This window comes from Rhinichthys klamathensis, unplaced genomic scaffold, assembly GCF_029890125.1.
Source record: "Rhinichthys klamathensis goyatoka isolate OS25496 unplaced genomic scaffold, OSU_Roscu_1.1 h1tg000501l_1, whole genome shotgun sequence".
Taxonomy (NCBI): Eukaryota; Metazoa; Chordata; class Actinopteri; order Cypriniformes; family Leuciscidae; genus Rhinichthys; species Rhinichthys klamathensis.
Window position 1 is genome coordinate 1453365 of NW_026606982.1, and position 129528 is coordinate 1582892.

At 39.8% G+C, this 129528-nt stretch overlaps 1 protein-coding gene across 6 annotated transcripts; it reads left to right on the top strand.

Moving 5' to 3' along the window:
* The first annotated feature begins 8333 nt into the window (after positions 1–8333).
* Positions 8334–100248, top strand: LOC130072648 (spectrin beta chain, non-erythrocytic 1). Of its 6 annotated transcripts, none has more exons than XM_056237841.1 (42): positions 8336–8748; positions 47201–47385; positions 71939–72090; positions 72238–72411; positions 74889–74980; positions 76186–76266; positions 77125–77240; positions 77490–77602; positions 77730–77917; positions 79393–79510; positions 79613–79771; positions 79855–80157; positions 80482–80635; positions 80717–81111; positions 81197–81301; positions 81457–81615; positions 82285–82496; positions 82591–82728; positions 82922–83141; positions 83250–83603; positions 84150–84332; positions 84524–84726; positions 85600–85690; positions 87390–87536; positions 87859–88122; positions 88317–88541; positions 88948–89037; positions 89130–89423; positions 89760–89890; positions 89979–90183; positions 90771–91148; positions 92601–92845; positions 93806–93944; positions 94070–94154; positions 94347–94543; positions 94654–94769; positions 95648–95723; positions 96145–96258; positions 99139–99320; positions 99419–99592; positions 99696–99738; positions 99825–100248. In XM_056237841.1, the coding sequence occupies exons 2-42, from the start codon at positions 47229–47231 to the stop codon at positions 100032–100034; spliced, it is 7182 nt and encodes a 2393-aa protein (XP_056093816.1). In that variant the 5' UTR covers positions 8336–8748; positions 47201–47228; the 3' UTR covers positions 100035–100248. The 6 variants fall into 6 exon arrangements, with proteins under 6 accessions (XP_056093821.1, XP_056093816.1, XP_056093817.1 ...); XM_056237842.1 differs by having other exon boundaries at positions 96145–96252; XM_056237844.1 differs by lacking the exon at positions 96145–96258 and having other exon boundaries at positions 8337–8748; positions 99825–100247.
* Positions 100249–129528: the final 29280 nt, after the last annotated feature.

A 129528-nucleotide genomic window follows, 5' to 3' on the forward strand; every position in this document is an offset into this window, starting at 1 on the left:
TGGTGAACTCCATGCCTAAGAGGATTAAGGCAGTGCTAGATAACAATGGTGCTCACTGCTCACACAAAATATTGACACTTTGGGTGTACTCACTTTTGTTGCCAGCTATTTCGACAATAATGGCTGTATTTTGAGTTATTTTCAGAGGACAGTAAATATAAACTGCTATACAAGCAGCACACATCCAAGTTTCATTTCTATAGCATTGTCCCTTGAGAAGATGTACTAAAATGTTTGCTGAAATGTGAGGGGTGTACTCACTTTTGTGAAATACTGTATATATATATACACTCACCTAAAGGATTATTAGGAACACCATACTAATACTGTGTTTGACCCCCTTTCGCCTTCAGAACTGCCTTAATTCTACGTGGCATTGATTCAACAAGGTGCTGAAAACATTCTTTAGAAATATTGGCCCATATTGATAGGATAGCATCTTGCAGTTGATGGAGATGCACATCCAGGGCACGAAGCTCCCGTCCCACCACATCCCAAAGATGCTCTATTGGGTTGAGATCTGGTGACTGTGGGGGCCATTTTAGTACAGTGAACTCATTGTCATGTTCAAGAAACCAATTTGAAATGATTTGAGCTTTGTGACATGGTGCATTATCCTGCTGGAAGTAGCCATCAGAGGATGGGTACATGGTGGCCATAAAGGGATGGACAGGGTCAGAAACAATGCTCAGGTAGGACGTGGCATTTAAACGATGCCCAATTGGCACTAAGGGGCCTAAAGTGTGCCAAGAAAACATCCCCCACACCATTACACCACCACCACCAGCCTGCACAGTGGTAACAAGGCATGATGGATCCATGTTCTCATTCTGTTTACGCCAAATTCTGACTCTACCATCTGAATGTCTCAACAGAAATCGAGACTCATCAGACCAGGCAACATTTTTCCAGTCTTCAACTGTCCAATTTTGGTGAGCTCTTGCAAATTGTAGCCTCTTTTTCCTATTTGTAGTGGAGATGAGTGGTACCCGGTGGGGTTTTCTGCTGTTGTAGCCCATCCGCCTCAAGGTTGTGTGTGTTGTGGCTTCACAAATGCTTTGCTGCATACCTCGGTATTAAAGTTGCTCTTCTATCAGCTTGAATCAGTCGGCCCATTCTCCTCTGACCTCTAGCATCAACAAGGCATTTTCGCCCACAGGACTGCCGCATACTGGATGTTTTTCCCTTTTCACACCATTCTTTGTAAACCCTAGAAATGGTTGTGCGTGAAAATCCCAGTAACTGAGCAGATTGTGAAATACTCAGACCGGCCCGTCTGGCACCAACAATCATGCCACGCTCAAAATTGTTTAAATCACCTTTCTTTCCCATTCTGACATTCAGTTTGGAGTTCAGGAGATTGTCTTGACCAGGACCACACCCCTAAATGCATTGAAGCAACTGCCATGCGATTGGTTGCTTAGATAATTGCATTAATGAGAAATTGAACAGGTGTTCCTAATAATCCTTTAGGTGAGTGTATTATATATACACTGAACAAAATTATAAACGCAACACTTTTGTTTTTGCCCCCATTTTTCATGAACTGAACTAGAAAGATCTAAGACTTTTTATATGTTCACAAAAGGCCTATTTCTCTCAAATATTGTTCAGAAATCTGTCTAAATCTGTGTTAGTGAGCACTTCTCCTTTGCCGAGATAATCCATCCACCTCACAGGTGTGGCATATCAAGATGCTGATTAGACAGCATGATTATTACACAGGTGTGCCTTAGGCTGGCCACAATAAAAGGCCACTCTAAAATGTGCAGTTTTATCACACAGCACAATGCCACAGATGTCGCAAGTTTTGAGGGTTTGCAATTGGCATGCTGACTGCAGGAATGTCCACCAGAGCTGTTTCCCGTGAATTGAATGTTCATTTCTCTACCATAAGCCGTCTCAAAGCGTTTCAGAGAATTTGGCAGTATACATCCAACCAGCCTCCCAACCGCAGACCACGTGTAACCACACCAGCCCAGGACCTCCACATCCAGCATCTTCACCTCCAAGATCGTCTGAGACCAGCCACCCGGACAGCTGCTGCAACAATCGGTTTGCATAACCAAAGAATTTCTCCACAAACTGTCAGAAACCGTTTCAGGGAAGCTCATCTGGATGCTCATCGTCCTCATCGGGGTCTCGACCTGACTGCAGTTCGTCGTCGTAACCGACTTGAGTGGGAAAATGCTCACATTCGATGGTGTCTGGCACTTTGGAGAGGTGTTCTCTTCACGGATGAATCCCGGTTTTCACTGTACAGGGCAGATGGTAGACAGCGTGTATGGCGTCGTGTGGGTGAGCGGTTTGCTGATGTCAACGTTGTGGATCGAGTGGCCCATGGTGGCGGTGGGGTTATGGTATGGGCGGCGTATGTTATGGACAAAGAAAACAAGTGCATTTTATTGATGGCATTTTGAATGCACAGAGATACCGTGACGAGATCCTGAGGCCCATTGTTGTGCCATTCATCCACGACCATCACCTCGTGTTGGAGCATGATAATGCACGGCCCCATGTTGCAAGGATCTATACATAATTCCTGGAAGCTGAAAACATCCCAGATCTTGCATGGCCAGCATACTCACCGGACATGTCACCCATTGAGCATGTTTGGGATGCTCTGGATCGGCGTATACGACAGCGTGTTCCAGGTCCTGCCAATATCCAGCAACTTCGCACAGCCATTGAAGAGGAGTAGACCAACATCCCACAGGCCACAATCAACAACCTGATCAACTCTATGCGAAGGAGATGTGTTGCACTACGTGAGGCAAATGGTGGTCACACCAGATACTGACTGGTTTTCGGACCTGTGAATATCTGTGACAGCAGTTTATTCCTGTGACCAAAGCTAAATTTTTAGTAAATGGAAAGCTTTTGTAACATTATAAATGTCTATACTGTTTTGATCAATTTGATGCATCCTTGCTGAATAAAAGTATTAATTAATTTTTTTACGCAACTTTTTTCAACATTGATAATAGTTATAAATGTTTCTTGAGCAACAAATCAGCTAGCCTGGCAAGCCAGACCTACATCAAGATGTCAGGTCTGGGAACTCACAATTAGCATACCTCAATCCGAGGGGCGGGATAAACGGTTGTCTTTCAATATCCCTCGGCACGCAATAGGACAGCGCTACAACCAACCAGAGCAACGAACGGCTGTGGCTGTGTGAGTCCCATGCGTTTTTCCACCAGCGGAGCTAGTTGATATATTAAACTTTTGCCGTATCCGATCGTCAAAACTCCGAACACATCTTCCTTTTTTAAGAATGACTTAAGTGACGTTCTCTCAAGTCCTCCAGAGTCGCGGTCAAATCCGATTCGAAAGACCGCTGTTCGCCAGCAGCATCTTCTTTGTTTTCAAGTAACGTTAGCAGGGAAATCACCTATGGAAATCACGCGGAACCGTCACATCTCTGCCGTCATTGTTAAGCCCGCCCACCAACTCTATACACGATGTGATTGGCCTGACCAGAGTTTGTTTTTTCCAGCTCGAAAGGCCAACGGAGAGTTGCTAGACCACACTTTGCTGCAAAATAATTTTTGCTGCCGCTAGGGTGCGTCTAGATTTCTAGGCTACAAATCAGCATATTTTTGCTGTATTTTGGATCAAATAAATGCAGCCTTGGTGAGCAGAAGAGACTTCTTTTAAAAACATTTAAAAAATCATACCAACCTAAAACTTTTAATTGGTAGTGTATATATATATATATATATATATATATATATATATATATATATATATATATATATATATACACATTTTGACAACCCCACAACCTGTCCCAGTACCTCTCTTCACACACACACTGCCATGTCTGTTCGAGGACAAGACAGAGAGGACAGATTTAATAGAAATACAGAGAAACTGTAGACAGACAGACAGACAGACATTAAAAGAGAAAACTGAATAAGAGTGAGAGACTGAATGTGCTGTAGTGAGCAGAAAGCAGTTCTATGTAAGCAGAGCTTCAGTCAGTCTGTCCCAGCTACAGAGGGCCCCAGTGCACAGATACACAGCGCTGCCCACTCAGCTCTTTTCCTTTGTCTCCCACACTATTGTGTGCTCTTTCAAAAGAGGGGACCAGGTAGGGATGGGGAGGGGACCATTGTAGGTGGATGGGTGGAGTTTTAGAGAGAAAGAGAGAGAGTCAGACAGACATTAGTAAGAGAGAGACATTTTTGCACTGCATAAAAAAAAAAAAAATCAACTCCTGAGACAGGAAGAAAGCTGATCTGTAGGCTGATCAAAAATCAGTTTTCATCTTCTGGTTTATTTTTTCATGTTTGTATCAGTATCAAAAGAATACTTGAGCATAAGGCTTGTGCTTGTGTTGTGTGTGTCTTTATGAGACAGTTATGAGAGTGAGTGGATCTAGACGTTCATGTCTGTTGAGCAATAAGTCTTGTTCCCACAGAGAACTCAGATAATGAGCAACGGCTAAAAAGATCTCTAGTACATGCAAATTTATAAGTGAATAGCATGTGAGACCCAATGGAACCAGATAATGGCACGAACATGCTCAGTTGGCAAATAATATGTTTGAATACCTATCTGCTGTTATGTAAATGTCATTCGACAAAGTCCATTATGTGCTTCATTGGCAAGAATATTTTTATGTGGGAACAGACTAATGTTCAGTAATCTTCATCAGGACCAGTTCAGACCTGTGTTGACACGTGTTTTTCCTATAGTGTAAGATCTTCTTCATCATCTGCAATATGTTTCATTCATGTCTAGGTGTAACCACTGGCTATCAGATCTGGCATGTCCTGATGCATTGTTTATGTGCTGGGTTTGCGATTACCGACCAGCATGTGGGGCACATGCCCAGAGGCCCCAAGCAGTCTGACCCACCCCCAAATGGATCGAAGACCCCATCCCCCAGTAAATCACCCATCTGGAAAAACACAAGAGCCCCTGGTTCTTTAATGTATCTATGCAAGCCTATGTAATGGAGGGCCCCATCTCTGTCACAAACAAGAGCAAGGGGCCTCTGAACTCCTATTATTTACTAATCAGTCAAAGGCGTCCCTTCCCAATAATAAAACATAACAGTGGATACTGGTCTTTTATCAGTAGGCAAAAAGCTATATGGAGGCCCCATAGTCCATTGTTGCTAAAGTCTGCATGAAACGAAAATTACGATGATCTTTTCTTCCCTTATATTATGATTTATTATATCCGAGTGAAATGGTTTCACGAATGAAAAAAAATGAAAAACTAGTGGGATTGTTGTTGTTTGCTTATTGCTGAGATGTCATTAGAATGACAGGTTTCTGAAAAGAATGGATTATTGTCCCGCCCTCACAGAGAAGAGATTTTGTTGCAAGAAGGTATAGGGAACGTTAATGTTTTTGATTCAAGATTAAGAGGGCACATCACTTAAAAAATAATTATGATGTTGATGGATAAATAACGTATATGAAACCTGGCAATACCCCATAAAAAATAAAAATTGTCCACTTTGATATTGTGGTGATTTTAACATTATCTAAGATGTAAAACCTAATGGCATGTCCTACCAGATGCGATGCAACAACATTCAAGTCACAAGCAATTTGTCTGTTCATACCAGATGGAGATAAGACTGATTGCAGAGCTGAAGCCATTATGCGACAGCAGTTTCAGGACAGCTGTGCCATACCGACAGTCTCAGACTGGAAGTTAGGGCAGAGCTAACAATTGCCTAACCCACCCCAACCGCTAACCCATAACCTTAAAGGCCCACTGAAGTGCCTTGGAACGTGCCGCTTTGTATGATGCGTTGACGTAATTTTCACTGAAACAGGAAGCTGAGGCAGGACATATTGAATGGCTCCTCCCATTTTTCAAATAGCCAATATTGTTTAGTTTACCTCACAGACTGCAAGTCACATGACAGCACCATGGAAGCGAATCCAAGCGCTGATGATACGTTGGATTCAATAGTAGAAGTGTGAATACATTTTATTCTTAACTAAGGTACAGTTGGAAAACAGAATAAAACTCGAGCGTTTGAGCAACCGAATTCACATCTCCAACCCATATTGCTTCGTGAAGTGTCAACGGTCGCTTTGGCCAGGTTATAGCATAGGGAGCGGGACGCTTTAGATTCTAGAGAGCATTTGATTGGACAGAAGATGTGATGAGAAGCTGAAGTCCGCGGTGATGTCATAAAAATCTGTGATCCTTTTTAGCGGAAGTGAGAGACTGTAAGTTTTGAATGAACTCCTAAATGAGAATTTTGTCATTGTTTTGGAACACACAAGCTTATTCATAACATTAAGGCTATATTCATACTAAAAGCTAAAAAACTAAAATTTTGATTTCAGGGGGCCTTTACTGAGGCTATAATCTCCACCCTAACTTCTGGTCTTGTACTGCTGGCCTGGCGCTGCTGGCCTGAAATTGCTGTGATGTATGTAATAATGCACCATAAACAAACAGAATCTCAAAGGCTTTTTATTAAGTAAATCGAGGAGTGAATTAATCACCCATTGCTTTAAAACAGATATCTGTTGGACATTGAAGTTAAACGCATATAGCAGGCACACAAACACTTCATATTTAGTAAATCTTACTGAAAATGGCCAAATAAGCAGTTTATATTCTAAAATCTATGTTTAAGTTTTGTTCTTTGTAAATTAAGGGCATGTTACAAAAATGTACTTAAAACAGACGACAACGTTGTCAAAACTATCCCAGTTCACACGGATCTGCGAAATGTAACTTAAAAAGGCTGTATTATGCATGCCAGGCCAGTAGTTGGCGATGTCACTTTGTCAAGAAACACATAATACGCATGCGTATGACATCACCGTTTTCACAAATTCAAGTTTTTGTTGTTTAGGCGTAAAAGCATCGATTTCAAAACCTTGCACTTTGAAACTTGTTTTCAAAAGCTTGCGTTTTCAAGCCCCCAAAACGGCATTGTTGTGTAAATAAACAGCAAACAGGCAAAAACACATACAAAGTTTTCGGATTTCAGTAAATATGGTGTCGTGTAAAACATACCCTAAATAACATTTGGATGCAAATGGTCTTCTTCCTGACATAAATGCAAGAGCCACTACAACAGCGGATCAACTTTATGAGATTGCTCGGGTCCGGAGTCATCAAGCACAGCATCAGCATCTTCATCGGACTTTATTTTGGTAAGGTCCAGATTTCTTTGCAGTTGTTGAACGTTGTAAAAAAAACAGCTGAATATCCATTCACGCCACACAAGAGGCAAGCAATACCATGGCTATTATCTGCCAAAATGCAGATTCATCTGGACAACTTCGAGATTGGGGTAGGCATTAGGAAGTTTGATTTGATTTGATTTATTAATGTATTTACAAAATAACAATTTAAAATGCCTTAAAATAACTATATTATATATATGCTTATTTTTGTTGTTGAAATATTATTAATTCCAAAAATATTTAGTAAAATATTTCAGTCGCAGGGGTGGGTGGGGATGTTATTCCTTTTCCATGTTAATCAAATATGTAAGTAAGAAGTAAAATCATTTTTTCAAAAGTTACATCCGGGCCTTGTGACATTTTGTCCCGGGCCCTGTAAATTTTGGCAGTGGCCCTTGGATCCAGTCTTTGGGTATACACTGTTAGCTGTGGACCAATGTTTAAAGGGATTCTCCACCCAAAAATGAAAATTCTGTCATCATTTACTCACCCTCAAGTTGTTGCAAACCTGTATGAGTTTCTTTCTTCTGCTGAACACAAAGGAAGATATTTTGAAGAACGATTGGAACTTTGGCACCATTGACTTCCATAGTATTTTTTTTTTCCTACTATGGAAGTCAATGGTGCCAAACAACTGTTTGGTTCCAATCGTTCTTCAAAATATCTTCCTTTGTGTTCAGCAGAAGAAAGAAACTCATACAGGTTTGCAACAACTTGAGGGTGAGTAAATGATGACAGAATTTTCATTTTTGGGTGGAGTATCCCTTTAAGCATACAGTACATGACAGATTGGACTATTAAATAATATCATATTTACTAGAGAAACAGCCCAAATTACAGTCTGTCACACATAGCTACAAATTTACTGATCTCATTCTCTATATCTAATTTGCATAATGGTGGCAAATATCCATCCGCAGGCAGACAGGCAAGTAGTGTAGGCTGTCTTCACTGGCACAATTGTGGTTTAAAAAAAACCCATAGGCTTTACGAACACTGTATTTACGAGACAGGAAAGGACAGGAAAATGAATTCGCTTCTTGTTGTGCGTTCGTGGGCGCGAAATGCGTTAAACATACTAATCAGATGTGTCCCGCTCACTAGCGCTGTTGTCTCTCGTGTGTAGGCGCTCGCGCTGTATGTATGAGCGCGATGATGCGACTGGGCCCCCGCAACCCCCCCTCGATCATTCATTCTTTCGTCTATCAGTCGGACTAAAGAAAGACGAGAGGGACACGCCGGAGGTCGCGTGGACACCAAGGCTGTATGACAATTACAAAGGAATTCAAAACAATCGAAAAGAACTGAAATAACGGTTTTAAATCGGCGTGGTTACCTGAGCTCACCGTCACGCGAGGGCGTCGCTTTATGTTTCATAACCGCCCGCGCTGCTCGGGCTGAAAAAAATACCCACACTCACACAATAATGCGGATTTAAAGGAAAAACTATCGAGTTATTAGGCTTTTAAACGGGAGGAAAACAGAAACACCTATATGATCTGGACGAAACCATTCCGCTTTGTCTTCGCTCAAGAGAAACGTTGGATTTGAAAATACAGCCACGCCATCGGTAAGTCTGTGTATCTGTAACGGTCTGTTCATTGAGAGATTAAGCTTTAGTCAACACGAACTAATCATGGCCACCACATATTATACGGTTGTCAAAATTGTGAGGTAATATAAATGTTAATGCTCAGTTATCTCACACTGGCGTGTGCGAGTGAGCGTGAATGACCATGCTGCTCGCCTTTTGTTTCGGCGTGTGTCTGTGCGTACACCGCGCACATCCACTCCTGCCCCAGACTACCATGTGAGCTTTCCACCCAAACATTACGGTTCAACACACTAATGTGAGGGATATCTGTACGAGCGGAGGCTATCTGGCGTTTTAAACACAATGCTATGTAATGTGATGTAGCTTGCATCTCGGGCTTCTTGCACACTATATCTGCTGTGTTATTTTGATTTGTCATAGGCGGTGGAGGGGGATGCATGGCCTCGCTAGCTGTTGCTCTGTCTGAATCCACACTAGAAAAAGAATCACCACGATATTGCCAAATTATCATGGAAGGAGAGGACAGGTAGCTACTAAACCTAATGCACTTAAGTGTTCTGCACAACAACCTTTAATGCAAGTGTATTGGACGTATATCTCTTGCAGATTAGAGCGTTTAAAGATTGAATTAAATCGGACGTGGCAATGCATGCTTTATAAATAGTGTGATAGGGCGAGAACACGGGATTTGATGACATTAACGCAGCATGCGGCGGAGGATGGAGGGGGATTACAGCCGGATCTACGGTCAGCGCTCGTGCTGCTGTTGACCGTCAGTGTCTCTTTCAGTTGGACAGGCTCTCATCTCGTCTGGATGGGGATTTCGAGGGGCGCTACATGGTATCCCTGCTATTTTGAGCACATTTCATTCATTTTTAGTCCCTCTACTGGACTTTTGAGTCATTTTTCAGGTAACATGACAAAATATTCCTCCAATTGAGCAGCTGCTGAATGTTTGTTGAAGTTCTCTCCCTGTTCTTTCTTCCACGCTAAACTGGTTGAGTAAGAAATGTACTTTCTGTATCATGTTCTGTCCAAACAGTAAATTTGGGAAATGTTGAAATCTGGTTCTTATGTAATCACTCACAGTAGGCCTTTAGCTTTTGATAAAAAGGGAAGGATTGCTTTAGTCTCTGTGTGGAAATATTGGTTTAAATCCCATTTGTCGTCTTAGGATGTTCAAGGATGGGTCTTCAAGTGGCCCTTGCCTTGCATATCTCTCTCTCTCTCTCTCTCTCTCTCTCTCTCTCTCTCTCTCTCTCTCTCTCTCTCTCTCTCTCTCTCTCTCTCTCTCTCTCTCTCACATGCTGACCTCATTAATTATTAGCTTATCATTAGATATTCCCACAATGCAGTTGTGCCATACTGAAATTACTAGGGCTGCTTTTGCTAAATATGAAACGTGATATAAAGTTTAAGCCTTTAAAGAAGAGTTCACCCAAAAATGAAAAATCTTTTTCCAAAACTGTATGATTTGTCTTCTGCAGAGCTCAAAAGAAGAAATTTAAAAAATAGTTGGTAAAAAAACATATTTGGTTGCCATTGATCAATTTTATGGACAAAAACATTTCTCAAAATATGTTCATGTTCCAACAAAGAAAGTAATACAGGTTTGGAACATCATGACAGTGAGTAAATGATGACAGAATTTTATTTTTGTGTGAACTATCTCTTTAACATTTCTTAGTTTTGCTGTGAATATATCAAGGGTAATATAACAAATAAATAAATAAAAGCACACTGGAACAGGGGCTCTCAGGTTGAACAGTGTGTGCAAAAACTACAAACTAGCAAGGTTGCCCATAATCTGCTGCCAACAGGAAGTTCTTTAAAAGAACAGAACTCAGACATGTTTCATTTGAGCCAAAAATGAAGCCAGAACTTAGTTATGTAGGCTATTCTATTTGTACCTGGACTGATCTCTCTTGGTCTACTTTTCATTCACCTGTTTATTTTTTTTTTAACCTATAATTTGAGAATTGTAAAATTGTAATGCAATGTAATATAAAATGTTACATAGAAATGCTTAAGCATTTATTTTGATATAGAACTGAAGGAAGATCAATAGTTTTTAGTGTGCTTCTCATTTTAAATCTGGAGACATGCTGTCAACTAATTCTGTTCTCAATATTTTACCTTATATTTTTATATTAAAATTACATTTTTTTTTTTAGAAATGTGCAAATGGTTCATTCCTGTTTTGAAGTATACATTTTGAACTCTTTGATTTATTTGTGCTGCCCCAGAAATTGCCAAGATCTTGAACCCCATAGATTGGCGTGGATGGATGGGCAGATTGAAAGATAAATACATAGTTGGATACATACTAGCTGACAGATGGACAGACAGATCTGCTCAGATGTACTATTGAACCATTGGCTGGAAGTGGCTGTGTTTGCTGGTTTGATGAAGAGATAAATGAATGGATGCATCAGTGTGGTGGCAAAGATGAGAGGAATGCAACATTGGCCCCCTAGAGTGCTGACGGTCTAAATCCCCCCCCATACTCCCCTGTCTGTATGTTGCTGGGAGCGAGACCACTATTGTCTCGACGCACAGGGCGCTGTGTTTCTGTAAGCCAAGTCATCATTACCACTGCCGGTGCTTTTGTTTCCACTAACGCCCCTACATTCCTACCCACCGCCACACTAGAGCACGGAGAGCTGAGATGGGCATGGTTGATTATATGATCAGCGTTTAGGGTTAGTGTGACGGTGAAAGTTTAAAGTTGTAAAGCTTTAGGTTTCACAATTTGTTTATTATTTTTTTATATGGTGTTGGGTACTCTGTCAGAGCAGGGTAAAGGGGAGGCTTTTTTCCAATGTAAAATCAGCTGGAGAGCTGCCCACACATCTTTTAGTATCTCCATTTGCTTGGAGAAAATGCCTTTAAGTGATACCTTCCACAAAACCTGATGCCTGTGTCAGGGATATTTTAGTCACTCTAATCTACTTTATCTTGCAGGTGCAAGTATTTTAACTGTAGCAGTTTTGCAAGGATACATTTTGGCATGTTCAATAAGTGCAGTAAATATGATATTTGGGTCTCACTACAGTGCAACTAACTGGGTGGATCTGACAGATTGACAATCATGGCCATTAGAAGTTTAGGTGTTCAAATAATAGCAACAATGTAGCAAATTAACAGCCAATTGCACATATGTTTTTGCAGTACTTAGCATTTAATTTTGATGTGGTTGATGGCCTTTTACACATCTCAAATTGATATTGCTTGGCAGAAATGAAACCCGTTTGTTTCTAGAAAAGAAAGCACTATTATAAGTGCTTCTTTATAGCATGTACGGTTTTTCACTTTTTCCTTTTTAGAGGTCTTGGAGAAGATTTTTACTTCAAAATGTCTAATAAAGCACACAAAGTATTACTTAAATCATTAATTACATTTTTATTCACAATCAAAAACTATTACCTTCAACTATAATATAGCATACCATTTTGGAGCGCAGGGACGACACCACGAGAAAAAAAATGTGCTGTGTATTTTAAGCTATTGGAGTTGCCGTAGTTTGCTGTAGGTCTTAAGTAGGACTGCACGATTAATTGAAAATAAACCGCACGCGATCTGGCAAAGATCATGAAAAGGACATGGAAACGTGTAGCCTACTGCTTGAAAATGGACAGCAAGCAAGCCTCTTGAAAGCTGTGCAACACCGCAGTTCCCTTTGGTATTAATTGATTGCTATTCAAATTAAATGCCAAGAAGATTATCACAAGGCAAGACTTGGCTATATTGTTACTGTTTGTTGTTTTTATAACAGCACTTTTTCAATTGGTGATGAAGACACGTGCCTTCAGATGCTTCACGCGTTTATAAAATAACACTGGCTTCGAGAATGAATGAATTAAGAATGAATACTAAAAGGGTGGGTTTCATACTGTCATGTGGAGTAAAGAGAGAACTTAATCGGGAATGGCTTACCAAAATGACTTGTTTTTCACGAGTCTAAGTCAAGTCACTTGGTCACGAGTCCAAGTCAAGTCACAATTCTTTCTCTGCATCCCAATTCGCCTACTTGTACTACGCCCTAAAAGTATGTACATATTCTTTTTGTGAAGTAAAAGTACATGCTTTTGAGTGTGTAGCAAAAGAGTAGAAAAGCTTTGGGACATACTATCACGTCATACAATTGCGTCTTTAAAGTCCCTGTAAAGTCAAAATTAAGTATGTGTTCTGAGTTTGTCACACCACAGAAAAATGTGTTATTAGCCACCCAGCCGAATTTGAATGATAAAAAAAGCCGGCAAGTACATAAAATAAGCTATCAAAATCTTGAAAAAATGAGCAGTATTCTCTGCTCTCAAACGCTGGGGGCGTGTCCGCTGGCTGCGCTGAAGCCACGCCCACTCGCGGGAAAACTGCTGACGGTGACACTAGCTGATACTGCTTTCGGGACGGGGAGATGAAGGCCAAGGCGGGAGATAGTCGGTTCGGCCCCATTCACCAGTAACAGCGGATTATCAGTGAATCCCAGTTGTCTCCGACGAAAGTTTATAAAACTATCCGTGTAAAATGATCGCTACAGAGGCGGGTGTTGGCCGTGATCCTCAGCTCTCCATCAAGGTTGGCTCTTCACAAAATTAATCCACCTCTTCTTGATGTGATCGTTTTTAGGAAATTTAAATAAAGACACCGATCTGTTTTGTTCGTGATCGCATCCAGGTAGTAGCCTACGCATTTCCGTGTCAAAGGCATAGCTAGCTAGAAAACTATAGGCTGTAGTAATAGTACTGACAGTAACTCACGATTGAGCGCCAAACTGAAGCGAATGTGCTCTATTGTTAGGGGCCAGCCTCAGTGGCCTCAGTGCGTCATCAAGTAGGGGCGTGTCCTGGAGCTCAGGGGCTCCAGTGCGTCATCGAGCCCCGTTTTAGACCCGCCCAAAAAATCCGGAAAATAGCAATGGTGAAAAACTGTTTAACGGTCTAACTACACAATTCAGTAATTCACAGTTCACAGTCTTAATAATGTGTTTTAGCAATACATTTCTAACATTTATAATGGGTTTAGATTTTTTTTTTTTGAATTGCCTTTACAGGGACTTTAACAGTTGCGCTCTGTCGCATCCTGTCACCGTAAACTGGCCTGTCAATCATCTTGTCACAGTTAAAATCTTCCACATTTCATTTAATTTCCTACCGTATCGGAGAGAAATGCAGTAGCACGTTGATCTGCAGTCGTGGGTCTTGCATGAGAACTCTCCTCATATTGATGCATTATGATGCATTTAAAAGTAAATGGCCAAACGTATCTTTATAAAAGTCCACATTGTTATTGCAGATGAAATATAAGGATAACATTAAGATATTTTTTATTAGGTTAAACTATTATTAGTCACTCAAACCTTTATCTAAACCTCTCACTGTTGGTCGAGCATATCTGCCATGTTTTGTAGGGTTTTTTTAAACACTTTTTACTCGTGTTTGTAGTTCTGAACCGAATCCTGCTCCAAAGCGCAATAGTTTGTGGGCATTATTAGCCTTTAGGCTAAAGTGTGCACGGATCTACCAGAAATCTACCAGAAATAGACCATATAGGGACTTCTCTTTTCAACATACTATGCCTTGGGACACACTTTTATTTTAATCTCACATACTATTTAGGATGGATAGTATTGGGACGCAGGGTTATTTATTTATTTATTTTTTGCGACTTAAGTGTTACAGACTCAGTCACAGACTCAAGTTTTCATCTCTGCAGAGAGAGGTTGGTTATATTGTTAGATGTATGTGATATCTTTCACACTTCGCCCAGGAGTACCCCAGGATCACTTTAATTTGACAGTTGCATTCCAAATATGTGGCAGAACATGTTATCATACAAAACAATACAACATTGAGGCTATTACTACATCATCATCTGTAGTCATCATTCTTTGCGGCCAGACATTTAAACTTGTACAAAACTTTTTTCTTCCTGTTTTTCTAATTGAAAATTTAGGAACCGTGTGAAAGCATAAATAACTGGGTTCTTTTTCACTCAAATTTACATATGGTTCATGTACAGATAATTTATTTCTCATTATGATGGTTCACCACATTGTAGTTGAATCAAATATAATTAAAAATAATTCTCATGATATCAGTGGCTTAGCCTTAGAAAATGCTTTTTTTTTGCCCCATACCATGAAAGGCCTCTATACTGACAGTTGTCTGCATGCAGTAGATGGTGTGGCTGTGATAAATTCCAAAAGAACACTGCGACATATAAGTGAAATGGAAAAAAATAAAATGACTGAATACACATTTAATGGTGATCTTCCCCTTCAGCACTAAACTGGACCAGGCCAAGGTTTAGTGTTAATTAAAGGGATAGGTCTCTTGTGTAGTACATAGGGGTGTAACGGTACACAAAAATCACGGTTCGGTACGTACCTCGGTTTTAAAGTCACGGTTCGGTACGTTTTCGATACAGCAAAAAGTAAGAAATGCCAGAGAAATTTCCTGTTTGTTAAAAGAAAAAATATTTTTTAAATAAGTGAGTTTTCCTACATCTTGGAACTTTTAGGTTTATAAATGGGGGTCATCTTTGATAACCTGGCCCTAGCCAGATGAATTTCGCTCCGCCTAGCTTCACTCATCCATCTGGAACCGATCCATTGAAATGGCGTTTCAGAAGGCTGGGCCTTATCAAAAATCCTTGCATATGATTGGATAAGCCACTTGTCTGTCATCTTTATCGACGTGCTATTTCAACCACTCACACCGAAGCCAACCCGTGACGCTGAAGAATCCGGTCGGGAGAAGGCACTGATCTATATAACATCGTTTCCACCAACAAAAGCCTTAAGACTAAGAGCCGTTCTCTGATGTTCTTTTAATGAAACAATATTAGGTAGATTGGACAACACGGATGAAATAGCAGCATCAATGTTAACGCTTGTGGCCCAGTCCCAATTCTCACTTGAGCCCTAAGGCCTTCCTGGAAGTGGACACTTGTTGAAAGTGCACTTAGCGGAGTAAGTGCGCAAGGGCCCAAAGCTGTGAAGAGCAGAATTGGGACAGTTTTGCACACGTCACTTCTGTTGTGATCAGGAGAGCAAACACCATTCATTTGGCTAACGTGTGTGCTGCTTATAATAGCTGTAACATGACACAATCCTTTGAATGAAAAAAATAATATATTTTTTTACTCTTAGCTACCAACCTTTCTGTTAATGTTATTAATATTAAAACAGTTTTTGGCTAAGATAAATTGTGATTGGGGTTTACCTGAGCTTATACTGCCTTACCGTATTCACAGCGATTCGAAATGCAATTTTAATTATGTTATTATGGAAATTGATATATGAAATTCTTCCCATCCCATACATGAAAAAATACACGACGTGTTGGTGATATATTACATATAGGCTAGGGCTATATATTAAAAGTCTTACATAGGCTATATGAAATAAAATGACACAACCCTGTCTCTTTTTGTTAAATTTCAGTTTTATTGATCAATAATAGCCATTATTAAATTCTATATAAGTCTATATCTATATAAGTCAAGAAATAAAGCAAGTTAAAAGATTCAGTCAAACATAAGTCACCAGGCTAACGTTACAACGTTACAGTTAAATAGCATAAATATATAAAGTTATGAAACTTCACTTTGCCCTCAGTCAAAAACGATTTGCCAGGGAACAAATCATACATTAATGAGACCAAAGATCGCCCGTTAGATATACACAAGCCGATTTATAGCTCATGTTTAACCACTAGACACAGAGCCCACGGGAAACGTCAGAATGACTAGCCGAGGTAAGGCTGTTCCAGGCGGGGTATATGAGCGCTGTGCGCCCGCTGATCCATGGAACTCCGAAAAAGTCCGATCAAATTTTTAAATAGGCGCTATCTTTATAAACAAACCACAGATTTGAGCTTTAAACAACTATATTCTCGACTGAAAAACTCTTAAAACTACATTTCGTGACACAATAACACTAATAATTTTTAATTTCGCGGCCTTGAAAAACACTTCACCATACCGGCTTCCTTTATCTTCGGAGTTTCTCCCCCATTGGTTAGCTGTTCGGAACGTCACAACACTACAAGGATTCTGGGTAATATCCCACAGCAAAGTGAGGTGTGATGCGCACTTGCGAAAGGGGTGCATTAAGTGCCCTTATGATCACCCCTGGAGAACACTATTAGAGGATCGGGACACCCTACGGTCTTGCACCCCTTAGCGAGAACGCGCATTGAGGGGCACAAGGGCGCAAGTGCGGATATTGGGACAGGGCCTGTTTCCTCGATGCGAGCCGCCATTGTTGTCTGAATCAAAACAGTCTCACGGTCGCTTCTCCACTACGTCACATCTATGAAACTCCCGCCCTGCGTCCTGATTGGCTAAACCATAAAGTTGGTTGGAGAAATCACTCTCAATGGAAGAGGTTCAAGATGGATGTGAGTGAAGCTAGGCGGAGCGAAATTCATCTGGCTAGGGCCAGGTTACATCTTTGAAGGATGAACAAATAATGTTTTGGTAATCACATTAAAAATAACATTTAAATATATGAAGAGTTTAGATGCAAAAGCCATTTGGAATTTTCTTAGAATGATCATTTTTATCAAGCTTGTATATTTAAGTTCAGTAATTTCACTTAAATGGCAATGAAGATTGCCTATTAATTGTCATTTGAGTGAAATTACTGAACTTAAATGTACAAGCTTCATAAAAATGATCATTCTAATTTCTAGAAGAAAATTTCAAATGGCACTTATAGAGGCTTTTGCATCTGAACTCTTCATATAGGCTATTTATTTATATAATATTTGAGTTTTGAAGTGCTGGAAAAAGATGTGTGAAGTACTTGAAAGCATTTCACTATTCCAGCCAAACTGGTTACAGTTAGTGTTACTATATTAAATCCATGGTGAATGTTGCTGGTCTGTGGACGTAAAGTATTACTAGTTAATTCACGGCACAATGTTTCTCCTGGTGTCCACGTCAGCGCTGTTTGATCTAATAGAGATCTATGGTTAATAACGGAGAAATTTGAATGCTTCTCACTAGATCTCGCAGCGATGTTATTACTTCAGTGGCGAATTCAAATGTTTTCTTTACTGGATCTCTTAGCGCTGTGTTGTAACGGTTGTAACAGTGTCGCTTGATCGAGATCGGCTCCCGCTGCACAGATGTTGCTGCTCTGCTCCAAACTGATAAACGATCCGTGAAGCACAATAGCGCAGTTTCGTTCCGGTTTCATTACGCTTGCCATTTGATGTTGCGCAACGTTGTGGTGATCGCGCCAGCGCGAATTTTGTCGGCAGGAAAAATGGTCCAAGGAATCGTTCGGTTTGTATGCGTACCGAACCGGAAGCCTCGAACCGAAACGGTTCAATACGAATACATGTACCGTTACACCCCTAGTAGTACAGTTTGTTTTTAGTAAGCAAGAATGATTGAAATGCAGGCATGCTAATCTAACTTATGATTAGGATGCTTATAAATATAGCTGTGAAGTCCTACAGTAAGTAAAGTAAATGTAATTTACTTAATGAATGCTAGTCATTACCAATAAGGCATTATTTTGATCTGTTACCATATGAACAGTAGCATTTAATCATGCAGAAGCTACTTTTCTTCAAAGCAACTATATACTTCTACATTATCACTAACAAAAAATTTGCCGCGTCGGGTCCTGACCACCCCGTCTGGGTTTATTCTGCGATAACAACCGGCTGGATATACATTATCCCTTACTTATCTCATATATATGGGTGTCACGATTCTCCAAATCCTCGATTCGATTACATTTTCGATACTAAGGTCACGGTTCGATTCGATTCTCGATTTTTACATTTATTTTTTTTAAAGCCGAAACCGGCCAATCAGGATGCTCTCTGTCTTACATGCGCTTCATAAGGCACACACGCAAGGTCTCTCGCTCTCTGCCGTGCGCGCGCTGTACGATTTGGAGCACAGTTTTTTCTGTCTCGCATGCGCGCTCTTGCTCGCTCACTCTAGATTCCGGGAGATTTTAACTAATTTGCGTGCATCAGGGAGCCGCTATCAATATGCGGGAGACTCCCGGAACTTCCACGAGACTTGGGATGTCTGCAAACTGTGGCTTTTTTGAAGCGCGAACGTTGTCAACATAACTCACTGGAAATCAAAAAAACTTCCACACCTGCGACTTCATTGAAAGAGGAGGGGGTTCAAGTTCTGTCGATGGGTCTCCTGCATCTGCAGTTGCCATGCTATCTTTTGAATGGCTGTAGCTAAGTTAGAGGAGGTTGACCATAGACTTGCAGCACTTCAACACACGTTTTTTTCGGCTTGTCACGCCGACCGGACGTGACATGGGGCCGTGGCAGCATCGACGATTCCATTTTTAATTCGAAGTTCGAGATTGTGACTTAATTTTGGTCGATTTCGATTTAAAACCGAAATCGTGACACCCTTACTCATATAGGATACATTTGGTTAAGAATGAACGCGGTAGTAAAACGTGCCGGTGGTCAGCTTCAGTGCATGCAGCGCAAACAGAAATGCACAACTAATAATAACTATGATTGGGTCTGTCTGTCATATTACATAACATTATAAAGACAATAGAACAATATTGTATTAAAACATTGTGAATTCATTGGATTTATTTGCCGTGTTGTTCCAGGAAGAGCACATCCACAACATGTTACACATTCTGACTAGCAGGCATCAGTTGGTGACAGTTGTATTAGTCGTTATATTTGATTGTTAAATTAGTAATTTAATTAAATGATCAATCACATCGACTAATTTTACAATCTTACTAGCCCATTATTTACAATAAAAACCCTTCTCATTCATTTGGTGAGAAACATAGCATTTTGAGCAGCATTTCCTGTCATGATATCGTCCATCGGCCCAACCCTAGTTGCACTGGTGCTACCCACTTTCTCAGTTGGTCACACCAGCACATGATTTGGTCGCACCAAATTTTTTTTTTTTTTTTTACAACATGGAATTAATGCATGCTGATGAATAGTTGTCCTAATCTGTGTTCCCTAGTTTTGCACTGATGTAAAAAGACTGACAGTGACACGAGACCTCATGTTGGCAAAATGTTTTAGCCTAATCTTTTAACTATGAAATGAAAACCATTCAAAATAACTATCAAACAAACACCACTTATGTTTTTTAATGTTTGATTATATTTTATTAGTGCTGTCAATCGATTAAAACAATTAACTAGCCTAATCGCACTTTTTTCTGGAATTAATCGCACCTAACATTTAAAGTTTTTAATATATTTTTATATTGTAATAATTAATGTAGAAACAACAAAGACAGTATATTTTAAATGTTTGATCTATTAGGTAGGAAATATACATCAATTGAATAAAGTTATCAAACACCTCACAGTCTTCACTGTAATTTTCTGACTTTTTTCTTTGATTTGATTTTTTTTCAATTAATGTATCACAGAAGCGGGTTTATTAGGCTGCTGTCACTTTAAGATCTGAAGCACATAACGCGGATCTGGATCTGACAAGCATCCGATGACACGACTCTTTGCATTCATTTAACACTTTTTAACTCATTCAATATTGTGCATACGAGGATGCTCGACAAAGTGAACATTTTGGCATACTTTTGTGTGTTTTTGTCCATTCAAGCGGCCGCACGCTGTCTGAAGTGGCATTCTGTGCGCATGAGTCCTGTGTGTGTGTTGTGTGTATCACACAGAGAGGAGATTTACAGACAGCGCGCCGCCAGTACAGATTTAAATTCTTATTTTTGCATCAAATCGCGCTTGAATTGTTTATTAGCACTTGAATGCAGCCAATGGATGAAAGAAAAAATCTGATCCTGCATTAGGGCTGCACGATACTGGGAAAATATGCGATATGCGATGTTGTTGAGTATTGCGATAACGATATTTCTTGCGATAGGCCTATAACATTTCCCTAGAGAAATGCTATTTTTATTAAGCTTTTAAAAAAAATAATTTATATATGTAATGATCATACTAAAATAAACGGGTAGGCTAAAATACTTCTGATCTTCAGAAGAATATCTCAGTTTTTTCACGAGTTACACTTGCAAAACTTTGATTAATGGTTGTCTGTGAGATTCTGTTATTGTTACTTGGCATTTCGTTAGCAGTTTTGGTAGATGTGGGCTTATACTTTTTGAAGTCTTCATATAGCTCCCTGAGGTTGCGTTTCAGATGACTGTGGAGATTAGTTTCCTCTCGACGTGGCCACAATTTTTCCGCACGACTTAGGGGGAGGCGGATATAAAGATAGTAAGGCCCCATTTGATTGGTCGAAACCTATGCATGCACGCAACACACAAATGCTTGGCATTAAATAAAATAAATGTAATTTATCGCACCTCTCTGCGATACGGATATCGCATATATTATTATCGCGATAACGATAATTTTCCGATATATCGTTCAGCCCTATCCTGCATTAATTGCGTTAAATATTTTTAACGCGTTAAACTGAAAAATGAATCACATGCGTTACCGTGTTCGTTTTGACAGCCCTAATTTTTGTATAATTAAACGTATTCCTTTGCTCACTCGGTTCCTCCCTGTCCGCACCTGTGCTCTCATCATCAGTTGTGTCTGAGTCTGAATGCTGGTTCGTTGGCTCATACTTTCCACCAGCATCCGTAATCCGTTATTGACCTCTTCATTTTTAGACTAGGCCTACTTAATTCCTGAATTCCTAATTTGCGCACTTCACCAGTGTCCTGTGCACATGTGTACGTGACTGATAATAGCGTACGTATTATTTTTTATTATTCTATCTTTGTGGATTTGCTTGTTCACGTGACCATTCGCTGCAACATACTACGTCTGTCTCCTGCACGAGAAACAGGAGGAGAGAATGACAAGAAAATGGGTAAATGTCAGTTCAATTGTAAGTTCATTCTTTATGTGCTTAGGAGTATGCAGGTATTGTCTATCTATGATGATATTGTAATCATTGTTTTAACTATGTACGAGGCACTGCGAGCTGACATCGCATTTGTCTCTCATGCTTGCTTTCACTGCGTGATGTTAGTGCAGTTGTATGTCCCCAAATTAGTTTGTCTTATATTTATATCATATTATGTTGTTATATTAGAATATCACATGAGCAAGAGTGCCATTTTTCCATGCACAATTGTTTTCCATTCACAATTGCCGCCAAGAATTTCTAAATGAAACCGTAGCAGTCGGAGTCCAACAGACAGCGATGATTTTTTTGACTGAAATCCGCGTTTTGAACGAATAATTTTACTGATTCAATGAACAATCACTTGGCCTACTTATACTATGCCCTAAAAGTATGTACTCTTTTTGTGAAGAAAAAGTACATACTTTTGAGTGTGTAGCAAAAGAGTAGGCAAGCTTTGGGACATACTACTTCGTCATCTTTATCGGACAGATCTGTTGCGTGCATCCTATCACCGTAAACTGCCCTGTCAATCATCTCGTCAGTTAAAATCCTCCATTCAATCTAATATAATTTCTTACCATTTCGGAGAGAAATGTTGTAGCACGTTCATCTGCCAGTCGTGGGTCTTTCATGCGGAGACAGTTAATGGCTAAACATATCTTTACAAAAGTTCACAATGCTGCTGCAGATGCAATAAAATGTTCGTCAGGTTAGATACTGATAATTAATCACTCAAACCCCTTTATCTTAACCTCTCTATACAACCGCCGGACTCGCGCGTCCTCCATGTCTGTAGTTTTTTTTTTTAAACACTTTTCACTCGTGTTTGTAGTTCTAACCGAATCCTTGTCCAACGCGCGATGGGTTGTGGGCAATATCAGCCGTTAGAGTGTGCATCGATCTGCACTTCGGATTCTGACCGGATATAGTAGACCATCCGGGTCTCTTTGGAACACTCATTTCAACATACTACGATTTGGGACATACTAATTCTATTTTCGAATACTATTTAGGACGGATAGTATGCGAATTGGGATGCAGCATTGCTTTTCCTGAATGAATCAGCCGTTTGAACAGATCTGTTGAATGAATGACTCCCTGAACTCACTTAAAGGACAAGTTCGGTATTTTACACTTAAAGCCCTGTTTTAAGATCATTTCTGATGAAATAGAGCGGTTAAGATTAAAATTTGGACAGATGCTGCTGTCCCGAGAATTTTCGGTTTCTGTGGTTGCACCCCCCCACCTCCACAATGGTTGCATAGGTGCACAGAAACAATCCTTCCTAAAACGCATTAAACTTTAGTTTACAAAGACGTGAAACTCACCGAGTGGTCAGGGGTGTTCACTGATATGCTCACACAAAAATTGCTGCAAAAGATGCTTTACAACAGGTTTTATCGTAGTTTTTGTTCAACTCCATTTGACATGACTTGGACAAAAACTATGATAAAACCTTGCTTCAACCTTTTCGAACTTTATGAAAGAATATTTTATGGAAGATTTGAGCAGTGTGTGTAAGGAATTTGAAGCAAGCAGAGTATGGCTGTTTCTAAAGCACGTAGCGTCATCTGCTGTTAAAAACTAAGCTCAGAATCAATTGGAGAGAGAATCGCGATGCATGCTGAAAATCTCAGAATCGATCCAGAATCGTTTGAAGAATCACGATGCATTGATTTATTGTCCCAGCCCTAGGCATCATACTATCACTGTAACTGAATAAACATAAGATTGAAACACTTTGATTAAACATGACTAATAAACACACGACTACGACAATATATGGTTTGAGTTCTTCAAGCCTTCTCCGGTATTTTCATGATAATAAAGTATATATTTATGCTAATCGCCGTATAGAATATGAAATATGTTGCATGCCTTATTCTGTGTAAGAAGCCACATCTTACAGAAAGATGTTTTCAAACACTCAACTGATGTTATGAAGTGAGTTTGGAGTAACAACAAATGTTAGAGGTTCATAAATGCTTCTCGTGGTTGGAAAGATGTTTGACGCATGTTGCTTTTTCAAATGCACGTTATAAGCAACTCAAACAAAGTGCATTCAGATGCAGCAGCATTTACTACTGATCACAGAGCCGTGCTTCACTGACAAGCTGCGCATAAAAAATAATCGCAGCCTTTGTGATTTTCATAAATGCAGTAAGCCAAATCAGTTAATTGTGATTAATTGTGCTGCCCTAGTCTGAAATAATCATTATGACCATGACCATGGGTTTAAATATACTTACCGCCTTTTATACTAAAGATGTCCTTGTGAACCCTACTGAATCTTGGTAGCTTAGTGGGTAAGAATCTAGGTTTTTAGTGGGTAAGAATCTAGGTGCTGGTTTCAATTTAGGTTGGGGCACCCCTATTATAAAGATCACTTTTCTTGGCTGCTCCAGGTTGTAGTAGTGCCAGAGGCAGACTAACAATCCATGTCTACTGTCATGAGTCTCTGTTCAAACTGTTATCAAATTTAAGTTGCTCTGAAAAGGACCAACTAATGTTCAGAGGGTGCAGAAATGTTGCTGATATTGTATGAGATCTAGCATAATGCTCAGTTCAGATTTTGGCACAGACATTGGGATGATAAAACCATCTCATCTGCTTTTGATTTACCTGCTTAGGCAGCACGAGGAATTTGTCTGTGTCTAGTGCATGCTGTATGTTAATGCTCTCATCCTAACAGAGTCATTTTAGGATATCTTCTCAAGTGACAATACTATAGAAATGAAACTTGGATATATTTTAGAGTAGTCAATGTGCTGATTGTATAGAAGTTTATATTTACTGTCCTCTGAAAATAACTCAACATACAGCCATTATTGTCGAAATAGCTGGCAACAAAAGTGAGTACACCCTAAGTGAACATGTCAAAACTGTCTCCAAGTCAATATTTTGTGTGAGCAGTGAGCACCATTGTTATCTAGCACTGCCTTAATCCTCTTAGGCATGGAGTTCACCAGAGCTGCACAGGTTGTTTCTGGGATCCTCTTCCACTCCTCCATAATGACATCATGGAGCTGCTGGATGTTAGACGCATGGCGCTTCTCCATCTTCAATTTGAGTATGCCCCACAGGTGCTCAATAGGGTTCAGGTCTGGAGACATTTCAGTTTCTGAAGGGAGCGCATCATATTCTGCTTCGGAATGTCACAGTACATGTTGTAATCCATGTTTCCCTCAATGAAGCGCGGCTCCCCAGAACCAGCTGCACTCATGCAGCCCCAGACCATGAAGCTACCACAACCATGCTCGACTGTAGGCAATACACTGTATATGTGATGCGTTTCGTGTTATGCTGGCTCTCGTCTTGCTAATAACTTACTAATAGAGATTTCTTAGCATTTTCTTAGATTTCTTATTTCTTAGCTTTTCTTGAAACGTCTTATTATTTTGGCCGATGGAAGCGTTGAATAGACATTACAAAAAGTTACTTTAGAAGTTTTATTTTAGAAGTGTTCTATTTCCTTATCATTCCATATTACTTTTTCTTTTATTGCTCTACATTAAGGCTAGCTTGCAAATAGACATGTCGGTATCGATAATACGATATCTCACGATTATGAACATGCATGATATTGTTATCGTGGTGGGTAATAATTATTTAGTACAAATTATTAATTTTTTTTAGAATAGATTTTAAGAATACTTTTCCCAACGACCATTTAGAATGCACAAGACTGCTGTATGCTGCTTCAAAGAGGCTTGTGCACTCTGATGTAAACAAGCCCAACACGCATTAGCAGCGCATGGCGGAACGAGTGAAGGACACGTGCTGAATGAAAATGCACTTTCACTCTCTTACAGCAGGTGGCGCTGATGAAACAGAACAGCAGACATGTAGCGGTTACCCCGGTAACCCCCGTAAACACAGTATTTAAATGGTTCAAACCAGAGCCATAGAGAGACAGAGTTGCGACACTCTTTGAGGCTGGTGGTGGTGGTGTAATGGTGTGGGGGATGTTTTCTTGGCACACTTTAGGCCCCTTAGTGCCAATTGGGCATCGTTTAAATGCCACGGCCTACCTGAGCATTGTTTCTGACCATGTCCATCCCTTTATGGCCACCATGTACCCATCCTCTGATGGCTACTTCCAGCAGGATAATGCACCATGTCACAAAGCTCGAATCATTTCAAATTGGTTTCTTGAACATGACAATGAGTTCACTGTACTAAAATGACCCCCACAGTCACCAGATCTCAACCCAATAGAGCATCTTTGGGATGTGGTGGAACGGGAGCTTCGTGCCCTGGATGTGCAATCCTGTGTCTTTTTGTGAGACCAAAGATTTCCCGTTAGATATACTCAAGACGAATTATATCTCATGTTTAACCACTAGACTAGAGACATTAGAACCAGCGGCAAATGTCAGAAGCACTAGCCGAGGTAAGGCTGTTCCAGGCGGGGTAAGTTACATGAGCGCTGAGCGCCCGCTGATCGCCTGGATCTCACAACTCCGAAAACGTCATATAACATTTTTAAATAGGTGCTATCTTTATAAATAAACCACAGATTTGAGCTTTAAACAACTACATTTTCGACTGAAAAACTAGTAAAACTACATTTCGTGACACAATAACAGTAGTATTTTTAAATTTCGCGGCCTTTCTCCTCTGAACGTTACTATTACTAATTATATCATGACCAAATACTACCAGAAACAAATGTTCAGTCTTGCTTGTGAAAGATAATTCCTCGAGACCTGTTTTCAATTGTGTGGCGATTTGTACAGCCCCAAGCAGCTCACGAAACAGGCATTTTTCTCAATTCACGTTATGAGAAGTATGAGAAAGTTGCCCTCCGCAATATGGCGGTGCCGTTGACGTATGCTCCAGCGGCCAATAGGGCGTCTATGTATTTATTATGTCTATGGTTCAAACAGCCATTCAGAGTTTTGTATTCGCAATGGTGTTCATCTCAGCACCTAATACTTAACTTAATAGGCTATTTATTTTCAAACGTAAACATTTTTTGTTATATTTTAATCTGGACTACAACCACTGATCTACATAAATGACTGTGTATGATCTATATATAGATAAGTGACTACAACATGCCCTAGATATTGATTTGAAAATGTTATGATTCTTTACATTTACATTTATTCATTTAGCAGACGTTTTTATCCAAAGCGACTTACAAATAAGAACAATAGAAGCAGTGAAACTAACAATAGGACAATAATATGTGCTATGACCCTTCTCAGTTTAATCAAACGCAGTACGTGTACTTTAAAAAATTTTTTTTATAAAGATAATAGATATAGAATAGAAGATAAAGTGTTAGTATTTGGATCAAGTATTAATATTAATGTATTATAAATATTAAGTATTAGTATTAATGGATCAAGAAGTCTTTATTGTTCTGACACATTACAGTTAGGCTCCATTTGTTAACATTAGTTATTTTATTACCGTATTGTTCCGAATATAAGAAGAGACTCGTCATATAATCAGGGTCGTCCACCCCTTTTTCAAGATGTACCTTTTGGGAAAAGGCTTTTTGATAAAGAAAATGCTTTTAGTTGAAAATAATTAAATAATATTTTTTTTTTTTTTTTTTTAAGTTATAGCGCCACCTATTGTCCGATCTCCATAAAATTTAGCATGCTCCTTTAGGATGTTATGTCACATATGCCCACCAATTTTCGTGAAGTTCTGAGTTTTCATTTAAGATTTATAGGCTTTTGAGTGTATTTTGCCACTCCCATTTTCTAAATGACCCTCTTATAGCCATCCAAATCCAAAAGTTCAACTTTTTTCGATAATTATTTGTCTAGAGAGTGCAAAGAATTGTCCTAGACTGGTTTGGTGCGATCGGTCGAAAAACCTAGGACTAGTTCGCAAAAGTAGGTTTTTAACATATTTGTGAATATGTAATTAAAGGCACAATATGTAGGTTTTTTTCACCACAAGAGGGCGCAGTTTACAACAATAACAAAGGCGTAGGTTGATGACGCAGTGATGAGCTGAATGGTGGGACTTGCTGTCAAGCTGATGGATCTAATAATGTTTATTAGGGGTGCACGATTCGGAAAATGTCACGATTCGATTCGATACCGATTTTTTGTCTCAAGATTCGATTCAAAATCGATTTTCGATTCAAAAACGATTCTCGATTCAAAAAACGATTCGCAGTAGGCTATATAAATGTAGTTTACTTTTTCCTATGTGATTGATTGCAGTAGACACAATTTAAAAGAAAAAAACCCACAACAAATTAAATGTAGTTTGATATTACTTTATATGTCATCATACAAAAATTAAAAACTTTTGCAACTAAAAAGTGCAAAGTGCCAAGCTTTGGCCAGCTTTCAAATACATTTAATTCAAGTTTAAAAATAAAACTTAAATAAAAAGCTTTTACATTTAGCTTTAAAGTGCTGTAGTCAGATCAAACAAACAATTATGCTAAATGTGGTTTAAGGAGTACTTCAGCTAGGTTGACTGTTGAAATGTGAACTCGACTGGGCACATTGAACTTCCTAAAAATATATAGCTAAGCTACTAATGTCATAGAACCCTTGCGAAATTATTTTAAATAGATTTTAAAAAGCCACTGCTACTGGTAACATCTATGGTTAGATTGATTTGTTTAGATCCAGTGAAGTCGTTCATAGGCGTAATTTGCGGGTATCTCCAGTTAACTAGCAGAGCATTCATTTAGTTCGCTATTAAATAAGAGATCTGTTGTTTTTGAAATCAAGCTGCGCGCTCGTTGCCGCTGCTATGTGTCATGGATACAGTGTTCAGTGGCTCGCGCAGTATTCCCTCGGACGCGCGCTTCATATCGCTGTTGTGGTTCCGGTGAAATTACAAAATAAAATGCACACAAACGTGATGAACATATTCGGTTTTGATGAGAGAGAGAAAAAACTATACGAGTGCGGTTTAGAACCCATAACCTCTGACACGCTTGGCAAAAAGATCTACAGAACTCAAACATAAGATCTGAGGATCGATGCATTTATTCACGGGTTGAGCAGAGAGGCTGCACAGTTTGACCAGCGGGCGGCAAGAACTTGCAACGTAACTATTTATCAGACCGGCCCTCGCAGCCTCGAAACACTACCGGACCACCGGTAAAAGTCCCGACTCACCCGATTGTAACTCCGCCCGTGCACGCCATAAAAAAAAAAAAAAGAATCGATTTTTGGAATTCTATTAATCGATTCTGAATCGGTAAAGATTGAATCGCGATTCAAATGTGAATCGATTTTTTTGCACACCCCTAATGTTTATGGATGAGTGCAAACATTCATGTTTTTTAACATTACAGTGGTATGAAGCAGGTCGCGATTGCTAAAGAGACAGATATCACACGCGAGTCCCGCGGATATAAAGGAATAAGGACATTCAATTCTACCGAACTACCCGCAAGTGCTGGATTACTCACACAGGTCAGTTTATTAGACGAATTAAACTTGTGAGGTAACACAGCGCTGCTTCACTTGGTCTAACGTTACACTATCACACTAAACGGCATTTAAATGTGTGTTGAAAGTTATAATGTTATACTACGTGTTAGTTCGTTTGCTATACGAAACTACCAGTAAGCAAGATCAACATTAGAATAACATACTGGCCATATTCTAACATTTCATCATGTTGAGCTAACGTTATATAACATTGTTTTGTTTTATGTACATTTGCTCACCTGTCTAATAAAGCTGTCAAGTCGTGAAGCTCTGTCGAGTCCAAGTTAGTCGCGGACGTGGAGCTCTCGGCATCTCAAAAACGCCACGCTGATATTGATCCTCATTTTAGTTCTCCTTGTTTGTCCCAAATGGTCTATGTTTGAAAGAAACAAGAACTGCGTGCCGCTAAACGCTACGCACCACGCAGTTGTCCACGTCTGTCGCCATGGTTACGTCATGGCTATGGCAGTATGAACGGAAACCGAGGATAGCGCGGATATTGCGTCATTGACAGGCGACATTTTTTTCCGGGACGGCCACTTATTTAAAACTGGAATTTCTCTGAAATAAAAAATCTTTGGAGACTTTTGGGATATTGTAAGTACACAACTGCAGGAAATATATCACACTGTGCAAGTGATTTTTGGATATTTTATTACAAAATTCTTACATATTGTACCTTTAACGATTTGATTGACAGCAGTGGTTCTTGAGGCAAAGTTGTTCAGTATGAGATCTATCAAATGATATGCATATTGTGTGGATGTGTGAAATACCACATGATTACAGAGGGCGTAAATCTCGTTAGCGCCAACTAGTGGCCGATTTCTTTAAAAATTCTTACAGACCTCTAGGGCCATGAGTCGAACAAGCCCACTGAGTTTCGTTCCGATCGGCCTCCGTTAACCTTGTTTAATTGGTGCTCAAACTTCATTGGCCGATTGGGGCCATGTTTTTCGAGATACGCCAATGTCCTCATAGACGTGCATGGCACCTTGGACCAAGACACTGCATACCCATTTTCAAGTCAGTCGGCCTAACGGTCAGGTGGTTATAGAACTTTTCATGTTTTTTTCATGTTGTAGCACCAACTAGTGTTTTTTTTTACTGTGACCAAATATTGAGCCCATACATGTGTTCCGAGGTTGGTGAAAATATCTCATACCATTCAAGAGTCATACCATTTTAGTAAAAGTGGCTCCGCCCACAGCGTACGTTTTGGCGCCCCTTAGCAACTGTGAATCGAAATTTCTACTTTTTTTCAATAATTATTGATAGTCAGACTTCAGAGAACATTTCTGCACTGGTTTGGTTCCGATCGGACGAAAAACAACAACGACCGGAATTGAAATCGGCTTGAGCCAAGGATCACAGTGATATAAGACACGTGAGTCTACGACAAAGCGTCTAGGAGTTATGAGCAATTTCATACTTTTGCTTGCTGTAGCGCCACCTATTTGTCAATCGGGGTCATACTTTGATAGGTTCTCCCTAAATTGAGGCCTACCAATTGGCCAAGTTTCAAGTCTCTAGCACTTACGGTTTGGTCTGCACGATCAGTTTAGGGGAGAATAATAAAAACCCTTTCAATTACAATATAATAGGGTTTCAGCACTTAGTACTTGAACCCCTAATTAAAAAAATAAATTAATAAATAAAATATTTAAATTTTGGTATTGAAAGTATGGTTAATACTGGTAAAGTGTACCAATAATCACATCTAAAAATAAACACTTTTTGGCATACCATAAAAATAACCTGTAGCCCAGGGCTATTCAACTAGCTTCATTCGAGGGCCGGATTATCAAATCGAAAAGTTGAGGTAGGCCGGTGGGTTGGTTTGGGGGTTTATCTTATTTATGGAAACAACTGTTTTCCTTGGAACAAATAAATAAATTATACAAGCTCATAGCTATTGGTAAGAAATAAGAAATAATTTTTATGCTTAAATGAAAATATTATGACAGTGAGACTTGATAACCACAGGCTACTCACTCCCACCGAATAAAAAATGCTTAAACAGTTTAAAAACTAGGCTATACGCACCTTTACAAAGAAACTGACATAATTTCATAACAAAAAGGAATTATATATTCCTCTACCCACCTAATAAATCTAATGCAATATAAATGACTATAACATAGTATTCAATAAAAATATTCCACATTTCTGTCCAAACCATGGTCAATTACTACAGTACATTCATGGTAAATGTTTGTAAGGGTGGTGATTAGGGTATTTAAAGTCTTCTAATTTCGTTCATGGCACAATGTTTCTCCTGCTTTCTTCATCAGTCTTGTTGGGAATGTTGAGGCTGTTCCATCAGATTTAATACTAGTTAAATCATCGAGTGATTTGTAACAGAGAGGTGTCTGTCGAATTGAAACGCTTCCCACTGGTTGTCGCGACGCTGTTTAATAATAGTGACTGGGAGTATACGCAGCTCCGTGCTGAAACAACTAGTGAGACAACTGAAAACAGCGCTATTTGTTGTTACTGTACTGACCGAGAAACCGCTTCAGATGATTCAGTGACAGAGCGGTCCGAACGAATCCGAATAGTTTCAGACCGTTATGCAAGCGCGTTTAGAAAGAATCGAACAAAAAGAATGATTAATTCACAAATGATTGGTATCGCTGGTTCAGTCGACATAAATACTGGACACACATAATAACTGCTGAAATATTTGCACGTAAAACGTTTCTCAGGTCAATCGGAGCGCGTATCAAACTAAATTAGCCGCACCGCCAGGAAAAGAGGTGGAGGAAGGTTGGTGCCGTCGGGCCGGATGGAGATGATTGGCGGGCCGCCAGTTGAATAGCCCTGCTGTAGCCCATCTGAATTATATAACAATTAGGCTATCCATCCCATAGTGAAAACCATGTCCTACCAAAATTTCATTAACAGTAGAAGTAAAATCTTATTTGTTTTGAAATTTGGGTACATGTAAATCACGTACAGGGGAAGTGTGGTCCCGTCAGCGAGGCACGCAAACATGACGCAACCCTCTACAATGTGAGTAAATTTCACACTGGGCGACTAAATAATGTCTATCATTAGCCATTGGCTAATAAATTCTTAGATTTTACTCACCAGTGTGTGTGTTAGATACCAAGTATAAGTATTTTAAATACATTCTACTGAAATGAACGAAATGCCTCAAAAAGATTCATTCAATAATGCCCAACTCATGTAAATTCCATAATAATAATTGTCAGTCAGTTTCCTTCAGAGATATATAAACTCTGTTCTCCTCTTTGCAACCCTTATTGATTAACTCAGATGACACATTAGAGTATTGACACTACAAACTAAAACCAGAATTGCATAACAGGGACTGGATAATATGCACTTATATAGTGTGTGTGTGAATTAAAGTCCAATTTAGAAAGTGTTCTGAAACTAGACATTTTTCTTTCACCTTATTGGTGGTTTTTTCCATATTGTGTGTATGCATATGATGGTGGTGTGCTGGAGTGTGTGTGGGTGGAGGAGGGGAAGGTGGTGCATGTGTGTAGGATTGAAACAAATTATGTTTTTCTATTCTCTACTATCACATACATCCAGTCAGCATAACAATCATGTACTCTAGCTGTACTCAAATCAATTACGAGAGGTAGAGGATGTAAACAGGGTTAAAATAGAGGCTATTTCTGTGGCGGTGGGGTGCCGATATGAAAGACCATCAAGAGGAGGACAACAGAGAACACACACGCACACACACATGCACATATAATGCCCAGGAGGCATATGGTCTCTTATTTGATCTCTTTATTAAAAGTGTGCAGCCAAAAACAGATCAGCCAGCTGAGACACAGAGAAAGGAAAGTTAGAGTAATGAGGCTGTGAAGAAATGATATTCCACTGGAAAATAAAGGCTGTAATATGTGTGTTGATGTTGGTGCTCTTAAGTCTAGTTGTGTGTGGAAATATAATTTAAAGCAACACCAAGGAACTTTTCCTCAGCGGTCGCCCTACAGGTTGGAAGCGGAATTGTCCATTACCGCTGTCGTAAATAATTTAGCCTACCACAGCCTACTGTCGCGCGCGCACGCTCGCTGTTTATCCAGCACCGGCTTTGGAATCAACAATGGCAGACATCCCAACCTGCAAGAAGTCATTTCAGGGAGGTATATCTTGGTGACTGGATTGTTGACTAGCTTTCGTGAGGCACACTCGCAAGGTCTCTCGCTCTCTCCCTCTCTGCCGTGCTCGCGCTATGTATGTTCTGTCTCGCATGCGCGCTCTAGATTCCGGCAGATTTGAACTAAATTGCGGGCATCAGGGAGACGCTATAGACTTGGGATGTCTGCAATGGCCATAGACAATTTGAGGAAGTGGTGGGGGAAGTGACATATGCCGTAAAGCAGTCGAGTTTTGTAGTTCTTTTTGTGCTCGGGTTACTACCCGAAACCCGAAGTTACATAGTGCGAGTAAAAGCGATACAGACCACGTCAGGCTATGGCAGACGTGTCATTTAACCTATTGTAAGTCGATGTACCATCACAAGGGTCTTGGAAATATATTATGAAGGTTGAAAAGTTACATAGTGTTGCTTTAAAAAGAAATTAGGATATTAAATATGAATACAATATAAAGTATAATTTGAAAATTGTGTATCAGTAAGCTGTTATGAGATAACCAGGCCTGTCGCAATAATCAGTATTTTGACTTATCACACAATATATTACATGACTGCAATCATTTTTGGTGACGCAATATATTGCCCATGTTTACATGACAATCAATGTCACCAACATTTTGCTGATCGTCATGTCATCTTGTCTGTTCTCCATGTCGTAGGCGAAAGCGGAGCTCGGGCAGTTCCTTCATACACAGAGCGGTCATCGACAGGTGAGAAAAGGTGTCATTTGAGGCATTATAGTGTTTTCCTGACAACTACAGACAGTTTGGAAGAACAAGTCTAAATGCACTGGATTTCAAAGCTGCAATCAACTGTTCCGGTGCAAATATAAACGTTACAGCGCAAAATGGTGCACACTAAAATAGTTTTAGCAGCAGATATGGCCTGTTGAAGCTTCTGTGTCTTTGTTCATATCTGACTGCTTAGTAGGGTTTGTGTTTTCAGGAATAGTGTGCATCCGTACTTTACAGAGAAAAGAAGATCAGGGAAAAATATGTCAATGGAAAATCTCACAAAAGTGCCTTTTGTGCATTTGCAAGCGTGTTTTTTTTCTACTTGTTACTTTTTACTTTTTTATTTTTCAGAAAATGTTTATTTATCTGTTAATCAAGTTTCTTTTTAAAATTTAGCATATTGAGTTTTTTGACACTGCCATTCTTTAAACATTTCCATGATCTAAAGAATTAAGAGGTTGTTGTCATTTGAAAGTGTCTAGGACTACTTGCCTTATTATGCTGTTATATCATGATTATATATCCAGTGCCAGAAAATGGTCTTAAAATGACAATAATATCGCTTATTGCAATTATTTCTGGGACAATATATCGCACAACAAAAAGTAGTTATCGTGACAGGCTTAGAGATAACACAATAAATCATTGCATCGGCACAGAGCTCCAGACTAAAATGGTCACAATTACAACAACAAAAAATGTAGATAGGAGCCATTGGCAACAGACAAGAAAACTTCATCCGTTTTCAGCTGGTGCGGAGGCATTGGTTAATTATATCTTTAGAGATGAGCAAGAGTTTTCTGCACCTCTATTCAGAAGCTTTCTGACTCTGCACACAACAACGAACATCTGATTCACTATTGAATGACTCAATGAATCAATCTCGAACTCAGGTGTGATCTAATTTTAATGTAATTTAAGTGGGTAGCATTTTTAGACTGAACAAAATCTAAAGTGATAAAGCAGAAATGGATGAATGGAAGGGAAAAAAAAACCTTAAAAATGGCCCTGGTTTTGTAACGGAATTGAAAACCGTAGTAAACAGCAGTATTTCTCTGTTTTAATAAAAAAAAAAGAAAAAGAGCATTTGGATTTGCAAATGTCTTTGTGTGCTTTTAAATCTCTTTATACTATTAAATCTCTCTTATAGTGCCATTTATATTCTACAGGGCTCTTAAGGTGAAATAAAAAAAAAGGAAACAAAATAGTTCAATTTGAAAATATTACTCTTGGTAGACAGTCCAGATAAATAGGTGGTGTTATTTGTTTTGTCGTCTTACCCACAATGCTACTAATATATGGTTATAGCCACACCATTGTTTGTCCTGAGTGTGAATGCCTTTTATTACCTATTTGAAGGATAGATGCCCTGACAAAGGCATGAGTGTGTGCCTTTATCTCATGCAGTCTGGACCCTGCAGGCATACTCTGAACATGAGGAGCAGTCAGACAAATACACACACACACACACACACACACACACACTTGCCCCTTAAACTTGATCAATTTCCTCTCCTCCTTTTGTCGTCTTGTCTGTAGTAGCAGGAATCAAACAACCAATTAGAAATGGCCAAGTGTGTGTCTCTCTCTGAGATTTTGTGTCAGTCTTGTTTCATTTTATGTACCAGACACTTGCTTGTCAATTATTATTATTAACATTTTACAAGCTCAATGGAGTTACAAGGTTTTGAAAAGAGAATTTCGGAAATTTGAAACGCTTTTGTCGTTTTTTTCCCTCTTCCCTCTTTTGCACCTCGCTTTTAAATAGCTAATCCGACAGCAAAAGTAAAGTGCGCACGGCTGCACAGGCATTCATAAAGGTGCAGAGCGAGCTTTTTCAATTAATTCCTGTGAAAGTTGAGATTCCATAGAAATGAACTGAAAACGCTCGCTCTGCACAGTTATGAATGCCTGGACGGCCATATGCATTTTACTTTAGAATTAGCGCCAATTCGGGTGCGGCAATTGCTTGAATGGTAGGTTTTTTATTATTCTTAATGAAAAACACAACAACAAAACAGTACAATGACAAACTCGCTTAAATAGATGCTTTTACATTTCTCTTTGAAACCAAATCGTCTTGTCAGTCAAGACTGAGGTGAAATCTGACTCCTGCTACTGATCTGTGCTGCGACTCTTGTTCGGCTAACGCTGCATTGAGCAGACATGTTCAGTTTTTAATTTTAGTGTCTGTTCTCTAACTTGAACTAAATTGTTATTATTATAAAAAATCAAAACGAAGGTTGGGGGCGGTGCGGCGCTGGGCAAGCGACGTAACCACTCTTGCGGATGAACACGGGTAACACCGATTATCGCATCAAGCCTTATCACTTCTGAGAAACCCCCAGAAAAAGGGATGCAATTTATTGATTTTATTTTGTTATTATTGATTATCACTATATGGAAGCTCATAAAATCAAATTTGGACTTGTTCACAATCATGTTAACTGCATCTGGGCCAAATCTCAAAGCAATCAAAAGTTAATTTGGAACCATGTGGTAGCCTTTTTATCAAAAGTCCGGAAAAAAAAAAATCTCTCCAAACAATAGATCTGAGTGATTTATGGAACATGATTGATTTCCATTACACGAGAGTAGATGTTAAAACTTCATGCTGATTTGTACTCGGCTTTCGCCAAGATAAGCAAAACTAAGACGTAGCTTTACAGTAAACTATGCTTCTCCATCCATTTACGCTTCTTTCCATATGGTGGTGTGACTCCCCTTCTGTCCGGCGTTAACGGCTGCAGTGTACTTGGCGCGTCAGCGCACACGACGGCTGCAACTACAGGACCAGCACGACAACCGTCTGGATTGAGCCGAATAGGGGACATCTCTAGGGTCTTTAAGTGGGCACCTTCCGTCCTCAGTGTTTCGTCGACTAGCCCACGACACCTCAAGAGGGCTCGACAGTGACTCTGGCGTCCCAGAGTCACCCCCCTCCGTCCCCCACTCAATTTAGTCCAGCTTGCTGACCTCTACATTCCTCCTGCTGCTGAGACCTAACCACAATCTCACAATCTCTCCGCAACCCGACCATACGCGCCAACCCGTTTGACTAAGGCTGTCGAGCCCCACTGGTGCGTTAATATGCAGTTTCAGTGGACAACGGTTCCGTATGGGATACCACCTACCGCAAAACACAATACCACCCGTCATTCACGCAATAACGTATACAAATAAATCAACAGACTCTTCAAGTTTTCAAGAATTCTACGAAACCGTAGCGTGGCGGCCTGCACACAGCCAGCTAGAATCTTTCCGTCTCAACCACAGCCAGCTGCTGCTCCTTTCTGCTGCTTCAGATAAGTTCTTTACTGTGCAACGCAACTCTTGGCCGCTGAATCAGATGTCTCTGAGGAACCGGGTTGTAGAGTGTGCCACAAAACCTCGGCAACCCACTTCCACTGGATAAACCTGGACTCTCCATCTTCGCTGTTCTGCTTCAGTGGCCAGATGAGCATACCGCAGTTTCTTCCTCTCATATGCCTCATCTACCGCATCCTCCCATGGCACTGTTAACTCTATCAGTTGAACAATGCGTGCTGATCCAGACCACAAAACAATATCTGGTCGTAGGTTAGTGGTGGCAATCTCAGGTGGAAAAATAAGCCGTTGATCAAGATCAGCCAGCATCTTCCATTCCCTAGCAGCTTCCAGTTGTCCTGGGCGAGAATTGGTGTTAACACCTTTTCTTGGTGGTTGCTCGCCTGGGCGGAGGAATATTGTCTTCTGCGTGTAATGTCTTGCTAGAACAGGTGGCAACTTATTGGTCATGTTACGCTTGCCTTCTAATGCTAAAGCCAAACATCGCAGTACTTGGTCATGGCGCCAAGTAAACCGACCTTGGCTAAGAGCCACCTTACATCCTGTCAAAATGTGCCTTAATGTGGCCGGTGATGAACACAAAGGACAAGAGGGATCCTCTCCTACCCAGAGGTTTAGGTTCTGCGGTGATGGGAGAACATCATATGTTGACCTAATAAAGAAACTGATCCTACTCTCTTCCATTGACCAAAGGTCTTTCCATCCCATCTTACGTTGTTCAACACTCTCCCATCTCATCCACTCTCCCTGCTTGGCCTGGGAAATGGCCTTTATACACCTAATCCTCTCCTCCTGCTTACGCACCTCGTTGACTACCAGCTTCCTCCTTTGAGCTGGGCCTGCCTTGTACCATTTAGGAGGAGCTAAACTGAGCCCAAAACCCCCTCTTCCATGCTGTACCTGTCCCACGATATCCCCAATTTGAAGGGCAGCCTTTGCCTCTACTACAGATTTCTTTGCTGACCACTTTCTACCAGTTTTTAACACAGGGGCTGCCTCCCTTACACATTTGTCGCGTGACTCTACTAAGGTCATTTCCAGTCTGACCTTGGCACACTTAAACTCCTCGGTTAAAGCAGAGACTGGCAGCTGCAATATTCCTTTACTATAAAGTAAGAACTACTTGCATGTGTAAACACCACAATAAAGCATACAATTTTTTATAATAGGCTAGTTGCACGTGGCCGCCATTTTGGATTTTTGATCAGCGAGTGTGCGGTTAGACACTTCCGGTTTCGCTTTACGCCCGGTGCAGGGAGCCGGAGAAAGCCGAAAATGATCTCTTGTAGTTGTTTATAGAATCAATTATAACATTTAAAATACTACTAAGATATATTTTACTATCACATGAGCAAATGGCAATTAAATGCACGGATGCAAAGTCAGATTAATGAATGAAATACAACTGTTCATGCACGAACAGAAGATTGTCTTGGTCTCATGCTGCATACGCAATGAGAATTATGCCTTCTGTAAACATTGAGTTACAACTACGATTATATTTGATTATATCAGCAGACCTGATTTTGCGGGAATCGGAGAGAACTTGCTATTATTATACTAGGTGAATAAATATAGATTTTATATTAGATGTCTTTTTGCAGTGATATGCTTTAAATTGCTAATGTTAATGACGGCGCTGACCGGCGCTGTGAACCTCATTAATAATATAAAACTCATTTTAACAGCACGGGTCTATTCAATCTAAATAATTAAGTGAAAATAATAATCCAATCGCTAAAAAACACATTTCCAAATAAGCACATACATTCCATTAGGAAAGACTAGAGAGATTAAATGCGTTCTTACCGGATTCAGTGCATCTTGAATTTATATTTTTTGTCTGATGGCAGCTTCGAGTAGGGGCTTCTCATTCATTATGTGTCTAGACACATCTCCTTTTTTAGGTTCACCTGTAACTGGTTTTTACCATGTTTTTTTCTCCCATTCCTTATACGAACAAGACGCTTTTTCTTCTCGGGAGGCCAGATCCATTTTTCTGTTGCAGTTTTTTTTGTCTGTGTGTGTGGGGGTTTCTCAGTGTTTGTTTTCCCTCTCTGACTAGAACCAATAAATACGGCTGTGCTGCGCATGTTCAGTGTTTTATTATTAACATTTTTTATTGTAGAATTGTCATTTAAAGGACGATGAAATGAAATGATGCAGACGAAATTAAAATGCGGGACACTGCTTATGACTTGCGGGACGTGGGACAAAGCTTCAGATTTCGGGACTGGTCACCAACGGGGAATGCATGAAAAGCTGACTTCTTTGTTTTAACGTGTTTCATAACGAGAAACAGTGAAGTGCTGAGGCTGTCACCTCTGAAAGGCAAGTCGCCTCCCTTGAATTTTAAAAACACTCATGTGCATCAAAAGCATCTGTCATCAGAGGGTGACAAAAACACCCGGGTCGTCGGCATTACTTTATTTGGTAACATTGTTATTGCTCTAACTGTTTGTATTTTAGTATGTCATTTAAATGCATATAATTTTCAGCGTATTTCACCTGTGCGTTTCTATGCGTTCTATTACTGCATTTATTTTGTGCAAGTGAGATGAGTAAAGATCATCTTAAATCATAAATATTTCATAAATCATTATCTGTTTTTTTTTATAAGCAGCACATACAGTATTTGCTGTAAAATATTCACAAACTTATAGCTAGGCCTATATTAAATTGTTTGTGTTAACTAACGTTACAGTTAAAAATGTAAATTACTCGCAATTATTACGATTTTATTTCGCCGTCGTTTTTATCTATAAAGATAATTGATGCAAAGAAAGCATGTAAGGAAAATATGTGTTGATAATATTGATCGAGCAACTGATGTAAGTAAGTGAAAATATATGAAAAAAGAAATGAGAAAATAGTAGGCCTATTTATGGAGATAAATAAGACAGGGCAAACGTGTGAATGTTCAGGCGGTATTGTATGCAAACAAATATAATCGTAGTTGTAACTCAATGTTTACAGAAGGCATAATTCTCATTGCGTATGCAGCATGAGACCAAGACAATCTTCTGTTCGTGCATTTGTATTTCATTCATTAATCTGACTTTGCATCCGTGCATTTAATTGCCATTTGCTCATGTGATAGTAATATATATCTTAGTAGTATTTTAAATTATATAATTGATTCTATAAACAACTATAAGAGATCATTTTCGGCTTTCTCCGGCTCCCTGCACCGGGCGTAAAGCGAAACCGGAAGTGTCCAACCGCACACTCGCTGATCAAAAATCCAAAATGGCGGCCACGTGCAACTAGCCTATAACAAAGAATAAGTAACAAGTAATTAGTTTCTGGTTGATGACGAGTCTTGATGATCTTCCAGCACTGTTTCAGCTGTGCGCTCCTATTCTATGGCTGCGTTTACCCTTGGCATTAACATGCGACCTGTATCCAGATGTTGTCCACATACACATTGAAAAGACAAGTGTAAACACGCTTCTGATCGGAATGTTATCCGATCAGCGTGTCCAGGTTCGGAGGTAGTCGAGGACGCATTGTGTTCGGATCTCAGTGTAATGTAAACATAATCCAGCCATCGTGTCTGCGTTCACAGTTGGACGTCACACAAAACCTCTGTCATTATTCCCCCTCCAGGAATTGCTGCACTTAGCTGTGTGGTTTTGCGATACAGTCGAGTGCGATGTACATCGCAAATATACTGAAATATTTGCTTTCGCACCCTAAAGTTGTTGAACCATTCATTTTCTGTAAAGAACATGCATTTTTCTCACCACAGCTGGCAACTTTCTCGGATACGTTTCTCAGTACCGTTTACATTACGGCATCTATCCACATTATTAGTACTTGCAGCCTCTTCATCCTCCTCATTTTGCAAGATTTGTAAAATGTACCCCGACTGAAAACTGTTTTTAGAAGAAAACCCACCACTTCAGGTCGACTTTGCACCGGAGCCATCCTTTTTCTTTTTTTTTCCCGTGCGAATGCGAGATCTGATCTGTGATCCAGATACAGAAGCCACTTGATGTGGACAGGTGTAAATGCACCGTGTCCTGATTGTGTCCTGATTGGCTTATGATCCGATCTACTGCATAATGCCAAGTGTAAACGTAGCCTGTGGCACACTGTAAATCAAGACCTGTCAATCAGGGCGATCAGCCCAAACCATGTGCGCTCCAGCTGTAAGTGAGTGTCCGATTGCTCTCTACACATCATCCCATCCCACCCTGTCGCCTGTTTGTGGTTTGTCCCTCTTCGGACCACTGTTGGTAAATTCTCACCACTGCTGCTGACCAGGAGCAACTCACAAGCCTTGCAATTTCATAGAGACTCTGACAAGGGACCAAACTGTTATGGCAAGGTGACTGGTTCAAAGTCGCTCAGATCTTTATTCCTGCCCATTTCTCCTGCATCCAACATGTTGATTACAAGAACTGATTGTTTGCATACCGTCTAATCTACCCAGAACTTAATATGTGGCCTTGTTAGGAGATGATAAACGATATTCGCTTCACCTGTGACTGGTCAGTATGTTTTAGCCTTTATAGTGTTTGAGTAAAGAAAATGCTGCACTTATTCAAATATCTAGTTCTTCATTTACCCTTGCACTGCAAACAAGCTGAGACGGTCCAAACTGTCCATATGGCACTTCCTTGACGATAGAGGCGCGGTTCAGTTATGAGGTTAGACCGACAGTTTGAGGATCCAATGGAGTTACAAGGTTTAGTTAGCCTAGTCACAAGCTCTTTTTAATACTTTTCATTGGTTTAAAATGTGCAAAACCCACAGACAGGTGTAAAGTGTGAAATATATTATTGATTATGAAAAAATAAATAAATATGAGGTTACGAGGTTTCGTCCCAACAACGTTGCTATGAAAAGAATCTGAGCTGAATTGCCAGAGGCTAATGTCATTGTCATAGATGTACTCTATAAACGCTCTTCACCAAACAATGAGCAAAATGAAGTAGCCTATATATTATAATAATAAAAGGGCAGAACGTTCTTTAGGCACGTGCATATTTTCTCTTTTGAACATAATAAATCAGTTCACAATAAATAAATATTTCTCTTTATTTTTCTGCAATCACATTAAAGATGCTGTTCATAATAATATATAAAATATTATTACCTTTGTTGCATATATGATTTCATGATTGTTATAAATTTAAAACCTGTATTTGATGTTTAACAGCAAATAATATTTTGCTCTGTCTTTCTATTTTGCACTCTGTTTGATGGTTTGTGCACGGCACTCAATGAAGTACTTGATATTTAACAATTACAGTAGCCAGCAGTTGGGTGACACTGTTTTGTATAACTGAAATGCTTGATTTATAAGAATATAACAATAAAATGTAAAAGGAAAGTCTTTTTTTTTTCTCTCACAGAAATGCATTTTTTGCTACTTTAAAATGATGTCACTGATGGTCATACTCTATGGATAGCACAAAGACCCCAAATGATTGATTATTATTGTATTGTAGCTGTACATTTTTGTAAAATGCCATTGATTTGTAAAAGGCAGGACTAGGGTGGGTCATTGGTTTTTAAGACACCGTTAGTGTCTTTTTATATATTTCTCTTCCTCATTCTCTCTTTTAACATTAATACAAATCTACTTATCCCTTTCTACTCTATTCTTCTTTTCTTCATAGACACACACACAGTGTCATGGGCTGGAGTGGGATGGGTGTGTCTGATCTGCTGTGTTACAGCACCCCCCACCCTACCAGATTGGGATTATCACTACTCAGATTTTAACACTCCTCAGCAGCACCCTTCAGGCAGGTTTTTGGAGATGTACACTAGAGCAGGTTAAAGAGATTTGGAAGGTGGGACCTGCTTTGTGTCTGGAAGGGCTGCACCTGAGTCCCTGTCCTCAGGGGAGTGAGTGTGTGTGTGCGTGCATGCATGCACAGAATTTGTTCATTACAAACAATTGCTTGACTGACCCACCATTTCTGTCCTGGGACAGGGAACGGTCTATGGTTACCTCACCATGAGAGTCTTTTTTGATATGGTACAGGCGTGGCTCGTTTTAATGAACAACAAAGTCTGTTGTATGGTGCTTTTTGTTCTTTTTGGATCTTGGCAGCTTAAATCACCAGTCAAAGATCTCATTGTGTTCATCACAGCAGAAACATACAGGTTTGAATCAGTATGAGATTGGAATGTTCATTTTAGATTGAACTATTCCTTAAATGTCCATTATTCTGAATGCTTTGATGAATAGAGCTACATGAGGAAAACAGAGAAGAGGAAGTGTTGTTTTTATTCTGCAGAGATTTGCCAATATATAATAACTGAAACTATATTATTTATGAAAAAATATGTTTTCGTTATTATTTTTTTCGGGTATAATATGGTATAATATTATAATATATAATATTTTTTAATCCGGTAACTAAAATACAGAAAGGAAAAATCTGAAATAGCCTACTAATGGTCATCAAAGACTTTGTCAGACAGGGTTTCACTCTTAAGACAAAATATGTTAAAATATGCTCCACAATTTGTTAAATTTGCTCTACAATAATTTTTATGGTCAAAGTGCTACTAGGTGTAAATTATGAGCAACCTGAAACAACATAATGAAAACCTGTTTCAAACAGTTATGAAACTGCTACTGAGAGCTGAGCAAATCAAAATGCTTATTTTAATAACATGCCTGGTAGATATTTGACAGAAGGTGTGTGTGTGTGTGTGTGTTTTGTGTCAGTAACTGAGGCGCTAGAGGAGTGTGTGGGTGTAATCCAGGATAACTGCTCTATGTACAGTCTCTATTTTCAGCACTTCCTTATTCTACACGCTAATGGGATTTGAAACTGCCTTCCTTCTCTCTTTGTTTGGGTTGAGATCCCTCCAAAATACGGGTTTATCTCTGTGTGCCTCATGCACACAAACTCACACACATTCATTCTGCTGTATCACAGAAATATACCTGTTTCTTCTCAGACCAAATAATGATGCAACATGTACACTGTCTTGTCTGTCTGTCCATCTATCTTTTACACGTTTAGCCCTTGAGGTTTATTGACTCATTGTGTATTTTCTAGGGTTGGGTACCGTTCCCCTTTTTTAACGGTACCTGAAATTCGTGACAGATGGATAGATAGATAGATTACCATCTTATTTTCACTTTAAATAAAATGCTAACATTCACTTTTCTTCCGTTCAGTGATAATTTGGAAAGAAAACGTGATGGAAGCGTCATGTTACTATAGCAATGAATGCAACTTTAATTGTGTGGAAAGGGGCAATTAAATGCCACACAGAATTTTTTTAATTTTTTATTCCATTGCGCTATGTTGCCATCCTAGACATTACTGACTGTTGCGCTCAATCTCATCTCACTTCCATATTTTGCAGAAATGTGGCACTCAAGTTAAAATAACTTTTAAAAAATGCGTCTCTAGACCTGCGTCTCGAGATTTTATCCACAAAAACGCGTCCTATGTGAATGACCCTGCCCTAACTGACTGAAAGATGAACAGGACATTCTTATTGCCTCGTACATTCCATGCAATAAATACACGTTCTTAAATGAGCGATGTTTGAATCAAAAATTTTATCAGAGCTGTGTATTAATATTTACAAGTAAATATGAAGATACATATTCACGAAGATTGCTACAACTCGTAATTTACACCTTGATAGCAATCAAACATTTCTGCCCATTTTCGTTTGTTTTTTTGTCAGCCTCTGCCTTTTTTGCTACAGACTGAAGCGCTAGTAGCCTATATAACGCAATGTGCCGTTACTTTCAGTTAATAAAGGAAAAATCCTGTAAATTTCTGGTGTTATTTTTGTGATTGTTTGGGGCATTCTACAGCCCTTCATCAAACCTTTCAACACAGAACCCACCTCAGAATCAGATTGCTTTTAATCAATGCACAAATCATAAAAACAGATCAACACTATCTGTTCCTAAATTTGGATTGGGGGGGGCAAGGCAGACATTTGGCTGGGCTCAGCCCACCCCTGCCCATGCCTAGAACCGGCCCCGCACACACATATCGTTAGTATTCTTAAAGCTGCAGTGTGTAGTTATGGCACCGACAGGTTTCAAGTTAGCCTACACAGAAAAAAAATCACAATCAAACACTTGAATACTATTTAAGCCTTGTCAAAGAGTATCTATCATTTGTCTTGAGTTTTTTCAAAAATCTCAGTTCAGAGTAATGTTTGCTAGTTTGTTTAGATTCTAACTGTATTGCAGCAAGTAAATACATGCCCTTATAAGGTCATCAATGAATCTGAATTTTACCATCATGAGCACCTGGGGTTCCTTTGTTTGTGTGTCCCTGGAAGGCCTTTTGTATCCTAGAGTCGTCCCCCACCCCCCTTGCTCCCCTTATGACTGATGGAGCTGTCGGTGAAGTGATGCTCAGGGTGAGGCGAGTGGATTAAAGCTGGACCCTGCTGGGAGAGAATGGGCACATAGACACACGCTTGCTCACACTGATCCAGATCACCATACAGCCATGCACAAAGACTTCATAAATCACTGCATTTGAGATACATTTCCATGAAAGGATGCACATGTTGGCTCTGTTCCAAAACCTATTGAGCTGCCTTGTCTACTGCTAACATAGGCAGCTGCCTTCTAAGGTGTAACGAAACCTCGAAAAATCCAGTTAATTTTTTATTTTATAATCTTAAATTATGGTATTGCATTCTCTGCGAAGGATACATACAATGCTGCCTTACAATTTTGAAAGTATCTTAGAAAGAAACAATCATTTTGGCGAGTATGCCTTGGCTCCAAACCTAGTGAGCATTTTAAGGAAGCAATCAACTTCAAATTTGAAGTTACACTGACGCTCTGAATTTGTTAAAACAAAGGTATTAATCTTAATTGTTATTGGTCCCCTTTTTATCAACCTAAGCGTGTTTGTTCGTCATTGTATATGCATATTATCTCAGAGAGAGTCCAGTGTCCTTGAGTACAGGTGCAAAAAACATAAAAAGGAAAGACCAGTGTATGAGGGATGCACATTTTTCCTGATCTTCTGGCCCTGGAGGTTTGTGATGCCCTGAGACATTTATGGGATAAACTTTGTCCCACAGGCAATGGTCTCTTTTTCCTTCCAGAATCTCTGGATTCTAAGAACTCATCTTTATGTTGGGATTAGCACAAGGGATTGCTCAGTCTGAAGGAGGGCATGAGGGATTTCACTTAATCTGTATTTTTGTTTAGGTTTGAATTAATCTTAGTTTATCTTCATGTTAACTATTTCTTCCTGCACTGTTTTGTGCTTTTTCTCTTGATGGAAATAAAGTGTGTTGCCTTCTGTAATATTTTGTTCTGCCATAACATTTCAGCAGCACAAAGATCACAGATGCAGGGTCCAAAATTAATCTGCCCAAAATGGTTTAATTAAGAGCATTTACAGACTATATTTCTTGCCGGCCATGAAACTGCTTATGTTTTAAATAAATATAATTTAAAATGCAATTTATTTTATATCGTGAGGGATAAATATCATTCACAGAATATCAAAAATCAGTTTTTAAATAATAAATTGTTGCAGTTCCTAATACAAAACCTCTTTTGTTTCCATTTGTCACTTGTTAATTATGGCCCCTGTTCTGATGTTATTGTGATATCTTGTGCAAATAAATACTAAACTCGTGCAGATTGCAGGTGGGTCCAGTTTGTGCTGTATACCAGGTTAGACTAACCTCGTCCTCATCCTCATTTTGTTACTGAGATATCATATCTATTGCTGTCCCTTTTTCAATCTGCTTTCAGTCATATTTGAACATCTAGTTTATATAGTATTTGTTTTGATTGAATGTATTGATCCACCTTGTCCAGCATACAGTATAAGGCTTGTATTTTTTCGCTGCTAAATGTGCAGCAACTGTGATGCAGATGTGATTGATATCCTATCCTCCAGCTTTCCTCTCACGTTTACTGTGATCTCTAATAAAGAGTTTATTTGTCATTGTCTTTCTTTGTACTTCTCTGATTTTCAGGGCAGCTGTTGAGTTTCCAGCTGAGACCATGAGCACCATCTCACCGACTGATTTCGACAGCGTCGAGATCCAGCAGCAGTACAATGATATCAACAACCGCTGGGACCTCACAGCCGAAACAGAGTGGGATAATGAGAACAGTTCTGCACGTCTGTTCGAACGTTCCCGCATCAAAGCTCTCGCAGGTCAGTTACATTTTTTTTATGCATATGTGTGTGAGTCGAGGTTTAGTTTTTGCACCCATGTGCTTCCTGTTTGTTAGCATGCTTTCTTCTTAAACAGCTAGTTTTCAACAGGTTGCATCATGTGATTCTGTCCAGTAGGGGGTGGCATAAGGCAACATGTTCAAAAAAACAATTGAACCACCTTGACCACATTCCACATGCTCTTACAGTGATCTTAGAGAACTGTATGCATGATAGTATAGTAAAACCGTTTGAAGTGTATGTTTGTAGAATGGCTTAACATTGTTGAAAAGGCATACTATACAATGAACATCAGTGCATAACACAGTAGTTGATGCGTGTTAAAGTGCAGTAAGATACCATCTTTTGACAAGCAGTGACTTGATATCCACATTCTTCCAGTGCTGTTATTCACCCTGTTACGCCCCCTCATTCTCTCTCCAGTGTTTTTTTTTATGTCATTTTTATGACCTGCTGTATCTCTTACTTGTTTTCTTTCTGCCTGTCAATGGATGTGTTGAAGCCAGTTGTTGTCATGCTCTTTCACACATCTGAGGCACATAATGAATCAATTTGTACATGCCTTTAAAAGTTGCACTCAAAGCTGCAGATTTGAACTTCGTTGAGTGTACATATACAGGAGCGGGACTGATAAAATTGTCCACAGGAGTCAGCTAAATCTGACAAAACCTCCCTTTGGGGATATCTGGGGAAATCCTCAATGGTATAATGTTTTATAAATAAAGTAATTAATGGCTGGAAAAAGAGTAACACGGGGCTTAATAGAATTCATAGCAGCACCTGCTGGTCGGTGTAATTGAGTGTCATTTGAGAGGAGTTTAATTCACTCTGTTGTCTTTATGCATCAAACCCACCATGTAAAAACCACCATATCGATCACATAAACACCAGGCAAAACATGAATTCCTAAAAGCACGGACAGGAGAGAAGGGAAACTGAGAATACTGAGCTAGAATGTCTCTTAAAGGACAGAGCAGAGCAGGGGTCTCAGAGGTCCAGCACTCATGTCTCTCACACCCATACACAGTTAACCTCTGTGCCTCTCTCACGCTCCATATCTTTTTTCGTTATATAAACAACACACATTGACATCAAGTATTATCATTATAACAAACACATTTTATTACAGCTAAATCCAAGCTATAGAAAGACAGTATAGTAAGTGGTTCTGAAAATTCTTAAAAATTTGGTTTCATTTTTTTCTCCTATTTATGCATTCTTTTTTTGCCAGTGCTACCTGATTTCGTTTAAATATTTTAACTTCTACAGTCACATAAAAAAAGATCATATCGCAATACTTAATGTCAAAAGACTTATGTGAATGAATATATGTTACTTGGACATTGAGAATATGGTATTATCAAATCCCTGTACATTTTCTTTATCCTCCACTTCCCCCCATTTTGTGAGGGTTTAGAGTTTGCTTTGATAAAATGCTCTCTTCCAGTGACACGCTGGCTGACTGTTGGCTTAGTGCTTCTGGCCGTGGTATGACCTGTGACCTCTGCTCTTTGATGGTCACTGCTGGTGACACTGCTACTAATCAGCACAACCTGCCACTGTACTGGTCTTCATTACTCCACTTCCTCTTGTAAAATCTGTACACACAAAAAAATGTGTGTGTGTGTATTAGCAGTTCTGTTTGTGAGGGGTAGAAATTCCCTGAACAAGCCTTTTGATCATGCGCTTATAAAATAGCTAGTGTTTTCTGAACCATTAGTAGGCATTACATCATGAGATGAGTTTTCTGTCACCGCCAGCATTGCCAGTTCATGGGTGTGAGGTGGTGCACACACTTGCACAGGAAGAAAGACAGCACTCGCTTGTTGAGTCTTTCTCAAGTACTTCCTTCCTGTCTTAACGTCTTATTTTATCTGTGCACGTGCTTCAGAAGTGAGAGAGGGACTTTTTGACATGATTAATTGAAGGCAAAGGTCTTACTACCCCTTAACTTAAAATTCACTAAAACTTAATTTTACATAAAAATCCAGGCTGGCATAAAATAAATGCAAACTTTTTTTTCTCAATGGTTTCTGCTGACAATCTGATCACCTCCTGAGGTTGGTCCCACACGCCCATTTCTCCTGTGAAACCATCAATCGCTTGACTACTTCTCCACCCCCAGTCCACCTTCAGAAATGGTTCAGCCCACACCTCCCCTCTGTCTGTCTGTCTTGCTCGCTCAGCCTGGGATTTGCTCCTCCCACACACACCTTATGCAAATGCCAAAGCTCAGAAACCGAGAGAGAGAGAGTAGGAGGCTTTGTTTACTTAGGAAGCTGAGTGCAGCTAGTTCTGCAGGCTTACTCAAACAAGGTGTGTGTGCGAGAGAAAGCAAGAAGAGTTTTGCACTGAGAAAAGTGCATTTGAAGAAGAGAAGAACAGAGAACGAGTTGAAAGAAGAATATTTTGTTCTTACTATACCTTTTTCTTGCTTCAACGGATTGTGGGTTCCTTTTTTTGCCAGAAAAAATTGCCAGAGTCAATTAAAGGAAGAAGTTTTTTTTTTTCAAACGGATGAAGCAGTATGGCGCGGTTTAGCATGCACTGAAACGCTCGGATGCATGCGCGCACCTGGAGAGTTTCTGTTTCTAAACCCAACTTTTTTTTTGGACCTTTGAGGAAAGTTTATATTTTGGACTTTTCATTTTTCAACTTTACATTTTATCTGCTATGCTCATGACTTCCGGCTTTACTCTTGTGGGGTGATTTAATTGTTTTGGATGTAAGTTGAGAGTGAGGGTTGGAGGAAGGATTCACTGTGAAAGCGAGTGAGCATTACAGTGAAAGAGAAGAGACATGGATTTTGATCCACGTGAACATGAGCCATGTCTCTCGCCAGCTGCCTTTGTAAACCAGGTGCAGTATTCCAACATCCTGGAAGGCCGTTTCAAACAGCTGCAAGGTAAGACTGTTTGTTCTCGGCTCATACCTCATATTCTCTCTCCTTTTTCTTTCTCAGATGCATCTGTGAAAGAGTAGCTTAGCCTCCCAGCTAACCTTGTCTTTTGAACCACTTAAACATTATGAATCCCCTGAGACAGTCAACAACCTTGAATGTCACAATCAAAAAGTTAATGTGACCTCTATCAGATCTAACTGGAAGACATGTTTTCCATGACAGACTGAACCCCATCATCATCTAACTTTCAAAAGTTAGGTGGTGCACATATGTGGTGGTTGTGAAATCACAAAGTGGTAAAGGGTTAACTCATAATTATTAATCAGCTGTATTTGCTGTTAAAACAACATTATAAGAAAAGTACGGAAATCACTTCAATGGCATTATGAATTGATATTTTTAGATTTTAATGTGGTTATATAGGCCTGTATGCTGATGAATTTAGTTGTAGTAATGAACAACTTTCTTATCTCTCTCTCTGCACCAAGAATGGTGCAGATGAGGAAATAGGCTTACAATGATTTATTTTTATGCCTGTGCATGAGAGAGAGAGACACAGAGACCTGTGCTGGTCTCCTAGAGAGTGGCCTTATTTCAGGTACCGCAGGGCTTTTGCCCCAGATCCAAATTACACCATGTTAAAATGGGAGCGAGCGGACGAGAGAGAAGTATAGAATGTAAAGGTGTAGGAGAGGGAGGATAAGAGAGGAGGGGATAACAGGGTTGGAAAGAAGTGGAGAGGAACAGACGGGAAGGAAAGAGGATAAGAAGGGGAGCACAGAGGGTAATAGAACTGGATAGAAACTCCTATTGTGTGTATTAATATAGAGTTCATTCGGAAGAATGTTCTTAGAATTTGTTTTTTGTGTGAGTGGGTGTATCATTCATTCGATATTTTTTTTCTCTTTGAAACTAAAATTTTTACAGGAGCCACATAACATGTGTGAACTCTTTCAATCCCCCCCGCAGGACGCGAGATCTGATCTGCTTTGTGTTTGTGTGTGCGCTTGAGGTCATGGGGAGTGTTTCTCAGTTAACAGGGAGATAATGAATCAAGCATTGTACTTTTCAGGCCTATTATCTGTTGTATAGGAAGAATGACATCTGCAAAACAGGCATTGAATATGAACACACACCTCAAGAGTCCCTGTTAGCAAATCCTAAAGTTAACCCTGAATTCTGCAAGCAAAGTTTCTTGTTGTCCAGTCATCTGTTTTGAATCTCTATTTAAAATGATTAGGTTGAGTTTTTTGTTTGACGTGTTTGGTCCATGTTATCGTTTCACAGAAAGCTCTAGACCAGTGGTTCTCAAACTTTTTGACTTTGTCCACAACAATATTCAAAGGTCCCTTGACTTCTCAAGTCGTTCGTGAATTTGTGCATAAAGATATTTAAACCATATTTTTTATTCACAATTTCTACCCGATAAAATATTTCAGAAGGTATTCCTTTTGTATTCATAAAATGTATCAAATATCTTTGAAGCAATAAGATTTTATTAATTTACATGACATTTCCAGGTCTATAAATTAACATTTTAAAATTAGGGTGGCGCATATATTCAGGCTTTTCAAGACCATGTGAATCCTGGTTCTTCAAAAAAAAAAAAAAAAATTGTTGAGGGAGTGATTTAAAATAAGATTTTTTTATTTTTTTTTGTAGTTCTTTTGGCATATTTTTATGTTTGTTTTGTTTTATTTGAAATCATTTTAAGTCATCTTGAGGCCCCTATGAATGTTTGCGTGCAGGTTGATGGATGTCAAACATAAATGTTCTATGCTTAATGCATAATATTGTTTTCATTTAGGCCTGTAAAGACACTTAAGAGGACATAGAGATTTTAAGTACGAGAGAGAGAGAGAGCTGCTTGTATGTGTTAGTGATTACTGTGGTTGCGTCATTACACCTGTCTGAAATCTGGTGCATACCTTCAGTAGCAATTTGACACACATTCAAAGACACACAAACACATACAGTGTCTCATGTATCTTTTCTGCTCAGGCAGCCTGTGATCCTCCCCTCTTCTCACACACACACACACACACACACTAGTAATTCCGGTCAGGTTGCCCTTAGGCTGATTCAAAAAAACATTTTAAAGTAGTACAGGTGCATTTTATCGGGGGGCTTGCTCAGACATGGTCTACATGCTCGGTTAGGACGGTTCTCCTCAGTGTATGTGTTTGATGCAACACCAGTTCCTCTGTTGTGATCCTAATTATCTTTATTTAAATAAATCCCTGCAACAAGGTAATAGTGCATGTGTGCCTGCAGGTATTTGTGTGTGTGATGCTGTGAATAGGATAGGATACGAGTCATTTTGAACAAGATTGTCACCGCTTCAGTTGAACTTAATGTGTCACTGTCATTGCAAAACAGTGTGGATAAATCAGCAACCCAGTTCTCCATTACACACATTCTTCTTTTTATTCCCCCTCTTTTTGTAAACTCAGAGTGTAATGTGAAATGTTGTTTGCATGCACAATGTATTGCTTATAAATCAGCTTATGAAATCCCGACGATGCAAGAAAGCCCCATTTACAAGATTTCTCCAGTTTTGACATCAAAATGCAAACAGGCTGCATGTGCACATTAAATAAGCTGCCAGAATGCTAGTGAAGGTTTTGACATGCAGAATGAATCAGGGTAATTAATAATATTTTAAAATAGATGTTCATATACTGTAAATAAATATTTTGCATTTAAATAAATCATTTAATTATTTATATGCAAAACCTGTTTAATTATACACAAAAATTTGTATGTACATTTATAGTGATTTATTTAATGACTGTTAAAATAAAACTTGCACAATTTGTAAGGGGCTTTACAAATTGTTGTGCGCACTTTCTTTTCCCTGCATATTTTTGATTTATTAAGCATAATTGTATGAAATTAAGAGTATTTTCAATAAACGAGTGCAAGTGAGAAAGTCTGGGTTAGTTGCACACTTCAGAAAATTGCAGAAAATATTTTAAAAATCGAATTAGCTGTGCTCGTGCATCCCAACAGAGCTCTAAGAAACAGAAACGGGCGGAAATGGTGACCCAGAGCTTTAGGAGTATAGGCTGGAGAATATCAGCCTGGATAAAAATTTCATTCTTAAATCTCAGTGAAATTCTGCTGATAAGCAGTGTGTGTTTATGAGGGTGCTTGGGTTTAAAAGGTTTTCTACCCCAGTGTCAGTCACCCTGAAGAGGTAAACACGTACTCCTCTTCACCTCTCCCTCTCAGTCATTACACAGAGATGCACAGAAATTCTTCACACACAGACACAAACAAAGATTTACTAAAATCCCAGGCAGAGAATTCAAGGCCGTCTTGATACTACAAGTACTCAAACACAAACTAGTAGACTTTCATGATCACATCACACTAAGGCCCAGTTTAGCTTGTCTACTTTCGCCCACTTTAGGTAGTGGAATACGTATTAGAACGGGTTGCTTATGCGGTCGAATATGTTCGATCAGCCACAAAAGAACTCCTACTCTCCACCTACTGACCTAATGCATACCCGTCAACCCTCCCATTTTTCCTGGGATTCTCCCGTATTTTACCTTTCTATCCCGCTATCATCCCGTTTAAATATTTTCACAATGGCAATTTACAATTTTCACAGATACACAATGGCCAATCAGAAGTGTTTAAGTATGCTTTCACATCTGTAGTTCGGCTCATTTGGTCTGGACCAAGGGGAAAAAATTATACATTGTAGCATTTTTCACCCGTTTTGTATCCTTTTCACACCACACTGATTACTCTGGTCGGAATCAGTTGACGAATTGGTGAAACGAACCAAAATGTAGTCACGTGACAATATCCACATCACTCGTTGGCCAGATGTGCCTTTGAACCAAGCGGCAACCACCCTGTCTCTCTTGAAACCAACACGGAAGTGAATTAAACTGCAATTCATCGACTGGCCGCTTGAGGCTGGGTGCAAAAGTGAGTCAAATCTGTATCTCCCCCATATTAAAATGCCCAACTTTACAGCAGAAAAAAATGTTTACAGCCTGGAGCAAAAAGTGGTTTTGGTCTTCATAGCTTATTTTTCCCTTCATGACAACTGTGAGGGGGGTGAATTATTATTATTATTATTATTATTATTATTTTTTTTTTTACAACTCATCCGTTTAAATTATATTGAGCCTTAAAGTTCTGCATAATTAAGGGCGTGGCCACTTGAGTGACTGGTGGATTGCAGCTGCTGTAACTGCTAGCCGTTTGTCTATCTGTTAACATCACCCTCAGCTAATTCCAGCAGCTGCTGTACTTGCCATCTCTGCCGTGTTTGTGCTTTTTTCGGGATTATTTCATACAATTTAATACATGCATTATACCTTCGCCCATGCACGCCGTTGGATTCCGTCGTTGTCGAGTATGGAGAGAACAACCAGCGCTGTATTTCCATTTGTTTTCCTCGCATGTACTAATGGATGTCTGACCATTTTGTTGCTTTTTGGAGTTTAGATTTAAAAACGTCTATAGATATAGACTAGAGACTACACTCGTTATGCGGTACCGTTGCTCTCACGGAACAGATATGCTTATTTAACTTTTTAGTGTTAAATAAAAAGTACCGTCAGATGAAATCCTGCAAGTGACAGTGACAAGTGACTCTCCGTCCATGCAATAGATGCACACCCTTGAATGAGCGCGGATTTCTAGTGCATTTACTTGAACTTCTGAGGTAATATCTTTGGTTTAACCCATTTGAGAAATTGAGAGGCGGCCAAAATCAGATTTTAAAATGGACTGAATAAAGCTCTTTACGAACTTGATGTGGGATGCCATTCTGAATCATTGTCACACACACAAGCTCAGAGCAATATTGTAAGTTACTGCATGATTTACATTTTTAACTAGCAGAATAATAATGGATCACGATATATGGTCTCACTTTTAGTTACGTCTTTTAACTATTATAGTATTTCGAAGGGCAAAAACGTGAACTTTAACTATCGGCTTTACCTCTTCAATCAGCTGTCACTTCAGCGCGAGGCCAGTGGCATATAGCATTAGCACCTCAGCTCCACCCACGTCCCGCCTCTTTGGCCATTTTCTTTTATCCGGGAGTGACGAGAGGTGACGCGCTGCCAAGATTGTGACGGCCGGCCCCCGCCCACTGTAGGCTTCAAAAGCGCTCTTCAGAAACCTACGGGTGACGTCACGGACACTACGTCCATATTTTTTTACAGTCTATGCTTTGAACGCATTTCCTAAACTGCCCTTTGATTGGTCAGAATTAATGTGCTGGAAAATTCCAACGGAACTCCCGGAAGTAAACAAAGAGAGGATGAAAAGCCGTCAGACAACATGCTGCTTTTGTAAACATAAATAGTGATGAAAGCCAAAATATTAAATGTCACAGATTTATATTTAAAGCTCTAGTCTGTACCTTTTTTGGGTTAAAAATTATCCAAAATAATTTGAGCAAGTACATAACCAGCCAGTGTTCAAAACTATCTGCTTGCCTTAGCTCGATTCAAAACGGTAAGCTTCTAATAATGTTTTTAACTCCAGTGGTACTGGTGGATTTCCACGGGAGATTCGAGCATGTCTTTGCGTCATTACGTCACATCTGTACACATAAAGAAGGAGTCTCGGCTAGTATAAGCTATATTGCGTGTGAGGATGCTGGAGGTGGAGATTTATAGCCTTGTCTCACAGCACTTGATATAATTAAACATCAATTTGATGGCGGATCCAGAAAGATTCAAACGACAATCACCAGTGACAACTGGAGATTCACCCGTTGTAAAATGCAAAAGACTTGGAAAAAGAGACTGCAACCGGGCAAAGTTCTGTGATTGGTCCCCTCGCTGAGGCGAAAATCTGGTCCATGGTATCCAGGCTGCCTAGCAGCGTGAATAAAATCGCGCTGCGCAAAGTCAGCTTGGGGAAACCCAGGCTACCACCGAGGGCCTTTAAAATGAAGATACCAAAAGGAAAGTTGTCATTTTGACCCCCTCTACATAATAATGGATTAGTCAGTAAATCTACATCTGTGACATTTAATATTTTGGCTTTCATCACTATTTATGTTTCATCACTATACGTCTTTCTACAGAAAAAAATATTAACAAAATAAAAAAATTTAGCCGGGGAAGTTTCAGAAATTTAGTTGACCCAAAAATATTTTATTCAATATATGTTGCTGTGGCATCAACATGCTTCTCATTACAATCGTTCAGCATAAGAACGTCTACCTTAACCATGAACCTTAAATTTGGCTTCAATTCCATTTTTTTTAATAGTTGCCCTCACAAAAATAATTTCAAACAAATTCTATAAGAACAGTGGAAATTATTAGCAACACTGAACATAACAGGACGTTATGTTTAACATTTCATAAATAAAACCACCAGTGTTGTCGGCAGGGTTTATCCAGTTTTTTTTTCTGCACAAATTGCAATGCAAATAGCCTAAGTAGCCGCAGCTGCCTGTTGACATTCATGTTTGTTTCTTTACAACATCTCGCACAGTTGAGTTTGGCAGAATGTCCCGTCGTGACTCACCAAACGTTAAGTGTGTTGTGTAGTGGACTGACTCAGTCGGTAGTAGAGGTCGGAATCACCGGTTACCTCACGATATAAAATGATACGATACACGATGAATGGCTCACAATACCAATAATATCACGATACAGCAATTCTGCGATAATTAATATATTGCTAGACAATCCTATAGTGATACATCACGATATTTGTCTAACTATGAAAACAAAATGCGCACTAGAGATCATTGTCCCCCTTGGTGCGGTTCGTTTGGGCAGTTGTGAATGCAGCAATCACACTCAGGTGCACACCAAAAGCGGACCAAACAAGCGTACCGAGGCCTCCTTGAAGAGGAGTGGTTTGTTTGTGGTGAGAACGTGATCCTACCTCGAACAGACCCAACTGCCTAAAGAACTGCACATTTTTGGACTAGACCAGCTGCCATAGTCAGTGGGTAATATTTTCTGGAGATGAACATGTCACAGTTTAGCAAAATTAATGCTCGCCTCCTCCTGAAGTGTCTTGCAATGAATTTTTTTGTGAGGACGACTGGCAAGTGGCAACAGCTGGTTCTTAAATTCTAAGACTAGAATCTTAAGACTCTGCGCCATGTAGTGTGTTCCTGGCTTAAGGGTTGTTCAGTGTTGTTTTATACTTCACTGATTTTCATTGCATGGACAAAAATAGTTTAAAAAATCATTGTTCAAAATATTATCTGTGTTCTGCGGAAGAATGCAAGTCATACAGGTTTAGTACCACATGTGGCAGAATATTAATTTTTGAGTGAAGTGTCCCAGACCCTTGCACTGTCCCTGTCATCTTATTTTACTCTTTGTACTTGTGTACTGTTCTGCTCTTGGGAAAGTCACAGTGATGAGTTGTTCCGGGGAAAAATCCTCCCTTCTTCCAGTTTTCCACAATCCAGATGTCCTTACTCTGCTGTGTGTGCATGTAAATGGCAGTGTATGTTGAGCAATTATACATGAATATATGGACTTGGATGGGTTTTGTTTACATACTAAATATAAATGCTCTCCACAGCCAATAGCAATACAGAGTACTTGATAAGCCAAATGAAGGCTTATTTTATTGTGTAAAGAAACTTTAACAACTTAAGTTAAGCACACTTTCACAAAGCCCAATATTTACTTGGGTTTAGAGGATGCATTTTAAGTTACAGGTAGTGTGTATAATTTGTCTTGCCAAACCACATGATACATGCTCTTAAATATGTGAAAAATGTCAATGCATTAATGTTCATAGCAGAAAGATCCTACAGCTCAACACGACGACTAACAATATGAAGCAAAAAGCCTTTTTTATTAGCATATTTTTTGTTGGAAAAAATAGGTTAGTTTTAACCAGAAAGTGTACATTTAAGTCAGCATTTAAAAAAAATAAATATATTGTTCCTCTACTGCTCTTCTGTTACACATGTGAATCTGTACTGAGCAGATATTTTAAAAAAATTGCATGTCAAATAGGGTACTAATAGTTGAACTGTATAGTAGCACACTCTGCCATAAGAAAGTTTGGCTCGGACCGGTACATCTGCACTTCAGTGAAGTAAGTGTTTTTGCCCGCAGCAGAACTAGTGGCTCTTCAACAACATGCTACTGAGATTTTTTGGGCTAGTTTATGCATGTTCCGTTTGACGCAGCAGATGCAACATAAATCTCATACTTCTCAGCTCTGGTACTCTAGTCTAAAACACAGAGAATAAACAGTGTAGTATGACTCCAGAAGTGTGCACGCCTGTGCGGTTATGTATCTTGAGTTCCTCTTTCTTGAGTTTGTGTTAAACTGTCATTATTACATAAACACAAAATTCAGACTCTGGGCCAGATGTACGTACATTTCCCAACGCAGCGTTAATAGCGCCATAGCCAAGACGCAGAAAGCGCTTGATGTGAAACTGCAGTGTGCGTGTTATGTACCAAACCTGCAGTTCATCAGGTATTCGGCGCCTGTCCCCACCCACTATACCGTAAATTGCGCGTATTTAAACGCGCAATTGAATGGGCCGCCTCCTCTCACTGCTGATGCTATGACTGTTTGAAATGAACCTGATGCCAATAATTGTAATGTAGCGAGGAGTTTAACAACTGCTGGAATGGAATGTGAACGCTGAGTCGGAGATTCGATGTCATCTTTGATTTCTTCCAGTAACTGTAATATTGCGTAGCTGCTTAATCTGTAACGCTTAATGATTTCGTTTTCACTCAACTGAAAAAGTGTGATTCTTGTGGCAAAAATCTTTTCAGCTCATCTCCTTAGCATATGTCTTCGTCTTGCTCGAATTACTGCTGCCATTCCACCAGGAGGCATATGCCAGGAAACCCGCTTCCTAAGTTACACCTGCTGTTAAGAGGCGGAGAATTTTCAGCGCAAAATAGAGGCGCGCTTTCACCGGCTTTTTCTGTCCATAACGCGGAACAGATAATTAGGCGCAGTTTACACTTCCCCCTCCCATCTCTTTATGTGACACTCCCACTTTCCCCTTGACCATCCCATGAATGCATATGCATGACACGAAAAGCGCATTTTGTCATTTTCAGTTCCCGCGACAGGCAGTCTGCGCTTTCATCTCGGTGTGTCCCGTTCGTACAGTACATACCTCGCCATGGTTTTATGCACACTTTGCGAAACAAATACGCCTGAAGTGGGCGCAAAAACGTTAGTACATCTGGCCCTCTGTGTTATGGTGAAATAAATTCTTCAGTATTCAGTTTTTTAGAAGAAAAAAAACATTTTAGTTTCAAATGTGTCAGCAGCTTTGGCTGTAGTCATTGTAGATGGTAGGTTAGGTACTTTCTGTTGACTAAATTGAGGTCCATTGCATTCGTTTTCCGTTGACTTATTATGGAACATATGACATTCATGTTCTATAGTGAGTCAAAGTTGCTTTCGTGTGATTTTGTGCAAAAGTGTACTGAAAAATAATTTGTTAAGATTAAAGTGATACTTTGTATTTGTGTTGAGCTTTACTTTATGGTGCATTTATGGTGGACAAAAGCACAAGAACACCATCATCTCACCCCTGGAGTTTTAAGAGAACCGAGACTGAATGAATATAATTGCTGAACAGACATAAGAGAGTCATGCCCCAAAGACACCATCTCCTTATAACTGATATAAACAAACTTAATCAGTAAAAGCTCTCTTAAAGGTATAGTTCACGCAAAAATGAAAATCTTGTCATTTGATGAGCACTGATGTAGTCAAATTTGGGTAAAAAATATCATTTCGAGTGTCTTAACAGGATACAGACTCAGAACCAGCTGTCACTGTTCTGTTCCCCATCCTCCAGTGTCACTTAAATTCTCCAGACATCTCAAATACCACTGAGCCCATCATTTTCACCTCTCTATGTGTGCATGCATTTGTAAGAATGGGGTTGTGCAAGATATTTTCACCTCAGTGTACCTACATATAAGCTGAATTCCTTTGATAGCCTGGAATTACACATTTAGGAAACATCTTATTAACATTGCTGAATAAAAGCATTGCAGCAAGGCTGATGTCAGGGAGGAAACATGATGTCAGGTTTCTATTTAAGATGCCTTCACAGGTGGAAAATCCCTCTTAGTTATAGCCATTAGAGGTGTGTGTCTTCATTCTTTCTCAGTCATTTAGTAACTATTGTGTGTGTGTGTGTGTGTGTGTGCAGTAATAAGTACTTGGTTCTCTTTGCTGTAACAACAGGCCGCTGTAAACTGGTCTGTTTATTGGTTGATGCATACACACACACAAGCGTTTTGTGCCAGTTTTAGTAGAAACTTAATTTTTTTTAATATTCATTGAATGTTGTAGTTCAGTTATAAAAAAAATGAGTGTTTGTCATATAAAAAGGTAATTTATCAATGTTTTATAAGTTAAAGCAATAAATTGAAACAAAAGAACCATGACAGACGAAACTTATTGTTTCAAGTAAGTAGTCACTGCAGGAAGATGTTTCTGTCTCATTAATGCACGTACCCATCAGGTGATTACAGGACACACCTCTGTGATTTAAAGTTAAATGAATAGTTCATCCGAAAAGACAGTTGTGTCATCATTTACTTAACGCATATGTATGACTTTCTTCCGTGTAACACAGAAGATGATGTTTTGAAGAACTTCTGAGCTGCTCTATTTCATACAGTGACAGCATACAGTGTCCATGGGCTGTTATGCTCACAAAAGGGTGAGTAAATTGTGACTGAACTTTCATTTTGAGTGAACTCTGAATGAAACTGGTTTGCATCACACATTGTCAAACGGTCACAGGGCTCAGTTACCTCCAGTGATGAAGGGTAGGGCAACTAGTGTCTGCTGGGTAATCCTTAACCATGAGAACAGGAATAGTTGCTATTGTAGTGATTATTAGTGATCAGAGATGGAAATGTGGGCAGGAACACAAGCAGAAGAAAAAAGGCCCAGATGATGTAGGGGTTAAAAATAATGACAGGAGAGAGAGATGAAAGGATGGAATATACGGCTCCTTGCAGCACGCCCAAACAGCAGCTAGACAGCAGCAATTACACCACTGCTAACCAGATGTGTGTGTGTTGGGTGGATGTGTGGTTTGTTACACCCAGCAAGTGCGTTTTAAAAAGTCTGTTATTGTACAATCTAATGTTCTATCACCTGAATTTCTATAATTCATTCATGGTTGTTTATCGTGATTTCAAAAGTGACAGTAAAGACTTGCAGAAAAATTAATTACAAACAAATTCTTGAGAATTTATGTTATCACGGTTTCCACAAAAATATCAAACACCAACAACTGGTTTCAAAATTGCTAATTATAATAATGATGATGATTTCTGAAGGATCATGTGACATTGAAGGCTGGAGTAATGGTTGCTGAAAATTCAGTTTTGCCATCACTGGAATAAATTACATTTTAGAATATGGAAAACAGTTATTCAATTACTGTTCTAATTAGGGATGCACTGAAATTAAAATTCTGGGCCGAAACCGAAAATTCTGGATGCCCTTGGCCGAAAACCGAAAATAACTTAAATTGTAATTATTGATTTAATTTTTTATTATTATTAAACTTTTAAATTAAATGCAATAATTTCACTGAATCTGAATTAAAATAACCACACTTTTATTTAAAGTGACACACAAATTAGACAGAAAATAGCCCTATATTAAAATATTAAATATCAATATATAAAAGGGATAGTTCACCCAAAAATGAAAATTCTGTCAGTAATTACTCACCCTCATGTTGTTCCAACCCCGTAAGACTTTCGTTCATCTTCGGAACACAAATTAAGATATTTTTGATTAAATCTGAGAGCTGTCTCACTCCTCCATAGGCTTCTAAGGGATTGAAACTTGCCGGCTAAGAAAAGTTATTAAAGACATCGTTAAAATAGTCCAAGTGACTACAGTGGCTCAATCTTAAGTTTATCAAGCGACGAGAATACTTTTTGTGCGCAAAAAAACAAACAAAAATAACGACTTTATTCAACTATTCATTTCCTTCTCTGTCGGCCTCGAGTCAGTTCACGTAGTGTAACTGCGCAGCGCCTCTGATTGTACGTTTATTTTTGGCTTCTATTTTCTGCCTTTTTTCTCTTTCGGCCAAAAATGCCATTTTCGGTGGCCGAAATTTCGATACACCCCTAGTTTTAATGTATTTTTGATTAAATAAATCCAGCCTTTGTGGGCATAAGAGACTTAAAAAAAAATTTATAATCTTGCTGACCCCACTCTTTCAAACGGTAGTGAAAGTTGAATTAGAAATTGCATGAAAATTCATCAGCTTCATAGACTGCTGGTTTTTAACCATTGGATTTGTGTTGAAAATCAACTAGGATTGTTTCTTATTTTTATTTTATTGTTATTTCTTAGGCTAAATTAAGTTTAGCCTCAAGCTAGAAAATCAGGTGTGAAACAAACAAACAGAAGTCAGCTACAACAATGCATCTGTATGACAGGTGTGGATCACAGGAGAACACTCTAAGATGGTGTGTAGCTTTGACACTTCGTGTAGACGGCCGTAAGATGGTTGCTTCAAATGCAAATACAATGTAAGATGATATCTCAGCATGAAACCATGAGTTTAAGAGTTTATCTTCAGAACATCAGAGATAATGCATTCCAGTTATTGTTTGCACAGTGATCTTGTTTTCTCGACTTCTGACCCGGAAGAGAAGGGTGTAGAGATGTGCATTATGTGTGTGTTTGCAGATAAATATGTTGTGTACACAGTTTAATACCAGTGTGCTGTCAACATTGCACTAGTCATTGCAGGAAACTACTTCAGACTCACACACATACATCAGCTTTCAGACATACCTGGACTGCTTATAGTAGTGTAGTACAGAACGGTTTGTGCTAACATTGTAGAACACAGACATGCTCAAAACAAGTGTCAGTTACCACAAGATTTGGATCACAAGACAGAAGTATCACAAGTGGAGAAACAGCCAGCAACTTAATATAAGGACATTTCCATGTGATGATGAAAGAGGAAGATTGCAAGAGGAGGATTAGGGAAGTTTCTTGTCCAGAGTATTCACATTTGACACTTTAACTCCCCATCAGAGGTTTCTGTTAAGTTTTGACTCCATCATGTCAGCAAGCATGTGGCTGTGCTGTCTCTCTCTCACTCTCTTGCCCTGTCTCACTCTGTTTCTCCTGAACATCACCTCGGGAAAGCAGCCCTGTCACGACACGACCAGCCGCCTACTGTGGAATTTGCACACGCTATAGATTCACAGAAATACATGTAGAATTTAGGAGTATCTCTCAGGTGTCACCCATGAAAACTTCCCACACAGGAATCATGTCCAAAAGAGATAATGGAAACTGTTAGGTTTCTGTGCACATTCCTTGTATTTCAGTGTATTTTAGTTTGTGCTTCAGGCCAGAGAGTTGATACATGTATTTATGTCTGTTGTTGTGGGAATACCTGTCATATTAATTCTTACACACTCACAGAAATATCTGATTTAGACTTTGGTATCTTCCTGTGCTTCCTGCACTGGAAACCAATGGCAAGACAACAGATCTTTCTAATAAGTTTTCCTGGTGGGCTGCACACAAACAAATTTGACCAGTGTAGTGCAATTCACAAATGACTCTTGTGTTCTGGTTCTTTTGGGGTACTTAGCACTTTTGGTGTAAACCCAGGTTATTTGATGTCAGAATTCAGTTTATTTGGATGATGTGAAATGAATACTGTTTTCCAAACTCTGTTGCGCACTTGCAAACTATGCACAAGTCTGCTTTAAAGATGTGGTCTGGTGTACGGTTCAACTATGTGATGCGGTTCGCTGCCGATATGAACACAACCAAACAAAATGGCAGACTTGAACTACCGTTGATTTTAATATGATCCAGTAAAACTGTGTGTTTGTGTGTGTTCTCACTCATTTTGACTGATGCACTGCAAGCGGAGAAAATGTATTTCTCATTACTGCTCACCTTCAGCAGAAAGTGACTTTTAGAACATTTGCAGTACATTCATGGCAGATAGATGCAAGAGAGGTGTCAATGCTTTGGAAACAAAACCAAAGGTTCAAAAATCAAAGTATAAAAGTGAAAAAAGCACTTAAATAACTCGGGATAAAAGTGTACTCGGATAGTTTGGGTATAAACAGTAAATCATCTTTTGAAAGTATTTTGACACTTGTATGTATTGTATTTCTTATCGTTACGCCAGGAGGTGGCGCAAGTGAGTGTTTTAAAAAGTGTTTGTCATTGAATCATTCATTTTAAAGATTTATTCACAAACACTGATTCATTCATCCAATAATGAAGCAAGTCTTTATGAATGAGACCCCAGTCCATTCAAATTATTATTATTTTTTTATTATTTTGTTCAAATGAAACTTTTAAATAGACTAAAGCTATGGATATTTTGTCAGAACCTCTAATATGTATGTATATGTAGTATGTTTGTTATTTTGTTTAGTTGTCTGATTTTCTTCAGAATCGTGGGAGAATCGCAATCTCTATTTTACACAAACAAATCGTGCCAGAATTGTGCAGCTCTACTAGCTAGACATTAACCTTTAAAGGACACTGTTAATATCCACAGACTTTTCACATTGAAGTGACTTTTATGTTTCTATGGTAACACTTTCCTTATACTGGGAATAATGCCATGCAAGTTAATGAATATGAGCTCATTGTGTTTGTTAGCAATGAAATCGAAGTACAGGCTCATGTGACGTTCTTGTGCTAGAAAGGTTTGGCTGAGATTGACATCAGCATCAGTGACATGAATGCAATAATGAGAACGGAGCTGTGTTGTCTGTACACAAGTGATGTTGTGTGTGTGTGTGTGTTCTGCTATCTGGTTAAAAGCTGTTTACTGTAGTTCAGACCAGTGTCTAGATGTAGTGGTAATGAGCATGTGCCGACAACTCACACAGATATCATTTACATTCACACACATGCTTATACATCTCTCTTACATCAAAGTTATTTTTGGCTCTCATTAGATCTCTTTGTGGGTGTTGTAAACGCCCTTTTCTTGACTCTGTGTGTGTGTCTGTTCTGAAGGCTTGGTAGATATGCAAAGCTTGTGTGGAGTGGCTCTATTGGTCAATGGGCGTCCTGTCTGCCAATCAGCTCATTTGTGCTTCCCCCCTCCCCCCATTTGTTGACTGGAAGCTCATGAAGATGCAGCTTTAGAGATCCTGGTCGTGTGTGTGTGTGTGTGTGTGTGTGTGTGTGTGTGTGTGTGTGTGTGTGTGTGTGTGTGTGTGTGTGTGTGTGTGTGTGTGTGTGTGTGTGTGTGTGTGTGTGTGTGTGTGTGTGTGTGTGTGTGTGTGTGTGTGTGTGTGTGTGTGTGTGTTTTCAGGTTAATCTGTAATTGATGGATTAGTCGGCAGTGAAGATCAGCTGTTGACATTTACAAGAAACATTTACACTGAAAACACCTTAATTTTCCCCCTGTTTTACACAAATATAATATGAAAAAATATTTACCTAGTATATCAAGTCAACAACCTTTTTAGTGTGAAGTGCCACTTTATATTTCATTGTAACATCAGCTGTCCCTTAAAGTCTAAAAAAAGATTAAAAGGTCTTAATCAGGACTTCAGGGAACATGAAGTGAAATGCTTCATGATCATCAATGGCTGTTAGCTGCTCTAGAGGAGGGACACAGATCATCAGTCACGCATGACCCTGATCTCTTAGACGGTCCTGAAAGCCTCTTCAAAACCTTGTGGACTGAGAAACTTCTTAAAAAAAGTAGCAGTGAAACAGCTAAGAAGTTTGCAATGTATTGAGGACAGCCATGGACTCTTAGATCATGTCTCATTACCTCTTCCTTGTTCATTGTGTAATGTAGGTCATATGTGTATGCTGTAACCATGTGAACTATCGATGTGGAAGGGGCAGCAGGCAGATTGGTGTGTGTAAAGCGTTTTGAATAGCAGGCAGGTAGTACTGATAATCTGTTCATATTGACTGTCCATCTTAATGGTCAAATGACTGCTGTACCCTCTTATTCCTATTTGCATTGTAAAGCAGGTCAGAGTCCTCGGACTCCCTTCTGCTTCCTGTGTGTGTGTGTGTGTGTCTGTGTCCTCCTCCTCGGTGTGGAATGCTTAAGGTCTCCTCATTTCTAAACAGATCAAGGCTGAAGTACCAGAACTCTACAACCCTGATAGCGCACACACACACACACACACACACACACACACACACACACACACACACACACACACACACACACACACACACTGACCCTTCACTGCAATTTTGGGCCTGTTTGGTCAACACACAAATTCCTTTTATTTGGTAAAAGCTAAATATTTATACTTTCAAAGCACAATGCCCTTGAACAGCTCATGTAGTATGTGGGTGTGTGAGTTACTACTAGCAGTTATATCACAAAATTCCATTCAAATATTTGATCACACAAATTTTTTATATTTGAATAGATTTTCATATGTAATTAAAACATCAATGTCAAAAACTGCACACTTGGCCTATATCCAGGTGTATAATGTGTTTTTCATCCACTTATGAGCAGCCAGCAATTCCTAACAAGGAAAAGCTCCAAATATGCTGCAACATGAGCCTCATGTTTTTGCATAGTAATAAAGACATTGCAACAAACTGGCCAGAGGGTGAAATTATCTAAGCGTATAATCAAAGTCAGGCCCTACTCAGACTAGTTCAGGTCTCTGCACCTAAACCAGTAAAGCGGAGCGTTTTCTGCCATTATGTGTGCATATGAACATATTTGTATGCTTGAAAGCATCGTCCCTCCTCTCAGCGCTGGTGACCAGCAGAACAGGTTTCCTCAGCTGGTGTGTGGAGTTTGTTGGCGAGAGTTTGATCATATCAGTGGAAGCAAAAGGACCAAGCCCTGTTCTCTATTCTACATTCTTTGGAAATCATCTGTCTGACTGTGGCGCTATATATATATATATATATACACACACATACACACAGTATCTACATAAGATTTTAGTGCTGACTTTCAGGGCCTTAAACAGTCAGGCCCCACAGTACATCAAGGACCTTTTGAGTCCGCACTCTTCGGTCTTCTGGCCAGAACCTTCTTATGGTCCCCAAGACTCGTTATAAGACCCGAGGGGACCTGTCTTTTCAGTCTGTTGCCCCCAGACTGTGGAACGCCCTGCCCCTGTCTCTGCGTCTGGCTGACTCTGTTGACTCTTTTAAAAAAGACCTGAAGACTTGTTTATTTAAGAAAGCTTTTGGTTGATGGGTTTTAACCAGTGTCACTTTGATTTTACATATGTACTGTATATACATTTTTATATGGTTTATATAAGGTTTTGTTTTTACCTTTCTCGTGTACAGCACTTTGTGATTTTATCTGTGAAAAGCGCTTTAGAAATAAACTTTACTTACTTACTTACTATCTGTTAAGGGGTAGTTCAATGTAACACATTATGTAAACATTTATCATATTTTATTGGAAAATTGAATTTATCAAGCTTTGATAATTGCTTTAATCTTTTAAACAACTGAGAACATACTAGATTTTTATAAAATGTAGTTTGATCACTGTCAAGTTTATAATATAATAATTTCATCAGCATATGAGAGTCAATTTGGTTTACTCATTTATGAGAAAAAAAGGTCTGTCAAGAATAGAAAATTATTGAAAATACGCAAATCAGGAATGTCAGAATGACAATGGCCCTCATTTATCAAAAGTGTGTACACCCTAGCCTAGAAATCTAGACGCAGCCTAGCGGCAGCGAAAATTATTTCGCAGCCAGTGTGGTCTAGCAACTCTCCATAGGCTTTTGAGCTGGAAAAAACAAAAACTGGTCAGGCCAATCACATCGTGTATAGAGTCGGCGGGCGGGCTTAACACAATGACGGCACAGTTCATGACGTTCCGCGTGGTGTGATTTCCATAGGTGATTTCCCTGCTACTTGAAAACAATGAAGATGCAGTGGTCTTTCGAATCGGCTTTGGCCGCGACTCTGGAGGACTTGGAGTTAAGAGAACGCCACTTAAGTCATTCTTAATAAAGGAAGATGTGTTCGGAGTTTTACCGACCTGATACGGCAAAAGTTTAATATATCAATTAGCTCCGCTGGTGGAAAAACGCATGGGATTCACTCATCCACAAACGTTCGTTGCTCTGGTTGGTTGTAGCGTTATCCTATTGCGTGCAGAGGGATTTTGAAAGGTAACCGTTTATCCCGCCCCTCGGATTGAGGCATGTCAATGGAGAGTTCCCAGACCTAACATCTTGATGTAGGTCTTGCATGCCAGGCTACGTACACCCAAGACCACGGTGACTTTGAGATTTATCAATATGGACGTTGGCGTACGGCACGCTCAAATCCTACGCCAGCTCAGGAGGTGGTGTACATGTACGCACGTTTTGAGTTAGTGCAGAAATGCGCAGAAAAACAATTCCTAACACCACAAAACGCACTGACAAACTAAAAGATATGATATATTATTACCCACTGTAAAAACAACAACAATATAGTAATTATAAACTTCAGTGTTTATTTTTGTGCAACATGACTTCAATGTTTAATTTGTGTGACTTTACCAAAGCATTTGATTTGTAGGCATATGTATTCCTTCAGTTGCGAGCCTGTGCGCTTTACCTGACGTTTCAGGGTTAGGCCGGCAGGTGCGCACGGACTGGGTTCAGTAATGAAAGGCTTTCAATGACCAAAAAATAATTCAGACTGACAAAATAATAAAAATGACATTCTTCTTCTTTTAAATAATAATAATGACATTCTTCTTCTAAATAACAATAAGCGTCATTAATAATACAAATCATCATAATAATAATAATAATAATATTACAAATTTTCATGCAATTATTGTGAATGAATGGTACTCCACATCACATCATCATCATTATCACTATTGTACACCCAAATACATGTGACGTGATACGAAATTAAATGCTAATTGTTTCAAAAAAATGCATTGTGATAGGTCATTTCGGCTCCACGTCAGAGAAGTTTCTCTTTGCCGTCTTCCGTGATGGCGTAAAATGTGGCGTGGGGGAAGCGGAGACTTGAATATATAGGGGCGTGTTATTCTAATGACGATCGTTTTCAGCCGCGGCATTTATCAAGGGCCGGTATTGCGTACACCTGGATTTCAAAGGTACGCATAGCTTCATAAATCAGTCGGTGAGAGGAGTGTAAGCATAATCTTACGACAAAATATACGCCCGTTTCTACGCAAGAATGATAAATGAGGGCCAATGTGTTTATTCGTGCATTAAAAATCTTCTTCAAAACCAACAATTTTTTTTACTATATTTGATTTTTGAGTAATTATAAAACATGCTGGAGATGTTCGAAATGCTTTTTGTGTAGTACATTATACTTATTTTACGGAATTATTTCGGGGCATAAATTAATTACATGTTACTCTGAGACTGGCATGTTTGGCTTGTCAAAAATGTTACATTTAAGCTGTAGCAAATTCGTTGACTTAAAAATCAAGTAAATTTTTTATCAGGAAAGGAGTGGTTTTGATGCACAGTTTTTATTTTTTTTTATTTTTTTTATTGTCAAAAATCTTTTATTTAAACCCATAAAAATGCATATCAGGTTGTAAATAATTGTGAAAACTTAAAATAAATAAAAATTTTCAACTCTTTATTTCCTAGCCAATTTTGAATATATATATTTGCTTAAGTTGGGTGGACAAAAAGGGGCAGCCCAAATTAGTACCAATTGTAACCTGTATTTAATAATCCGGGTTGTGTTTTGTTCATGGTTGTTGAGGATGAGGGCATGTCACACAGCAGTCCATGTTGGCATCTGTCTAATTTGCCTGTCTATGGCCAATAGAGTTTGATTCAACAACAAAATTGACCCTGTATTCTAAAAGTCTTGTTTATTTTGAACTTACTTTAATCATGCATAATCCCACCAGTTCAGACCCACTGGGCCAGATTTTTCTTCACTAATCTGGTCCAACACATCTATCTCAAAATATAATATTATTTATTATTAAAAATATTTTAATTCTAGATTTGTAAAGAAATCCAAATGTAGATTAAATTAATACTTGTTTAAAAAACTAATTTCTAAAATTATTTTCTACAAAAAAAAGTAGTTTGAATTCTGTGACCTGGACATGTTTTTGTGAGGTTCACACGTTGTGCGTGTGTGTGTGTGTGTGTCTCTCTGTCTGTCTGTGAAAGGAAGCTCATCTTATTCAAGATTTCTAGGCTCTGTGTGTATGTGATTGCCCCACTGTTAGAGATATAAGGAATTTCTGAAAGAAACTGTAGAAAAGTTTCATTGATGAAATTTCGACTGAGAAAGAGTGTTACGATAAAAACACAATAAAAGACATGAGAATTTAATCTGGGATGAAAGACAGCCTTCAAGGTTTTACCATCTATGAAGTGTGTCTTATTCTCTAATGGGTTTCAAACCATGATCAGGCCTCTACAGACACGCACACACAGGCTTTTCAGATGTGGTGTCCTTTACTATTCAACTACCTTTTTAGCAGCACAGCAGTCAATCACTGTGTGGTTTTCAGTCGTACATGTACAGGTGTTTCTGTGTGTTACAGTGTGATCCAATTCCCTGTGAAATAACAAGCTCAGCCCTAATGAAAGACTGTGTGTGTGTGTGTGTGTGTGTGTGTGTGTGTGTGTGTGTGCGCGAGAGCGAAGATCTGTGACCAGATGGCTCTGAAGCTGACCTTGTGTTGCCTCTCACTGCTTTTGTGCTCTTGCATTATTTTGTGTGCTTGTTTTCAGCGTTTACAGGGAGCGTGTTTGTTTAATGACTGAGGCGTTTTGTGCTCATGACATTTTTCTTATCAGCAATTAAATTACCATGCTTCATTTAAACTTGTTACAGGAATTATCTTGTCATATTAGCGCATAGAACACAACATGCAGCTCTCGCTCAGTCTTTCTGAATATAGGTGTTAGTGAGGGGGAGCTTGTAGTTGTAGTAGTGTTTGTGATAAACAGCTTGTTGTTCCTCTGTAAAGGTCAATCAGATGACAGCAGTGGGTTGAGCCTCTTACTGACCAGCCCCATATGCTTTCACACAAGTTCCTGTGACACTAATACTGTACTCTTAGTGGACACTTATCAAGCATTCTTGTTTCTGGTCTCTTTCCATCTGTCTGGCGGTGTCATTTTTTTGAATTCAGATTATGGGCAGAGAAACATTATAAAAATTAGGATGCTTTATCTCGTCACAGTGCTCTGTGCGGTTGAGTCCCGCCCCTTCCGTCACATAATTGGCTGGCTGTGAGTGAGGTCTGCTCTGACTAATGTGGGCAGCCATCAGTCAAGCTGTCAGCGTGCTGCAGTAATTGAGTTGCTTTAATAGAGTTTAGAGTTACAGTCAGTCCTCGGCCTCTGCACGTCATCCTTGAATGTTCATTTTATGCACAGTTGTAAAATGCAGGTCCTGACATGGCTTGTTGCAGTAAAATTTATGGAGTCTTGTTTTTCTGCCTTTAAATTCGTGACCTAATGTTTTTTTTTTTTTGCAATACCAGTATGTGTATTTTTGGGATAGTTTTTGAAATGCATTCACAGTCTATGTGGTTTATGATTGTTCCAAATTCTTGTGTGTGTGCGTGTGTGCAGGGGCTTTAGTGTACCAGAGTGAATGTTTTTTTGAACAAGTTTGACCTCCAAACCTCTTTTTTTCCTCTCTCTTCCAGATGAGAGAGAGGCAGTGCAAAAGAAGACTTTCACTAAATGGGTGAACTCTCACCTGGGCCGTGTGACCTGCAGAATCGGTGACCTCTACACTGACCTCCGCGATGGACGCATGCTTATCCGACTGCTGGAGGTTCTCTCCAGTGAACAACTGGTCAGCATCCATCCATCCATCCCTCCCTCTCTAATAAACCTGTTTTTCTTGTCATATTCATCTGTCAGTTTCAAACACTTCATTGCTGTGTTTATCCATACACTTTCATTTCATTTCATTAATTGAAATTCTTGTTCTCTCTCTCAGCCAAAGCCAACCAAGGGCCGTATGCGCATCCACTGTCTGGAGAACGTTGACAAGGCTCTGCAGTTCCTAAAGGAACAAAAGGTTCATCTGGAGAATATGGGTTCTCACGACATAGTCGACGGAAACCACCGCCTCACACTTGGACTCATCTGGACTATAATCCTCCGCTTCCAGGTAGGATGATGTGGCTTCGACTAGACTTAGGTGTGTGTCTAAGCCTGTGAGTCAGTTGATACAGCATCTCTCACCCGTCATTGATAAAATGGGAACACCTGTTTTTAACTAAATTAACTAAACTTAAATGTCAATTGTTTTGGTGCACTAATTATAGTTGTGTAGGGAATCTCACAATATTAAATATAGTTCTGACTTTGGAATTTGACTCATAGACACACATTGAGCCAAAGAAAAAAAGTTTTAATGTGTGATTATCTGTCATTATAGTGATCTTTTGACGTCTTTTAACCCAGTTCTGTTCTTTTTGTTTGTCTTTCAAATGGCTTTATCGTGTCATCTATTCATAATGAAGAATAATTAACATATTTTTGTCTGGCACTTCATTGCCCTTTTTTTATTTGCCTGTCCTTTTTTAAATCAGCTCAATATTCTTTCTATTGAAATAAGCTAATTATCAAAGTCCAGTGATCCAGACTGCTTACTGCGTTTCATCACTGCTTCTGATTATTTTGTGAAGATGTTGCTGATTTGTGTTTTTATTATGTTGCTGAAAAGTGAAAACAAGATATTGAAAATAATATTTACAAGAAGAAACTACAACAAGAAGTTCCTTGTTTTGCTGAATGAATTGAAGCAGATTTATAAATTGTTGTACGGATATACTCTGGAATGGATCTTTATTACTTTTATTAGGCAAAGATGCATTGAATTGATCAAAAGTGACAGTAATGACTTTGATATTGTTACAAAAAAACTATTTAAAAATAAATCCTGTTCTTTTGAACAGCCATTTCCAGAGTTTTCGGAGTGAGAAAGCCTTTGATTTTAGACAGTAGACGAAGTTGGTTGAAACTGGAACTGATTACGGATGAAATGTGTTTGTCAAATGTTAAAGGCTGGTCAACAAGAACACCTAAGTTCCGCACCCCTCGGGATTTAAAAGCAGATAGACTTCCTAAATCAGGGTTTATACACTGAGAATTTTCATTTGGCCCAAAAACAATGACCTCAGTCTTATCTTCATTTAGAAAGGAAATTTTTGGCTAGCCATGCTTTCACCTCCTCTAAGCATAGCAGAAGCGAATTTAACGCTGCAGGGTTGTTTCTCTTGATTGGAATATAAATTTGAGTGTCGTCCGCGTTGGAAGTAGGAAGCGATCATAGTTTGTGGCAATATTGCCGATAAGCTCAGTAAATTGCTGTATAAAATCCTTTATATCACCCTAGACAGACAGGACCATTCCAGTCTAGGTGGAGAAGCTGAGCTTCAAAAAGCTGGGGAAGGCCGTAACAGGGACAAACCGGCAGCGTGAGGAGAGAGAGTTATTTAAAATTGTTATAATCCCACCCCCGCGTCCATTCGGACAAGGAGAGTTAAAAAATGTACAGTTCGTTGGAACCAGTTCTGAGAAGGGAGTTAAATCACCAACCTTTATCCAGGATTCTGTGATGAACATAAAATCCTAGTTATGTGAAGAGTAGAAGTCATTTAATAAAAAGGTCTTATTCACCACAGAGTGGGCGTTTATTAATGCCATCTTAGGTGGAGGAATAGTAACGTGAGATGAAGACACTTTTCTCAATGAGCGCAGATTTCCGTGATTAACTCCGTGCCGCCGGGAGCAGAGGCCAACACTGTGGAGATCAGCCCGAGCGACAGAACTCAGGTGCAGGGGAAAAACAGGACGGAGCCACCGGTAAACCGCATCTAGCGGGCGTCAGGCAGCAGAGCTGCCCCGAAACGAAATGCCAGCTCGTAAATAAGCCTTCAGTTTTGCGATGTATCCTCCGCGGGTTCCTCGTGTCCTCCTTCGCTTTCTCCGCAAGGTGTTAAGCGGCCACCGGCGGATATCGTGCAGGATGACCGTTCGGAGTGGCTCGTGCGATTTGTAGAAGGGGCAGTCCACGTCCAAGTTGTGAGAGTTTGTGAATGAGTCCACAACAGAGAAGTGGATGTCTAGGAGAGCTTGACCGGGCGTAGACTAGTCGCACAGCAGGTTACAGACAGAAAACAAGCAGAGAAGAAACCACGAGAGCAACAGACGGCAAGCCAAACACACAGGCGCCATCTTGAAAACCATCCATGTATCGCATCAATCAAAAACTTAAAGGCCATGAACACACAACAGCTAAATACAAAGTCACTGCTCTTCTGAGTGTCATGTCCTAAATCATGTTTAGTGCACATAGTGTTTGGTTATTTATGATAACTGCATTCTTCAACTGAATTTACTTCCAATCATTCAGGTAGTGAATACAGTATTTATGTTAATTTCCCAGTAGTGTATACAAAACTGAACTAAACAATAACTTACAGAACATAAACAAAGCAAAAAAATGGCATCTAAGTTGACAGGAGTCTACTAAAAAATGGTTAAAAACTCACCCAAACCTCCAAACCTAAAATCTAAACTGAGAGCTAAAGGTAAGAAGTTTACACAGTTAAATGTTTTACGTCTCACTTGTTTGAACAGATCCAAGACATTAGCGTTGAGACGGAGGACAACAAGGAGAAGAAATCTGCCAAAGATGCTCTGCTGCTGTGGTGTCAGATGAAGACTGCTGGGTAAGAGAGAAAGAGAAAGAAATGAAGTGAATCGATGACTGAATGATGCTTCTGTTCTCTTGAACACACACTAGTTCTGGTTCTGTACAGAGCATATGAGCGGAGTGGAGCGGTGAGAATCTCAGCTACTCGCTCACGGAACTGTTCACCCCTCCGCTCCCCCGCTCAAAGCCACATCAGGCCGCTCTGCTCATTATCGCTCAACACAGTTTGCTTCGCGCTCCACTCAAATCGCCCCCCGCTTGCTCCAAAAAAGGAAAAAAATCTGCATGTATTTCACTTTTAGCTTAGACCACAGCTTACCTCCCAAAGAACTAAAGAGCAACAACAACATTTTTCAAATAGAAATGTAAGAAGGAATATAGCCTACACAAAAAGTCCTGTAAATTTAAACGAATAAATGGACCTAATAATATAAATAAATTATATAAACAAGAATATACATAAAAGTTTTAAAAGTAAATTAACTATTAGGCCAGAATTTTGATAACTGAACTTTTGTGCAAAGCGCAAGATTAAAATTGGCTTATATCCATTGTACACACAAACTGCTGTAAAATTAAATGAATAAATGGGCCTAATAATATTTTTTAAAAATTATATAAACAAAAATATAAAGAAATATACATAAACGTTTTAAAAGTAAATGAACTATTAGACCAAAATTCTTATAACTGAACTTTTGCCCAGAGGATTACAATTTAAATTGGCTTTAACTTTTTTTAAAAACTTTCCTTATCTACAGTTCTTTTGAGTTCACCTTCAAGAACACAAGTTTGGACGATATCTGAGGCTTCAGACTCATGCAGTGGTTTCTTGACAGCAGGCCAGAAGCGGAGAAAACCCTCTCTGTGCTCGCAGATCCGCTTGGGATGCTGAACACAATGCGAGCTACTTTAGCCAGGCGGGGAAAGACGTGGAGTTTCTTTCCAAAATTGTCTTCTTTTTTAACTCCATTATTGAGCCGAGTTTTGACTGAAAATAGTCTGCTGTTCACGGTGCGAGACAGGCTTGACTACGCATGCTTCAGACTCGTGGTGTGAGCGGAGCGAAGTTGGAGCGGGAAATAGGCCGACGCTCCGTCCTTTTAAAAATGCCGCTCTGCGCTCTGTCCAAGATCCGCCCTCTCACGCTCCCCGCTCGCTCACGCTCCACTCTGCTCACATGCTCTGGTTCTGTACTAATGAAAGCTACTCTCCTTTCAGGTACCCGAATGTCAATGTCCACAACTTCACCACCAGCTGGAGAGACGGTCTAGCGTTCAATGCCATAGTGCACAAACACAGGTATCGATCTGAGCTCACAAACACACATACAAGTACACCGGTACAAGGCCTTTGTTCTCAAACACATGACAAGCTTTGGTATGACTGCAATTTCCACATAGTAGCATGTGCTCATGCTCTTCGCGGCCCTTCATTCTTCAGCATGTTCCCACATATACAGAGAGGTCTGCAGGTGCTCCAACGGCATTCTGGAACTTTAACTTTGTTCTGTAAAAGTGTGTATAGATGGAATACATCAATAAGTTGAAGGGATCATTTTACTCTAAATTTGTGAATTCTGAGATGTGTAAATGTGTAAAGAAAGACATGTTAGTTTTGTTAATCCAGCTTTTCACTTTTTTGTTATGCTCATAAATTTTAATGAAAATAAATATATTTATTAAGTAAAAAAAAAAAACAATGCAAAATGGAAGCATATGCTCTCAAATTTTTGGTCCCAGCTGTATTTACTGTACATTGTATGATTTGTATATTTGAGGTGAGATTCCTCTTTTGTCTCCCTGTGAAATCATTTTATCAAACTAATTGGGCCATGTAGGATCTCTTGCTGTATCAGTCCCACCATCCCCTCATTTTAGCTCTCTTCCTCTCAACTGTCGCCTAGCAGCTTTTGTTCTTTTCTGCAATTTTTTTCATGCAGCATAACGTAAAAAGGAAACGTTGAATTAAGTTGACCTAAATAAGGAGAGAAAATCCCTTACAGTGATGGAGTGCTTCCCTCTTTTGTTGGAGAAGTGTACTGCAGTGTTCTTAGTGTCAAAAAGAAATGTCCTCTTTGCAAATAGTTTTACCGCCTAAAAATAACATTCCTGTTGATTTTCTTCTTTCTTTCTTTCTTTCTTTCTTTCTCATTTTTAGGTCAGACTTGATTGACTTTGATAATCTTAAGCGTTCTAATGCCCACTATAACCTGCAGAATGCCTTTAATGTGGCTGAGAAGGAGCTGGGTCTTACCAAGCTACTGGATCCAGAGGGTGAGATTCAGATATGTGCATAAATAGCAAATACATGCATCATTTTTAACCAGATAGTAAAGACACATCTACCCACAGACACTCGACAAAAACAATATACTCTGAGATACACACAGAACCTTTGGGTGGAAGGTGTCCAGCCAGACCAAATCAAGAGACAATCTGCCGAATAAAAAGAATGAACACAAGAGCGTATTTTTATTATTATTAACTAGCTAATGTATTTCTGTCATATCTCTTGCTCTCTAGATGTGAATGTTGATCAGCCTGATGAGAAGTCCATCATCACATATGTGGCCACATACTACCACTACTTCAGCAAGATGAAGGCGCTCGCTGTAGAGGGAAAGAGGATTGGCAAGGTACATGGAGAGCGAGAGAGAATTACACTCTGCCCTTATGTTTACATAGCCATTTCCTGAAGTGTTTCTGTAAGTGTGGGTCATTAGTCTATAAAGTGAATAGGGGTGTATTCGACTGTTTCTGTAGGTGCTGGACTATGCTATCGAGGCAGATCAGCTGATAGAGAAATATGAGACTCTGGCATCAGAGCTGCTGCAGTGGATTGAACAAACCATCGTTACCCTTAATGACCGTCAACTCGCTAACTCACTCAGTGCGGTTCAGAACCAGCTACAGGCCTTCAATACCTACCGCACTGTGGAGAAACCACCTAAGTAAGTGATCAAGTAAAAAAATGGTGTAAAAGAGTGGTATCGAGGCAACATGAAGTCAAGTTTGACCCTATTTGCTTTTTTAATGCACGTTCCTGGTCTTACTAATCAATTGGTGCATGTTATTCCATAGCAGAAAATTATTTGTAATCTTCAGTTAAAATGTATTAACTTGCTCTTGCTTTGAAACGACTTGACTTTTCCACTGACATTTGCTAAGCTGTGCAGGCTTTCTATCCAGAAAATGGTTTTCTATCTTGGTATATTTGTCTTGTTATCCAGTACTAATATCTAAGTCTTGATTTCTGCCAATGGAAAAATGTTTTCCATGTGAATTGCTTATTTTTCTTACCCCATTGGCAGATATTTTTTTCTTGGTTTAAGCATAATCTCACTTTAAAAAAAAAAAATCTGAACACAAGACTGAATATCTTCAAAAAGTCGTTTTGCTCACAATTTCTTTAAATAATGTGGATAAACATTATCGAACATTGCAAAATATATTTGTATTGTTTTCCAGTACAATTCTTAAAGGGACAGTTCCTCCAAAAATGTAAATTGTGTCGTCATATACTCACCCTTAAGTTGTTCCAAACCTGTATAAATTTCTTTCTTCTGCTGAACACAAAAGAAGATATTTTGAAGAAAGATTGGTAACCAAACAGTTGATGGGCCCCATTGACTTCCATAGTATTTTTTCAATGGGCCCATCAATTGTTTGGTTACTGAACTTTCTTCAAAATATCTTCTTTTGTGTTCAGCAGAAGAAAGAAAGTCATACAGGGTTGGAACAACTTGAGGGTGAGTAAATGACACCAATTAAATTTTTGTGAAAACTATCCCTTTAAATCATAAAGCATTTACTTGAGAAGCAAAAAGATCATTCTAATTCAATGAAATGCAAGTTGAGATTGTTGATCAAAATTAAGTGAGATTGTTTAAAACAAGAAAAAATCCTCCTTTGAATTAAGTTTATTTTCCTTACCCATTTGGCAGATATTCTTTCTCGTTTTAGGGATAAACTTAATTTTGATAAAAAAATTTCAGAAAACTTAAAAAATATATATATTTTTACATTTCTCAAGTAAATGTATCTTGAATTAAGAATGTTTAGCTGTTTGTACTGGAAAACAATAAAAATATAGTAAGTAAATAATTATTTGCACTGTTGGATAATGTTTACCAATAGCTAAATAGATGTGAAGGCATTGTTTTAGCAAACTCACATTCAATCTGGCTGTATTGTGGTGTGTAACACCCAGTTTTCCCTATCCAATCAATTCCCAGTAGATTAAATCAAGTTCTGTTCAACAATTTTTCTCACTGAATATCCTGTTTAACTCGTGTATATACACACAACAATTACATTACAATAGAGTAAAATGAGCTCTATACTGGATTTTTATGTTGACTTTAAATGTTTGATACCTAAAATACATTCTAGATGCATCCCTTTATTATTGTATGCGTTTTGACAGGTTCACTGAAAAGGGAAATTTGGAAGTTTTGCTCTTCACCATTCAGAGTAAAATGAGAGCAAACAATCAGAAAGTCTACATGCCAAGAGAGGGAAAACTCATCTCTGACATCAACAAGGTATATACACATCAAATGTTATTGTATATGTGAATCTACACAAATCTAGCTTGAGTTTGATTGATGCTCATGGCCTGTTGTGTTTGCTGTTTGTCTGAGAAGGCGTGGGAGAGGCTAGAGAAAGCGGAACACGAGAGAGAGTTGGCACTGAGAAACGAGCTGATTCGTCAGGAGAAGCTGGAGATGTTGGCCGCACGCTTTGACCGCAAAGCAGCCATGAGAGAAACCTGGCTCAGCGAAAACCAGCGGCTAGTGTCACAGGTGAAGTAGATTGACACTTAGAAGAAAATATTTATAGTGTGATGTGACTAATGACTAATATAAAACATTGTCTCCACCTTTAGGACAATTTTGGTGTTGAACTGGGCGCTGTGGAGGCAGCCACTCGCAAACATGAGGCCATCGAGACCGACATCCAGGCGTATGGTGAGCGTGTAGCAGCTGTAGAAGCTGTTGCTCGAGAACTGGAAGCGGAGGGATATCATGAAGTGCGGCGCGTACTGGCACGGAGGGATAACGTGCTCAGACTGTGGGAGTATCTGAAGGAACTACTTGCGGCACGGCGAGAGAGGCTGCTAGCACACAGAGACCTGCAGCGCCTCCTACAGGAGATGAGCTACATCATGGACTGGATGGAAGACATGAAGGTATGGACTCATTCAGGCTAGGGCTGCACAATTAATTGCAATGAAACCGCACGTGATTTTGCAAAGGCTGCGATTATTTAATGCGCAGCTTGTCAGTGCAGTGCGGCTGATCGGTAGTAAATGCTGCTCCATCTGAACGCCAGAGGGCGCTCTCACGCAGACACGCCAAATATGCCCCGGCGCAGAAGTACGATCACACACCATTCCAGGAAATCTCTTATCGGTGTAGCTGAATAAACAGAAGATTGACGCACTTTGATTGATTAAACATGACTAATTGTCTTATAGATCAGTCCTTTTATATGTTTTTGTTTGTGTGTTTAGAGTCGCCTGCAATCCCAAGACAGTGGAAAACACCTTCATGATGTGGAGGACTTGTTGCAGAAACACACACTAGTGGAAGCTGATATATCCGCACAGGCGGAGAGAGTCAAAGCTGTGCAGGCTGCTGCGAAGAGATTTACTTCAAATGAACAGAGTGAGGATACGCCCCACACAAAAACAAACGTGCTGGTCTTGAGCTCACAATTAAAACACAATTGTTCTCCTCTCTCTTTAGGTTATAAGCCGTGTGACCCTGCGCTGGTTGAAGAGAAGGTGGACCTTCTGGGCCGAGCATATGGAGAATTGGGCCAGCTGGCAGCGGATCGACGAGTTCGACTAGATGACTCGCGCAGGCTGTGGCAGTTCCTGTGGGAGCTGGGAGAGGAGGCTGCCTGGATCCGAGAGCAGGAGCAGATCTTGTCCGGAGGAGATTATGGAAAGGACCTGAGCTCCGCTCTTCACTTCCTGTCTAAACATGAGGCCTTCAGAGATGAGATGGCAGCCCGGTACGGCCCTCTGGGGAATAGCATTGCTGGTGGAGAAGCCCTGGTAAAGGAAGGCCACTCTGGAGCACCTGAGGTTACAGAGCGAATCAAGGACGTGAGAGCACAGTGGTCACACCTCGAGGAGGTACAGAACCAGAGAATGGCTCAAGCTTTAAAGTGGAATGTGTGTCTTTACACTGCACCGCATTTCACACTCTCTCTTTCCACAGGCCTCAGAGTTGCGTGAGCAGAGGCTCAATGAGTCTGTAGCTTTCCATCAGTTCCAAACAGACGCCAACGACATGGAGGCCTGGATAATGGAAACACTAAGACAGGTAAAACAAACACAAATATATGTTTTACTGACTATTTGTACACATTTCTATTTTGTCCTGTTCTATTTCAAAGGAATTCATCATGGTGTAGCCTTGCTGCTGAGTTTAGTCATCAGACTGAATCTTTTGTTATTCTCTGTTTGTTCTGTTTGTAGGTGTCTAGTCAAGAACTGGGCCATGATGAGTTTTCTACACAGACCCTGGCCAGAACGCAGAGAGAGGTGGAAGAAGAGATTCAAAGTCACCGATCACTCATCGACTCACTACATGAACAGGCCTCAACACTGCCTGCAGCGTACACACACTCCCCACAGGTACACAACACACATACACACACACACTGGAAAGAAACAATGCATTAACTACAGATTGATAACAAATATTTACCAAGATTTATATATTTGAATTGATTGACACCCCTATTAATACATTCAAAAAGTTAATAAGTTTGGGGTCAGTAAAAGTTTTTTTTTAAAAATAAATTATTATTTCAATTCAGCAAGAATGCATTCAATTGATCAAATGACATTACATTAAAAGACATTTACAATGTTACAAAAGATTTGTATTACAAATAGATTCTGTTCTTTTGAACTTTCTATTTATCAAAGAATCCTGAAAAAAAGTATCATGGTTTCCACAAAATATTAAGCAGCACAACTGTTTTCAACATTAACATTAATAAGAAATGTTTCTTGAGCGCCAAATCAGCATATTATAATGATTTCTGAAAATTCAGTTTTGCCTCAGGGGAATAAATTACAATTTAAAATATATTAAAATAGAAAAAAAAAATTTTGAACTGTAATCCTATTTCACAGTTTTACTGTTTTTACTGTATTTTTATCAAATAAATGCAGCCTTGGTGAGTATAAGAGACTTCTTTTAAAACATTTTAAAAAAAATTGCTGAACCCAAACTTTTGAACAGTAGTGTTTGTTACTCATATTATTTATTTAAAAGCCTCTCTCGTTCTTGAACAGGTGGAGGGCCGTCTCCCAGCGATAGAACAGCGCTATGAAGAGTTAGAGGGTTTGTCTTCGTCATGGCGACAGGCCTTAGATGGGGCACTTGCGTTGTATCGCATGTTTAGTGAAGCTAGTGCCTGCCAGCTGTGGGTTGGAGAAAAAGAACAGTGGCTGCACAACATGGAGATTCCCACCAAACTAGAGGACCTGGAGGTGGTCCAGCAGAGGTTAGAACAAATACAATGATCCTTGTGTAAGTTTTAATTATTAAACTTATTGAAATGGCATATATTGGTGTAATATGGTTTGTTTTGACTAAAGGTTTGAAACTCTGGAGCCAGAGATGAACACACTGGGCGCTCGCATTTCTGATGTCAATCAAGTGGCCCAACAGCTGCTTGGATCAGACAACCGCAACAAAGAGCAGATTGACCAGACACAAAACCAACTCAATAACAGGTACAGTCACCAACACAAAGAGCAGATTGACCACTCCCAGAGTTATCTAGTTATATAGTTGACAAAACTATAACAAAGGAGAGATTAACAGCACACAGAACCAACTTAACACAGGCATACACACAGAAAATGTGCATAAAGTTAGATAAGCAGAAATGGCCTCACACTTCTCCTCCTTCATCCTCCTCTGAAGGTGGTCTGATTTCCAGAGTCTGGCCAACCAGCGTAAACAAGCTCTGGAATCTGCACTGAATATCCAGAACTATCATCTCGAGTGTAATGAGATCAAGAGCTGGATGAAGGAGAAGACCAAAGTCATTGAGTCCACACAGAGCCTTGGAAACGACCTGGCTGGGGTCATGGCCCTGCAGCGCAAGCTCACTGGTATGGAGAGAGACCTGGAGGCTATACAGGTAAAAAAATAAAAATAAAATAACACATCATTATATCTAATACAACCAGACAGAAATTGTAGCTTTTATACTTTTTCTTTCTTGTTCTCTTCCCGTTGTCTTCCACAGGGTAAGTTGGATGATATGCGCTCTGAGGCCGAGAAGTTGGCGTCTGAGCATCCTGAGCAGGAGGAGGAGATCAAGGGTCGACTGGCTGAAATCCAGGATGTGTGGGAGGAGCTTCGAGCCACCATGAAGCGGCGTGAGGAGTCTTTGGGCGAAGCCTCAAAGCTTCAGGGCTTCCTCAGAGATCTTGATGACTTCCAGGCCTGGCTGTCTCGTACACAGACCACCGTGGCATCCGAGGACACGCCCACTTCTCTGGCCGAAGCAGAGCGTCTGTTGGGACAACATGAGGCCATAAAGAATGAAGTAGATAATTACAGGGAAGATTATGAGAAGATGAGAGCTACTGGAGCTGAGGTCAGTTAGTGTAAACGTGAAAAAAAATAGAAAAACCTTCATTGCTATACACTACTGTTTGGGATTGGCAAGATTTTTTTTTAGAAAGACAACTCTTATGCTGACTAAGGCTGTATTATGTGATCAGAATATAGTAAAGCAGTAATCTTGTCAAATATTATTACAATTTAAAATACCTTTTCTATTTTAATATATTTTAAATTGTAATTTATTCCTGTGATGGCAAAGCTGATTTTTCAGCATTACTCCAGTCTTCAGTGTCACACGATCCTCCAGAAACATTTTTCAGGATTCTTTGATGAATTGAGTTAAAAAGTTAAAAAGAATTTATTTGAAAGATAAATTCAATAACACGTGATCAATTGAATTTATCCTTGATTAATAAAATGTATTTATTTTTCTTTCAAAGAAAAGAAAAGTCTTACTGACCCCAAACTTTTTACCAGAAGTATATATTTTACTGAAATTTGACAAATACCTGAAAATAGTTGTTGTACAGATAAAGCAAATTATCTTTGTATCCATTTGTGATTTGTGTGTGTTTAGGTAACTCAGGGACAGACTGATGCCCAGTACATGTTCTTAGCCCAGCGACTGCAAGCATTGGACACCGGCTGGCACGAGTTGAGAAGAATGTGGGAGAGCCGCCACTGTGTCCTTGCCCAGGCCTTCGATTTCCAAACCTTGCTACGAGATACAAAACAGGCAGAGGGCTTCCTCAATAGCCAGGTGTGTGTATGCTATACTGCTTGTATTTTTGGTATTGTACAATTAAATACTTCTGTACATTTAAAACATTCCATATCTTTCTAGGGGAAAGACACAATTTTAGTTGAATAATCTGCAAATAAGGACTCCTTATTGGTGGGTGAAACCTTAATGAAAGCTAATAACCCCATCTCTTTTCTCTTTGCCCACAGGAATATGTTCTGTCACACACAGAGATGCCCTCCAGCCTGCAAGGGGCTGTGGAGGCCATCAAGAAACACGAGGATTTCCTTACTACCATGGAGGCCAGTGAAGAAAAGATCAATGGTGTGGTCGAGTCTGGACGGAGACTCGTATCTGACGGCAACACCTATGCAGACAAGATCCAAGAGAAGACAGACTCCATTCAGGAGAGGTGAGCAGAAACTGAATAAATGAAAAGAAGACATCATTAGAAGATCAGTGTGACCAAAATCATCATGTTATGAGTATTTTTAATTAAGTAATTGAATCACTGTAATAGTACAACAATTCCACAATATAGCTATTTTCCCATAAATTCAGCACACATTTGTTAAATAAATTTACACAGGTAAGATATTTTTTTAAAGAAATGAACACTTATTCAGTAAGGAAGCATTAAATTGATTAAAAGTGACAGTAAAGAAATGTATAATGATACAAAAGATTTCTAATAAATGCTATGCTTTTGAACTTTTTATTCATCAAAGAATACTTTGAGTATTTGAATGAAAAAATATAAATAATAATATTTTTCCACAAAAATATTAAGCAGCACAACGGGTTTTTAACATTGAGAATAAGAAATGTTTCCTGAGCAGCAATTCAGCATATCAGAGTGATTTCTGAAGGATCATGTGACAATGAAGACTGGCGTAATGATGCTGAAAATTCAGCTTTGCCATCACAGGAATAAATTATATTTTAAAATATATTAAAATAGAAAACAGTTATTTTAGATTGTAATAATATTTCACAATATCTTTTGTTTTATCTGTAATTTTTTATCAAATAAACGCATCCTTGGTGAGCATAAGAGACTTCTTTCAAAAACAACAAAATTGAAATATAGAGTGCATACTGCAATAAATACTTAAGAAGCTGCGCTATATTGGAAATATATTATATCTGTGCCGTATTCATCTCTATGGATCCTGGCAATGGTGTGCGTTAACTGAAATACATGCCCATCCCTCAACAAACCCATTATATCCAGTGCAGATAACATCATGTTTTTCATCTCATATTCCTTCTCGATTTCCTTTAGACACCAGAAGAACAAACAAGCTGCAAATGAGCTGCTAGCTAAACTGAAGGATAACAGAGAGCTGCAGCACTTCCTTCAGGATGGACAAGAGGTAATAATTCAAAATACAGAGCAATTATTATAAGACAAAGTCCATTGAGAAAGATAACAGATTCTCATATAAACTACACCAGGGAACCACAGCACATCCTACAGGATGAATCCAATAGTGCCAAGTTCAGGCCTTCGTGGGATTAATAATGCCGCATTTACACTGCATGGTTCAAGTGACCCAATTCCATTTTTTTTTCCTCCCATGTGGCACAGATCGGATATGACTCACGAACGTGTAAGCAGGAAAAAAAAGCATGGATTCTGATATTCACAGATCAGTTTCAGGCCTCATTCATTTGTGGAAATTAATCTGAAATGAATCGGATACGTGCATTTGCGTCTGCCATGCAAGCGGACAGATCGGATATTCTCCTGTAAATGCGAGTCGTACATCATTGAAAAAGTGACTTTTTAAAACATTTCGCAGTAGCAGAGTATGCATTTCATTCGTTTGTGTTAAATAAGAGGCGATCTGGTGCTGAAATACTTGAAATCATCCTGAGTGCTTGTTGCCGCTGTTATCAGTGACGGCGGCTCGTGCACAGATGTGCGCTTCAGTCCCGTTGTGGAGACACTATTCGTTCCAGTGAAATCACAAAATAAAATGCATACAAACTAGGGGTTTAACGATACCCTCATGTTACGATTCGATACATACGCCCCTAATACAAACATGTCCCTGCTCCTGATATACAATCTCTGATGAACACATTTGGTTTTAATGAGGACAAAAAACCTATACGAGGTCAGAATCGAACCCAGAACTTTTAACATGCTTAACAAATGTTCTACCACGAGACCATTAGTAAACACTAACCTTTATAGTGGATCTGTGTACATAATCACTGTCTTGAAGAATTATATAATGATTTTGATACGCTATAAGGATGAAACTATTGCATTAAAAACATTTCTATGAATTAGATGTCAATAAATGTTGTTGTTTTTGTTTGTTTCGCCAAGTGTAGTGTAAATGCAGATATCAGATATGGGTCACTATTAAAAGAAGATTTAAGCAGGTCTTTAAAAAAAATCGGATATACCGTAAAACTTCAAATAATAGCCCGGGCTTTTATTTTCCCAAATTGTCGAACTGCACCGGCTTGTATTTGAGACAGGCGTCTATATGAGACAGGCTTTTATAATTTAGTGTTGAGATGTTCATTGAGTGTAGGCCTAGAGTCTCTAATCTCAAAAAATCTCCAAATGCTCCATGTGAAACTGCGGTCTTCCGACCTTTTACTATCGTGTCAATTGATTTTGATCAATATGTGCGAGGGAGAGAGAGCAAGACAGCGCTCGTGTTGTTTGAAGACGTGAGAGTGCGCCCGCGCGGCCGGGGCGCTCTCTCTGCTGCACCGTCAAGTGCAGCAGTGATTCTATTCTACATCACTCACCGTTCAAAAACGGCTTTGGCGGGACAAAAATTTGCTTTGGCGGCCGCCAAAAAGCGGACGATCTGCGGGTTTTAGAAGATTAAATACAACCCGAAACTAAAAAACAGACCCGGCCTCTATTTGAGACCGGCTTTTATTTACCCAAACCTGCAGCCACACCAGGCGTGTGAAAGAGACAGGCGTCTATTTGGGACTCAGCTATTTCTTGAAGTTTTGCGGTAGTCAAAAAATCGTAATTGGGCATCAAGGCCTGCAGTGTAAATGGGGCCTAAGTCTTCTTTTCCGTCCCCGTCTCTGTAGCTGACTTTGTGGATAAATGAGAAGATGTTGACGGCTCAGGACATGTCCTATGATGAGGCCAGAAACCTCCACAGCAAGTGGCAGAAGCACCAGGCCTTCATGGCTGAGCTGGCCTCCAATAAAGACTGGCTGGACAAGATTGACAAGGTATGTTCCAATCATCTCCTAGTGCATTTAGATATCTTATGTACCTCTGAACCAATACAAAACATTGAAATTGTATTTTCCAAACCTGTAAACGAAATGAAAATGTATAACAATTCTAAAAAGTCATAGAAATGCTCATCTCTAAAATAAATGATTTGCTAGGAATTGCTCTTTTATGTGGAATGTCTGGAAATATGGAAATTAATTCGTCAAATAGCTTCATCAGGGCCATACTAAATAAATAAAAAACAAGGGATGTAAAAGTCATAAGCAGAGGTCAGAATAGCTACAATGACTACCTGTCTCTTTCTTGTTCTCGCAGGAGGGTCAGGTGTTAGTGAAGGAGAAGCCGGAGCTGGAGCAGACTGTATCAGAGACTCTGAGCAGCCTGCAGAAGCAGTGGGAGGAGTTGGAGAGCACCACTCAAGCCAAAGCTCAGTGTCTGTTCGACGCTAACCGAGCTGAGCTTTTCACGCAGAGCTGTTCAGCGCTGGACTCCTGGCTCCAGAACATCTCCTCTCAACTGCAGAGCGATGAATTTGGAAAAGATCTCACAAGTGTCAACATCCTGCTCAAGAAACACCAGGTAAATCCAAGGTCAAGAAAGATCACAACTCCTGATACTCACAGATCACCTTTGTATGAAATTAAACTGTCCTGTAGTCCGTGGGACAGAACATTGAAGAAAAAAAAAGTAAAGTGTTCTGTGTAAGTCTAAGTTTTCAACCTAATGACCCCTTATGTGACCCTGTACTTGTTGTGTGTGTGTGTGTGTGTCAGATGCTGGAGCATCAGATGGAGGTGCGTGAGAAAGAGGTCCAGTCTCTGCAGTCACAGGCTCTGGCCTTGGCCCAAGAGGATTCTGGGACAGTGGAGGTGGATGGTCAGCAGAGAAGGGTGACAGACAGCTTTGCTCAGCTGCAGGACCCTCTAAAACAGCGGAGGCAGCATCTTCTTGCTTCAAAAGAGGCTCATCAGTTCAACAGAGACCTTGAGGATGAGATTGTGAGTCACAAGCAAGAACCGCTACACTGTATAAAAAAACAAAACAGTACATTCGACAAATGGTAAATGGTAGCAGTGGTAAATCAGTGTTGCTTCATTTCTTTCAAAAACATTAACAAATCTTACCAACCTTAAAGGGATAGTTCACCCAAAAATAAAAATTTTTGTCGTTAATTACTCACCCTCATGTCGTTCCAAACCTGTCAGACTTTCATTAATCTTCGGAACACAAATTGAAGGGTGATTAAATGGTGACAGAATTTGTATTTTTGGGTGAACTGTCCCTTTTAAACTTTTGAACAGTAGTGTAAATCCCACACATAATTTATTTTTTTGGTATACTCATACATGCACGCAATATTCATTTGGAAAAGTTTTAAGTAATTTTTTATGTTTTTGTCTAAAGTTATGGGTGAAGGAAAGGATGCCCCTTGCCACTTCAACAGACCACGGTAAAGATCTGCCCAGTGTTCAGTTGCTCATCAAAAAGAATCAGGTAATCGATTGCTCAATCAATGTTTTTGAAGTTATAAAAATGTTTTTATTTAATTTTTTTCGCTGTCTGACTAAATTTCCATTATCCTCTAGACTCTGCAGAAGGAGATTCAGGGTCATCAGCCCCGTATCGATGACATACAGGCTCACGGTCGAAACATGTCTCCTGGGAAAGAGTCAGAGGTGGACAGGGAGAGGAGAGCTGCTCTTGATGAACGTCTGGCGGAGCTGAGGGAATTGTGGGCCCTTATGATTTCTGAGACAGAGAAGAGAAACATGAGGCTAGCAGAGGCTAACCGAGCACAGCAGTTTTACGCAGATGCTGCGGAGGCTGAGGCCTGGATGGGGGAACAAGAGCTTCATATGATGTCAGAGGAGAAGGCAAAGGTCAGTGAGACTGAACTATGTAGGTGTTATTAACAGCTATTCAAAAGATGCTTGAAAGAAATTTGCACAAGTATGAGACATACACTGCCATTCAAAAGCCCTGCATACAATAGACCTCCTTCAGTACTGTTTAAATACATCCCAGTTTGAGACTGTTTGATCATGAGACCTTTCTTTGAAGAAGCTAAAATGTGAGAGAGTTTGATAAGGTTCAAATTTTTAGTCCCAACTAAATTCTCATTTAGAAGTACAGTCATTCTATAACTCTGAGTTTAAATAATTTGCCAAAGTTCTGTGCTGTTATTGGAGTGTTTAAAGTTTTTATGGTTGTTGTAGGATGAGCAGAGTGCTCTGGTGATGGTGAAGAAACACCAGATTCTGGAGCAGGCTCTAGAGGACTACGCTCAGACCATCCACCAGCTGGCCAATAGCAGCAGACTAATGGTGAACAGCGAACACCCAGAGAGGTGGGGAGTATAAAAGGGTTGGTGGACTGTCAGATAAAGCGTTTGAAGTCAAGTTTTGGTATAATCTATTTTCTTTCTCCTCTTGTAGTGAAAGAATCACTCTGAGGCAGGCCCAGGTGGATAAACTGTATGCAGGGTTGAAGGATCTGGCTGAAGAGAGGAGGGGTAAACTGCAGGAGAGACTGAGACTGACCCAGCTGAAGAGAGAGGTGGATGATTTAGAGCAGTGGATCGCTGAGAGAGAGGTCGTCGCCGGATCTCATGAACTTGGACAAGACTACGAACATGTGACGGTATGAAATCTATTTTCCCCTCCTCGCTTCCTTAATCTTAACTCCTGGAATTGCAAAAACTTCATGCAGTTTATCATATTTATTATGTGAACTACTTCTTCAGGTTATATCTACACTAATCCGGATACATGTGAAAACGCACTTTTTTCTCTACGTTTTGACCTTACGTCCACACTGAGACACCAACACTCAGTTGTCTTGTGAAAACTGAGCTTTTTGAAGATGCTCTCTCAAGTAGATACATTTTAAAAGCAGTTTTCGCTTTGTTGTTTGCGACCAAATCGAATCAGTAAGTGGTGAGATATTTTGCTAATAAAGTGATTGTGCGAGAAGAATGTCGTGGGAACTTAATTATGTCTGGTTTCTCTGTATCACCTCGGTGAGCTTTTATTACATTTTATGCATGTGCAGTATGATGATTTTAGTGTTTTCTTTTAAAAAAAAATTAGTTTGGCGAAAATCGCTTGAAATTGCTAGTGTTGATGGAACTTTTTCCACTACCTTTTTCAAATGTATCCAGATTTCTTAGAAGATTATACAGTGTGATTGCCGTCTATAATTCTGGATGTTCTCTCTTGATCCTTCAGATGTTGCGTGATAAGTTCCGGGAATTTGCACGGGACACCAGCACAATTGGCCAGGAGCGTGTGGATGCAGTGAACGCTCAGGCAGATGAACTTATCGAGTCAGGTCATCCGGAAAACGCCAGTGTAGCTGAGTGGAAGGACGGGCTCAATGAGGCCTGGGCCGACCTGCTGGAGCTCATCGACACACGCACACAGATGCTGGCCGCCTCGTACGAGCTGCACCGCTTCCATCAGGATGCCCGGGAAGCTCTTGGGCTCATAAGGGAGAAGAAGGAGACACTGGCTGGAGCCGAACTTGGACGGGACCTGAACACTGTCCAGCACTTGCTTAGACAGCATACGGCCTATGAGCATGATGTGCAGGCACTCAGCGGACAGGTGAGAGCCTTCCTTTAACCTTTTCCCATAAATACTCTACATCAGGGGTTTTCAAACTGTGGGTCGCAGATTGGGAAGAGGTGGGTCGCGCAATCACTATATTGGCTGCAGCTGAATTTACGTTTCATGAGTCACGCATACAAACAGGTTGCACGGTGAACCAACGTTAAATTTAAATTGATTCAACGTTAAATTAAAGATAAATATGTCAGTATTGTGTTTCATGAAGCGCGCGCGTGCGACTTGTTGTGATAACAATTTTCACCGTCTCAGAGCGGCTTCGGTTCACTAAGCAGTTTGGTGCGCATTATTAACGAGAAGAAACTCGTTTACTCCAATCACTGCACTGCATTCTGCATGAGATCGCATTACACCGGAGAATTCAAATGTCACGAAAGGCTGATTCAGGTCTGGGCTGCGTTTCCCAGAAGCATCGTGAGCTAAGTTGATTGTATAGACCATTGGTGGCAATGGTTCTACGATCAACTTAGGCATACGATGCTTTTGGGAAACGCATTAATCTCTGTCGTCTGTTCAACACAGCGCTGTTGTCTTTCAGAGATATGGTCGTCGTAAGAGTGCGTTGTTTTGTGTTCCCTCGCATGCATTTTGATATACCAAACGCATAAGGAAAATATATGGAAAAAGTATTTAAAATGTATACACACGAGCACGAAAGCGTTTTCTGCGCTGAACAACGCAATGAGTTTAACAACACTCGCAGCATAAATATTAGTATTGAAATTCTAGGTCCTGGGCATACTGTCAAATAAAATTATTAGTCTATTATTTTTTTTATGTTCTGATTTTTTGTCATATCAAACCTTTGGTTAAGATTAAGCTTACTTAATCTTTTTCATTTCTTTAAATTTGTTTTGCCATGTTTGGGTAAATCAGTTGAGGCAGCAGACAAAAACTACTCAGTATTCTTCACATTATTTCAACAGCCATTAGGCTACTATTTTAATTCTCAAACTTTTTGATAATGTACCATAAGTTTGTTTTGCAATTAAACTTATATGTCATACTATGACAAGGAAAAAAACTGCTCTAAAGAGAAGTAACGCCTCCCACCCCACATTCATGCTTTAAAATTATTTTGGTGGGTCTTGAGATGGATTATTCTTGTCTACGTGGGTCCTGGAATGGAAAAATTTGGGAACCCCTGCACTACATCAGGGGTGCCCAATCCTGCTCCTGCCAATCGACTGTCCTGAACAGTTCATATCCAACCCTAATCAAACACACCTAAAGCAACCAATAAAGCTCTTCAGGATCACTTGAAAATTAAAGGAAGGTGTGTTTGATTAGCGTTGGAGATGAACTGTGCAGGACAGTCGATCGGCAGGAGCAGGATTGGGCACCCCTGCTCTGCATTTTCTGATGGCTTGATTTTGACGGTTTGATTATGCGTCTTAAGGTTAAACATCATTCTTTGACCCTTCATTGCAGGTCACACAGGTGCAGGACGATGCTGCACGTCTGCAGAAAGCGTACGCCGGAGAGAAAGCTGATGAGATCCATCGCCATGAGTGTGCGGTCACAGAGGCCTGGGAGGGGCTTCAATCTGCCACCCAAGCCAGACGGCTGCTCCTGCTGGACACAGTGGAGAAGTTCAGATTCTTAAACATGGTCAGAGACCTCATGTTGTGGATGGAGGGAATCAACTTACAGATCCAGTCACATGACAGTCCGAGGTACATACAAACCATACACATTGTGAAGTCTAAATCAAACATACATTAACGTTCAAAAGTTTGGGGTCAGTACGATTTCTTAAAGTCTCTTATGGTCACCAAGGCTGCATTTATTTGATCAAACAGTTCAGTACAGTAATATTGTGAAATATTGTTACAAATTTAAAATAACTGTTTTATATTTCAATATATTTTAAAATAATATGGCAAAGCTGAATTCCAGTCGTCAGTGTCACATGATCCTTCAGAAATCATTCTAATATGATGATTTGGTGCTCAAGAAACATTTATTAGTGGCAGTGGCTCAGTGGTTCATGTGGGTTGTCTACAAACCGGAAGGTTGGTGGTTCAATCCTCGGTTCCACCTGACCATGTGTCGAGGTGTCCATGAGCAAGACACCTAACCCCAGCTGCTCCCGACGAGCTGGATGGCGCCTTGCATGGCTGCCGTCGCCCGTCGGTGTATGAATGTGTGAGTGAATGGGTGAATGTGAGGCAAATTGTAAAGCGCTTTGGTGGCCATTGGGTCTGTGAAAGCGCTATATAAATGCAGTCCATTTACCATTTACCATTTATTATTATCATCAATGTTGAAAACAGTTGTGCTGTGGATGCTTGTGTTTTTTTCAGGATTCTTTGATGAATGAAGTTCAGAATAACAGCATTTATTTGAAATATAAAAGACTTTGTAACATTATAAATGTCTTTACTGTCACTTTTGATCATTAATGTATCATTGCTTTAACAAAAGTATTGTTTTGAAAAAAAAAACCTTTTGAACGGTAGGGAATATACACGGATATAGTATACAATTCATACAACTAATTTAAGTACACAAAATAATATAAAACTGACTCAGAATTGTACACCAACAGTTGTTAGGAATCTGTTAAAAAAGGATTTATATACATGAGTAAGTAAAGAAATGATGAGAGTCATATATGCTCTGTGTTGTTGTAGGGACGTCTCCTCAGCTGGTCTGGTCATTGCCAACCATCAGGACATTAAGTCTGAGATAGACACTAGAGCAGACAGCTTCAATGCTTGCAGTGAAATGGGACGGACCCTCATCAATAACAACCACTATGCTTCAGATGAGGTTTGTCCACACCACATACACACAAATGAACATGCACATTCACATATTTATCACTGCATGTTAGCCAAGGAAACCCACATGCACCCACTCACACGCTGAGGTAATAGGATGTCTGTGATTTCTAGATTCAAGAGAAATTGGATCAGCTTCAGGCCAAACGCACTGAAATTAATCAGAAGTGGCAAGAGAAAATGGACCACTTACAGCTCGGTGAGTATGTGGGAGGAAGCTTGTTTCTGTGGCTCGTAGTAGCATGCTAAAGAGATTTGCATCTAAGGGGGCAGTTTTGATATATGCTTTTTGATGTTTTTTCTAATTATGATATTATTTGACCATATGGCATCCTTGCATTCATGTGATAACTCATACTCTGTTATTCCTCTGCTTCTGTGTGTATGTCAGTTCTGGAAGTGTTACAGTTTAGTAGGGATGCATCTATGGCCGAATCGTGGCTGGCTGGACAGGAGCCGCTGGTCAGGGCTGCAGAATTGGGCTCTAACGTAGACGAGGTTGAGAGTCTTATCAAACGCCACGAAGCCTTTGAAAAACTGGCAGCAGGCTGGGAAGATCGTTTCACACAGCTAGAGAAGCTCACCACGGTTTGTTAACTACACACCTACACCTATAAAAGTGCAGGATTTGTAATGATAACGCCATTTATTGCATCCTTTTTTACATGTTCTCACTTTCTCATGTTATTCTCTGTCAGCTGGAGGAACAGGAAATTCAAAGAAAACGGGAAGAGGAAGAGAGGGCCCGACGACCACCCACACCTCCCCCCGTGGAGGAAGTAGTCCAGTCTGAGATTAACGATTCTGCTGCAAGGTAAGAAATAGACTGTACCAGGGGTGGTCATTTTTTCCGTTTGCTTTTTAAATTTTTTTTCTTGTTACTCGTTTTTTTTTTTTTTTTACCTTGTAACCAATGTCAAAAACAAAAATACTCACCAAGTGCAAAATGTAAGTAAAAATAGGCTTTGACAATGAAATAAAACCATTATATTTATACTACCATTCAAAGGTTTGGGGTCAGTAAGACTTTTTCATTTAAAGAAATTAATACTTTTATTCAGCATGGATGCATTAAATTGATCAGAAGGGACAGTCTTCTTTTTTTTTTTACATTGTTACAAGATTTCTATTTAAATAAATGCGGTTCTTTTGAACTTTCTATTAGATAGAGAAGAATCCTGAAAAAAAATGCATCATGGTTTCCAAAAAATGTTATGCAGCTCTGAAATAAATGTTTCACCAAATCAGCATATTAGAATAATTTCTGAAGGATCGTGACGCTGAAGACTGGAGTAATGATTCTGAAAATTACTGAATAAATTACTATTTAAATTATATTTAAATAGAAAATTGTACAAATATTTCACAATATTATTGTTTTTACTGTATTTGTGATTTTTTTTTTTTAAATGCTGCCTTGGTAAGCATAAGAGACTTCTTTTAAAAACATTAACCGATCTTGCCAACCCCAACATTTTGAACGGTAGTGTAAATATATATTAGCTTTTTTTAATGTTTTTTTTCTTCCTCTTCAGGAAAACATTAAATCAAATGATTTAAGTTGATTTAAGAAAAAACAGCTAAATAAGACATTGCTATTGACAGTTGTGTCAAAAAGATACTTCTGGATCATAGTTGTAACTTTCTGTTTTTAATGGCGACTTTACACTTGTATGTTTGCTTCTCTTTAAGGACGAGTCTGGACCAGACTACATTGAACCAGTCAGTATCTGTCAATGGTGTCTACAGTGACCAGGAAACATCACAGGTCAGATATGGTCCACACTGTGCTTGCATTAAATTCTCTATTCATATTGATCCAGTTATGCATTCACTTTCATACATGATTACATCACATGTTAGTATACAGACACAGTTTTAAAATTCATTTCAAGACACACGTCACAGTCCCGTCTCAATTGTGCTGTCTGTTTGTGTGTTCAGTGTCTTTTTCTTGTTCCTCTCAATTATTCATGTTGATATCAATGTTCTGCTGTAAACTCTTGAGTCTCTTTGAGTGTGGGAGAATGTTGCAACAAAATGAGCGTCTCTCAAAACTTTCAGTACGTCTTCATGGTCACACAGTGTGGATGTCCTTTTAATTGTCAGAACAATGTTTCAACACAAACAAGTGCTAATTCGAACACGCTCACATGTTAACACATTCTTGTGACGTCTCTTGTCTGCAGTCAATATCGGTCTCTGTATCTGAACTCAAGAAAGCCGAACGTAAACCAGAGAGTAAACCTCAGTCTAACCCAGTTTCTAAGCCTGTGCCTAAACCCCACAAGGCACAGGTGCGTGTGAGTACTAACCCCGTAGCGCCAGCCTCGCCTGTAGCCGTAGTGTAGCATCGCTGCTTGCGCTTAACAACCCAGCAGCCTTGCAGCATGATGGCAGCTATACCACACCTGCTAGAAGGCAAAGTCACAGCTTTGCTGCTTTTTATTGCTTTCAGTGAATCAGTCTTGTGCTTTTTATGTATGTATTTGGCTACTGTAATTTTGAACTTATGATATTTTTGTCTTGCTTAGGCCTGAGCTTCAACATCAGTGTTTGCGATGCACTTTATCACATACAAATGTCTATTTTATGATGTTAAAAGGCAGCTTTGTTGTTCTGTGGAGTGCTGTTGTTTTACTGTTTGTTGTCAGGGGATTTTAACTTACAGTAGGTCTAGGCCTGGTAACTGGTTTCACAAACAGATTTTCAGGATTAGGCCTTAGTTCAATTAGGACAGTTAAAGCTGCAGTCCGTAGCTTTTCCTCTTTGTCGCCATCTCTCTGTTCGAAATCTGTAACTGCAGTGATTCGCGGAATTATCATCTTTACGTCGGTTGTAAATCGGCATGAAACAGCGTGGATGAACACAGTGTTTTGAGGCGAGTGCTGCTGTCAGTCACCGCGCTGTGTGGATAGCCTACTGTCATACAGAATCACAGATTCACTTTTTGAAAGTTTGACCAACATAAGAATTTTCATAAGAAAATGTCTTCTGAACAAGTAAGTAACATCCATTTTTATTCTGACCAACTAAGGGGGAAAAAGCATTCGACATGATAAGCTTCGTTAGATTTAATCAACGCGATTTATAGCAACCGTGCAAATTATAGCCTACTTTGTTCTTAAATTGTTCATGTTAACAACATCAGCATTGCGTGACTAATGTTAAATTTAATGTGTTTTATGGTTACCTGTGTAGTTCAGAATTCATATTCTCCATAATAGCAAAACGAGAAAGGCACAACAAAGGAAACTCCATAACTGTGTGAATTAAGAAAACGTAACGTTACACGATTGAACTATTGAAATGTCTTACTTGTTCAGCAGAAAAAAGCCGTCTCTTCTTCCGTTTTGAACCCCTTCAAAACACGGAGTTCACGCACTTTTCAAAAGCCCCGCCGATGTTTAATCCTTGTGTTCGCATGAGACGGTTTCTTTCTCTTTCTCTAGCCACCTTAAATCCGAAGTACGAAGTCTTTTGGGTTTTATAACTGCTGAATCTCCAGTTGACACTGATGATTGTTGTTTGGATCTTTCTGGATGCCATAAGTTTAATTATGTAAAGTGCTGCGAGAAAAGCCTATACATCTAAACATCTCGTCACGCGCAGTATAGCCGGCTAGCCGAAACTCCTTCTTTATGTGTACGGGTGTGACGTAATGACGCAAAGACATGCTCGAATTTCCCGCGGAAACCCACCAGTACCACTGGAATTAAAATCATTATTACAAGCTAACCGTTTTGAATCTAGCTATGGCAAGCAGATAGTTTTGACCACTGGCAGAATAAGTTTTTTTTAATATAATTATTTTGGATTATTTTTAACTTAAAAAAGCTACGGACTGCAGCTTTAAGTATCTTTTATAAACATGCCTTGGAAAAAAAACATTACTGGTGTGCATCTTGAGACAAAACAATGGCACTGACAAAATTTAAGATATCTCAGTGCAAGTTGCTTTCAGTGAAAACAGCTCAAACATGCATTTTAGTCTGGGACTAGGTTTAAAGCCTTGTCTGTGAAACCAGGGGCTAGTATTCGGGTACATCACAACAACTATCAACTAATCCCCTACTAATCCAACTGAGACATTGTTTCTTTATTTCCTTCAGTTTCATCGGATTTTACTTTATTCCAAGGCAACTATTTTTCCTAACATTTGTATTTACTTATTTGGCTTAGAATATAAAGGTAGTTTGAGTTAGGCAGATGTGTCCCAGTGTCTTTGTGGCAGTGTTATTTCATTATTACGCCCATATACTCCCAGCTTTTCCATACTGCCCCACGTTTGTCTTTGGTGGAACATGCCGGTGTGTGTGTATGTGGGTTTTTTTTTAGTCTCCTTATGTCTTTGAGTGTGCCTTTCCTTTCCTTTTGTGTGCATGTACATATTGTGCTTATTGAGTTTGAATATTTTGATTCATCTGTTCATTTGGATGATAAAGTAACGTCCAGAAATATTTGTTTGTCATTAGTCAGGGATTACACCTCAAAATTCAGTTAGACACAAAAAAAATAACTGTGGGTTTAAGTTAATTTATGAGATGTATGAGAATACTGAGACAGGACATGTTATGAAGGGTCAGTAAGATTTTTTTTAAATAAATTTTTACTTTTATTCAAAAAAGGACACAATAAAATGATTTAAGAGTGACAGTAAAGACTTTTACGTTGTTACAAAAGATTAATGCTGTCAACATTGATAATATATATACAAAATGTTTCTCTAGCACCTAATCAGCATATTAGAATGATTTCTGAAGGATCATGTGACACTGAAAACTGAAGTAATGAAAATTCAGCTTTCCATCACAGCATAAATTACATTTTTAAAAATTACATTTCTATGAAAAGTTATTTTAAATAGTGGTAATATTTCACAATACTATTTTTTATGTGTTTGTGATCAAATAAAATACAGTCTTGGTGAGCATAAGAGAATTCTTTAAAAAAAAATCTTATAACCCCAAACGGTAGTGTGAGAATGTAATATTTTTAATGAACAGTTTAAAGTATGTTTGTTGCCTATTAATATAGCATGTAACTGTGAACAAGTTACATAAAGCCTTTAACGAATAAAAATAGTATTGACCAGAACAATAGTGACCTAATCACTATATGTGGTAATAGAAACAATGCATTATTGTAACATCTACTAACTGTGGCTTGTTCCTGTCAACCAGGGATCAGAATCGGAATCAGTTAACGGTCCGGGCCGTGACAGCGGTCTGGACTCAGCATCACGGCAAGACCCTTCAGCAACACTGCCAGGGCGAGGAGGAGCAGAGGCGGCCACAGAAGCCATGGAGGGCATCCTTTGCAGGAAACATGAAATGGAATCGCTCAACAAAAAAGCAGCCACCAGGTGACACAGGAAGCAGATAAATTATGAAAGAATAATCAGGGGAATCTAATCAGGTTTAATCATGTAAATGGTGTGATTTTCTCTCTGTGCATTTGCAGATCGTGGCAGAATGTATATTGCGTTTTACGTAAGGGAAGTATGGGCTTCTATAAGGACAACAAGAGTGCCTCTAATGGAATCCCCTACCATGGAGAAGTTCCCATCAGCCTCAACGAGGCTGTCTGTGAGGTAGCCCATGACTACAAGAAGAGGAAAAATGTATTTAAACTTAGGTGAGAAAGAGATGAGGGAAGACATTTTCTCAGTAATTATGAAACGCAAGAAAATGAATTAAGTTCTTTGAATGTAACATTATGGTGTTTCATTTTTTTAAAGGCTTGGGGATGGAAAAGAGTTCTTGTTCCAAGCGAAGGATGAGGTAATTTTTGCAAAGGATGAAAAGAGAATGTTTTTAGGTCGTACTCGTATATTAATTTTTTTATGTTTATTTTTTTTCTCCCTCAGGCTGAGATGAGTTCATGGATTCGATCAATCCAGTCATCCCTGTTGCCCGGCGAGCGCTCGCCGGGTGGCACACGAGGTTTAAGTCGGGCGATGACCATGCCGCCAATGTCTCCCAGCTCGGGCGAGGCCGGAGGCGTGACCATGCGCAACAAAGACGGCAAAGATAGAGGCGGCGAGAAGCGCTTCAGTTTCTTTGGCAAGAAGAAATAAGCACCAAAATATCCCACAGATCTCCACAGTGAGCCAAACGAGATGGAAGTTTGTCAACACTCAAAAGAAACTAAGTTAGAAAAGGCAAAGAAAACTCGCATGTCACTTTGTGAAATGTTTTTTGTTTTTGCCCTTTATTTTTCTTCCACTCATTTTTTTTATTTTTATTTTTTATTTCATTTCGCACTTCTTTGGATTTTGTTCAAGTTTGCCTCTTATATGGAACGCCAAAGCTCAAACGCTCAAAGCCAAGGGAGTGGCGTCCCTGACCGAGAGCCATCCTGAAAGTTTAGCTCATTCCTTTCAATTTGAATCATTTCCTTTTAACTTCTTCCCTAAAAATTATTTTATCTTTGGGTTAGACAGCATTTCCATACTGTAATGACCAAGAGTGCTATTTCCTGTCTTAATTTTGACCTCTCACTTTCTTTGTAAAGGACTACAGTCCTTTTTTTTCCGGTATTATTATACTTATAGCTAAAGATTTTATTGTTATTGCTATTATTAATATTGTTTATTTGCTGTTCTGTTTTTGAGTCGATTTAAAGTAAAATATTTAAAGAAAATGTAAGTATAGTTGGTATGATCTCATGTTCAGAGAGGACAAAGCAGAAAGAAGCCCATAAGTCAGAGGTGGGAGGTCATGCTGGTCTTTTTCCTTTCCTTTTTATTTTTTCTTGATATGACTGTTGAATGCTTTTTTTTTCTTTCTTTTTTTAAAGAGTAGTGTTTTTCAGCTTAAATGGGGGGAGGGAACACTATTTATGATGGCTTTATTATATATATTTTTTAATCTTTCTGTTCTCTCTATCTCATTTCTATTAAGAAACTTTAAGTATGTGTTCTTATTCTGTGGCTTGTTTGTTTAGCTCATCAAGTTCCTTTAACCTCTGTATCTTGTTCTTTTCTTAGACCAGAAAAGTGTTTGTTGTGAAGATTGAAATTGAGGTGTGATGCTGTGGTTTGGACTTTGGTTTTACAATTGCTCGAAAGCAAACAGACACAACACAAGAATCACTTGCACAAGCCAACATTAAACTCACGTTAAACAAAGAATTTGAGGACAGCATATATATATTTTTTTTTCCATTTTCTTGTAACTTTGATTTGAATATGTAGTTGACCAAGTTTCCTATTGGAATGTATTCTCAGGCATCAGTTTTTACCATTCACACACCGACGGACACGCACATGCTTTTCTCTCTCCTAACCCTACACTTTAAATACTTTACAGGGATGAACCTCTATTATTGGGATTTGTGTCAGTGATGCTCTTGAGGTTGATGCTGTATTTTTAGAGGTGTGTGTGTGTGTGTGTGCTCTGAAGAGGTTGCTTTCAGGTATATCGGTTGTGAATGTGCTTCAACTCTGAATGAGAAACAAAATTACTGAGGTATTCTTAATGTGGACCAAATCAACAGTTTTCCCCCCATGCACGGTGATTGAGATGATCTCTTCCCTTTATTTGTACATCACAAGTTACTATAAATTATCTTCCTTGGAGGAATGTGAAATTTTTACCGCATACTTATATAATTGTAGGTTTTATACTTGCGGTCAAAAAGAGATAACTCTCTTCTGTCCCGTAAGTAGCATACACAGAGGCAGAATCAATGGCAACCTGGCTGACATGATTTCAGATATACTTTTGCAGTTAAACGCATGATGTCCTGGTGTAACAAGTGTACCCACTGTGGCATGAAAGCAGTATTTTTGTAGGATAAAGACTTTTCAGCCTCATGATTGTGTGAAAGCTTGCCTTGGTGTGTTAATATTAGCGCAAGGTGTGTTTTTTTTGACGTCATACATTGAAGCCCCTTCCTGTGAGGTGTGTGGAGTATTGAGCCATGTCCACTCTTATGTCAATTATCTCTACATTTCCTTTGGAGATGCATTTAAGTGGTCCGCACGAAGACGCAGTAAACTGAAAGCTGAACTGTTTTTTTGTTTGTTTTTTTGCTGTGACATTTGATGTGAAGGAAAATGATGCAGACTCTCTACTGAACCCTCAAAAACAGCCTTTTTCAGTGATTGGACAATGTCACCGAAACTCATTTTCCTCTCTGTTCAGTGACGTGAATTGTGACTTGTTCCCGAATGAGAAATTTGGAGCTTGGAGTCACCTTTGTGAAACATTCTCTGGATCAGTCTGATGTTCTCTATTCTAAAGGTTAAAACGCTGCAGTAGAATGATCTAGTTGTAGACCAGTGCTTTTGTTCACACAGAATACCGTCATAGAGCTGTAAGAGGATCCAATTAGGATGAGCCTATATACACATACGGTTTTGGGACTGTGTGATACATTTCTTCCTGAGATAAGTCAATGTGTTGCATTGGATTTGTGCACTCTCAAATTTGTGCTGTTGATTTTTTTTTTCTATTCTTTTAATCATAGGTGCTTAATCTGAAAACGTTTTCTTCCTCTCACGTTTTACACTTCCCAGTGTGGTTGGTTTTAACCCAGTTTGCTTAGATGGTCTGTAACATTGTGGCACATAAGCGAATCTAGATAATTCAGTCTGTGTAAATTTCAATGGACTGGTGAGGAAAATTGTACGGAAAATGAAATGTAATTATATTGCAATACATGAATACAGTGAATTCAATGGGGAGAAACTCCTCTCTTAGTAAAAGTAAGTGGACTGAGCATTAGATTTGATGAAATCTGGGTTTTTTTTAAGCATATTTTCCCCCTCATTCAATTGTAGTATATTTTACAACATTTTGATGCGTCTTCAAAAATATTTTCACCAAATACCCAATAAAAATACCATTTATTGAAGAATGTTAATTCCATTCTTGATTTTAAACCTGAGTTGTTAATATCACTACTATTATCTGTTGTTAGTATTGTTATTATTATAATAAAAGTCATTATTAATATTACTATTATTAATACTACTGTTGCAACTGCAGCTTATTCCTGCTGAGTTTCTCGTCTGTAATACCAAACCCCGCCACTTGGGGGCAAGTGTGCTGTGGAGCATTTTTCATTACTGATCTAAACAAGAAAAAAGACTTGTTTGTTGACTTGTGTATCTACATCTAATATTAGGAATAAAAACATGATTTGAAAAGAAAAAAAGTGTGGCGTTCTTTTTATAAATTCTAGAGATTTTTAAATATAAGATTAATATAGGGTGGAGGGGAGGGGCAATGACTGAGCAATATTTTATGACCAAAAAATTGATTTTCAGGAAAACGTTTTTTTTTAAGCAAGATCATTTTTTGTCTGTAACACTTTTTTTTTAAGGTGACACGTTACTAAATGTACTTACAGTAAATTATGAATAATTAAGTAACTAACCCTAAACCATAACTCTATAGTAAGTAGGCCTACATACGTCACCTTAAAATTACAATGATTGTTAGACAAAAGGGTTACATTTTGTCTAACAATCATTGTATTTTAGATAGGCTACAATTATTTTATTTGCATATCCTAAAGTAGCTCTTTCTTTAGTTCAATTTAATGTTTTACATTCATGCTAACTTCAAACCCACGTGCTAAAACAATTAGCTTAAGGTTGTTTGGGGTGGGGATAGTGTAAACAGTTACATTAAAAATGTTACAACCAACCTCTTATGATGATTCCAATATCAATCACATCCTCTTTGGAGGCAGTCACGTGAGTTTTTTGTAGTGCATTAAAGGATCATTCAGTAAATGTGTTTCCATCGTAGTTTACCAGATAAAAACTGTACCTGCTTCAATTAAGCACATACATTTTTAGAATGTATCCGCATTTATAGTTTCCATCCAGTTGTGTGTGTGTGTGTGTGTGTGTGTGATTGTCCCAGAATTTACATAAAAATAAGTGAATGGCAACAAACAAAAGTTGTTTTTGTGCTAAATTTAAAATCCAACAAGAAATGTACTAAGCTATGTTTTTTGTCACTTTAAATTGTTCACTTTATTGAAGAACCAATACGTTTTGAATAAAGTTCTTGCAAATTACCTCTCATTGTTACAACAATACACGGCTAGTGTTACAAGGTTGAAACTACACTTTTTGTTTTTGACATTAACTCACAATCTGTGATCCAAGTAAGTTTTATTTGTAGTAGACAAATGTGGCTGCCGTGTATCAAAGTTTGAGAGATCCAGCACAAACAACAACAAATGAGTTACTGATGTTCAAACAAAAAATGTTACGTTCCATCCCCTGTCTCCGCCATGTCAATCAAAAACTTCAGACTTTCAAAAGCTTGACAGTCAAGGCATTATTTGGTTATAACTGTGCTTAGTCTTCCCTTTTTAAATATTTTCGGTTCCCATACATGTCGAAGCACAAAGCAGTCCTCTTTCTCTGTCTGCTCTGCCAGCTAAGACATTGACAGGTCATGAACTTTGACCTTGTCCTTAACCCATCCATATGAAGTTTACCATCTTAACAAGAATCAGCTTGCCTCAAATGCAAATCTCTCCTCCTCCCTCCTGTTCCTCCGCTAGACACAGTGCTTTTAGAGCTGACTTTGATGTTATTTTCTGCAATAATGAGCAGAAATAATTATGAAAATGCACTAGGCTGTAGCAAATGAATAAGCTATGTTCATTATCTTGACCACTTCTGTGCCATAGAACAAGTTGTTCTGAATCTGACCTTGAAACTCAACCAGAAAGCTTTCAACTGCCTACAGACCTCCAACTAATAACAAAGCCTGCAGGAAACCCCCGTGCAGACGGTCCCTTTATCCCTTTATACTGTTCCATATACTTGCCACACGTTCAGATGCTCACTAAGCAAATACCCCATTTAGTTTGTAATATAGACTGATGGTGCTTCCACCTCCTGTGCTTATTATGTTTTAAAATTTCAGGCCTGGTGAGTGCCATCTATCAAGTGTTCAGAATCGCTTGGCAACGCAGCAGCAATATGTTAAGACCGATTTAAAAGTGCGACGGCGGCCTCACGTCCAGCCCTCCCGGGCCCCCGCTTTGTGTTCATTCACAATGGCGCGTTCCCCAGCGACCGTTAAAACCGCATAAGCACAGCGCGAGGGGCTGCTGGACCCTCACTTCAAACTGTTGCCAAAATTGTCTTTGAGCCCTCAACGGACTGATATAAGTTGTAAAGAACATCGTTACTGATTTTTTCCACAGAATCTGACATTGGATATCAACAGATTTATTGTAAGTAAACTCAGCTTTCATAAAATACGTGTTTGTATAGCTAACTTACATTACAATGTAAGTTAGCAAGGCTACTTTGAATTTGAATATGTGATAGCCTACACCCTACAGTATGGGCTTATATATTATGCTATAGCTATAGTTATGTGACTGTTATTAAGTTCATGATGTTATGTGTTATTGTCGCGTGTGAAGTGTTCTAGAATTTCAGGGGGGGGGATGCATTTTGCCTGTGTGGCAGATCTCGATTATTTAGGTTAATTTAACAAAAGTTAACCATGTAGGCCTAATAGGCTAAGTGTTTGCGCAATAGTTTCGAGGACAGGCGTGAATGTTCAGTAGCTACTCATAGTTGTTGTGAGAAACTGGCGTGGCGTGTCTATTCCTTGTCATTCAGAACTGCAGATAAAACGCGATTTCAGTGCAGATAAACAAATGCGCATATTTCATTGTATAGCTGTTGCGTGAATTGCGGCTGTGCATGTTCACGCCAAGAGTCTGAATGTGGAGTCAGCATACTGCAGTGCGCGTGACCGAGCGCACTCAGCTCCACTGGGAAAAGCTTGCATGAGTTTGATCATTAGCGTAATCAAGTTATATACGTGTTTTCAAGGAGTAAGAGAAACAGACTATGAAGGAATGACCTGAAAAAACATACATGGGCGAGTGGTTCTTAAAATTATTTTTAAAATGGTATTGGTGGAGGATTCGCTATTTATTGAACACTTTTAGGCCCTCATAGCATATGATCATGGAAGCAGCATATTTCTATAGGTAAGTCATGATAAAAAATTTATTTTCATGTGATCTCGACATTTAAGTTGTTTTCTCAAGAAGGTTTTTTGTAAGTAGCCTATCAGAAGTCAGTTCTAAATGTACAGCTGCATTGTTGAGCATGTTTGTTTTTAATCAGGGACTCAAGCTGAAATAGATGTCTGTCAGTGATAGTTTACTTCCAAATCAGTGTCTGACACTTTGAGAAGGCGGCAACAAATGTATCATGACACTATAGTGACTAAACATGGTCAACTGATGACCATGGTCCAGCCAACTCATGGGACATCTTGACTTATAGAATGAAGTTTAACAGATGCCGATGAAATGCAGCTAACCACTGAATTTTTTTTTCTCTTGAGAATATTATAATAATTCTAAACCACGGGAAAGTAAGACAGAGAAAAAATGCCTGGCTTGTGAGTGTTTCTGTACACGTGAACCCAACGAACTTGTGAACTTGTTTTGCCTTTTGACTGCTGAATTTGCAAATATCTCTGTTTGCTTCAGGGGGGTACATATTATGCATTCTAGTAAAATTAGCCAATTAGAGTTAGAAACATTTTCAGCTTCAGAAAGCATCTTGCATCTTGTGCAAAATGTGTCTTGTGTTTCTGCTGTGTATGTGTTTTTCAATACAAGTATGTGTTCAAGAATCAGGTCTGCTCTATAAAATGCACATCACATCTGGAGTGGATTTGAAGAACAAAAAAGATGGATAATAGTTGGCCCCGCTTCCCAATCAAAGCTACACACACACACACACACACACACACACACACACACACACACACACACACACACACACACACACACACACACACACAACATTACGACCCCAGATTGTTCTACAGGCAAATATGTGATGCTGAGGGCTTGTGGTTCATAAGAGCAGATAAGGTCATGAGGGCAGATAAGCAGATCGACAATGCAAGAAAAATGTGAGGAGAAGAGTTCGGAGCAGTGAATCTATCAGACTGGGAGGAATGCCAAATGAAAGATAATTTAGCTTCACTCTGGGCTCCATATGTTGAACAGAACCATAAAATGATGCTGTAATTAGTATAGAATGAAAAAAGAAGAAAAACATGAGAGAGACAACATTCTAAAACTAAGTCAAGCCATTTAATAATGTCATAAAAAGCATCTAAATGTGAGAACTGGCAGAATCCAAATATTAACTTTTCATGGTCTGATTATCAGAGCGATGAACAAAATTGACTATAATCATTGTTTTTTTGTAAGAATAAATGATATTACTTTTAATGGATATTAAATGGAAGTTAGACTTAGAACATAAGATTATGGTGAAGACTTGCATTTAGTTGGTCTGTAGTCTCTGGACCCACATTGTGGATTAGAGAAATTCCCCCATGTAAAGCAACAATGGAGCACAGAGAGCTCTGAAAGAAAAATGGGGGGGATAAGGAAAATGAGAAGTGATTGCAAGTAGGGCTGTCACTTTTGTGAAAATATCCTGATCGATTTTTGAGACATAAATGATCATTGAATCGATTGTAAAATCGATGTTCCATGTCTAAAGACATTTCCATTTTCAACGCCAAATATCGGCAAATCCACGGACAACTAACAGGCGTTAGGACGAGAGTAAAGGCTGATTTATACTTCTGCGTCGGACCTACGCCGGAGCCTCTACGCTGTAGACTACGCGTTGGTTTTAATTTATACTTCTGCGTCGTTGTCCGCGTTGATGCACGCAGACGGAGCATGTGAAACCCGAGGGAGCGGTTCTAGAAGACCAATCACAGCGCTTGCGTCCGCGTAGAATTGACGCGTTGTTACATTTTTGGAGAGGTGCACGCCAGGGTACGGCGTAGGGTACGCGTCTCTGCGTATGCTACGGCGTACACTCGACGCAGAAGTATAAATTGGGCTTAAAGAGTGTGCTTGAGACGTGCACAAGTCACTCACAGAGTGCAAGATTCTCGAAAAACAATAAGCAGAGTGGACTGCCATAACATCAATGAAAAACATTACTGCAGGCTTCGACATGGCTGTGTTTACGATTAGAAATTTACAAATTTCGCCTACGTAGGCGATTGTAGGCCGAATCTTTATCTTTATGCATGAGACTGTCTGAATACCGGCAGAATTCACATTTTTGTTGTAAAAAGAGACACATTATGCAGAAGTATAGTAGTTTTGTATGTGTGTTTGTCAGAGCCTGCAGTTGCTGTGTGACGCGCGTTCGCTGCGGGCGTGTCGTGACGAGCTGGACGCGCTACGAGAGAAGGCCGTTAAAATCGATTCCCTATTTTCGTTTTCGATACTTGTGTTGGTTGGTCCGATCGATTGTGCAATCGATTTTCGAACGTAAAGTGACAGCCCTAAGGGCAATCTGTAGATCTAGAATATGCTTTAGTTACATTTACATTTATTTACATTTAGCAGACGCTTTTATCCAAAGCGACTTACAAATGAGAACAATAGAAGCAGTGAAACTAACAATAGGACAACAATATGCAAGTGCTATGACCCTTCCCAGTTTAATCAAACGCAGTACGTGTAGTTTTTTTTTTTATTTTTTTTTTAAGATAATAGATATAGAATAGAAGATAAAGTGTTAGTATTAATGGATCAGGTGTTGCCGAAAAAGTTGCGTCTTCAGACGTTTTTTGAAAATGGCCACGGACTCTGCAGATCATTCCACCAGCAGGGAACAGACCAGGAAAAGCTCAGAGAAAGAGATGTTGTGCCTCTTTGAGATGGCACCACAAGACGGCGTTCACTTGCAGAGCGCAAGTTTCTGGATGGCACGTATTGTCTGAAGTAATGAGTTTAGGTAGTAGGTACCAGTAAAAGGGAGCAGAGCCAGTGGTTGTTCTGTAGGCAAAAGTCAGTGACTTGAATTTGATGCGAGCGGCAACTGGCAACCAGTGCAGTTCTGTGAGGAGAGGAGTGACGTGTGCTCTCTTCGGCTCGTTGAAGACCACTCTAGCTGCAGCATTTTGGATCAGTTGCAGAGGTTTGATAGTGCAAGCTGGAAGACCTGCCAGGAGAGCATTACAATAGTCTGGACTAGTTGTCTTTTGTCGCTACAATCTGCATGATGTAAACTTCCTTTGGACATCCTGTCATTGTCACTGCATGATGAACTTTGGAGCACATTAAGAGCAGTAGGAACATCACAACGTCTTATTGTTAAAGACAAGACAATTATTATCAGCTATTAAAAGGATGCAATATGCACAGTATTAACAGCACACTCTTAAAAATAAAGGTTCTTTTTTGGCATCTATGGTTCCTTGAAGAACTGTCAACATCCATGGAACCTTTTTTCATTACACAAAAGGTTTTCTCTGGAAAAGGGGTCTTTAGATTATTAAAGGGATAGTTCACTTTGAAATTAATTTTGGTATGTTTTAGCTTACCTCAAGGGCATCCAAGATGTAGGTGTCTTTGTTTCCGCAGTAGTTTCAATTTTGATATTTTTAGGTCAAACCGTTCTTGTCTGTCAGTCATATAATGCAGGTCTATGGTAACTTCCTCAAAGAGCATGCACAGAGAAGTCCAAATTAAACATGATTTAAAGGCACACTGTGGAATTTTTGGCCACTAGGGTGCGCTCGACCTGTAATTTTCACGTCTAGTGCCCCTAGAGGCCACAAGCGTCTCAGCATTGTCGCAAAAGTCAACAAACAGTCAACCGGTCAACCTCCCGTGTCTTTATGTGAGTGCAGACGGCATTTGATTTGTATGTTGGAGAAAGTTAATCGATTCACTACTGACCAAAATAATAATATAAATATAAGATTAATAATATAAATCCTATAAAGAAAACAAATTGAATAAAAGTAGCATACGCAGAAAACAATGTCTGATCAGGTAAGTCGCATTGACAAGGGTTGCCCAATCCTGCTCCTGCCGATCGTCTGTCCTGCACAGTTCATCTCCAACCCTAATCAAACACACCTGAAGCAAACAATTAACGTCTTCAGGATCTCTTTGCAATGGGTTGGAGATGAAATCAAGTAGTCGAGAAATCGTGTAACAAAACTGATATAACTCACTACATATTTCCGTTATTTGTAGTCTTCAGTTTGTTTTTCCTTTTACACAAATACAAACATATATGAGCTGAAAGGGAAAAAAAAACATTTACATTTGTATACGGCAGTATGTTGTGACTTATATCAGTTTTGTTACACGAATTCGCAGTAAATATTGCATTATAAATACACTTTTATGCCGATGTTTATTTTAAATTCAATTCAATTCAATTCAAATTTATTTGTATAGCGCTTTTCACAATACATATTGTTTCAAAGCAGCTTTACAGAAAGTGCATTTCAGAAATGTACATAGAAGAATATAGTTAGTTAATCATCATGTATTAATTTAGGGCATAACATATCGCCGGCGTTGAGTCGTCTCTTCACAGGCGTCGAGTCGTCTCATCTCAGGTGTTGGGGCATCTGAAGTCTCCGTGAGAGGCTGGATACAAACTGGAGCTGACGAACGCTATTTACCTCGGGACTAGCGTCCCGAGATAACAGCAGAAAAGCAGATGGGAAATAATTAGCGTAGCTGCTGTTCATGATATTAATGCATTCGATCTGATTCAACAATAGAAGGTAAGCATTATGTGAATGCTTGGCTGAAGAGATGCGTCTTTAATCTAGTTTTGAACTGGGAGAGCGAGTCTGCGCAACGAACAGTATCAGGAAGGCTATTCCAGAGTTTAGGAGCTAAATGTGAGAACGCCCTCCCTCCTTTAGTGGACTTAGATATCCTAGGAACAGGGCCGTCGCTAGTGGGGTGAAAGGTGGTGACAATTATAGGGGCCCCCGCTGCCCAGGGGGCCCCACAAAATCCAGCAGTTATACTATTTAGGCCCCTGTTGTATGAATAATTCTAATATTTATATTAGTTGTATGCCTGAGATTTAAATGAAAACCACAAAAACGTGGAATTTGGGTAAATATTTTTCCAAATATCTGCTTCTCTTACCTCCATAAAAATGGTTTAGTCCGACCTAAAGTATTTATTAATTATTCAGTCAGAGTCAGTGACAAACATCAGATGGACCCAATAAAATTGTAAGTCCCACCCCAGCTCGTGAACAGAACCAATCAGAGTTGAGGCGGCAGCCTGAAGTTAACGATGAACTTGGTGGAAGAGCAGGAGACTGACTGACTGAAAAATGTCGGGGAAAAGAAAACAAAAATCAGGTACCAGAAATGCCAGGAAAAGACGGAGAGGGAGGCAAGGAGAGTGGTTGTATCCCAGTCGATCAAGACGTTCTTAAAGACCGGTTATATATTGTTATTTCGCTGGGAATTAGAAAACTTCCGTCTACAGTCTGCCGTGTACAGTCATTTTTTATTATCGGTGCGCGCCACAAACGACCGAATGATTACGTGGTCTAAATTCCTGTCTTTTTACACTATTGTAAATAGAGTTTTAAAAAAATTACACGAGTCACGACGCATTGCATTATGCATCTGACCTGCCGGCTGATGATATTTAAAACATCGAGAAAACACAAATACAACACACTGCACTTGGATGAATAAATGTATTCGCTTTATTTAATAATGTTACCAGTTCCATATTATCTTTATTAAAAAATAAGGCTATATGGTTTTTATTTCTTTAACTAGACTGCATTCTTGTCAATTTCTAAATGTATACTTTTTGATTTATGAATTATAACAGACTGATGGGGGGGGGGGATATTACTTTTTAAAAATTGGTTTTATTATTATTTAGCAATTTCTTGCTTTTTGTTAGTTTTTATTAGTTGTAATTTTTATATAAACATTTAACTTTTAAAATAAAGGTGTACAACAACATCACCATCTTCTGTTATATGTGGGCCTCCATGTTCATCTATTGTACAGTATATGATATTGGTGGAGGGTGGTGGGGGCCCACATCAATATTTTTTCAGGGGGCCCCGAATCCTCTAGCTACTGCCCTGCCTAGGAATGACCAGAAGCCTCGAATTTAGGGATCTTAAAGAACGCGATGGATTGTAGGGCGATAGAAGGTCCATTAAATACACAGGAGCTAAACCATTTAGGGCTTTATAGGTCAGTAGTAATACTTTGTAATTGATACGGAACTTAATAGGTAACCAGTGCAGAGATGATAAAATCGGTGTTATATGATCATATTTTCTTGACTTGGTAAGAACTCTAGCGGCTGCATTTTGCACTAACTGTAGCTTGTTTATTGAAGATGCAGGACAACCAGCTAATAAAGCATTACAGTAATCTAGTCTCGAGGTCATGAATGCATGAACTAACTTTTCTGCATCAGAAACAGATAGCATGTTACGTAATTTAGCAATGTTTCTAAGGTGGAAAAAGGCAGTTCTTGTAACATATGAAATATGATTTTCGAAAGACAAGTTTCGGTCTAGTATAACACCCAGGTCTTTTACTGTAGTGGATAAGGTAACAGGACATCCTTCTAAATGAAAGTTGTATTGTAAGAGATTTTGTGGGTAATTTTTTGGACCAATAAGTAATACCTCCGTTTTATCTGGATTTAATAGCAGGAAATTACACGTCATCCAGTATTTTATATCTTTAAGACATTCTGTCAATTTAGATAGGTTAGTGTTTTCATCTGGTCGTGATGAAATATATAATTGAGTGTCATCAGCATAGCAGTGGAAATTAATTCCATGTTTTCTTATAATATTACCAAGTGGCAGCATATATATTGAATAGCAGAGGGCCTAACACCGATCCTTGCGGCACTCCATAGTCTACTGACGTTATCTTCGATTTTTCCCCATTTAAACAGACAAAATGGTAACGGTCCGATAAGTACGATCTGAACCAGTTTAATGCCTGTCCCTGAACACCAGTGTAGTTTTGTAGTCGATCCAAGAGTATTTTGTGATCTATAGTGTCGAACGCAGCGCTAAGATCGAGTAAAACTAGTATTGAGATACAGCCTTGGTCAGAAGCTAAAAGTAAATCATTTGTAATTTTAACTAGCGCAGTTCTCTTACGAGAGGTTCTCTCGTATTGCGTAAGCTAGCTTACGCTACGGGAAAGATTCATCTTTTCTGAGAAATTGAAGCCAAAAATTATCCTATAATTTTGTATCTATTCACAACGCAGTTCAGCTGCAGCAGAGCATGAGCAGGCTAGCTAGCAGCTCATTGGCTCGCTCACAGGGAACTGCTTAAGCCTATGAGGAGACACGAATGAACTCTCGGCCAATGAGAGTCTGACCTGCTCTCATTGCGTCAGAGCCCGCCGAAACGGGCGTGGCCAGAGAGTATAAATTCGCCTCTCAGGCTGTAAATTCTGATTTTTCATATCTTCAGCGAGGCTACACGCATCTGCTGATCCTGAGAGAAGCCGCCGTCGTGGAAAAGGCACCTTCTAGCGAGCATCTGGGAGTCTGAGGAAGCCGGCCGTCTTCGCCACCTTCAGCCGTCCTGCAAGCTAGCGCCATCCGACGGGTTCATATCCTTTACCAAAAGCTTCTTGTATTGTGTGTGTGTATCTAAAAGAGCAGCGAGCGTCTTTTTAAGATTCCTCGCACACCTGCGGCTCATGCCGCGTCCCTCTCAGCGCCAGAGCCCGCCTTCTTCTGCGCTCTCTGCCTGGGACTGGGACACGCAGAGTTTTCTCCCGCCGACGGCGGATGTTTCCTCTGCGAATGGGCTTCTGTTGTTGACCCTGCAGGCTCGACTCGAAGCGTTACGCCGCCTCCCCCTCTCACCGCCTACGAGCGCTGAATGGGGGACGAGCCGCTTACAGCTGTGCCAACCGCGGCTAGCTTTCTTTACTTTACAAGAGAGCTAGCCCGGCCCCATGCATACGCGTCACCGGCAAGTGGGTTTATAGTGCGTTAAGTTCCGTCGAGGCCGAACTAGTCGCTGCTATCACACCCTCTTATCTGCTCGCGCTATTAAGCCTGTGTCTTCCCCCTAGCTGGTGGAACACAAAGCTTTTTCGCGCCAGAGACCCGTGTTCGATTCCGGCTCTCGCAGATAATTTTTTATGCAGCTCTGAGCTCTCGGCTAGCTTTCTTACGTTACAGAAAGCGGCCGCGCTCTCCCGCCTGCGTATAACGCCGCTACATAAAGCGTTTATAGTGTATCAGTTCCGCTGAGGCCGAACCTGTTTCTGCTATCACGCCCTCTTATCTGCTCGCGCTGTTATGTTTGTGTCTTTACCCCTGGCTCAGTGGTGGAACACAAAGCTTTTCGCACCAGAGATCCGTGTTCGATTCCGGCTCTCGCAGATAATCTTTATGAAGAGCATAAAAACCTATTGTGTAGAAAATGTGCCCACAACACTGTGTTCACTCATACACAAAGCACTGCATGTGCACAAACACCGTTTTCACGGCGACCCAGAGATATCTCAAAAAGAGCATAAAAGCCTCACGTGTAGAAAATGTGCCCACAACACTGTGTTCACTCATACACAAAAGCTTTTCAGTTCCCGTGTGTCTCACAGAGCCCACTCTCATGAAGCGGTTCCAACCCGCTCGAGTTTCAGAGTGCATAAGCGCGCCCACGAGCCCGTGTGCGCGTCCCACCTCTGCTCACTCTGTTACACAGCCCTTAAACTCCTCTCTGAGTGTAAGTCCCGCTGTCATAAACACTATGAGCGCGCCCGCGCGGCCTGCTGTGTGCAGCAACGGGGACCATGTAGCCATTCACCCCTTAGCGTTACGCTTCAAGCGTGGGAAGCTATTCCGGGAATTTCCCAGTGGGTGCTAAACACAATAAGGCTAGGCTATCGCTTACAGTTCCACCGCCGCCCTCCAGGTTTCCGAGCGCGGCTAGAAACTATTGTGAACCCAGAAGCAGTGACTCTGCTCCGTTCAGAGATAGCAAAACTATTGTGCAAAAGGGCTATAGAGAGAGTTCCTCTATCTATGAGCGAGTCGGGGTTTTACGGCCGTTATTTTCTGGTTCCAAAGAAAGACGGCGGCCTCAGACCAATCTTAGACCTCAGATTTCTGAACAGAGTTCTCATTAAGAGACCGTTCAAAATGCTCACTATCAGAAAACTCCTCGCGCATGTGCGCCAGGGGGACTGGTTAATTTCACTAGATCTGAAAGATGCCTACTTTCAGATTCAAATAAATCCCCTTCACAGGCCATTCGTACGTTTCGCCTTCGAAGGCCAGGTTTATCAATACACCGTCCTCCCGTTCGGCCTATCCCTAGCACCCCGCACGTTTACGAGGTGCATGGATGCGGCGCTCGCCCCCCTGCGGAGTCAGGGGCTGCGAATATTGAACTATTTGGACGACTGGCTGATTTTGGCACAATCACAGAGGGAGCTACTGTCTCATCGTACAGTTCCCCTCGACCATCTGAAAAGTTTGGGCCTCTCTGTCAACTGGACAAAGAGCGCACTTCAACCCAGTCAGACTTCTTCTTGGGTTCTTCTTGGGTATCTCCTTCTTGGGTATAGAGCTAGACTCGGTCTCAATGACGGCTCGTCTGTCTACACAGCGCGCGCGCCGTGTGCAGCGTCTCGCCGCATCTTTTCAGATGAAAAGACTCACACCTCTGAAAACTTTTCAGAAGGCGCTGGGTTACATGGCCTCAGCCTCCGCAGTGCTCCAGCTGGGGTTACTGCGCATGCGCCCGCTTCAGTTCTGGTTGAAGAGCCGTGTGTCTCACCGCGCGTGGACCACGGGCCGCCAGCTGATAAAGGTAACGCAGACCTGTATCACAGCTCTGCAGCCATGGACCATGACAGAATGGTTTCAGCGGGGCGTTTCCTTGGGGACCTTTTCTCGCCGAAAAGTCATTTTCGACAGACGCATCTAGGGATGCAGCGATTACCGGATTTCACAATTAACCGCGCTTTAAAACGTCACGGTTAATTAATCGTAAAGACTATGCTACACCGAGTGTTCTGCAAAGTACGGAACTTTTGCACCTAACAAAACGAAAACAAAGTTACACCAGCGGTGCACCAGCTTAAAGTGCCGTGCTCGTCAACCACTATGGCAGAGGGACTAAGCAGCGACGCTCTATTTCCACCGAAAAAACACCTTAAGTGCGTGTTCACATATCGCGTCTTTTGCGCGCTCAAGTTCGTTATTTCAAATGTAGGCGCGCGGTATGCGCGCTCATAATGGAAGCGACGCGCTCGTTTTTTCCAAGCGCGACCGCGCCGCATCTAGATAAAAACATCTCTACTTTTCAGAATGCCGCAAGCGCACCTTAGGTCAAGTGACAAGAACTAACAGAGCAACGACAGACGCCTCCGGAGCGCAACCGCCCTAGCGCTTTGGAAAAAGGAGATCGCGGCGTGCAACTTTCAGCTTTCAGTGCAACGTAAAAAAACAAAAACAAAAAACAGCGGAATGTTTTGGTTACGCAAGTCTGTGGAAAACCGAATGTGACGTGCTCTCAAGAGTTTCAGTGGTGAACATTTAACTGAATATCCTATTGCTTTCTCTCCTGTCTGTGTTGAGTAAATGTTAGGCTTTGTAGTTTTAATATGCCCGGTGTAAAACACTAACATAAGATCAGGGCCGTGTAGACTTCTAGGACTACCAATTAACTGCATTTCAGTTATTAATAATAACACTGCATGAGAGATGTTCTCAGTTTCTTTCTGTAATTTTTACTTAAACTTCAAACAAACAAACCAAAATAATGAGATTATAATAGATGATTTTCTAAAGGCACATGTAAAATTTGGATTAATAATTAAAAAAAGAGTATTAAAATAAGTACAATAATATTGGTGGATAACATTTGGACTATATTTGTTTTCTTTTAAAAGAAATACATAGGCCTAATATTTAGCTTGCATTTAATTCAATAGAGCCAGCCAAATACTTTGTTTATTCTTATTTTCATTGGGATTTATTATCCCTTTATTTATGTTTTTAGGTCAAATACCAACAAGATATTGTTTTCATGTTGTCAAGTTTTCTATCTCAGGTTGAAAAAAACTTTTTTTTTTGTGATCTATTTCAATCAAAGAGTCCTGCACCCTTTGACTTAATTTGTTATTTTTAAAAGAAAAATGCTGGATGTTTACAAAGCACTTCTCTTTAATTCCAAAGGAAGAGATTGATTATTGTTTGCCATTTTATAATTTTGTACTGTGTTGTGGCAGCAATAAATAACACATTAAAATCTAGTGTTGAGTGTTCATGTGATATTATACATTAGTAGTGTTGTGAAATTAATTGATGCATAATAATCGTGATAATCGTTAAACCGTGATTATTTCTCAGACAATAATCGTACTTAGAAAATCTGTAATCGTTGCATCCCTAGACGCATCCAACACGGGTTGGGGTGCGGTCTGCGAGGGCTCACCGGCCTTCGGCCCCTGGTCAGCTCGGGAGAGTCTCCTCCACATAAACTGTTTGGAGATGCTGGCGGTCGAAAACGCGCTCACGCGCTTTCTGCCGCGCATTCACGGTCACCATGTGCTGATCCGTTCGGACAATATGGCTGTGGTCTCCTATCTAAAACCGTCAGGGCGGCGTCAGATCCAGAATTCTCTTCCGGCTGACAGAACGCATCCTAGTTTGGTCCCAGTGTCACCTGCTCTCGCTCAGAGCGACGCACGTGCCGGGCCATCTGAACGACGGTCCAGACAGTCTGTCCAGGAACCCCATTCCCCCTGGCGAATGGTCCCTGCACACTCTTACAGTCCAAAAGCTGTGGCGAATATTCGGCAGAGCAGAGGTGGACCTCTTCGCCTCAGAAGAAAACACCCACTGCCCAATATTTTTCTCAAAACGCGAGGACGCGCTAGCCCAGACCTGGCCCAGCCGCCCGCTTTATGCATTCCCTCCGGTGTCTCTGCTACCACAGGTGCTTCAGAGAATCAGGGAAACACGCCACTCGGTGCTCCTCATAGCCCCGCGTTGGGAAGGTCAGACTTGGTTTCAGGAGCTCACTCAGCTGTCACAGACAGCCCCGTGGCCCATTCCAGTCAGAACAGATCTCCTCTCCCAAGCTCGCGGCACGATCTGGCATCCCCACCCAGAGCGCTGGGCGCTTCATGCGTGGGTGATCAACGACTACCCGTTGCTTTGCCAGAAGGAGTGTTAAACACGATCATGCAGGCTAGAGCGGCTTCTACTAGAAGGCTCTATGCGTCTAAATGGTCTGTGTTCTCTAAGTGGTGCACCGACAGAAACTTGGACCCACGGTCATGCGAGGTTCCTTCCTTGCTAGTTTTTCTCCAAGAGATGCTGGATAAGAGCAGGTCCCCTTCCACTCTCAAGGTGTATGTGGCAGCCGTCGCGGCATTCGCTGAACCCCGGTGTGGCCAGTCACTGGGCAAAGATGGCTTAGTCATCCGCTTCCTCAGGGGAGCTAGAAGGATGAACCCCTCACGCCCCCCGTCGGTGCCGATTTGGGACCTTTCCATAGTTCTCGAAGCTATGAAAGCCCCCCCATTCGAAACGTTAAACACCGTGGAGCTCAAATACCTTTCGCTCAAGACTATCTTCCTGCTTGCGCTCGCGTCAGTGAAGCGTGTGGGGGACCTTCACGCGCTGTCCAGCAGCGCTTCCTGTCTGGAGTTCGGGCCCAATGACTCCTTAGTCGTTCTCAAACCTAGACATGGTTATGTCCCAAAAGCGATTGGTACCCCTTTCAGGGCACAAGTTATTTCTCTATCGGCTCTGCCTGCATCCGATAGCGAATCTGACTCTAATCTCCTGTGTCCGGTCAGGGCCCTGAGATTATACTTTACTCGCACTGCTCCGGTCAGACGAGCTGAGCAGCTTTTTGTTTCGTTCGGTGGGCGCACCAAGGGGTTGGCCGCCTCGAAACAGACTCTGTCCAGATGGATAGTTGATGCCATTGCAGCCGCATACGCGTCAAAAGACCTGCCATGCCCTCTGGGCATCAGGGCCCATTCCACTAGAGGCATGGCCTCATCGTGGGCTTGGTCCAGCGGAATTTCCATTCATGATATTTGTGTGGCAGCGGGATGGGCTTCCCCCTCCACCTTTATCAGATTTTACTATCTGGAAGTTCCCGCCTTGCAGGCTAAACTACTAGCAGTCTAGTATGTCACAGCTCTTCTGGTTGAGCTGCACTATAGGGAGTTATTCACGCAGACCGGTCTCGTTCTGTCCCTCCTTATTATGTGCTTATGTACTTCACAAATCCCCGGCCCGCTCCGCTGGCCTTTGTCACATGTACATATTTTATTCCCACTCATAAGGGTTCCCCGGGGTCCCCCCTGGGACTCATAGTGGATGCTTAGCACGCACGGCGTTGACCAGGTGTTCCCGTAGCGTAAGCTAGCTTACGCAATACGAGAGAACCTCTCGTAAGAGAACGAATCGGTTACCTAACGTAACCTCGGTTCTCTCTAGATGAGGGAACGAGTATTGCGTTCCTGGCCGTGCTTGTGCTACTAGCGTTCTCGCTTCATTCTATGAAAACCAGAATTTACAGCCTGAGAGGTGAACTTATACTCTCTGGCCACGCCCGTTTCGGCGGGCTCTGACGCAATGAGAGCAGGTCAGACTCTCATTGGCCGAGAGTTCATTCGTGTCTCCTCATAGGCTTAAGCAGTTCCCTGTGAGCGAGCCAATGAGCTGCTAGCTAGCCTGCTCATGCTCTGCTGCAGCTGAACTGCGTTGTGAATAGATACAAAATTATAGGATAATTTTTGGCTTCAATTTCTCAGAAAAGATGAATCTTTCCCGTAGCGTAAGCTAACTTACGCAATACTCGTTCCCTCATCTAGAGAGAACCGAGGTTACGTTAGGTAACCGATTCGTTTCTGTGCTATGATGCGGTCTGAATCCTGACTGAAATTTTTCATATATCTCATTTTCTTGCAAGAAAGAGCACAATTGAGCGGACACAATTTTTTCTAGTATTTTAGACATAAATGAAAGATTTGAAATGGGTCTGTAATTTGCTAAGTTATTTTGATCTAATTGCGGTTTCTTAATAAGAGGTTTTATAACTGCCAGCTTGAATATTTTTGGAACATGACCTAAGAATAAAGACGAGTTAATAATATTGAGAAGAGGCTCTTCCACTACAGGTAACACTTCTTTCAGTAGTTTAGTGGGTATTGGATCTAATAAACATGTTGTTGGTTTAGATGCAATGATAAGTTTATTTAGCTCTTCCTGTCCTACAGTTGTAAAGCGGTGTAGTTGTTCTTTGGGGGCCATAATTGAGGCTGAATCACAAGACACCATAGAGGATTGTACATTTACAATTGTATTTCGGATACTTTCTATTTTCTCATTGAAGTAATTCATAAAATCATTACAACTATACTGTAACGGAATATTTTGCTCTGGCGATGTCTGTTTATTTGTTAGTCTAGCCACGGTGTTAAATAAAAACCTTGGATTATTTTTGTTATTTTCTATTAGTTTGCGGGGATGCTCAGCCCTGCTGCTTTTAGAGCCTTTTTATAACGTGACATACTGTCTTTCCACGCGATTCTAAAGACCTCTAAATTAGTTTGTTTCCATTTACGCTCTAAGTTACGAGTTTCTCTCTTGATAGCATGCGTAGCACTGTTGTACCATGGTGCTTTAGTTTTCTCTCTAACCTTTTTTAATCTAATTGGTGCAACAATATCTAATGTACTAGATAAAATGGTGCTCAAACTGCTGGTCATTTCCTCTAGTTCATCTGTTTGTTTGGGTTCACTGAGCAGCTGAGATAGATCAGATAAGCTATTTGAGAATCTATCTATAGTGATTGGAAGGATTGTTCTGCCTGGTCGATAACGCGGCGCAACATGACAAATTTCAGCAGTACGTATTATGCACGTTACCATGCAATAATCAGTGAGATCGTCACTTTGCGGTATAATATCTATATCGGTTGGATTGGTTCCGTATGATATAATTAAATCTAGTGTATGATTTAGACGATGAGTGGGACCACTGACGTTTTGCTTGACCCCAAAGGAGTTTAATAAATCTGTAAACGCAGTCCCTAACGCATCATTTGTGTTATCTACGTGTATGTTAAAATCTCCAACAATTATTGCTTTATCGGCATTGACCAATAGATCTGAGAGAAAGTCTGCAAACTCTTTTAGGAAATCAGTGTAGGGCCCTGGAGGTCTATATACAGTAGCCAAGGCTAGAGATAATAGGGATTTCTTTCTTACATCTAAGAGCTGTTTTCTGTTTAACATTAAGAATATTAAACTGTGTTTTCTGAGTAACATTAAGAATATCTCTATAGATTGTTGCAACTCCGCCGCCACGACCGATCAGACGGGGCTCATGCTTATAACAGTATCCTGGCGGAGTAGACTCATTTAGACCGAAATACTCATTTGGTTTAAGCCAGGTTTCAGTAAGGCAAAGTACATCGAAGCTATTATCTGTGACCATTTCATTTACAATAACCGCCTTAGGGGTGAGCGATCTAATGTTTAGAAGACCTAGTTTTAGAAATTGTTTTTGTTCACTGATATTTAGATTTTCTGGTTTAATTACAATAAGATTTTTCCTAGATCCTACACTAGATTTATTGTTTGGCCTCACTAGACGAGGAATAGACACAGTTTCTATATAATGTTCTACACTACTTATATCAATTAAGTTGGGACAGCAAAGACTGTGAATTGGACTTTGACTTACTAGTCAGATGGTGTGCAACGTCTTGGAGATGTTGTCCGACAGCACAGCCGCTCCGATTCTGCTGGGGTGCAGGCCATCAGCACGGTAGAGCCTAGGTCGCTCCCAAAACAGATTCCAATTATTTACAAAGAGCAGTTTCTGTTCATTACACCATGACATTAACCATTCATTTAGAGCAAATAGTCTACTGAACCTTTCCTGTCCTTGTCGGTACGTGGGAAGCGGTCCAGACACGATGATCGTTGCCTCAGGCGCTGTGCTGCGTACCGTCTCGATCAGGCTCCTGTAGTCCTTCTTCAGAACCTCTGTCTGCCGCAGCCTGATGTCGTTCGTTCCCGCATGGAGGACAACGGCTCCGACGCGCTCGTCACCGTTCAGGATCTCGGGAACCTGTGCGGCGACATCAAGAACACGAGCACCAGGAAAGCAGTGAGTGCGCACCTTACCCTTACCTGAGGTAGCGCGGACATGACGGACCATGGAAGTGCCGATGATCACGGCGTCGTCGCGTTCCGACTCGCGAAGAGGGGAGAAGCGGTTCCGGGTGGAGATCTCGAAGACCGGGAGGGGCGGAGAGGTTCTTGCTCTGGTCCTGGCTCGTGTCTTCCGCTGTGGGATCACCCAGGGTCCATGGTGCTGTGTCGGTGCCGGAGTGAATGAAGCCAGAGATGATCGCGTCCTCCTGGGCAGAGAAACGCACGGAGTAGACGAAGTCGGAGTCAAAAAGTTACTAACCACTGACTTGTGAGCATTGGCGCGTGACGTTTCAAGCGCTGATCGCCGATCCCGCAGCTCGGCTTGCCTCTCCAGCAGACCACGGATCTGTTTCTCCACCGATTCCAGTTCCAATCGTACCGAGATCAGCTCGAATGTGTCCTCACCTGCACTCAGAGGTAACGTTAGACACACATCCGATATGTTCGCCATTATAACAGATGAACAGTAAATTAGCAGTGATACTACCAATATCACTACTAATTCAGGACTGGAATGCTGGATATAACCTGTATCCTTTCAGTGAAACGGGTGTAAAATCAGACGCTCGATAGGCGCGAGCCCACGCGTGAAATGCTAGCGGGCTAAAGGCTAGTAGCCGAGATTCGCAAAGTTGGATCTAAGTAGCGATATCAAAGCAATCCGATTGTTTTTTTTTTATAGGGAATAGTATCGAGGATAGGTTCACACGATATAAAAATAGAAAGTGCTTGTTAATAAATGAGTGGTAAAGAAGAAAATCAAGGATTAATTAATTAAACTCTCCCTTTTTCTTTTTTTGGTCTCCTCTGACAAAATCTTTGCTTTCTTCGCTTTCTTCCGAGTAGCTGTTGATTCAGCCATGACGACAACATACAGCACCGGCAATCCGCGAGTTGAGCTCTCACGTTAGAATTTGAGGAAGTTGGGGTGGTGGGGGAAGTGACGTATGCCGTAAAGCGGTCAAATTTTGTAGTTCTTTTTGTGCTCGGGTTCCTACCCGAAACCCGAAGTTACATAGTGCTAGTAAAAGCGATACAGACACCTTCAGGCTTCGGCAGACGTGTCATTCAACCTATTGTAAGTCGATGTACCATCTCAATGGGTTTTGGTAATATATTATAAAGGTTGAAAAGTTCCACAGTGTGCCTTTAATGACTCGTAAATGTAAGTACACATTGATGGCCTAAGACACGAAACGAGCGGTTTGTGTGAGAAAACGAACAGTGTTTATATCGTTTTTACCTCTTGTAAACACAGCCACGTCCAAGTGATCTGAGGGCGCGGGCGCTTCGGTCTTTTCTGGCAAGCGCCGGAAAGCGCCGGAAGTGATCTCTCGCGCGTACGTCACTCATTGTTTACACAGAACAGATTTGTAGGTAAGACGGCTAATTAAAATGGTACTAATTTGCGCTTATCCGGGATGTTTAAACCGTCGTAAAAGAAAACAATTAAAAAATAAAACAATTGTTTGAGTGACATACACGCGCGAGAGATCACTTCCGGCGCTTGCCGGAAAAGACCGAAGCGCCCGCGCCCTCAGATCACTTGGACGTGGCTGTGTTTACAAGAGGTAAAAACGATATAAATACTGTTAGTTTTCTCACACAAACCGCTCGTTTCGTGTCTTAGGCCATCAATGTGTACTTACATTTACGAGTCATTAAATCATGTTTAATTTGGACTTCTCTGTGCATGCTCTTTGAGGAAGTTACCATAGACCTGCATTATATGACTGACAGACAAGAACGGTTTGACCTAAAAATATCAAAATTGAAACTACTGCGGAAACAAAGACACCTACATCTTGGATGCCCTTGAGGTAAGCTAAAACATACCAAAAATTAATTTCAAAGTGAACTATCCCTTTAAAATGTTCTTCACACTAAGAAAAAAAGTGTTCTTTTAAGATCTGTTTACTGAAAGGTTCTTTGGGGAACCTATGGTTCTTCTATGGCAATGATGTGAAAACACCCTTTTGGAACCTTTTCATTTTAAGAGTGTTGGAAACCACAAGGCTGATCCTCAAGGCACTGCGGTCAAGCCAGCCTCCACTTTGAAAAACATGATTATTGTAGCCTCCACTTTGTTTTGCGGTACATGAATATCAAAGCAGTGATATAGTCACTAATATAATTGTAAATTCATTGTTGAAATCTTGAAGCCATTAAAAGAGTAGCCTACATTTATTTACTAAAATCTTTATATTTTCTTTACCTTCATTGATTAAAAAGTGTTATACCATAGTCTGTCTGAATACTCCATTCTGATTGGCTGGAAGGTGTGCAATAAAATGCACAGGTAGTTCCAAGTCAGTTTTATTACCGTTCTATATTAATGCGCTATTTTCATTGAAGCACACATACACATATGTCACTCGAACACAAACATTCAGCAGCACAGAAACTTATCAACGCTGCCCCACGACTTGTAGATTCAGCAGCGAAGCTATTGTATTACTAAATTATTTTTCTCAGCAATGAAGGGGTTACATTGCTATTTTGAAGTAATTAAACTCACAGCTTCATTGTTAATAGAGAGAGATACTCTGAAATGACACAGGTACGAATCTCTCTCTCTCGATAATTAATTCAAATAAATGCTTATAATTCATTCATTCAAATAAATGTAATCTTACCGCACAGTTTATCTCTGTGTCTGATTCAAAGCGGTCAGTTTTTACCCTTCCGGTCAAATATTGCTCTGCAATCATCAATAACAGCTTCAAGTTGTCAATGCTGGCAAATGACCATAAGATGGATAATCCACGGCTACTGTGCATTTTTTCAACAATATAATACAATAGGCCTATAGTTACAGTTAATACCTTATAATTAAATTATTAATTTTCTCTATATTCATTAAAATGCATTATATCAGCATCAGAGCATGGCAGTCATAGTCATTCAAGTCTTATTATAATTGGTAAAACCTGAAATCCAAAGAAAGAAAACATCGATGTTGTTTATTTTCTTTGCATAAAACAAAATCACTCAATACACAGCGCCTATTAAATAACACTACACATTTGCTGGTGGTGGTAATGCCGTAAATACCTGTCGCATCATTTCCTACTCTGCCTTCTATTAAAAAAACAACCTTTTTATCAAGATAAAATCTACATTATTGTTCCCGAAGAAAATATTGTTTAGTGTAAAACATGTTGAAGATCAGCAAACTGGCTGTCAATTCATTAAAGGCCCTAGACTATTTCCTCACAAAAGCTGTTTATTCAGCGTATGAAGCCTCTCCTCCATTGATATCCATTTAAAAACAACAACAAAAACGGCCTCTTGTGTCCTTCCCTGTGTTAGGCTTTTTTGGCTAAAGGTAGCAGGCTTTCCTTCCAGTGGCTTTGACCGTCTCATGACTTTAAATTCAAATTATTTTCCTGAACTTGAACTGATTGGAATTATCATTATTATTATTATTTTTTTCAAGAAATTCGTTTACAAGTGTAGTGTGAATTAGGAAAGGTGAGTAGGCTAGCTATAGGAGATTAGAGGTTTAGAGAGGGAGACATTTACGTTTGTTTTGATATGGTTTAGAGGAGTGTGTGGAGGGCGTGAGAACTTCAAATTGAGTCACCGCAACGTGTGCTGACAGCGGCGTGCGCGTGCGTGCGTGATGCGCTACAGACTCCCTCTGCTGTCCTGCTGGAATCTTCAGCAAACACGGAAGAAGCGGGACAACGCAGCGGTAAATGCCAAATAATGGTCTGGATAACACAATTGTAGATATCAACAGCGAGCCAGATCCACAGAGTCCAGTCCTGTGCGCTGAGCTTCAGCAGTGATGTGAGGTGGGCTTACAGCGCGGCTCTATTTCTACCGGATCAGCAAATACTCTCTATATAGGTATGCGGTATCAAGTGTGAGGGTTATTTTTGTACTTCTGTCAGTTCTGCTGGTTTTCGCGCTGGAAGAAGTATATGTGACCGAGCAGAATTGGTATTGATTAATTTTGACCTGAAAGACCTGCGCATAGATGTGTTTTGGAAAGGACTTGATCACACGGGAATCTCAATGGTAGGCAAAATATAGTATTTGCATGTGGAGTTAAAATCGCAAGCTATTGAACACAAAATGTGAAGTAATCGTATATGGGAGCGTTTTCACGCCGAAGTTACAGGCAACTCTGCCTGTTTCATCACATCAGTGTATTTTTTAAGTAGGCTACAAACTATAGTTTTAGAACATTAATCATATTTACTCTCTCGAGCATACAGGAAAATGCTTATTGTGTCCGCCAGTGATGAATTTAATGTGGATGGTCTCTCTGATGGCCAGAGGAGCACGGGGTGCACTGCCATGATGACATTGGGCTGCTGCCATATGTGATAGCCTATACGGAGTTAGATTTTTCTGTTACCCGACTCTTCTTCAATAACTAAAATATCGTGTATTTTTAAAAAGTTGCATATCAATTAAATGTGATCTGTAAAGGAGTGTAATGACTTTAAAACTTGCCCGGAATAAATTGTACTTTGCACATATCAGCTTTGAACAGAGGTAATGACAGGCAGACCATGCACTGCCTCCACAACAGCTGCCTTTTTAAAATTCAAATTCAATTTCTGAAATTGGATTGATTTTAAATTCGAGATTGCAAACAGAATTACATTTTTAATGAAATGAAGTGGAATTCATTTGAATTTCAATTCCTATTGTTGCAAGGATAATTTTGAATAAAAAAGTTCAAGACAAGCTTTGAATTTGAAGCCATGACATGTTTGAAAATTTCAGAAAGTTTTGAAGTGTCTTGAAGTTTGAGGATTAATAGGCTTTACAATTAGATGGGAACATAAAACATAATTTTGTTTGGAATTTGGAACTGTACATTTATTTATTTATACAAATGTTAATGTTTGTTTATTTTGTGAATTATTTGGATTTTAGTTATTACACATTTTAATGTGAGAAAAGGCTAAGGCAACGTACCTCGGTAAGGGAAAGGTACTGTAAAAGAAGTGTAACTGTGATCACATGTGCCTCGTAAGCTAATGGTGTTCTAGTGTTTGAGGATCCCATAAGTAAATGTGTAGTTCCAGAAAATGAATCGCATGCACTTGTTAATTTTTTTTCATAAGTTATAAAACAGCTTTTTTCAGCTCATTCCAAAATGAATGTCATTCCACGTGTGTTCGACAATTAGCAGACCAGCAGTCAATTTATTATGTGACGAGCTGTTTCCACACAAGAGCAGTGTATTCAGTGTGTTCTCCTCCGTTCAAACAGAACAGCTTCTGCAATACACATTTTTATAGTCTTGAAGGGTCCCTGGGAACTCAGATTGTCTTCTGGTTTATTCTTGATTTAGGGTTGTTCCAATTCATTCTGATGTTTGTCCAATAATATTTTGGACAGAATGTTGAGTATGTGGTTGTCCTGAGAATGTTTTACCTAGTCATTTCTGTTATAAATGCAAATTTTATAGGTATACCTCACCACCATTAACTGCAATTGGTTTGATGAATGTTTTGACTGGAGCCAGATTCTAGCCAAAGAAATATGGCCCATTGTGCTGATTTTTAGACCAAGGTTGATTAAGTAACTTAATGTGTTTCTGTTTGATAACAAAAATGTGTGAGATCTGGGCCGTTTTTTAAAGATCATGACGTTGATGTTTTGATAGTTTATAGTCACTGACAATACCTCTGTTCCAAAAGCTGTTGTGTTTTTGTGTCAGTGTGTTCTCTCCATTGTCTAACAAACAGAGCGTCTGTTGAAGGGCTTGCCTGAGCAGAGTGCCTCATTTATGCTTTCTAGCAACATTGTTCACTTCTGCTCTGAAACTAATAAATAACCTCAGGCCTTCAGAGGAGTGGCATAGGTAATTTTCACATTGTAAAATGTCTTATTTTTTTAACATGACTTTGAGTAAAATTATGGGATGCATTATATTCTCCGGACTCCGGACTCTCCGGAATTTTTGAATATCTATGATTGGACTGTTGTAAACACAGAGATATCGGAATACCATAAAAGAAAAACCATTCGCACTTCCTGACACTTCTCTGCGAGTCTGAACAGGACTCGCCTGATTCCTTCTCTGGAAATTTCAGTTATTCAGTTGTGTTTTGATTAGAGCCTTTCTGAGATCCAACGTTGTTATGCAAAGAGCAGTCTTGCTTATGTTGACCCACTTTTGCCACTTTCGCTTAATGCAGTATTCACTCTGTTATATTAGATATGCTGTGCTGATAGATCTTATGCTGATTTGTAGTTTAACATTAATTTCACTTTTGACCTTATATGCAAATAAATAAATAACTCAATGAAAATGATCTCACCTAAAAAGTTACTTGGTGCTGCTTGTAATGAAACAAAATGTGCAGGTTGCAATGTAATTTAATGAATCACTCCATTGGTTGGTTTGGTCAGGGCTAGAACTGATGTGCTAATTGCTCTCTGACTCCCATGGTTCATTATCTTGCTCAGTTTAGTGAGTGCACACGCATGTGCACGTTTACCATGCACACTCAACATTCACGTGCTTCCATTTGTGTCTTTCATGTGCATATGTGTAAAAAGAACTTGAACAATGAATAGCTGATGCTAACTTTTACGGTTTGAAAAAGAAAATACATTTTTCTAAATAAATCGTGGCGTAATGCATTATTGAAATGACTTATGCTCCCCTTGTGGAGATAATTCACCCAAATATGATAATTCTGTCATACTCACAGTACTTAGTCGTGTCTTTCCAAACCTGTGTGATTTTCTTTCTCCTATAGAACACAAAAGAAGATATTTTGAAGAACATTTGGAACCAAAAAACATTGGTTACCATTGGCTCACATTGTATGTAAAAAACAAAAAAACAAACAAAACACTGGGACTGAGAAAATATGTTATTTTAAGTCATTAAGGTTTGAAATTACTGATGACTATTCCTTGATGTAAATGAATGAATATAACTTATCTATATGATAAACCTTTGTCGTAATGGCATCTTTTTAGTGAACTAAGTTTTTATTTTTTTATCACTTAATTATTTTTTTTGCTACATTTATCAATTGTAGCGATCGGAAAAAATGTTAACCGTTACCAAGATTTTGTATAAACATAGTGACTTATTTCCATTTTAAAACATTACTTGTCTAATAGAATGTTTAAAATCTTTACAATTCACATGATCAAACTGGAATAGCCTCATGTTTGAATGAACCATACAGCACTATGTTGATTTAATCGGTTAGGCAAGACACACAACACTCAATTGACACATCTAGGATCAGTATTATTTGAGGGAAATGATCTGTAAACAGACACACTGTAGTTTATTCCCTAGAACATTTCAGAGCCTCTCTGACTTTAGCTGGGTCACTTATGCAACAGCGAGGTGGCTTTTCCCACACTTGAGAATGAGATGGAAACACTGGCCTTTGTTTTTGGTCGGAGTGTGTGCCAGTTGAGCTAACCTTGATAAAAGTCAAGGTTGAAGGAAATACACACACACACACACACACACACACACACACACACACACACACACACACACACACACACACACACACACACACACACACACACACA

Coding starts and splice junctions, on each gene's coding strand:
- LOC130072648 (XM_056237841.1), top strand. CDS start 47,229: ATGAGCACCATCTCACCGACTGATTTCGACAGCGTCGAGATCCAGCAG. Junction 47,386..71,938: donor CCGCATCAAAGCTCTCGCAG/GTCAGTTACATT, acceptor TCTCTCTTCCAG/ATGAGAGAGAGGCAGTGCAA. Junction 94,544..94,653: donor AGCTAGAGAAGCTCACCACG/GTTTGTTAACTA, acceptor ATTCTCTGTCAG/CTGGAGGAACAGGAAATTCA.